Genomic DNA, 144179 nt, shown 5'->3' with positions numbered 1-144179 from the left:
AAAACCTGTAACTTGTGAGCAACTGTGTTTTCTGTTTGTGAAAAATGCCAGTGTGCAAGGAGAGAGGATAAAGTTGATAACAGAAACATTACTGAGAGATGGGGAAGAGGGAGCATTTGAATCCCCCATCCCCTTTGTTCTTGAAATCCCACTACATCCCAGCTCATCCCACACTTTCGTGACTCAACAGTTTCTTAGATTCTTGTACCCTAGAATTTCTTTTTGCCTGAGCAAGCTGGGTTTCTGATGCTCGAGATCCAGGGTCCAGACTAACACAGATCCTCCCAAAAAGTCTAAGAAGGACAGCAGATGAACAGCTTTGCATTTTAGGAAGGTCACAGTGGCTTCAGTTTGGAAAATAATTGGAATTGGAGACAAAAAGAACATTTAGACTTTTGCAGCAAGCCAGGTGAGAGGTAATGGTGTCCTATATTGGGAAAGTGGCAGTGGGCATCTAAGAATAAGAAATATTTCTTGCACTTCTATGTGCAGGAACCCTTCTAGGTACCGTAGATATAGCAGTGAACAAGTTCTTGCTCTTAGAAATCTTACATTATAGTGGAGGAATGAGACAACAATAACCTAATTCCTGTTAAGCAAATACAATGGGAATAAAATTAGGTGGGCTAAAGTGACAGTGCATGCTCTATTTCAGATAGGATGAGTAGAGCAAGGCATCTCCAAGCAGAGATCTGAAGGAGAGTAAGTCATCTACAGTGTGGAAGGTGAGCATTGCAGGCAGCAAGGATCTCAGTGTTCTCCTCTGGACATATTGAGATGCTGATTAGATGCCCACATGGAGACTGCCCTTATGAGGTCAAATATACAAGTCTGAACCTCAAGGGAGAGGTCTAGTAGAGAAATTCAGAATTCATCAGCAAAAATATGCTATTGAATGCCTTTGAACTGAAAGAACACCTAAGGTATAAGTGTAGGACTGAGCTCTGGGCTCTGGAAAATTTAGAGGTAGAGCTGAAGAGAAGGCACGTTCTGGCTTCTGCACTGGGGATATCCATTAGATAGAGGCTGGAAGAGACGTTAAAAGAGCATTTCCTCAGAATCTGCCACAGTGACTGAGACGGTTTGTAGATGGGAATAGGGTCAAGAAATCGAGTCCAGCTTGTTGAACTTTAGTACCTATGGCATCCGGCATCTGGGTTTGAAGCTCAAGAAAGAAGTCTGGGCTGGAGACAGATTTGAGCATCCAGCATATAGGTCAAGAACTGAGGTCAGTATGAAGAGTGAGAAAAGAGAAGAGACCAGAGAAGACCTTTTAGAAAGACATATGTTGAATGGGGAGGGCAGGGCATAAAATGAGAAAAATCTGTAAAGGCTCAAGGGAAAGCTCAGGTTATTAAGTTCAGGTTATTGGGAAAAAGGAACGTACACTGGGACTTAGCATATGGAAAGTGGCTATGCTTCAACCCTGACGCTCAGTTGAATAAGGTCTGTGTCAGAAGAACAGAGGCTTTGGAGCTTTAAAAAAAAAAAAAAAAAGGATCAAGGCTGTAAGTTTATTTCCACCATTTAGTAACTGTGTGACCCAGAACCAGTCATTCAACTTTTTGAATTTTCTTCTTTGTAAAACAAGGTCAATAACATTTACTTCACTGGATCTCATAGAATGTCTGGCACATGACAAGTGCTCACCACCTGATCCTCTCCTTTCTTCCTCACTGCTCTAAAGTTTCCATCAAGAAGGCAGGGCAGGATAAGATAAATAGCAATTCTGAAAATGGGAATGTCAGAGGCGGGTGAGGCCCTGGTGGGCAGAAGAGGTGGAAATTGTACGGACATTTGTCGACCAGGGTGGGGGGTTCTCAAACTATCAGGGCCATTAAACCACCCCGGGCAGCTTGTTAAAAAGCAGGTTCTTAAGATCTGCCCCCTGGCGGTCTTTAGGTTAGAGGGGGAGTCAAGTGATTCTGCTACAAGCAGAGCGCAGACCACATACTGAGGAGACACTAATTTAGGTAAGTGGAGGAGTGGACAGAGCATTCTGGGGGTGGGGCACAGGGATGTACCTGGTTTCATGATCTGTTTCTTCTAAGTAGAGGGTTCACGTGACAAATCGCAGCATGTAAAGAAGAAAACTGAGTATCCGGTAAATGAATTCTTGAATCGTGGGCAAGATTGAGAAAGAAGTGAGTATACACACAGCTTTGATTTTAAAGCTCTGCATTTAATTTCATGACTAGGAGGGGTCACAGAAGAAGAAAAGGCCCTGGAAAAAGAGATGCAGACAGATCCATGAAAGGGAGAGTACAAGACAGATAACTCTAGAGAAGGGGAACAGAGGAGTGGCTTGGGAAAATACACTGCTACCAAAGAGCCACTCACGTTGAGCAAAGACTTGTTAACCAAAATTTGAGAAATGGAGACATGATTGAAATAAAAAGGTGTTTATCTGGGGTTTGTTAGGACTGCAGCCCAGGAGACACAGATTCAAGAAGCCCAGGGGACCGCAGATTCAAGAAGCCCAGGGGACCGCAGATTCAAGAAGCACTTGAACTGTGTTCCACCAAACTAGAAAATGGGGGAGGTCTGTAAAGGCAAAAACTGCAAGGTTCCGGTTAGTTGCATGAGTGGTTTATCAAGAATCATAATTGGAGCCGGCAAGAAGTAAGGGTGCTTATGAAGTCAGGATTGGTTGGGGTCCGAAATGGTTGCATAATTAGTTACAAGGGGGAACAACCCTGAGACTCAAGGTTGCAATTACCAGATGTTGTTTTAAAAATGGCTGGTGTCCTTGGTGTAGGCATAGTTCACAGGAAGCTCTGGTTCTCAGTGGTGCAGGGACATGTCTGAGACCAGATACTCAATGGCTACCTGACTCCATTTTTGTATGCCTGAGCTATGATTACTCCATTATAATCTCAATTTATCGTCAGACTTAATGTCACACCCTTCGCTTCCCACATATGGAAAAGACAGGATTGGTTTATAATTCCTGAGATTCTTGCGAGCACCAACTTCCTGTGGTTCTCAGTTGGGTGTGGGGTGTGGAGGAAAGCAGTCCATGAACTTGGATGGGAAAAAAATTACACATTTATTCCTTTCTTTTCACTCACTGGTAACTGAAATTTAGCTTTTCCTTCCATAATGAATAAAAGCAGCATGTGGCCGTAGTATTAGAACTACTTGTGACTTTATCAAAAAGTAGCAAATATCTTTATATCATGTTTTTTATATCACAGACAAAAAATGTCTGCTGTGTGTACAACTCCAAACAATCAACACTTTGAAATTATAGTAGTCATTATACGCAACACTAGATCTTATTTAATACATTGATGAAAAGCACACGTATTGTCATATACTCGGTTTTTCATCTCTCAGTGTGCCTTTTTAATCCTGTATATGCTCTTTTAGCACTTGGAAACATTATTCTGAAATGGGGTCTGTTTGTGTTATCTATTGCTGTATAACAATTCATCACAAAACTTTGTGGCTTAAAACAACAGTCATTTTAATTTTCTCTCTCACGGTTCTGGGGCTGACCGACCTCCACGAGGCCAGTCTCCCTTAGGGTTTCTCATGGAATTACAGTCGGGCAGTGTCTGGGGCTGGAACCATCCATTTACGAGTCTAGCTCCTAGGCTGGGAAGACCTGAACCACTGGGGACAAGAACGGGTGGGCTCACTCAGCATCTCTCTACCTGTGTTGTGTATTGGTTTGATACGATTTCAAACGCACTTATTTATGACAAAGACCAAAAAAAAAGTTGTTTTTAGAAGTAAAGCTGTGTCATCGTCACATCAGTTGTCCTTGACATGCACAGCTGCTAAGGGGCCCCGCTGGGGGCCTATCGATAAGAGCACGTGGAGAAGCAAGGGGACTAAAGGCAAGGGGACATTTAGACTGTGAGCACCTAGAGTTTGTGAGGAATATCCGAGAGTTTCGGTCTGGGCAAAAGCTACAGACTTTGAGTTGATGATCTAGCTCTCCACTTGCTCCTGCCGTGGCCAGGCTGCTCTTGGTCGGCAGTGGTATTCAACTGTACAGCAGTCTAAAGAAGAGAAGGGACATCTTTTTCCTGTCTTGAGCACTCCTCGTTCGCAGTGGTGTAAGGTGGGCAACGGTCCCCAGAGGGATAACCCTGGGAGGAGCCTACCCTGCCCCACAGGTGCTGTGGTTCCCTAGCAACGAGCTCCAGCAGCAAGGGACTTTCCTTTTGTACTGGCAGCTGAACGTCAGCTCCCGTTTGCTTAAGCCTTCTTTCCCTAGAAACCAAACTTGCATAAAGGTACACCTCGACTTAATTTGGACTTTACTTCTGTCATCTCCCCTTGCCCAGAACCAGAGTGTGATTAACCTATCATTGGTTTAGAGTATATTATTTCTTTATTGTCTTATTAAGAGACATGACCCTGTATACCAGTGGCTTGTGAAATTCCTGCAGTGAACATGTGTTAAATAAACTACTGGCAAAGAGAATATCAGTCTCAGCATAATTTGCCATTCCCAAGACAAAACACTGTGTCTTTCCATGTGGCCTCTGTAACGTGGCAGCTTCAAGGTAGCCTGATTCCTCACACGGCAACTCAGTAACCCAAGACAGAGACAGCCAGAGGGAAGCTGTACCACCTTTTATTACTTAACTTCAAAAGTCACATGTCACTTCTACTGTACCCTATTAGTGAGGCAGTGATGAAGGCCCATCCAGGTTTATAGGGAGCATACAGACTCCGCCTCTTGATGGAGAAGAACTAAGCTGCTGGAAAAAGATGAGATCTGAAATATGGTTGAGGCCATTTTTTATAAATATTATCTACCACAGGATTTATAAATTTCACCAGCCTGTCAAATGAGACTATGGCATTAAAAAAAAAAAAAATTAAGAACCCCCCCCCCCTTCTAGAACCTCACTGCAACAGAAGTCCACATTACATAACTCACCCTAAAATGCTAATCACCTGGACTGAATCCTGCCTGGTGATCATATCCAGCCTGTTCTCTAGTTCAACTGTTCATCTTGTGTTTTGATGTGGTTTCTTTGAAACTATGCCTTTCAATGAACCACACCTCCAAAACACACACACACACACACACACACACACACACACACACACAGACACACACACAGAGGCATGCACTCTTCTGCATTTCATTTTTCTGGCATAAATCCTGTCAGAACCAAAGTGAGCCTGTTTGAAACTCACCAGTGAACTCTATTTTCAACCTTTCTGAATTATATTTGCCTAAACAACTGGCCCTCCCTGCTTAGAACGCTGTCAACAAAACCCTTCTGCTTTTGGCTCTCAGGCCTGTGGGGAGCCTCACCTCAGCCAGGCCCTCAGCGCACCTGTAGCCTCCGTGCCACGTTTCCCTGAGTGTCTCTGCCATCTGGTGGCCAATAGTGGTAACTGCACCCTGCGGTCCATCATAGTGACTCCCTGCACTGCTCTTTCCTTTATCCATCAAGCCAGGATGCTCTACTTATTATCTGTTTTAGGTCCCAGTATACTGCACCAAGTTATGCAAGGCAAAATCCTTGAGTTATCAAAACATATGCTAAGTGGTATTTGTGGCAAGTTAACTAATCACAACCTGTAACAGTGCCTGTGGATGTGGTTTGAAGTCTGACAGAGAGGAAAAAGGTAAAAAATATAGGAAAAAGAAAGGAAGGAAGGTAATTCTTGGGGTGTAGTGAGTTCAACTGACCCACTGGATTATATAGCTCTGAAGTTCAAAAATCAAGTGGGAGGGACTTCCCTGATGGCACAGTGGTTAATAATCCACCTGCCAATGCAGGGGACATGGGTTTGATCCCTGGTCCAGGAAGATCCCACGTGCTGCGGAGCAACTAAGCCCACGGGCCACAACTACTGTACCCACGCGCCGCAACTACTGAAGCCTGCACGCCTAGAGCCCGTGCTCCACGACAAGAGAAGCCATTGCAATGAGAAGCCCAGGCACCACAATGAGAAGCCCATGCACTGCATCGAAGAGCGGCCCCTGCTTGCCACAACTAGAGAAAGCCCATGCACAGCAATGAAGACCCAATGCAGCCAAAAACAAAATAAATGTTTTAAAAAATAAAAATCAAGTGGGAATCCTATATTGCATCATTGAGGACGACAACTGGATTCTGTCCTAGCTGTATAACTGACCAGCTGTGGGCAAGTTACTTGATTTCTCTGATCTGTGGTGTCATCATCAACAACGTCATGATTATAATATTTGCTCTGTATAATTGTTCTGAAAGACAATAGAATTTTTTTAACATCTTTATTGGGGTATAATTGCTTTACAATGGTATGTTAGTTTCTGCTTTATAACAAAGTGAATCAGTTATACATATACATATGTTCCCATATCTCTTCCCTCTTGCGTCTCCCTCCCTCCCACCCCTCCAGGCGGTCACAAAGCACCGAGCTGATCTCCCTGTGCCATGCGGCTGCTTCCCACTAGCTATCTACCTTACGTTTGTTAGTGTATATATGTCCATGACTCTCTCTCGCCCTGTCACAGCTCACCCTTCCCCCTCCCCATATCCTCGAGTCCGTTCTCCAGTAGGTGAAAGACAATAGAATACTTTAAGAAAAACACCTAGTCAAGTGGCTAGCAAGCAGGAAGTGCCCAGTCATTGGCTGCTTTAACTAATGCTACTACAGAGATGGTTCAAAACGTTAGAATCCTTTCTGTTAAGACTAGACAAACTCTTATTACACCCATGTAATAAGTGCTAAAAATTTAGAAGGGGGTTAGACGCTAAAAATTTAGAGGGGGTTTAGATATGCAGGAGAACCTGAGGGAGAATCTGGGACCAGGATTTATTTACGAAGAAGCCATTTAAAATCTTTTTCTAAAAAGGCTTTCCCATGGAAAATGGTAACAGCTCACTGTCCCACCTCATGTCCACTAAAGCGGGGATCCCCAACCCCGCCCACAGCCTGTTAGGAACTGGGCCGCACAGCAGGAGGTAAGCGGCCAGTGAGCAAAGCTTCACCTGCCACTCTGCATTGCTCCCCATGGCTCGCCATCACTCACATTACCGCCTGAACATCCCCACGCCCCGTCCGTGGAAAAACTGTCTTCCGCGAAACCGGTCCCTGGTGCCCAAAAGGTTGGGGACCGCTGCACTTAAGGAAGAACCAGAGGAAATGAGGCCAAATGGTTTGTTAGCAATTATGCTTAAACCAGAAATAACTTAAAGACATTTATGGATCCTCTTTATGCTTTTAATCTCAAAAAAATTGTATCTCCCCTTAAACAGAATGAAGTCCCAGATATGGACTGGCATAATATGGTCTGAATTGCCGCCGCCAAGGTGGAAGAGGTCTAGCGTTATCAGCCTGCCACTGAGCAGCTGGCTGATCTCCTCCAGGTATTGTACCCCACTGAGGGTTCAATGCCATTCCTTGGTACTAACATGCTGGAAATTCAGCCTTGGCGGTAGCCAGTAACCAGTAGGTCAGCCTCGGTGAGAGGCAGCTCCATTCTGTTAGAAAAATACAGAGCCTCAATTCATATTAGTACAGTCACTCTATTTACGGGCCCATTGCTCAAGCATTTGGTGGCCAGGGAGAGATATTGGCTGAGTCATCCTGTCCACCTGGTTATTGAGCATCTCCACTAGAGTGGATGCCCTTGTATCCACTCTTATCGGTCCACCTACATATCTCCAATCTTCCAGTCTTGCTAGTTTCATGCCCCTGACCAACTAACCAAACTATTTGCTCCCTACCCAGAAGCCTATATATATATCCATATCGCTGGCCATCTCTCCTCCCATACAAATCGAACAACCAAGTATCCCAGCCACAGCTCTGTCAACTGGGAGGATTCCCCTCACTCTGTCCTTGAAGATCAATATTGAATGACTATTATGTGACAACTGTTCATTTCCTTCTCCCAATATACTGATCCAACCCACCTATGAACCAGACACAAGAAGTTTCCTCTTCGACCATTGGATCATCTGGAAGCTGCTGTGAGATCAAGTGCATAAGTTGAGGAAGAGGTGCTATGCCACCAAGGTGACACACCCTCTAAACCTGCTTGGGCGTGATCTGCATGAACCATTTTTCATCATGCAGTGGACTGTGGCAGCTCGTTATGATTCAGTGGTTATGATGTCGCCCAGCCCATGATGATATCATAGTCACTTGATATCCATCTCTACAGTGTCACAGTAGCCCTCATGGAGCTTTTTTTTTTTTTTTACTATGGTGAGTTGTTCTCTGCTACAGAAGGCATGGTGATGTCCAGAACCCTTCAGGTCTGTGCTGTGGTTCCCCTATCAGAGCTTGTCAGAGACTAAACAGTATCCTTTCCACCATGGGTACATCTAGCACCATTTGGTCTGCTGAATCGTTTAGCACAACCATCTGAGCAGACTGTAATGCAACCCTAACCTGTGATAACGTCCTTTCTTGCTCTGGTCTCCACTCAAAACTGGCTGTGTCCAAAATATAAAGAGGCCCAACAAGCACTGAGCCTCTTTCTTAGTGATTGAAGGTATAAAGTGCCATAAGTTGGTTTTCTCCTTAAAGGGATGTCCCAGCATACTCCAGACAATTGAACCCCTAATAACGTCACCAATACGGCAGGACCCAGAATTTTTTCAATTTGTCTTTCATCCTTTGGGCCACATATGTCTAACTAAATCATCCATAATATTTGCTACTTTCTGTTCACCGGCTCCAATTAACATTGTATCAGTGATATAATGGACCAGTGTATTATGCTGCAGAATATCAAGATGATCAAGGTTTATGAAGATTATTTTGTGCCAGAGATCAGGACAGTTGATGTAACTTTGGTCAAAATCAGTGAATGCGCCACACTGTCTTTTCCACATTGTGAACTCTTTTGATCATCTTCACTGAAAGAACTGAAAGAAAATGCATTCCCCAGACCAACAGCCATATACCAAATGTCCAATCTGCAACAATAAAGATGCCACATACAGTACAGTAGCTATAATTGGGGGTACCTTTGTTTACGTCTATATAGTCCATCTTTACTACAACAATCCACCTGGTTTTTGCAGGGGTCATGCAGCTGAATTGAACAGGAATACAATGGAGAGACTTTAAGATATTGAGCTCAGTCCCTGTATCTGTGTGGACAGTGCTCAGATAGAAACTGTCTCAGTATATACGTCTATTTGGGGAAGAATTGAAGAAATATATATTGTATATACTTGCTGGAGAGTTGCAGAAGCCTACCTCCAGGGACCCTTCCTCCCCTTCAAGTGATGGGCTTTGGGTCTTAGAACCACTCAAATATGAAAACTGGGAGAAAGATTATTTATAGTGGAAAAGTGACATCAGTCTTTTGCTCACCAATTCTTAATTTTTTTCTGGTGATACAAGTCAAGCATCTCCCCAGTTGGCAACCCATTTTTCTCATCCCCCAAAACACCATAGTCTATTAACCAACACTATTGATCCCTGCAGGTCAAGGTGCTCTGCCTGATATTCCACCCTCGCTGTTAATTATGATAATTATGCATACTTTGCATCTGATGTTTACGTTCTGCCACTGGCCTCGGTTACTCTTCCCATTGACACTAGGAAGATTAATTTTGCAAAAGCACCTATGATTGATAATCCCCGCCTACAAGGACAGCTACCACTGAGCTTTCAGTGATTTTGGTGCCCCTCACGAGTACATTCGTTGCCACTTTTATACAAGCAGTGTGTCCTGGGTCTTCTTTGAGAATCCAGCCAGCAGGTGGCTTCTCTGGTCTTATTAATAAATCCATTCTTCATGCCCACCTCTTTGAACATACCGACTCCTTCCTCCATGTGCCTCCACATCAGTTCTGGCATCTCCACGTCATTTGCTGAAGGTCATCATCATGTTCAAGCTTCCCATCCCAGTGGCATATGGGGACCAGCTGCATGTTTAATCCCAGGTTATGGGGATTAAATCCCAGCGTCATTTCACTCTCCCGCATCCGGCTTTATATTCTGCTCCTCCACCACCCTGCCCATCCCGATAGTCTCAAAATCCATTCCTGCACATGCTCCCCTGGTTCTACACAATACATACTAGCCATGCCCTGCAATTATTTGGGTGAATACCTATTTCTCCCACAGTAAGTTTTTTTTTTTTTTTTTTTTTTTTTTTTGCGGTACGCGGGCCTCTCACTGTTGTGGCCTCTCCCTTTGCGGAGCACAGGCTCTGGACGTGCAGGCTCAGCGGCCATGGCTCACGGGCCCAGCCGCTCCGCAGCATGTGGGATCTTCCCGGACCGGGGCACAAACCCACGTCCCCTGCATTGGCAGGCAGACTCTCAACCACTGCGCCACCAGGGAAGCCCTACCACAGTTAAGTTTTAAACCTCCCCTCCTGGGTTATCCTGAGACCTAACCCTGGTTATTGCCCCCAGGCAATGAGCTGGAGGCTGGGGATGGGAGTGTCAGATCTTGAGAACAAACATCATCTTGTAACACAGCCACCTCATGGGTGGTCTTTGAATGTTCTCCAGGCAAGAGGAGACTGTTGCTTCTGCCAGCCCCGTGGGTTCACAGGAATATAGGGAGGGGTTCAAGGTTCTTAGACACATCCTTGAAAATGTCTTCATCCTGAGGCCCTGACTTTAGCACGGGAGACTGGTGGAGGCTGTGCACTTGAATAGTGTTCTTTGCAGCCCAGCCACCTTATTTAAATCTTGGGCCTGATTTTTAGCGCAGATTGCCCTATAGCTGCAAGAGATAAGACTCTTTTTACATGCTGCCAAGCATGCCTTCTGGCTCTTACAGCTTCCCTTGAGTTAATAGTTGGCTGACCAGGATGTGTTCTTTTCCTTCAAAGATTCCGAGGCAGACATCCAGCCAACTCCATCATCTTTATAATAGCCACTGCCCATACCACTCAAGTGCTGAGCTTCTGAACAACTCAGGGCTTCCCCTTTCACTTATACCTCACACAACCCACCACACTGAGAGCCTTAGAAACTGTGATGCTACCGCAGGCAAAGGATAACATCATCCACTTACCACTAGCCAACCACCAGTAAGACATTTCCAGAGACCATTTTAATAGCTTGTTTTCTAGGGCTAGTTCTGGTCCAAATATCTTAGTTCAGATTCACCCTAAAGCAGAACTTGAGACTAGGACTTGAGTGCAGGTTGTTTATTCGTAAGATGAGCCCAGGAAACAAGAGTGAAGAAGAGGGGAAAGTGAATCAAGAAAGAAAGAAAAGTCAGTATTAGTATGCATTGTCAAGGTTGGCCCTATCTTGATTCTTCTGGTACCTTCTGAAAAGTAGAATTTTCCATCTGAAGGATGGAAAGCTGTAGCATTTATTCAGTGGCTCCCATCCCCCATTGGGTGAGGACTGCTCCTGGGGCCATTAACTCCCCTCACTTCCAGGCTGCTCTTGGGGGGGGGGCGGGGCCTCATCTTTGAATATTAATTAAAGTAATAATCTACAGAAAAGTATAACCTCATGAATTCTGAGTCTTATGGACATAAATTCTTTCTTTAACCCAAAAGACCCTCATAATCATAGGCTTATAGATAATATTCATCAAGTTTGGGGGTTTTGATACAATTTACTCACGGCAACATTACCTGTTGACTATATAGATTCAATGAAACCGACCATTTTAAAGCTCCATATCCGTTCTTTACATAAGACTAGAAAGCCATAGAAAAGTAGGCAGTAGAAACTTTAAGTGAATTTTTAGCAAGATCAAATATAGATACCAATTTAACTAAGATTTCCATAGGTCTATTATATCTTAACCTTATTGTCTAAAATGTTAATTATCTTGGCACTAAACTTTAGATTTCATAAAGTTGTTCCTGTACAAATTTCATGATTAAATGATGTGGTAAAAAATCCAACATGAGCACACAACAGTCACTATAAATAGTCCCTTCAACATCAAACACATACATACACAATTACATTTCATATTTATTAAGACCTGACTGTTAGAAAACAATCATGAGAAATATTTAAGACTAATGAGGAATATGAAAAAATAGAGAAATAAGAGCTGAAGAATTTATATACATACATGACTATGGAATTCTCTTGGCCAAAAAACAAAGTCGCCACATGTCTGCCTCTTGGGAGATATGAAAGGTAATAAGTATTGAATGGGTCAGACGGTCATTGAGAAAACATGAAAAAAATGACTGGCCAGTGGGTCTGTTGCAATGGGGTAGATATAGGCTGGGGTTCTTCCACACACCGTCCTAGTTTCCTAGTGGCTGTCACTTTATCCAGCTCTTCCTTGTGGGAGAAGTTGTGGCTTTAGGCTTTAAGCCACATTCTTGGTCATGACTTCTGGGAGGGTCCTGCCTCTTAAATCCTATACCTTCCTCTCAGCAAGACTCCAGAGCTACTTTTTTTCAATCCAAGCATCTCAGTGGACTAATGTCAAGAACACCTGAAATACTGTTGACCCCAGGTTTGAGTATCGTGCTTCTGATTGGTAGAGGATAGCTTCTGCTATTCGGTCCAGTTTAAGAGAGTGGTCCTCCTTGGGGAGCCTAAGAGGCAGCGGAATGTAAAGCGAAGGATATGAATTTAGGCATTGGGCACACCTGGATTTGAATCCGAGCTCACTGGATGACTTGGAGAAATTATTTATACTCTCTGAATTTCTACTATCTACTACATGAAAAAAACTAATGATGGCCATTTTTCAGGGCTGGGTCAAGAATAATTTGTATAGAGCTCCTGTCCTATTTTCCACTCAGTAAATAACAGTGTGATATGGGGTTGGAAAGTGTGGGCTCTAGGGCTCTTGCCACGTAGTCACTGTTTGATCTTGGACAAATTATTAACCTCTCCATGCCTCAGTTCCCATGTCTGCAACATTGGAATAATGACAATACCTTCCTCACTGGCTTGATGTGAAGAGAAAAAGTATTGCTGCTCTTTGTACACTGACCTCTTTCTATTCATCCAACATAAGCTTATTAGTATCTCAAAAACTTTGTGCCTTTTTCCCTGACTGTAATGTTCATTCAAAGACCAGTTTGTTTGTTTGTGTGTGTGTGTGTGTGTGTGTGTGTGTGTGTGTGTTTATAAAACATTTAGAACAGTGCCTGGCACACAGTTAGTGTTCCATATGAATGAACTATTGATAATAAGGAGGAAAAAAAAAAAAGATTGAGCTATTACAGTATCACTATTATCCCGTAACCCTATAGAACTGAAAATCCTGAGGTCAGGCTCTTCCAGAACCAGTTCCTCTGTCTTCTAGAAATCTTCAAAAGCTAGCTGAACTGCTGCATGTAAGTTCACTAAGAAATATATCTCTCCAGGACACCTCCATTCCCCAATCCCTTTATCATGCACTTAGTATGTGTGCAAATAAAATACCACATCCACACTCTTGTCCTTGCCATTAATCTTACTTGGCACTCAGCTGGTGCCCAGAGGACAACACTGGACTTGGAGTTTGAAGAGCCAGGTTTCAGACTCTGCTCAGCCTTTGCTGGGTGACCTCTGGATCTATCACATAACTTTTCAGTATCTTTCTTTCTTTGTCTTAAGCACTAATTTCCTCATTATCTGTTGAAAGGATTAAATAGGTAATATAATTTGTATATATGTAAATAATATTGGGTCACTCACCTGCTCAATGGCTCTCCTTTGTCCTCAGAACAACATTTAAACTCCTCACCATGGCCTTTGCCTGTCAGACGCACCCCACTACTTCGCTTCCCCTCTCTCCACTATAAATACATCAAACACACCAAGTTTACTCATAGCTCAGCAGCTTTGCCCTCGTGTTTTCCCCCGTCTGTAATGTCCTTCTCCAGATCTGTTCACAAGGGTTTGGGGGGTCTGTTTGTTTGGGGCCTTCTTCAGATTTCTCGCCAAGTGTCCTCCCGTGGGAGGCTTTCCCCACCTGCCGAGTCTAAGTGGTGCTGTCCCAGCTGCTCCCTATCACATCATCCTCTTTCATTTCCCTCATTGCACTTATCAACATCTGAAATTATTTTGTTCACTTATTTAATATTGCTTCTGTTTTATGTTTTGGTTTTTTGGCTGCAAGGCATTTGGGATCTTAGTTCCCCAACCAGGGATCGAACTCGCACGCTCTGCATTGGAAGGCAAAGTCTTAACCACTGGACCGCCAGGGAAGCCCCTGTTCACTTATTTAACAATTTTCTCTGAAGGCAAGCGCCATGTCTGTTTGGTTAACAGCTCTCCCCACAGTGTCTAGACAGCACCTGGCCTATGGGAGATGCTCCTTAAATATTTGTGTATAAATGGATGTGGACATGCTCCACAAAGGGGTACGAATGCCGGTGTCCTAGAGGGTGTATTGCACTGGCTGTGACCACTCACTGCTAGAGCCACAGCCAAGAGAGCAGCTGTTCTCAGGGAGCCAGCCTCAGAATCCCCTGGAAGGCTTAAGACACACATCGCATCAGGAACCCCCAGCGTTCCTGATCCAATTGGTCTGCGTGGGACCCATGAATGTGCATTACTAATAAGTTCCCAGATAGATGCTGATACTACTGGTCCACAGACCACACTTTGAAAACCACTGCTCCCAAGGATCTAAGATCCTCCTTTGTGTCTTCAGAAGCAGAGGGGAAACAAGGCCAGACATTTGAAAAGAGACCATACTAAAAGGCTCAGGAGGAAAACAACCCAACACCAAACCAAAAAACCCACAAACATCCAGAGCTAGACCCAACCAGATAATACGGTTTACATTTTATGGCTTTGAGTTCCGAGAGCCCTCTGAGTCCCAGCTTCCTGACAGATCCAGCCTCTCTTCCCCAGCCCCTTTCTTCAGAGCATATGCACATGCCACATAGAGATAGTAATATGTTTCACCCCACAGCCTTAGCAGGAACAAAACCAATGAGAACATAATACAACACAAGAATTGCATAATCTGAGCAAATGTGATACATATAATATAGCAGGAAGTCTTTATTTCCTTAACAGTGCCTTATGTATTTTGCAGCTCCCTCCAGGTCCTAGGGCAGGGCTTTGTCCCTGGAGTGTGCCTAATAAATATCAGAAGTGAACTGAGTTATGGCTTATAACATCTCTCCACCCACAGAAGCACAATATACTTTACTGATGTTACCCATTTGTTCTTATCCAACTGTATTTATCCATAGTACCTGGGATCATTTATTATTTTTAAAGTTGCTGTAGCTTTCTAGATAGCACACAGGCTCAATAAACTACACCTTTATCCTTCCTTCTCTCTGTACTGTCTTTCTGGATCATTATCGTGGAAACCTGTGCTTAATTACTAGCCTTGTATTTATTTTAGTTGTCATGGCTTGCCATGACTGTGGGCTGTTTTTGAAGAAAAACATGCATAAAAATTTCTCCCTTAAAGCTCAACAATAACTAATTACCCTTTAATGCCATCTATGATCCTCTTGAGAATGAAAATTAAACTTCCCACTATGTTTCCCTTACCCTTTTTTTTTGTGTGTGTGGTTGTGTGTCCCTTACATATAGAGGACCCTGTTTTCTTGCACACAAGTATTTCCAAAAGCCTATTGGTCTTCAAAACATAGACTAAAGCAGGAGTAGGAGGACATGAGGACTGACAAGAGATGACCATAGCATCTAGATGCACAGTAACGTTTCTCTGTGGATATCACTGAGTTCCAAATAACGAACAAGATAAAGTAATGGACAGAAGAATACTAGAAGGGGTGCAGATCAAGCTCCACCTGTGGTAGTCATGGGTATACCAGTCCTCTTCACTCCCCAGCCCTAAGTCTCAGGCAAAACCTTTGCTCTAGACCTTAAAAGGACATGCCAGGAAGAAACTGGAGTCCAAGCAGGTCTAAGACAAGGAGCAAAAGAGAATCTTAGAGTGTGAAAGTAGAGAAAATGAGTGAGAAGATGGAGAGAGCACAAAAGAGAAGGAGATAGAGATGCAGAGACTCTTCTAGAAGGATGAATCACTCTTCCGACCTAGCTACACACACACACTCCCCCAAAACACCCTGCAAGTCCCTCAACCTGGAAGTCCAAGCTTCCACAGACTGATTCACCACCCAAGCCCTAAATAAACTGCTTGACTTAGTTCTGAAGCGGATTAATCTTAGCCTTAGTCACTCTTAGATTAGTATTTCCTTTATACCTGCAGTGGCCGCCTGTTTTGTCCACCCAAGGTGATTAATGGACTAAAGTCATTTTTCTGACATCAACTTTATGCAGCCAGGTTTTTATTTTTCTTTTAAGACCATTCAAAGCCTAAATAAAATAGAATGTGGCCTCAGGATTCTCATCCAGATTCAAAAAATTGAAACAATTCCTTCATTCCTAGACCAGGTTAGAGAAACGTAAACAAAGAAATCACAAGAAGTTAAAATGTGGCAGCTGTTTGCCAACCCTCAGCCAAAAGGTAATCTTTTATGAAAGGATGTCTTGAAGAGCAAGTGTCATGCTTGCAGATCTTTGTGGAATGGAGGGATTTAAGAAATTTCTGACTGATGATTTATGGGTGAAGACAACTGGTATATCACATCTGATCCCCATAATGGCCCAGTGAGAAAAAAGAATTTCATTTTATACATAAGGCAACTGAAGTTCAGAGAAGGTAAGTGATACACCTATGATCACACAGCAAGGACCAAGAACTAAAACCCAGGCCTCCTAACTCATAGTCTAATGCTTGTGAAAGTATGTACAGGCAAAATGTTGGCCCTCCCCAAACTTAAGACAAAGAAATGTATCTCCTTACAGTCAGTACTATTAAAAATCTCCCACAAAAGTATGCTTATACTTACATTCGCCCATAGAAAGCATAATCGTCTTATTAAAATGTCAAGATTGGGGCTTCCCTGGTGATGCAGTGGTTGAGAGTGTGCCTGCCGATGCAGGGGACACAGGTTCGTGGCCCGGTCCGGGAAGATCCTGCATGCCGCAGAGCGGCTAGGCCCGTGAGCCATGGCTGCTGAGCCTGCGCGTCCGGAGCCTGTGCTCCGGAACCGGAGAGGCCACAACAGTGAGAGGCCTGCGAACCGCAAAAAAAAAGAGTCAAGATTGCTTGCATTTTTTTCCTCCCAAGACAATAATGTATGAAGTTGAAAGGACAATAATCAAGAACTAGATGTCTAGTTCAAAAACAATGGTAGCCAAAGCAAATCTTCTTTATCCTTTAATTTCCTCTCAGTCTCTCAAAGAATATATTGTTTGCTATGAATCAAGGATAGTCAGACATTGTTGAAAGCTTCAATAGGAAAAATAGAGGCCCAAACCAAACACAAAAAAGGGAACCCAGAGGAAACAGGTATAATGTAGGAATATTTAAAAATAAAAAAAAATTTTTTTTAAACCATCATTATTTTCATTGAGACAAGAGGAGATATTTCATCCATAGAAACTAAACAGTGTGCTATGGAAAAAGAATCAAGAATTAAAAAAGTTCTTTGAAAACTCAGAGTATGACCAAACGACTTACAAATTCAATAGAGGAGTTAGATGATAAAAATTAAGTAAATCTCCCAAAATGTCTTACATAAAAGACAAAGAAATGGAAATAAGAGAAAAAAGACAAGAAACTTAAAGAGGAAATCAAAGATATCTACCAAGTGACAAATAGCAGTACCAGAAAAAGGATATAGATAAAATGGAAGGAATATTATCAAAGAACTAATACCCAAAACAAAACCATCCGGAATAGAGGAACGTAAGTCTCCAGTTGGAAAGAGCTCACCAACTGCCTGATTTAAACAAACAAAAAAAGACTCACACCTCAGCATATCACAAAAAAATTTTTGGAGGAACAAACTAAAGATTCATACCACTTTCAGACAGGAAAAACAAGTCACAAAGGATGGGGAATCAAAAGGATATTTGATTAAATATTAAATATTTAAATATTTAAATATTTAAAAATATATATACATATTGCCAAGAGAAAAAAGAAAAAATAACTTCATTAAGTGAAGTGCACCCTTAATTCACAACAAATATGTTTTTGAAAACTAGATATGGCTTGGCTGTCTCAGAAACCTTTCTTGTTATTCATTTGCATCAGACTCAGTCATTATTAAAGGAAATTTTGCAAAAAAAAAAAAGGATATTTGATTCTGAAGAGCAACACCAACACCAAAAGGTGTGAAGACAATTACTTCAAAATGTTTAAGCAACAGTGCCTGCCAAATTCTGTATCAAATTACAAATCAAGTGTGAAGATAAAGACACTTACATACATGCAAGGGCTCCAAAAATTTAGCTCATGTGTCCTTTCTTAAGAAGCCACTGTAGAATGTGCTTCAGCAAGGTAAAGGAGTTTTAACAACAACAAAGGAGACAGCACGGAATACAGAAAACAGGGACCCTACAAAAGGAAGTCACAGAATTGAGAGGCAGAGCGGTGACCAGCAATTCAGAATGGACTAAGGGGACCAAGGACAACAATGGTCAACCTAGAACCACATTCTCAGTAAAACTCTTTTCCTTTTTAGAAAAACAAAAGCTAAAATTGCTTACCACCAAAAGACTCTCACCAGAGAAATGTTAAAAAAAAAACATACCTGAAGATGGAAAATGATCACAGGTGACTGAAGGAAATAGGACGGAGGGGATAAAGAAATAGGCTAAGATCCTGGTAAATATAAACACATAGAGATTGACTATATAAGTCAGTAATAATGAAGTCTAATTAGGGGGGGAAACAAAAGAAGATAGAATTAAAACCCTGACAAAAATAATGTTTAAGACAAATGCCAAGGTTCTTGAATTCGGGGGGAAACGGATTAACTTAGATTTTGTTAAGAACACACATTAAGATTGTAAGGGTTAACAGGAAATAATTGAACCTTTATACCATCTTTGAAGAACTGCAATTAAGAGTAACCCAACAGCCCTAGCCAGAAAGAAAGCTCTTCCTTACCATAGAATTTCAGCTAATACATGTAAAAGAAATTAAAAATTAGGAAGTCACCATTTTGTAGCCCTTAACAAAAAAAAAAAAAATGGGTCCAGCAAGGATTACAAATGAACAGTAAAACCAACAGGTAAAAATTTGATGGAGAATGAAATATTTGCAAAGCAAATATTTCACAGGTTACTTGTGAGTCACAAGAGGAAAAACCAAACATCATGTTGAAGGCATTAGGCTTACCCCATCTGAACCCAGTGATGGATATTCTCATCACTATTAAATGGAATGAGACATTATGTGCAACTTGATGTGATGCAATGGGAAGTAAACAACATTGCCTATGATGTATTCTTGCCAAAAATGCTTAGCCTGAATCTAATCAAGCCTTTAGCTCTCATTTGTAGTTTACAGGAAATACAGGGACTAGAAGAACAAGTTAAACAGGACTACAAGGAATCAGTCAAACAAAACCAGAACTGAGGTCATTCTACAGTTAACTCGACAATGTCATGAAAAGGCGTGTGTGGGAGGGAGGAGAGGAGTATTCTAGATTCAAGGAAGCTTAAGAGACATAAAACATTATGACCAAAAGATACATACAAACCAAGATTGGATCCTAGTACACACTAAGTAACTGCAAAAGCTATTTTGGAAATAGTTGGAGAAATCTGAATGCTGAGTACTCAGTGATATTAGGGAATTATAGTTGATGTTGTTAAGTTTGATGACGATATTGCAAATATGTAGAAATATTCTTATTTTTAAGAGACCTATATTAAACTATTTAAAATACAAGTTTTTTCCTTTCTGCAATTTACTTTTAAATACGTAAAGAAAAAATAAATATATGAAGTAATTATGGCAAAATGCTAATATTTGTTAAATATAGGAGATGTTTTTTTCATTAAACTAGTGCTGCTCACACTTTAAAGTGCACATGAATCAACTGGGACCTTGTTCAAATGCAGATTCAGACTCAGCAGTTCTGGGGGGCCTCGGATTCTGCATTTCTGAGAGGCGCTCAAGTGGTACCGATGTTATTGCTTCATGAACCACATTTTCAGTAGCAAGATATAATATTTTCTATGCATTTCGGATTGTTAATTAAGGCTATTCACTAAAGAAAAAGAAATGAGTGCATAAAATCCAAAACAGAAGAAACCAAAGTCAAATTGAAAATAAATTCTGAAGAAAGTGTCACCAGCAAAGCCCATTCTGGGTAATAAAATAAAGTCTAACCTTTTTTTTCCTTTCCCTTTGTGCTTAGTCTTTCACTTGCTTGTAGGACGCCGCACTCGGAAGCACTGCACGCAGCACTTCAGACGGAGCTCCTAGTGAGAAACGGCTGTGCTGACACTTGCACTCGGAGGACGCGTGCGCAGAAGCGCCGCGCAGAAGCGCTGCGCAGGACGCCTGCGTTCAAGATGGCAGCGGCGGGCTGTGTGCAGAGACGCTAGGCCTGGCGCTGGGATCTGGAGCCTAAGCAGCACAGCTGCGTCCAACATGCAAGAGCTCTGCTCCCTCCCCTCCCCACTGACAAGATCCCTATGAAACACACCTGCCCACAGCCGGTGGGGAGAACAAGTACTCCAGAGTGCTAGCTCGCACCTCTCCATTCTTGGATCGAAGAATAGAACTTTCCTTTGCTTCTGAACCAAACTTGGTCTCATTCTCTTGGCTACAACGACACTGGGTAGGAAGACCCTTTTAGGGTACCAACCCGAAAGGGTCAGTAACAAAAGCAGTGGTAGAAAAAAAGAGGGAATATAGGACACAGCAGGATGAGAAAGCAAAAGATAACTTAGAAATAAATTTGGGCACATCAGGAATCACAAAAAAAAATGAAATCAATTTACCTGTTAAATGACTGAGATTGTCAGACTGGAAAATAAAAATTCTAGTCATATCCTATATACAAGAGAAAGACCTAAAACATAAGAACATAGAAAAGCTGATAATAAAACAACTGAAATATAGATAGTACTAACCAAAATAAAAGCTTTTGTAGCTATAGTACTAATACAAAATAGAATTTAAGGCAAAAAATATTATTAGGTTAAAGAAGTTCCCTAGGTTGGTAAAAGTTTCAGGTACTAAATTGTGGTATTCTTGTAAAATGGAATACTCTTAAGAGCAGTGAAAAGGAATGAACCAGAGTAAAAACAGTAAGTTATAGAAAGATGTGTGCAATATTATACCATTTCTATAAAGTATAAAACCAGGCAGAAAATATATGCACACACGTGTGCGTGTGTGTGTGTGTGTATATATAATATGCAAATACATGTGTGTGCACGTGTGTATAGTTTAGGGATACATAGACATGGGAAAATTATAAAGAAGTACATGGGAATGACAGAACATGAATTCAGAATAGTGGATCCTTCTCAGCGGAGAGAAACACGGGAATAACAAGTGTCCTGGAAACATTTTATGTATTAAATGGCTCTGGTGTTTATTATGTTTATTACATTAGTCTTCTATATTTCATAATATTTTTTCAAAGATGATGTAATGAGAACATGTACTTACCATTTGTTCAAATCCCATTGTAATGGCAGAAAAAAATATTTTTAAAAGAATGAATTCCTAATAGCTTCAGAAGCAACAGCAAAAAGGGGACACAAACCATCAGACTAAAACAGTGCAGGTTCTTACATAGAGTAGTAAGAGCAGGGAAATCATATCCCCAAACCCATAGCAGGACAAAGAAAAGAGCAGTCCTCTGGGAGAGACTGGAAGCTCACAGTCATGACTTGAAAGCACATCTCAGTTGCTAACACCTGGAAAACTCTCCAAAAGCAATTGTTGACAGGCTGACTTAATTAAGTCCACCTGCAGCAATCATCACGGAATAACTGGGCCAGACTGACCCTTCTCTTTCTCCCCCTCCTCTTTAAAGCTGAGGCAAGTGGAGCTCCATGAGATTAAATGATCTGCCGAAGGTCATACAGGCTCTTAAGTGTCAGTCTACACACCAAGCATCTCTTTCCACTTTACCGTTTAGTCTTCCAGGAAAATAGCTTTAAACCAAATGATCTCTAAGAATGCATCCAATTCAAAAACTCTTTATTAATTTTAAAAAATATTTTTAGTTTTTTTCAAACTCTTTAAGATTCTTGAAAATGTTTCACTAGTACCTCTCCCTAGTGCCTGCAAGCTCCAGAACCTTCTACTTCTAACCATAAATAAGTGAATAAATTGGATTATCTTTTTTTGCTTTTTTAAGGCAGGAAAGTATTAGCAATTCTGTTAAATCTATTTCGAGGTAATGAAAAGTAAAGCAACAGTAGCACATATAAAAACGGAGCCCTGGTGAGACAAGACACTGATAGGTAAAAGTTCATGATGAGTTATTCTTGTCCACAGTTTAATAAGACTCAGTGGTTTAGGTATCCATTTCCCCTAATGGCCTGAGGGAAATTGTTTCCTGCCACAGACCCTGGGATTACCACAGTAATCTCTCTAAAGATGTTGTATGTTAAAACATGAATTGTATGCCCTATCTTCCTCATAATTCTTGCCATTTAATTTCCAAAAGGATTGTGGTATGTTTTTGAGTTCATCCATTCTTTTCAGTTTATATTTATTGAGGGCCCACCATATACAGACTTGGGGCACACCATATACAGACTTAGGCTCCCACATGAAGCCTAGTATCTAGTGGGAGAGGTTGGTCAATGAGAATGTCAGTAACTAAAAAAATTACAGATTTTGAAAAATGCTAGGAAAAGAAAAAAACCAGGATGTTGAAATGTAGAGTTTCTGGGGAAGGATACTTTGGATAAGGAGGTCAGGGAAAACCTCTCTGAAGAAGGGATATTTGACCTGAAACCTGAAGAATAAGAGGGGGCTGGGTAGAAGAGAGCTGGGGAACAGCAGTCTGACATGGGAGCAGTTAATACAAAGTTCCTAAAGTGGGAATGAGCTTAGTATTCTTGGGAGACAGCAAAAGCCGGTGTGACTGAAACACAAGAAAAGAGAAGAACCCTATCAGATGAGGTTCAGGGTGGGCAGGCCACAGATCAAACAGGTCTGAATGCCTTGGAAATGAATCTGGATCCTACTCTAAGAATAATGAAAACCCAAGTAAGTGTGCTAAGCAGATGGGTCTTCCCGTGTCCCCTTGTCAAACATCAATCCCCATTTTTGCAAGTACACACCTACCAGGAGGGCCAGGCTAGGACCTATAAAAACGAGGCATCAGGGCCTTTAACGAGCATCATAGGTGATCCTGATGCATCCCCAGTTACAACCCATCACTCTAGATCACACGCTCAGGGAGACATTCCAGTATTTGGTTCACCTGGGGTCAGTGTTAACTCAAAATATAAACAATCCAATAAATTGTTACATTACTTACAATATGGAAAAGCAGTGAGTGTTATTAGCACACCAAAATCTAGAAAAGTCAAACAAAAACATGGATACAACTTTCAGGGTTTGGTTCGGAAAGCTGTTTTTCAGTCCTTCCTGGTTAAGAGGGCAGCTATAGAACACTTGGCTGAATCATCCCCCTGGCTTAATGGGATTTACGGAAAAAAAAAAAAGAGACACTGTACAAAAGAATAGAAAGTCCCAACAGGACTTCAAAATAAAAATATCCATCATCAGGAACGCAGATCCTAATGTTCAGTAAATATAATGTGATTGAGAAACCATCACTGACTGGTTCAAATCATGACCCCTGAAACTAAACTCTGTAAACTTCGTAGCCAAAAGAAAGAAAGGAGAACAAAGCCTCCACTGGGGATGGAGGGTGGAGGGTGGATAGTGAAAATACTTAACAACAGGTAGCACATGGTCATGGATCAGTCAGCACAGCGGCCAGCTGTGAACCCCTGAAGCTACATGTACAGTGTTTGAGCAGGAAGGAGGTGAACGTCAGACCCACTTCCTCTATTCCCACTCTCCTATCCACCACGGACAAACCAAGAGGTCACTCCAAAACTGTAGGACCTCTTCTGAGGCAGTTAGAGCCACTGCCACACCCCTAAAGTGATTATTACTTTCTCTCTATCCATTCTGAGTCTTCAAACCCTAGAAATGCAGCATGAGCAGTGATGCTGATGCTGGCCGTGAGCTCAGGAGGGCTCTGAAAGCAAGTGTTGCTCTCTAGGCATTGTGGTTTTTCAGGTACCACTTCTGATCAAAACAAAGCAAGAAAGCAAATTTCAGGGTTGGGAAGATCTCTCCTTTTTTTTTTTTAAATTTTTTTTTTTGCGATAAGCAGGCCTCTCACTGTTGTGGCCTCTCCCGTTGCGGAGCACAGGCTCCGGACGCGCAGGCTCAGTGGCCATGGCTCACGGGCCCAGGCACTCCATGGCATGTGGGATCTGCCGTGTCCCGATGCAGGATGTGTCCCCTGCATCGACAGGTGGACGCTCAACCACTACGCCACCAGGGAAGCCCTAATTTATTTATTTATTTTCTTGACTGCATTGGGTCTTCGTTGCTGCGTGCGGACTTTATCTAGTTGCGGTGAATGGGGGGCTACTCTTCATGGCGGTGTGCAGGCTTCTCATTGTGGTGGCTTCTCTTGTTATGGAGCGTGGGCTCTAGAGAGCCAGGGCTTCAGTAGGTGCGGCACGTGGGCTCAGTAGTTGTGGCTCACGGGCTTTGTTGCTCCGCGGCATGTGGGATCTTCCCGGCCTAGGGCTCGAACCCGTATCCCCTGCATTGGCAGGCGGATTCTTAACCACTGCTCCACCAGGGAAGTCCGGAAAGACCTCATTTTTCAAGGAACAGTACACAGAAGACAACACTGCAATACTTATGGAATATTCTGCAACAAAAGAGAAAGGACATTGTGTCAAGCTGCAAGAGAATGCCTTACTTGTTGAGAAAAATATACTTCATAATACTAAAAACATAAAATAAAAATAAAAAGCATTTGTGTTATGTTCAAAGGCAATAACATATAAGAAAACGGTGCCTTTGAAGTTAGATTCATAGTGGAAAATCTTTACAAATAATATCACAGAAGAAGAGCCACTCTCCCTAATACTTAAAGAGCTCCCAGAAATCAAAAAGAGAAAACCCAAAAAACCAGTAGAAAAATGGGCAAAGACCATTCACAGAAAAAGAAGTACAAATGACTGTAGATTTATGAAGAGTTGCTTAACCTCACTCATAATGAAAGAATGCAAATTAAGACTCTCCTGAGATACCATTTTCCTCCTCTACTAGATTGGCTAAAATTCAAAAAAGTAAAAGCACATTCTTTTAGCAAGGAAGACCGACACTTCACTCTGATTGCTAGTAGGAATTTAAATGGACAACCCCAGTCACTTGTTAAAGTTATTAAAGATACTATTGCAGATTCTTTTAATCCAGCAATTCCATTTCTGGGAATTTATCCTGTATCCATAAGTTCATACCTTTAAAGTGACTTATATATAAAGTTATTCATTGTACAATATTATTATGACAGCAAAAGATTGGACCATCAATGATAGGGGACTGGTTAGATAAATTATGATTGGGGGAGGAGCTGGGGAGGAGAGAATCATGTTGCAGAACAGTGTATATAATAACCTTGTGTATATAAAAAAGTTTGTTTCATCATTCCTCTATAAAGGGGCATTTTGATTGTTTTCAGTTTGCGGCTATAACAAGTAAAATTTCTATGAACATTCATGTACAGATTTTGTGAACATGAATTTTCATTTTCATTTTCATTTCATTTCATTTTCATTTGAATTTTCATTCATGTACAGATTGTGTGAACATGAATTTTCATTTCTATGGGATAAATGCCCAGGAGTGTGATTATAAGTCATACGCTAAGTGTGTGTTTAGTACTTTAAGAAACTGCCAAAGTATTTTCCAGAGTGGCTGTATCATTTGACCTTCCCACCAGCAATGTATGAGAGATCCTTATCCTTGCCAACATTTGGTATTGCCACTATTTTTAATTTTAGCTGTTATAATAGGTGTGTAGTGATAGCTCAGTGTGGTTTTCATTTGCATCCCCCTAATGGCTAATGACGTTGAATGTCTTTTCATGTCTTTATTTGCCATGCATATATCCTCTTCAGTGAAATGTCTCTTCATGCCCTTTGCTCATTTTCTAATTATATTGTTTGAACACACACTTGTAAAAAGTTTATGGATTTACTTTATAAATGCAAGTTTATTTTGTAAGCACGAAGGAAATATAACAAGGCTATATGATGATATGGATAATTAAATTAGTTTCAGGAGACAGAATGATGATGTCACTAAGACAAATATTGGGGAGATAGTACCAAGATATGAACATAAAAAGGAAAAATAAAGAGAAAAAAGGAGGGGGAGTGAGGGAAAGTGGATAGAGGAAGAGAGGGAGAGAGAAGAGAGGGAATACAGAGTACAGGGGCAAAGACAGGGAGGGTTAGAACAGAAAGAATAAAGAAGGGAGAATAGCAAGAGAATAATGGCTCCAAGGAGAAAGATGAAATAAATCAAGGCTAAGTACACCCTAGGACTAAGGGCTTTTATTGGGGACTAGAATGCACCTCCAAGACGAGTGGACAAGGAGACTGAGGTTTTCCATAAAGAAGTTTTTGGTATTTTAAAATCGAACTGAAACCTGCAAAGTGGTGAGACTGACTTTTTCAACTCAATCTAGGCTGATTGTTAATGGTGAAGTTGAAAGAGAATTAGAGTCAAAGGATATGATTTTTAATCCCAGCTCTGTCGAAGACTGAGACCCCGGACAAGCTTTTATTTGTAGACTAGGAAATCTGCCCTTTCTCTCTCTTGGGGGTGTCGTATGCTATAAGGCACTTCCTAGAAAACACTTTTGCACCTGTAAGGTATTCTACAAATAAAAATTGTGATTGCTGATATTACAATGACGTTGTGCTCTTCACATTATAGTTAATTCCAAATGTAAATGATACAATAATCTACATAAGTATATAGGACCACAGAGAACAAGGTGGGGTGCAGGAGACATGAAAGAGGTTAGAGTTAATGGCATGGGAGGCTGTGACCCAGTACAGCCTTTGGTGAGAGGAACCTCTCAACCTCTGTCTTCCTGTTATGGCAGTAAGAGGAAAGCCTGGGGTCATCTAGCAGGTAGAGAGGTGGGAAATTCCAGGGGTGGTTTCCCATACTGAACCCTGTCTTCCCAATCCAATTAGACACCAATTCAAAGACACCGTTCTCTTCTCAAAGCCACCACTGGATCAAAATCCTTATCACTTCATACCAGAATTTCAGCATCAGCTTCCAACTCAGCAGAGCATCAGTATTTCCCATAAACCAGCTTTTCCTGATTTTGCCATCTCAGGCCATGACACATTTAGCCTTTCTGTTTAACCTTTTCAGTTTCTAAACTTTAAAGTCATTCCTTGTAAATTGGTGCAGCCACTATGGAAAACAGTATGGAGGTTCCTCAAAAAAATAAAAATAGAGTTGTCATATGATCCAGCAATCTCACTCCTGGGCATATACCAAGAAAAAAATATAATTCAAAAAGATACATGCATCCCTATGTCCATTGCAGCACTATTTACAATAGCCAAGACACGGAAACAACCTAAATGTCCATCAACAGATGAATGAATAAAGAAGATGTGGTACATATATGTACACATACAGTGGAATATTAGAGCCATTAAAAAGAATGAAACAATGCCATTTGTAGCAACATGGATGGACCTAGAGATTATCATACTAAGTGAAGTAAGTCAGAAAGAAAAAGACAAATACCATATGAAATCACTTATATGTGGAATCTAAAATACTACACAAATGAACATATCTATGAGCCAGAAACAGACTCACAGACATAGAGAACAGACTTGTGGTTGCCAAGGGAGTGGGGAGGGGAATATTGGGAGTTTGGGGTTAGCAGATACAAACTATTATATATAGGATGGATAAACAACAAGGTCCTACTGTATAGCACAGGGAAATATATTCAATATCCTGTAATAAACCATAATGGAAAAGAATATATATAAATGTATAGCTGAATCACTTTGCTGTACAGCAGAAATTAACACAACATTGTAAATCAACTATACTTCAATAAATTTTTTTTAAAAAGACGTTCCTGAATCATCCTCCTACATATATATGTATATATATAATAAAATTTTATAACTGTATGGTTATAAAGATGGATACAATCCAGACTGGATTCATTTTATATATTCTTTTTTTTCTCATTTTGAGATAAATTAAAATTCAAACACTGTTGTGGGTTCCTGAAAATATCATGAGTCCTAGGCACTGTGCCTGCTGCTTAAGGGGTAAGTGAATCCTGTTGTTCACTAAGTTCCACAGGCTGTGGGACAAAGTCCCAACTTTCTATGCAGAAGTTCAGAGCCTTCAAAAATCTGACTATTGCTCACCATTATAAGTGTTTCTGCCTTTGCTTTCCCCAAAGGATACTCTTCCTCTCTCAAACTAGCCTGCCCACTGTTTTTCAAACACAGTTGTTCCTGCTGCCATTGGTAGAGTTGCTTCTAACCTTTTGGAATCTATTTCCCCAAATCTTTACTTTCACTTATACCTGTTATAGGAGGCCCATTTCAATTTCTGGTGTGAGAAAGAAAGAGAGCACGGTATAGGCAGAAGATTGCCATGAACAATCTCCTACTGGGGATTGCCAGAGGTTTCATAAGACATTCTGTTGGTCACAGATATTTGGGGTATGATTGGGTCTACTGGGTCATAAGGCTCAAGTGGCAGGGCAACTTGCACCTCAGCCTGCACCTGTTTCAGAATGCTTTCTTGCGCTGGAGCTCACTCAAAACTGTCAGCTTGGGCTTCCCTGGTGGCGCAGTGGTTGAGAGTCCGCCTGCCGTTGCAGGGGACACGGGTTCGTGCCCCGGTCCGGGAAGATCCCACATGCCGCGGAGTGGCTAGGCCCGTGAGCCATGGCGCTGGGCCTACGCGTCCGGAGCCTGTGCTCTGCAACGGGAGAGGCCACAACAGTGAGAGGCCCGCGTACCACAAAAAAAAACCCAAAAACCTGTCAGCTTCACAGCTTACTAGGTAAGTGGGTTGGAACATTATGCTCAAATGTGGCATATGCTGCCTCCAAAATCCAAAGAAACCCAACATACTTTGTGCTTCTTTGTGGTAGTCAACGCAAGGTGCAGCAACTTGCCTCCCACTTTAGAGAGACATGCCTCAGCCTGTTGCACACATCAAAACATCACACATGTGGAAGGCCCTTGAACTTTCATAGACTTTTGTCCCACCTTCTAGGATGAATGTGACTTACTAAGGCATCTAGGATACATGCCACTTCCTGTTCCCCGGTTCCTATTAGCATTGTGTCATTATTGTAGCGGATTACACTGATGCTATGTAGACTATCAAGATGATCAAATTCCCTTCGGACTGTTTTATAACAGAGCAAGAGGGTTCACATGGCCTAGAGACAAATCAGGAAAGGTATACATTGCCCTGCCTTGAAAAGGCAAACTACTTCAAGATGCTTCTGATTTTTATTAATGATGAGAATGGAAAAAAGCATTTGTCAGGTCAACAGCTATGTAGGTAAATTGTCAGGTAAACAGATATGTAGGACTATATTGATTTGTTCTAGTAATGGTACTCCAGTCAGGCCATGGTTATGATTGTCATCACCATCTGTTTAAGTTTTCAGTAACATCTCCATAAACCATCTGACTTTTATACTAGCCAAACAAGCAACTCGAAAGGGGATATGATAGAATCACACCACTGCATCTCTCAAGTGTTTGATGGTGGCACCAACCTCTGCAATTTCTTTAGAAACAGAGCATCGCTTTTGGCTTACTGTCTTGATGGGGAGAGCTGTGTAGCTCCAGCGTTTTCACTTTACCCTTTCTATAATAGTAACCACAATGACATCTGCTCCATAACTACAGGAGATGTTCTCATCTTTCAAAATCTGACAACCTTCAGAAGCTTCAAAAGGCTTTTGGATTATCCACTTACAGTTGGAAACTCACTGTTTCATTTCTCCTTTATCTTTCATACACTCTCTAAGGCTGTCAAAAGAAGCCAGGTGGCTCCATGATCTATATAATCATTTATTATTAGCATAATGACTGACTGCCACAGCTACTTGATTTCCCAATGCCTTATCCTCTTCCTGTACTTCATCTCATGCCCACACAGTGATAATCTGAATAATCACAATGCTGCCTTATACCAGGGATTATATTTCCTCTGCCAATAGTTAGTTTCTCCCACATCTCTCGCATAGCACAAGATTTAATCTGTCCCTGCTATATTTCCCTATGGCTCGTAAATCTCACCCACATTTGCCCCTTACAATAGAATTTTTCCAAATATGGCCAGCTTGTCCCCATCAGTTATGGCCCACACCTAAGGTTTAGACAACCCTGTGCCTGAGGGTCTGTAGTACCAGGCTGTCCAGCAGGGTGAGTCCATCCTTCTAGCTGTGCTAAATATACTGTAACGACACAATGCACCGACAGCTTGGACCTTGGCCTGCTGAGCCATTTCAGCCTTCCCTACTGGCTCCCCATACTAGCTGAAATCAACTTTGCAGAAGAGCTTTGCCTAAGGGGCTGGAGGATCAGTAGTTTAAATGCACATCACAGGTGATTCTGATGTACACCCAGGTCTGGGGACCACTGCCCAATATGATATCTCAGTTGCTGGGGGTTTTTTAAGGGGGTTAATGGCACTGTACAGTGATCTTAGTGTCCACACTTTTGGGCAGTGGAGAAAATATTTTCAGTTTCAAACAGGAACAAATTCGTTCCACCAAATGGGAAGAGAGAAGAGAAAAGAAACTGCCTCAGGCAGAGACTGCAAGTGAGGGGCTGTTTTGTTTTGTTTTTTTTTAATTTGGCCATGCTGCGCGGCATGCAGGATCTTAGTTCCCTGACCAGGGATCAAACCCAAGCCACATGCAGTGGATGCTCGGAGTCTTAACCACCGGACTGCCGGGGAAGTCCCACAGGGCATTTTTATATAAGATATTTTAAAATGTTTTCTTATAGAAAACTGATGCAGACTCATTTTATTTTTTGACTTATTTATTTTTGGCTGCATTGGGTCTTCGTTGCTGCGCACGGGCTTTCTCTAGTTGCGGCGAGCGGGGGCTACTCTTCCTTGCAGTGCACAGGCTTCTCATGGCGGTGGCTTCTCTTGTTGCGGAGCACGGGCTCTAGGTACACGGGCTTCAGTAGTTGTGGCACACGGTCTAGAGTGCAGGCTCAGTAGCTGTGGCCCATGGGCTTAGTTGCTCCGCGGCATGTGGAATCTTCCTGGACCAAGGCTCAAACCTGTGTCCCCTGCATTGGCAGGTGGATTCTTAACCACTGCGGCACCAGGGAAGCCCCAGACTCATTTTTGAATGAGAACACAAGCAAAGACTTAATGACTCTCTGATGTGGAGCAAAAGGCTGCCGGTCCAGTGGTGGAAAAGAGCAACCTTGAAAATAAAACTACAAAATAAAAAAGAGGCTCTAGATGGACCAAAATGATTCCTGCTACTACAATGGTTATACACCATTTTCTTAGGAAGAACCAGGGGCTAATATGAGAATCTACATTTGGCTTTTATGGTTTGCTGTATACACAGTTTTCATTATTGAAGGTAGATCCAGTTATTCTTTTGTGCCCTTCCTGCAGTACCTGGTTGAACCACCTCCTCCAACCATGTTTGTTTATTTACACACAGAGACATACACACACACATACCTTTATACACATACTAAAATACAGAAATACTACTTTGACTTAAAGATAATGAAAGCCATTTCTTCACATTCTCAAGAGATGCCGCTCCCCCCCGCCCCCACTCCCTAGTCATACTGGACATGCCCACAGTATACCCACCACAGAAGAGAACAAAAATTCCTAACAGGAAATTTCATACTAACTTACTGGGGCAATGTGCTGGACTACATGCTCTCTGTCTTCCAATTCCATAAATCTACCCAAACAAACAAGACTGCATGCACAATGGTTACTCTAAAATTTTCGTAAATGATGTAACATGTAGCTGGGAGGGGCAGTGGACAGTTAGTTAGGCTTCAGGACTGCAAACATCCATAGCTACCAGAGGGGTTATTATGTCTCTACACTGGTAATTTCTTAATGTGAAGGATACTATTTTTAAATTGAGTTACATTTATATATCTGCCACAGACTGGCAGAAAAATATTTCCAAGTTATATTCGATAAAGGATTTGTAAGAAAACAACCCCATTTTAAAAATAGGCAGGGGCTTCCCTGGTGGCGCAGTGGTTGAGAGTCCGCCTGCCCATGCAGGGACACGGGTTCGTGCCCCGGTCCAGAAAGATCCCACATGCCGCGGAGCGGCTGGGCCCGTGAGCCATGGCCACTGAGCCTGCGCATCTGGAGCCTGTGCTCCGCAACAGGAGAGGCCACAGCAGTGAGAGGCCCACGTACCGCAAAAATAAATAAATAAAAGTAGGCAAAATATCTGAATAGACATATTACCTAAGAAGATATACCATTGGCTGATAAGCACATGAAGAGATGCTAAGTCAACATCATTATTCATTAGGAATATACAAATTAAAACCATAATAAATTTCACACCCACTAGAATGGTGATCATCAAAATGGATCAACAATTACAAGTATTGGTGAGGATGTGGAACCTCCTCAATGAGAACCCCTCAACACCGATGGCAGGATTATAAATGGTGCAGCCACCCTGAAAAACAGAAAAAACTTGGTAGCTTCTTAAAAATTAAATGTAAATTTACCATAGGATCCATCAATCTCACTCCTAGGTATACATACACTCAAGAAAAATGAAAACATATGTCCCCACAAACACAATGCAGATGTTCACAACAGCATTACTCATAATAGCCATAAAGTGGAACCAATAAAGATTGGAATGGGTAAACAAAATTAGTATGGTCATATAATGGGATATTATTTAGCAAAAAGGAAAAAGAGAATGATGAACTACTGATACATGTTACAACATGAATCTATCTCAAAAATGTTATGTTCGATGAAAAAACCCAGACTTACCGACTACATATTTTGTGATTTCACTTATCTGAAAGGTTCATAAAAAGCAATTTTATAGACACAGAAAGGAGATTAGTTGCCTGGGGCTGGGAATAGGAATGGGGAGTGACTAAACACTGGGCATGATGGATCCTTCTGAGGTGATGGGAATGGACTAAAACTAGATTGTGGTGATAATTGTACAACACTGTAAACTTACCAAATCATAAAATTAAACACGTAAGTAAATTTTATGGCATATAAATTATACCTCAATAAAGCATTTAAAAAGTATAGAGATGGAATTATCACTATGTTGTATGAAAAGCTTTTATAGAATTTTACAGAATTTATAGCACAGTGAAGACTGATACTTGTAGCAGTGATTCTCAACCATTTCCAGGACTAGAATCCTTTTTTAACAGCAAAAATAGTGACAGCCCTGCATATTTATATATATATATGCATTGAACATCTGGTATAAATTGAGGAAACATAATTTCAAGAATACTGTGAACTCAGTAATAATTTTAATTGAATTTGCATTTAACTAATCACATCTACACATAAAATAGTAGATACATATGTAAGATGTATTATTTATTCAGTCTACTGTCAATGCTGAGTGCACATGTGGATTCATAGGCTTCTTGAATACTGGTGGGGTCAGTAGCCCCTGACTTGAAACTTCTTCGAAATTTTTTCATCTCCTAATGCAGCACTGAACCAAAAAAAAGCAAATTTACTACTTTAAGTTCAGTTGCATGGTGTTTTAGTCATCTCTGTAGTCCCACATGGGGGCAAAATGTACTTAAGTGGATCATGGAAAAAGAGAAGTCATATGACTGGAAAAATACAGAAAGTTTGGCTGGTTGGATGCTTGTTCAAACATACAATGGAACTGTTTTGTGGATTCCTGTTTTGTCTCCAATCCATCCCCAGGGCCCATTTCAGTTGTAACCAGTCATGTCACTACAGTTCTCCAGCACAAACCTTGTATTAGGTGATCGTGACCATGCAGAGACAGCATACTCCCACATGTCTTCCTTCCTCTGGGATTTTCATTTTCTGTAGGATATCCTCTCAACTTTACAGACAGTGGCATAACGTCATTAAATATTTCCAGAACTACCAGTTGAGGGCTTCCCACATATAAATCAATCACTTAATATAATCTGAAATGTACTATTTTCATTGCCAAGAAATGGATTCCAAAATTGTTTCCAAATTATTTATAAGAAACACTTGTTTGTTTCAATAAGTCTTATTTTTGTCACTGTCCACTAGCAGCCGCTCTTGCTGCACCTGCCTTGTTCAGCTGGTAGTCACAAATGTTGCAAAGGCGAGAAACATCGGAGAAACTTATTTTTTAAAACAGTGTGTAACTATTCAGTTGTACTTCCAAATAGTATGTTCAGTATGCTCTTGGATGAAGTATAATAAATACACTATTCTCCCTGTGTTTCCAGATGTTCTGGACACTCTGTAGTGTATCGATTATATATTTTTCTAGAATAACAATTGGACCTATTGCTTTAAATTCAGAGCACTTCATCAGGAAACGTACTGAGTATACTATTTGAAAGTGTAAATAACATAATTTAAGTCAGTTTATGTTTCCGAACTTCGTGGACATGCTGTAATATCCTCTTCTAAGGGACGTCAGTTTTGTCCCATAGAAGATCATCTTTCCTAACCTCAGCTGGTCCTGGCAATTTCCCCAGGGCCAATTCATTTCCTGTATCAGCCATTTAGGTCATTGTTCTCCACGTTACTGTGATTTTTCTTCATAACACTAAGAGAAAAAAATAACTTTTACAGATTAAAGAAAATATACCCCACAAATAAATTGTGACTAGATTAAATAAGTGAAAATAAAAAATAGAATAAACAATAACAATTACAAACAACTACACAAATAATGTTGTTTGTAATTTAAATATGCAAGCTTATAATTTAAATAAAAGTTCAGTGTAACGGAATATGCTTTTCTAATTTATTTTGTATTTTTAATTCATTAGCTAATTTTAAAAATATAAATTTTTTGATCATTTGATTTACTAAAGTTTCTCAGTTCCTGTGTCTGTGTGATATTAATTACAGTTGGCAATATGGTATTACTTAGTTTTAACAAAGAAATGAAGGGCAGTTTATAAAGTTGTTACTGTCAGAAATATTTTTTCTAAAGCTCACTATTGTACTCACAAATTTATGGATGTTATTTTTTTTTAAATAAATTTATTTATTTATTTACGGCTGCGTTGGGCCTTTGTAGCTGCGTGCGGGCTTTGTCTAGTTGCAGCGAGCAGGGGCTACGTTTCGTTGCAGTGCACGGGCTTCTCATTGCGGTGGCTTCTCTTGTTGCGGAGCTCGGGCTCCATCCAGGCACGCGGGCTCAGTAGTTGTGGCTCGCGGGCTTAGTTGCCCCGAGGCATGTGGGATCTTCCCAGACCAGGGCTTGAAGCCGTGTCCCCTGCATTGGCAGGTGATCTCTTAACCACTGTGCCACCAGTGAAGTCCCTGGATGTTGTTATTGAAGGGCCTATCCCTCACAAATACTAAAAATAGCCGATAGCAAGCCTGACATGTCTTATTACAAATGGAAGGGTTTGCCTCTTACTTTCAGCATATAGGAATTCTGTATCAAGGTTTCTTTTCCCTCCCCCACCAAAGAATTTTCAGTTTACCTATGTCTCACCCACACAAAGCATCTTGGGATAATTTGAAAGAAAATGTCTAAGCCAAAATTTAAAAAATAATATTTATAAGCTCTATGAATAGAGCACCTATGGGCCAGGAGCTTTATAGATACTGTATTTAAACTAATAGCAATCTTATACTGTAGAAATCAGTCTTCATTTTACAACTAGGTAAAGTGCACAGAAGGTAACTTCACAAGAAAATTGGCCCAGGGTCACAAAGCTAGTGAAGGAGCAGGGTTAGGGTTCAAACAGATCCTTCTGCCTCCAAGTCTCTCTGCCTGCTACTCTTCCTGACACCAAAATCCACATTGCTTTATTTCAAGGAATGGATTTGCTAATGGTATCTATTAATTTTTTTAAATTAAGTACTATAATTACTTTTGAATTCAGATAAAATTTAGATACAATAAAGTGAACAAATCCTAACTGTTAAATTTTATATTTTTAGATACTTCTGTAACTATCCTTAGATCAGGATAAGGGCAATTCCAGCACCCCAGAAGTTTCCATTGTGTCCCTTCCTAGTCAATACCACACTCTCAAAGGTAGCCACTATTCTGATGTCTATCATCATTAGTTTTGACTATTTTTGTTCTGTTTGGTTTTGTTTGTTATTTTAGGGTTTTTTATTTATGGCCACGCTGGACAGCCTGTGTCATCTTAATTCGCCAACCAAGGATTGAACCCGCACCCTGGCAGTGAAAGCTCTGAGTCCTAACCGCCGGACCACCAGGGAATTCCCAGTTTTGATTATTTCTGAACTTCATACAAATGGAATCATAAAATATATAATCTTGTGTTTGGATTCTTTTGTTCATCATTATCTGTGAGGTCCATCCATGGGTAATGTATAATTTCAAAATGTTAATTACAAATTAATGTTTATGTTCAATTCAAAGACATTTGATTTGCCTTAGAAAATAGAAAAAAGTTATTTTAAAATATTTAAATAATATAATTTAAATATTGAATATTTAATTTATATACTACAAATTAATATTTCTGGAGGTTACAGAAACTTCTAAACCAAATTTTGATGGAATATTGTATCACTCAGTCAACTTTTGAACACTAAGGTACTGTTTGTAATTTTATATCCAATATATTTTAAAAAACCCTCCATATTAGCATCAAGTACCAACTATACATTTTATAATGCAAACTATTTGATTTGAAAGGAAACATTTTTAAGATTATAAAATATTTTTTACTTTTAAGATTATATAGAAGTAACTGATGTAACCTTATGTGTAGTTTTATGTAATGATATCTTTTGAAAGCCTGGCACTTTAATTCCTTAAAAATTAGTCTTATTTAAGAGATTTGGGGATGCATAATTTTTTCCACAGTTGTTGATGAAATTGTGCAGTTCATTAGCATAAAGCTAAGTAATCCCAACGTACTCCCCTGACTCCATAAGTTTGCCAGTAAAAACTGTGCAAAACGACCTTGCAACATGTAACATTACTGACAAATTTGAAAATAATGAGTGACAAAAATTCTATGCCACAAGTTATATGGAGGATATCTATAATCTTTTTATTTTTTAAAAAATGTAGCTTTTAAACAGGGCAATCATTCAGTACAGGACTAATGTTACGAGAGAGGGAAAAGACCTAGAAAGAGGGACATAAGGAAAGGATAGAGGTGTGTTCAGGTTAATGTTATTACACATTTCGCTTAAGAAGAAAAGCGTTTAGGAACATGCAATATTTGTAATTTTGCACAAATGTGGTTGAAATAATATAGGCTTTGGAGCCACATAGACTTGGTTTGAACCTCAGGTTTTTTACTTATTATCTTTTTGACTTTGGCAAGTTACTTAACCTCGAGCCTTAGGTAAGTCACCTGAAAAATGGAGAACACTAAGAATATTGCTGTTTATCTTTTACAATGAAAAAATATATATAAGCACCAAGTACATATAACAACTTTTTACTCTCCTAATAATTATTACCATATTAGGAGATAATCACTACAACTTACCTTCCCAATACAGCTACTAGATATATCCAGAATTGTTTGCAAACACCTATATTCCTTCCATTATGCAAGTAGGTCTCACAATAACATGAAATCACTAATTAGGAAGATCACAGGTACTATGATTCATATATGGAAATCAATAATCATGGAGGAGAGTACAAAAAAAGTGACTTGAATTCAGGTATATCAGCAGTGGCTAAAAACTTAAGCTCTCTCCAGTGATGCCTGGGACAGTTCTTCAGAAAAAAAGAGAGAAAAGCTCTAAATTTTCTCAAATAAAGGAATATGAAAGTGTGGCAGTGGAAATGACTGTCAACAGAGCCCTGGAATAGTAGTATGAAAAATAGTGGAGTTATCCAGTCAGCAATTCACATATTTTTCTTAAGCATACTAATAGGCAGAATGGGGTTTGGGATCAGATGATCATGTAGGTTCAAAACCTGGACCTAAACACTTTGTGGATGTATGTCAATTTATTTAATCTCAGTTTCTCATCTGTAAATGTGGATAATAGTTATCACTATGCAGGGCCATGATATACATTCAAGGAGTTTATCATGTAAAGGGCTTAGTTTAGAGCACTGTCAGAATACAGTAAGCACTCAATATGTGTGCCTGCTGCCTTTCAGGACACCCTTTCTTGGTTCTCCTTCTACTTCTCTGGTCACTCCTTAGTCTCCTAAACTGCATACATGCAGGGCACAACTCCAGGAGTCCTAGCAGAGAACAGCTGCTGTGAAGCTGAGAAGTAGGCAGAGACTTCAGAGGTCACCCAGTGTTGCAGTTTGGGCTTACCCAGAGGGGAGATTCCTTGGTGAACACCAGTGGCATTAAGACCTCAGAAAATACATGCTTAGGAATAAAAACAATACTCAAGGAGTAAGAGCCAGGAATAAGTGTGAAACTGAAATAGACCACCCCAAGCCTAAACCCAAGTTTTGACAGGATCAAAGTGATCTGCAGTAATTTATTTTTCAGAGGAAGTCTCTATAATGTATCATCCACAATATCTAGCATACAATAAAGGTTATTAGATACGCAAAGCTGGGGGTAGTGACCAACAATCAAGAGAGAAAATAATTAGTAAAAGCAAACAAAAGTGAACAAGAACTTCAAAATAACTGTAGTGAATACATTAAAAACATAGAGAAAAAATGTACAAGATAGGTAGCACAGAATATTTCAACAGAGATAAATCTATTTAAAAAAAAGAATCAAATGAACATTTTAGAACTGCAAAATTCAGTATCTGAAATTAAGAATGTGTTAGATGGGTTTAAAAGCATACTAGTAGGAATTGCCTGGCTGGTGGTCCAGTGGTTGAGACTCCGTGCTTCCACAGCAGGGGGCACAGGTTTGATCACTGGTTGGGGAACTGGGATCCCATGAGCCTCATGGCCAAAATAAACAAATAAATATAAATATATAAATAAATACACGCCCTTTTCACAGGGAATTATACTCAATATCCTGTAGTAAACTATAATGGAAAAGAATATGAAAAAGAATATATATATGTATAACTGAGTCACTTTGCTGTACAGCATAAATTAACAGTGTAAATCAACTACACTTCAATAAAATTTAAAAAATAAAAGCATACTGAACACATTACTCCTCTTTATATAGAAGACAGAATTATGAATGCAAAGAAAGGCCAATAGAAAACATACAAACAAGCAAACACAAAAAGGAAAAAACATATAGAAAAAAGAAAGCAGAGCATGAGAAAGATGTGGGACACACTCCTATGTATATAGAATGGGAGTGCTAGAAGGAGAGGAAAGAATAGGAAAAAGCATATTTGAAGAAATAATGGCTAACGACTTTCCAAATCTGTTCAAGGACATTGACCAACAGATATGAGAAACTCAGAAAACCTTAAGTAGCATAAATAAGAAATTCATACCTTAGAAATCAGTCAAATGGCTGAAAACCAAAGATAAACAAAAAACATCTTAAAAGCAGGTTTCACATCATCTGACCTTCCATTACCTTCCTGATCTTATCTCTTTCAACTCTCCAACTTAATCACTCCCTTCCTTGCTGTCCCTTGAACACACCTGGCACAGTCTTGCTTTAGAGGCCTTGTAGTGGCTGTCTCCTCTGCCTGGAACATTCTTCCCCAACATGTCTCTCTAGGCACCTTATTTAAAAAGACCACTTCCCATCCCCTTGTGCACCCTCATTCCTACCCCATCCATACCCTTAGACTCCCAATCACCCTACCATGCCTTATTTTTTTTCCCACAGAACTTTTCACCTTCTAACATTCTGCATTCCATATATAAACACATATATATGTTCTTCTGAAGAACATAGGCAAACAACCAAATTGACATCTTCATTACTAATAATTACTAATTACTTCATTTCCAGTTAATAATTACTAACTCATTACTAATATATATATACACACAAAATCACAGTAGCAATAATAATATCAGTTATTTAGTGCACTCATAGTTGGCACAGAAATATTAATTAATTTGTACCAAGTCACACAGCTAGTAACTGGCAGAGCCAGGACTTAGATCCATGCCAAGTTCCAATAAAAATAATTTTTAGATTAGAAAGGATAAGACCTAAAGATATGTAAATGAACTAAATATAACAATTAAAGTTCAGTCTGTTGAAAAAACAAAATCTCTCTTAGCACTAAAGAATGAAATGCAGATATTAGTACATGTCACTAGGTGATGCTCTTCATTAAATTTCTCTCCTAGTAAGGTAACCTGAGGAATTATAACTCACTCAGATGGGGAAGAATTTATGCTAGGTCTAATAATAATTAAGCTGGCTCATTAACCACAAAGGTTACATAGTTCAGAAAACAAATTTACAAACAAAAAGGTAAGCCACACAAATTTACGGTAGAAAAACTTTCTGTAGACTGTAAACTTAGAGGTTTCTATATCATAAACATGATATCTCTCTCCATTTATTAATTTATTTTTATTTATTTATTTTTTGCGGTACGCGGGCCTCTCACTGTTGTGGCCTCTCCCGTTGCGGAGCACAGGCTCCGGACGCGCAGGCTCAGCGGCCATGGCTCACGGGCCTAGCCGCTCCGCAGCATGTGGGATCTTCCCAGACGGGGGCACGAACCTGCGTCCCCTGCATCGGCAGGCGGACTCTCAACCACTGCGCCACCAGGGAAGCCCTGTATCTCTACTTTTTTATGCTTAAAATATTTTAAAGTAAGTTGACTATACACCCTTTAATATTTCAATATGTATCTCTCAAATAACATTATTACACCTAAGCAAAATGATTCCTTAATATCATCTATTACCCAAAAACCAATGGTCAATAAACATTAAAGGGGGCTCAAGCTCATTAGTAATTAGAGAAATACAAATTAATAAGACAAAGACGTATGTTGCACACATATCTGACAAATTTAAAAGGATGATACCAAGCGTTGGAAAGGATGCAGAGCACAGGAACTCTAATACATTGCTATGGGGAAGGGAGATAACAATCCTTCTGGAAAGACAGCATTACATAGTACATAGTAATAGTGAAGATGCATATATACCTGATGCCCTCTACCACTGCTAGACACACCTAACAGAAACTGTAGCAAGAAACAAGACAAGTACACCAGGAAACATTTCAAACTTCTTCTATTACATACCTAACAGAAAATGTACCAAGAAATAAGACACTTATACCAAGAAACACTTAGTATTGTTTGTTATAGGAAAATTCTGAAATAACTCAAATGTCCCTCAGTATTAGAGAGGAAAAATGTAAAATAAAAATGTAATCTTAACAAATTAGAGCTCTTGCAACAACACGGATCAATTTCACAAGTTTCATAATAATGAAATAAGAAGAGATACAAATTAACATGCATAGTATAAGTCTGTTCATATAAAGTTTGAAACCAATGCCTGCCACTTATTTTCAAATGGTTCAGCAAATAAAAAATATATCCATATATCTATTCAAATATAAAGAAAATGTGGCAAAATGTTAACAATTGTGAATCTAAGTGAAGAGCATACAAAGGTTCATTGTACTACACTGCTACTTTTCTTTAGGTTTGAGATTTTTCAAAACAAAAAGATAGAAAAAATGTTCAAAAATCAGACAAAGCTAACTTATATTGTTTAGGAGTATTTTATTCACGTGGGTGATAAATGTATGATTTTTCTTTATGTGTTAAACTATACATATAGATTTTATGCATTTTTTTCTGTATGTAAATTTCATAAGCGAAAAAAGTTAAAAATGTGATAAGATACATAAAAACATTTTCAAAGAAAAACTGCTATATACTTGTTAAACATTATTATTAAAAAACAAACTTTTTGCTTTACAACAAGCAAGCGTAAGCAAGAGGGCTTTCGTTATGTGGGACATTAACCTGAGATCAATCTATCAAAAGGTACCTCCTGAGAACCAATTTTTGAGGCTAGCAACATAATAATGTCATCTGACTTTTCCATGAGATAGTTTCTATATAAGCATCAATTCTGAATCTTGCTTAATTTGATAATAGATAGTATATTCTTCTAAATAATTCCCATGAACTGCAATACGATACTCCAATACTCATTTTGGCAGATATACTAGCATATGCTACTTAAAAATGTATTACAAGAAAACTCTGGATGAAAGCTTTATCACTATTCAAATATCACACACAATTCATATTGTCCATGTATTTTCTCTATGTTTTTCCAATGTCCTTACTAGTATTCCACAGTATTTTTTTTTAAACCCTCAAAGTTGTTCAGAATTTCATGCTTCCAAACTGTCTTTTAATATAGTTATATCAACCCATCTGATTGTCTTCTTCTGTGTCATCTAAATCAATATCAAAATCTAAATCATCACTTTCTTCATTTCTTCTGCAGCTTCTTCTGTGGCTGGAACATTGATTATTTTCAACATTTTCTGTCTTTTCTGGTTCTATATTAAACCTAAAGATGGAAGAAAAAAACTTTATTTCTCAGGATTTCATTGTTTAACTGTGTAGACTGAAAAGACTTTTACACTACATTTCTTGATTAATAGGAGTCTAATGAAATAAAGAGGAAAAGATCCTTGAAGATTAACTTAACTCAAGAGCCAACCAATTATAATACAGTTGTCAATAAAGTATGATCAAAGAAATTAACACATGATGTCCATTAAAGAAAAGAAATTATATAATAAGTAATTCTTTTGTAATGTGTAATAAGTGTGAACCTCATAAATATTTTAACTTTCTAAAAGTGATGTTTCACTTTTATTATAATGATAGAAATATTTAACAATTAATTAAGATGTTCTTCCTGTTGAGTGGAACAACGTCTACATTAGTGTGACATTCTGCATCTTAAGACTCTCAGAGCAACTGAATGTTTCCTTAAAAGAAAATTCACATATTAATTAAAAGAGTAAATCCCAAACATAAAAAGAAATACTCACGGAATAACATCTTCTCTCTTTCCACATTTGGCACAAACTTCAAGATCACAGGCACATGGTCTACACATTATGTGATAAGAATCCTTCACTGTCTTTTGTGAACATTTAACACTGAAAGTAGAAAAGAAAAGAAAATCTTAATTTTTTACTCATTATCTAAGGTTTATTTAATGAAATAAGGGAGTGTGTGGCTAAGTGTATAGCTGATAAGCCTCAACCTCAGATATTACTCTCATATGTTATTTAGATTAATTACATAGCATTTCTAGAGAACAGTGTACAGCTCAGAATAATAGTAGATTCTTAAAGCTTTTAAGGAATGTCATCTGTAAATATTAACAGTTTTACTTCTTCTTTTTCAATTTGGATTCCTTTTATTTCTTTTCCTTATCTGATTGCTCTGGCTAGGACTTCCAACACTATGTTGAATAAAAGTGGCAACAGTGGGCATCCTTGTATTGATCCTGATCTTAGAGGGAAAGCTTTCAGTTTTCACCACTGAGTATAACGTTAGCTGTGGATTTATCATATATGGCCTTTATTATGTTGAGAAACTTTCCCTCTATACCCACTTTGTTAAGAGTTTTTATCATATCATTGTGTGAAATGCTTTTTCTGCATCTATTGAGATGGTCATATGATTTTTATCCTTCATTTTATTAATGTGTTGTATCATATTGATTGATTTGAGGAAATTGAACCATTCTTGCATGCCTGGAATAAACCCCACTTGATCATGGTGAATGGTCCTTTTGATGTATTGTTGAATTCAGTTTACCAATATTTTGTTGAGGACTTTTGCATCTATGTTCATCAGGGATAATGGCCTGTAATTTTCTTTTCTTGTGGTATCCCTGTCTGGTTTGGTAGCAGAGTAATGCTGGCCTCATAAAATGAGTTTGGAAGCATTCCCTCCTCTTGAAGAGTCTGAGAAGGATTGGTATTCGTTTTTTTTTTTTTTTTTTTTGGAAGAGTTTGAGAAGGATTGGTATTAGTTCTTCTTTGAATGCTGTCTGGTCCTGGATTTTTGTTTGTTGGGAGATTTTTGATTTCTAATTCAATCTCCTTACTGGTAAGTGAACTTTCAGATTTTTACTTCTTCATGATTCAATCTTTGTAGGGTGTATGTTTCTAGGAATTTACCCATTTCTTATAGGTTGTCAAACGTGTTGGCATACAATTGTCCATCGAAGTCTCTTAAAATCCTTTGTATTTCTGTGGTATCTGTTGCAAGTCTCCTCTTTCATTTCTGATTTGATTTATTTGAGTTCTCTTTTTTCTTGGTGATTCTAGCTAAAGGTCTGACAATTTTGTTTATCTTTACAAATAACCAGTTCTGAGATTCATTGATCTTGCCTGTTGTCTTTTCAGTTCCTATTTCAATTATTTCCAATCTGAACTCTGTTATTTCCTTCCTTCTTCTAACTTTGGACTTTATCTATTTTTCTAGTTCCTTTAGGAACAAAGTTAGGTTGTTTAACATATATATGGAATTTAAGAAAAAAAAATGTCATGAAGAACCTAGGGGTAAGACAGGAATAAAGACACAGACCTACGAGAGAATGGACTTGAGGATATGGGGAGGGGGAAGGGTAAGCTGGGACAAAGCAAGAGAGAGGCATGGACATATATACACTACCAAATGTAAGGTAGATAGCTAGTGGGAAGCAGCCGCATAGCACAGGGAGATCAGCTCTGTGCTTTGTGACCGCCTGGAGGGGTGGGATAGGGAGGGTAGGAGGGAAGGAGACGACGCAACAGGGAAGAGATATGGGAACATATGTATATGTATAACTGATTCACTTTGTTACAAAGCAGAAACTAACACACCATTGTAAAGCAATTATACTCCAATAAAGATGTAAAAATAAATAAATAAAGTTAAGTTGTTTAAGATTTTTTTTGTTTCTTGACGTAAGAATTTACTGCTAGGAACTTCCCTCTCAGAACTGTTTTGTGGGTTAACATAAAATATATCCTGGAGAATGCTCCGTGGACACTTGAGAAGTGTGCGTATTTTGTTGCTTTTGGTTGGAATATTCCACATGTACCCATATAATATTGTTTAAAAGGCCATACTACCAAAAGCAATCTACAGATTCAATTCAGTCCTTATCAAAATTTCAGTGGCATTTTTCACAGAAATAAAACAATCCTAAATTTGTATGGAACCACAAAAGGCCCCAAATAGCAAAGCAGTCCTGAGAAAGAAGAAAAAAGGTAGCGGCAGCACACTTCCTGATTTCAAACTATGTTACAAAGCCACAGTAATCAAAACAGTGGTACTGGCATAAAAATAGACACATAGATTGATGGAACAGAATAGAGAGCCCAGAAATAAACCCATTCATATATGGTCAATTAATTTATAAAAAGGAGCCAAGAATATACAATAAGGAAAGAACAGTCTCTTCTATAAATGGTATTGGAAAAACTGGACAGCCACATGCAAAAGAATGGAACTAGACCACTATCTTACACCATACAAAAAAATTAACTCAAAATGGGTTACAGACTTGAATGTAAGACCTAAAGCCATAAAACTCCTAGAAGAAAACTGGCAGTAAGCTCTTGACATCAGTCTTGGCAATTTTCTGGAAATCATTTTGGAAATAAAGTCAAAAAAAAAATAAACAAGTGGGACTATAACATACTAAAAAGCTTCTTCACAGCAAAGGAAAAGGCCAACAAAATGAAAAGGCAACCTACAGAATGAGAGAAAATATTTGCAAATCATGTATCTGTTAAGGGGTTAATAACTCAAATATACAAAGAACTCATATACCCCAAAGGCAAAAAAAAAAAAAAAAAAAATCTGATTAAAAAATGGGCAGGGCTTCCCTGGTGGTGCAGTGGTTGAGAGTCCGCCTGCCAATGCAGGGGACATGGGTTCATGCCCCGGTCCAAGAAGATCCCATGTGACGTGGGGCGGCTGGACCCATGAACCATGGCCGCTGAGCCTGCGTGTCTGGAGCCTGTGCTCCGCAACGGAAGAGGCCACAACAGTGAGTGGCCCGCGTACCGCAAAAAAAAAACAAATGCAAACACTAATCAGAAGAAAGCTACATTATTATTGAAACAGACTTCAAAGCAAAGAAAACTGTCAGGTTTAAAGAAAGGATGTTACATGACAATGAAGGAATCAATTTTCCAAAAGCATGAAATAATCCTAAATATTTATGCACCAAAAAAGTGTGTTGAAATAAATGATGCAAAAGCATTGAACTAAAAAGAGAAATAGACAAATCCACAATTACAACTGGGGACTTCAACACTTCTCTCTCTGTAAGTGAAGAAACAAGCAGACAAAAATCAGTAAAGATATAGAACAGCTGATTGATAGAAGCCTATCAATCAAACTGACATTTACAGAACACTCCACCCAACAAGAGCAATATATTCTCTTCAAGCACACATGGAACAGAATCTAATATAAACCATATTCTGAGCTATAAAACCAACCTTAACAAATTAAAAACAAAAGCCTAAAATTTATATAAAGTATGTTCTCTTACCACAATGAAATTAACCAGAAATCAGTAACAGAAAAACATCTGGAAAATGTCTAAATATTCAAAAATTAAGCAAAACAATTCTAAATAACCTACAGGTTAAAGAGGAAGTCACATAGGCCATTAGAATACTTTGATTGAATGATAATGAAAACACAGCACCAAAATTTATGGAATGGAGCTAAAGGTGTTCTTGGGAAATTTATATAATTAAATGCTTATATTAAGCAAAAAGAACTATCTGAACGTCCATCTTAAGAAACAAGAAAAAGAAGAGTAAAAAAAAAAAAAAAAAAAAGAAGAGTAAATTAAACTCAAAGTAAACAAAAGGGAGGAAGCAATATGAACAGAAATTGATGAAACTGAAAAACAGAAAAAGAGAAAACCAATAAAATCCAAAGCAGGCTCTTTGCAAAGATTAATATAATTCATAAACATATAGCCAGACTGATCAAGATAAAAAAAGAGAGACCACAAATAATCAATTTCAGGAAAGAAAGAGGGAACAATACTAGAGATGCAACAGATATTAAAGAATAATAAGAAAAATATACTAAAAAATCTATGCCTATAAATCCAACCACTTCATTGAAATGGACAAATTTCTGGAAAGACACAGTATAAAAACTTGCTTAAGATAAAGTAGATAATCTAAAAACTCCTCTACCCATTAAAGAAAAATTTAGTTATGGTTAAAAACTCTCCCAATAAAAAAAACTCCAGGCCAAAATGGCTTTAGAATTGGTGAATTCTACCAAAATACTATTTTTACACAAATCTTTCTAGAAAATAAAATAGAAAGAAACAGTTCCCAACTCATTTGATGAGGCCCTAACATCAAGATAAAAAAAAGACAAAATTACAAACGAGTATTGGTAATGAACACATGCAAGAAAATGTAACAAAATGTTAGCAAATCAAATCTAGCAATATGTAAAAAGGTTACACATCATGATCAAGTGGGGTTTATCAAGGGACATTAAAGGCTGATTCAATATTAAAATCAATAAACATAACTCATCAAATCAATTGTTCTAAGGAAGAAAAACCATATGATCATCTAGATGCAGAAATAGTTATTTGACAAAATTTAACATCTATTCATGAAATAAGCTCTCAGCAAACTATGAATTGAAACTTCCCCAACCCAGTAAAATGCATCTAAAAAGAAGCTACAGCTAATATCATACTTAATGATAAAAGACTGTGTATGTTCCCCATAAGATCAGGAACAGGGTAAGAATATCTGCCCTCATCACTCCTTTTCTAAAACATACTGGAGGCCCTAGGCAGTACAATAAAGCCAAAATAGAAATAAAAGTCATACAGACTGGAAAGCAAGAAATAAAACTGTCTTCATTTTTTATCTTTTTAATTTTTTCCCCCACCGCACAGCTTGCGGGATCTTAGTTCTATGACCATGGCAATGAAAGCACCAAGTCCTAACCACTGGACCGCCAGGGAATTCCCATGTCTTCATGTAAAAAAAAATTCATTGTCAGGCTTCCCTGGTGGCGCAGTGGTTGAGAGTCCACCTGCTGATGCAGGGGACACGGGTTCATGCCCTGGTCCGGGAAGATCCCACATGCCGTGGAACGGCTGGGCCCGTGAGCCATGCCCGCTGAGCCTGCGCGTCCGGAGCCTGTGCTCTGCAACGGGAGAGGCCACAACAGTGAGAGGCCCGCGTACTGCAAAAAAAAAAAAAAAAATCATTGTCTATGTAGAAAATATCACAGAATATACAAAAAAAGTGTTAGAAATAAAATTGGGGCTCGGCTGCATGTTCGTGCGCTGTGCACCCTCCAGCCACTACACACTGATCTTCTCCATGGCAACGCCATGGACCTGGGCCAGATGTGCAGCTTCTACATCGGCCTCGGCTCACGCATCAACTGCAACATCTTCTACGACTACTCGGGCCATGGCATCAGCTTGGGCAAGCCCTCTGAGAAGAACCTCTACGATGACATCAACGCCGTGTGGCAGGCACGTGTGCATCAGAAGTGAGAAGAACTACAATCCTGCAGCCTGTGGAACAAAAACCACATCCACAGAAAGACAGACAAGATGAAAAGGCAGAGGGCTATGTACCAGATGAAGGAACAAGATAAAACCCCAGAAAAACAACTAAATGCAGTGGAGACAGGCAACCTTCCAGAAAAGGAATTCAGAATAATGATAGTGAAGATGATCCAGGACCTAGGAAAAAGAATGGAGGCAAAGATCGAGAAGATGTAAGAAATGTTTAACAACACCTAGAAGGATTAAAGAACAAATGGAGATGAACAATACAATAACTGAAATGAAAAATACACTAGAAGGAATCAACAGCAGAATAACTGAGGCAGAAGAATGGATAAGTGACCTGGAAGACAGAATGGTGGAATTCACTGCTGTGGAACAGAATAAAGAAAAAAGAATGAAAAGAAATGAAGACAGCCTAAGAGACCTCTGGGACAACATTAAATGCAACAACATTCGCATTATAGCGGTCCCAGAAGAAGAAAGAGAAAGGACCCGAGAAAATATTTGAAGAGATTATACACGAAAACTTCCCTAACATGGGAGAGGAAATAGCCACCCAAGTCCAGGAAGCACAGAGAGTCCCAGGCAGGATAAACCCAAGGAGAAACACGCCGAGACACATAGTAATCAAATTGGCAAAAAGTAAAGACAAAGAAAAATTATTGAAAGCAGCAACGGAAAAATGACAAATAACATACAAGGGAACTACCATAAGGTTAATAGCTGATTTCTCAGCAGAAATTCTATAAGCCAGAAGGGAGTGGCATGACATATTTAAAGTGATGAAAGGGAAGAAACTAAAACCAAGATTACTCTACCCAGCAAGGGTCTCATTCAGACTCAATGGAGAAATCAAAAGCTTTACAGACTAGCAAAAGCTAAAAGAATTCAGCACCACCAAACCAGCTCTACAACAAATGCTAAAGGAGCTTCTCTAAGTGGGAAACTCAAGAGAAGAAAAGGACCTACAAAAACAAACCTAAATCAATTAAGAAAACGGTAATAAGAACATACATATCAATAATTACCTTAAATGTGAATGGATTAAACGTTCCAACCAAAAGACACAGGCTCGCTGAATGGATACAAAAACTAGACCCATATATATGCTGTCTACGAGAGACCCACTTCAGACCTAGGGACACATACAGACTGAAAGCGAGGGGATGGAAAAAGATATTCATGCAAATGGAAATCAAAAGAAAGCTGGAGTAGCAATACTCATATCAGATAAAATAGACTTTAAAATAAAGAATGTTATAAGAGACAAGGAAGGACACTACATAATGATCAAGGGATCAATTCAAGAAGTAACAGAACAAGTATAAATATGCATGCACCCAACATAGGAGCTCCTCAATACATAAGGCAACTGCTAACTGCTATAAAAGAGGAAATTGACAGTGACACAATAATAGTGGGGGACTTTAACACCTCACTTACACCAATGGACAGATCATCCAAACAGAAAATTAATAAGGAAACACAAGCTTTAAATGACAAAGTAGACAAGATACATTTAATTGATATTTATAGGACATTCCATACAAAAACAGCAGATTACTCTTTCTTCTCAAGTGCGCACGGAACATTCTCCAGGATAGATCACATCTTGGGTCACAAATCAAGCCTCTGTAAATTTAAGAAAATTGAAATCATATCAAGCATCTTTTCTGACCACAATGCTATGAGATTAGAAATCAATTAGAGGGGAAAAAACGTAAAAAGCACAAACACATGGAGGCTAAACAATACCTTACTCAATAACCAAGAGATCACTGAAGAAATCAATGAAAACACAACAATCCAAAACCTATGGGATGCAGCAAAAGCAGTTCTAAGAGGGAAGTTTATCGCAATACAATCCTTCCTCAAGAAACAACAAACATCTCAAATAAACAATCTAACCTTATACCTAAAGGAACTAGAGAAAGAAGAACACACAAAACCCAAAGTTAGTAGAGGAAAAAAATCATACAGATACATGAAACAGAAACAAAGAAAACAATAGCAAAGATCAATAAAACTAAAAGGTGGTTCTTTGAGAAGATAAACAAAATTGATAAACCACTTGCCACACTCATCAAGAAAAAGAGGGAGAGGACTCAAATCAATAAAATTAGAAATGAAAAAGGAGAAGCTACAACAGACACTGCAGAAATACAAAGCACCCTAAGAGACTACTAAAAGCAACTCTATGCCAATAAAATGGACAACCTGGAAGAAATGGACAAATTCTTAGAAAGGTATAACCTTCCAAGACTGAACCAGGAAGAAACAGAAAATACGAACATACCAATCAGAAGTAATGAAATTGAAACTGTGATTAAAAATCTTCCAACAAACAAAAGCCTAGGACCAGATGGCTTCACAGGTGAATTCTATCAAACACTTAAAGAATAGATAACACCCATTCTTCTCAAACTCAAGAAATTGCAGAGGAAGGAACACTCCCAAACTCATTCTATGAGGCCACCATCACCCTGATACCAAAAACAGACAAAGATACTACAAGAAAAGAAAATGACAGACCAATATCACTGATGAACATAGATGCAAAAATCCTCAACAAAATACTAGCAAAGAGAAGCTAATAACACATTAAAAGGATCATGCACCATGATCAACTGGGATTTATCCCAGGGATGCAAGGTTTCTTCAATATACACAAATCAATCAATGTGATACACCATATTAACAAATTGCAGAAGAGAAACCATAGGATCATCTGAATAGATGCAGAAAAAGCTTTCGACAAAATTCAACACCAATTTATGATAACAACCCTCCAGAAAGTAGGCATAGAGGGAACTTACTTCAACATAATACAGGCCATATATGACAAACCCACAGCCAACATCGTTCTCAACAGTGAAAAACTGAAACCTTTTCCTCTAAGATCAGGAACAAGACAAGGTTGTCCACTGTCACCACTGGTATTCAACATAGTTTTGGAACTTTTAGCCACAGGAATCAAAGAAGAAAAAGAAATAAAAGGAATCCAAACTGGAAAAGAAGTCAATCTGTCACTGTTTGCATGTGACATGATACTATACATAGAGAATCCTAAAGATGCTACCAGAAAACTACTAGAGCTAATCAATGAATTTGGTAAAGTAGCAAGATACAAAATTAATGCACAGAAATCTCTTGTATTCCTATACACTACTGATGAAAAATCTGAAAGCAAAATTAAGCTAACACTATTTACCACTGCAACAAAAAGAATAAAATACCTAGGAATAAGTCTTCCTAAGGAGACAAAAGACCTGTATGCAGAAAACTATAAGACACTGGTGAAAGAAATTAAAGATGATACACATAGATGGAGAGATATACCATGTTGTTGGATTGCAAGAATCAATATTGCGAAAATGACTATACTACCCAAAGCAATCTACAGACTCAATGCAATTCCTATCAAATTACCAATAGCGTTTTTCATGGAACTAGAACAAAAAATCTTAAAATTTGTAATGGAGACACAAAAGACCCCAAATAGCCAAAGCGGTCTTGAGGGAAAAAACGGAGCTAGAGGAATTAGAGTCCCTGACTTCAGACTATACTAGAAAGCTACAGTAATCAAGACAATATGGTACTGGCACAAAAACGGAAATAGATCAATGGAACAAGATAGAAAGCCCAGCGATAAACCCACGCACCTATGGTCAACTAATCTATGACAAAGGAGGCAAGGATATACAACGGAGAAAAGACAGTCTCTTCAATAAGTGGTGTTGGGAAAACTGGACAGCTATATGTAAAAGAATGAAATTAGAACACTCCCTAACACCATACACAAAAATAGACTCAAAATGAATTAGAAACCTAAACGTAAGACCAGACACTATAAAACTCTTAGAGAAAAACATAGAAAGAACACTCTTTGACATAAATCACAGTAAGATCTTTTTTCATCCACCTCCTAGAGTAATGGAAATAAAAAACAAAAAATAAACAAATGGGGTCTAATGAAACTTAAAAGTTTTTGCACAGCAAAGGAAACTACAAACAAGACGAAAAGACAACCCTCAGAATGGGAGAGAATATTTGCAAATGAATCAACGGACAAAGGATTAATCTCCAAAATAAATAAACAGTTCATACAACTCAATATTAAAAAAGCAAACAACCCAATCCAAAAATGGGCAGAAGACCTTAATAGACATTTCTCCAAAGAAGACATACAGATGGCCAAGAAGCACATGAAAAGTTGCTCAACATCACTAATTATTAGAGAAATACAAATCAAAACTACAACGAGGTATCACCTCACACCAGTCAGAATGGGCATCATCAGAAAATCTAGAAACAACAAATGCTGGAGAGGGTGTGGGGAAAAGGGAACCCTCTTGCACTGTTGGTGGGAATGTAAATTAATACAGCCACTATGGAGAACAGTATGGAGGTTCCTTAAAAAACTAAAAATAGAATTACCATATGACCCAGCAATCCCACTACTGGGCATATACCCAGAGAAAACCATAATTTAAAAAGACACATGCACCCCAATGTTCATCGCAGCACTATTTACAATAGCCAGGACATGGAAGCAACCTAAATGCCCATCGACAGACAAATGGATAAAGAAGATGTGGTACGTATATACAATGGAATATTACTCAGCCATAAGAAGGAACGAAATTGGGTCATTTGTAGAGATGGATGGATCTAGAGACTGTCATACAGAGTGACGTAAGTCAGAAAGAGAAAAACAAATATCATATATTAACGCATATATGTGGAACCTAGAAACATGCTACAAATGAACTGGTTTGCAGGGCAGAAATTGAGACATAGATGTAGAGAACAAACGTATGGACACCAAGGGGGGAAAGTGGTGGTGGGGGTGGTGGTGGGATGAATTGGGAGATTAGGATTGACATATATATACACTAATATGTATAAAACGGATAACTAATAAGAACCTGCTGTATAAAAAAATAAATTTTAAAAAATAAAAATAAAATTGACAAGCTGATTCTAAAAGTTATAAAAAAAAAAGCAAAGTAAATGTATTAGCCAAAACTATTTTCAAAGAAAAACAAGGTTGGAAGACTTTCTTAAGACTGGATTTCAAGACTTATCTTAAAGCTATAGTAATCAAGGAAGGCAGTATGGTATTGGTGAAAGATAGGTACATACATCAACGGGACAGAATAGACTCTTACACATAAATCAACTGATTTTCAACACAGTACACAAAGGGAATTCAATGGAGAAAGTACAGAGTTTTCAACAAATAACCATGGAACAGTTGGATATCCATAAAATTAACAGGAAATGGATCATAAACCCAATATAAAACCAAGAATTACATAACTTCTAGAGGAAAACAAAGGAAAAAATATTTGTAACCCTAGGCAAAGATTTCTTAACTACAAAACCATCATCAATAAATCCTGATAAATTAAACAGATCTTCACCATACATTCACACAAAACTCTGTACATGAAATGTTTAGGGCAGCATAGTTCACAGTCACCAAAAACTAGCAAACCTAAATGTCTATCAACCGGTGAATGGATGAACAGTCGGTGATACATCCTGATTGAATACTACTCAGCAATAAAACCGACCTAACCACTGATCCACACAACAGTGCAGATGAATCTCAAATCCACTATGTTAAGTTAAAGAAGTCAGCCTCAAAAGACCATATACTGCGTGACTCCATAAATATGACATTCTGCAATAAGGTAAAAGTATGGGGAAAGAAAACAGATCAGTGTTTGCCAGGGACTGGGAGTGAGGTAGGAGGAACTACAAAGTGGCATAAAGGAATGTTTGTGGGTAATAGAACTGTCCTATATCTTAATTGTGGTGTTTGTCTCACAACTGTATTCATTTGTCAAAACTTATAAAACTGTTGTTAAAAACAAAACAACTGCCCCCAAAATAGAGTCACTTAAGCTAAGCCCCAAATCACCAAATTGAGACAATTTCAGTTTTGGCTTTCCCAGAAATGGAATTTTAAACCAATCAGGACTCATCTAATCAGCACAAGCTAATAAGTACTCTGCCTGATCGGCCCTTGCCACCCCCTAAAGGAAAGTGACCTTGCGGTAACCAATCTGCTTTTTTGTCTAGTGTGACTTTCTTGTTCCCACACCCTTCTGCCTACAAAAATCTTTCATTTTCTACAGTTCCTCAGACCTCCTTTCCATCTGCTAAATTGGATAAAGTCAATAAGATCTCTAAAATTCACTCAGTTGAATTTTGTTTTTTTAACACTGTACACTACAAAGGGTACATTTTACTGCATGTAAGAGACCTGACTAGGAAAAATGAATCAGAATTTTTAAAAAAAACTTCACAATCGAAGTGAAAATAATTATGAAAAATTTTTTTAAATAATTTGGTATGTTTTGTGTTTTGACTTTCCAAAAAGCTTTACTTAATTACTTTACAATAAAAATTAGATTAAAATTTTATGCCATTAGAATACACACAAAATTCTAATAATACAAATGGACTAGGAAAAATTTCAGTGTTTTTTGGCTTCAATTTCTTTTTTTTAAATAATTTTAAAGGAAGTCTATTTTGGTTAGATTCCTGAGGCTTCAAAGAAATTCATTTCTATTAATATGTTGTTTTATAACAGGGACTCCTGGAGTACACTAATCCTTAAGTATTCAAATTGCTAATTCGGGGATAAAACTGTATTTGTAGAACTCTTAATGTTAAAATTTACATGTAAAATAGGCTCAAAAATGGGATATCCTGTTTTGGAATGCAGAGTTAAAAGATACCAGATTCTACATTTTCTAGCACATCTAATCCTCAAAACAGTGACTTTTATCACTGGCTCAAACACCAGCATAGCTTATTAAAATGCAGATCTCTGGCCTCCACCCATTATTTACATAATCAGAATCTTGGGGATGGGTTCCAAGAATCTGTCTGTTAACAAACTCTTCAAGAAATTCTTAAGCACATTACCACTTGAGAAGTCTTGAGCAGATCAAAGTACTACTACCTAGATACGGGGGTCTTCCAATATCCTTCAATGTGGTTGAGAAGAGAAGGAATTTTTTTGCTGAAAGCAATTATGCTCTTTCCAAATTTAAATCCACTCAGAAAAACAGGTTGTATTAGGCTAGGAGCTCTGAGTATAAATATACCTATCTTATAAGGAGATACACACACATACACATTTTTCAAATGACACGTTTGCTTTTTATAAACGTGAAATGTTTGTGAAAAGTTAAATTATATACATTTTTAGACGTTTACATCCTTCCAGTTTCTCTGTTACAGAAGTGAGATCTTTGTGCGCCTTCAATTTCAAATCTCTTAACCTAGGCTTTATGTCTTCATGGGGAGTACAGTGAGAGAAGACCTGAAAGTAATTGAGTTTCAGCCTCTTTTTTTCACCTAAATACATCACATTCGTCTAGCCAAAGAATCTTGATCTTAAGCATGAAATGGTTTAGACATTATTTTAATGATAAGAGATATACATTCCAAGTTATAATAAGACTTGTGCAGTATCTTGAAATATCTTTTAAAATAGCTGTAAATTATTTAATCACTCCTGAGTATTTTTTTCTTGCAAAATGTGTAGTAAGGAAAAACTTGAAATTCACCTAAATATAAATTTTACCTAATTTCCCCTGAAAATAGCTACATTTTGAATATTGTGAGTTCATTACCAAGCGAACTCCAGAGATGTTAAAATAATGGTGATTTTGCCTTCTTTTCATTGCTCCATGAAATACAATTCCCAGAAATAATCTTGACCATGCATATACCACAACTAATCATTTTAGTAGAAACTGTGCTCAAAAAAAAGCACAGGTTACTCCTATGAACCATGTTTACTAACAAAGGAGACAGTAATACACTTTTTAAAAATGTTATTATATTTACTTTTTTTATAATGAAAAACACAAAAGGAAAGAAAAAGTAATTAAAAGCTAAAAAATGTTCACTACCTATTTAAGGATAAAAATCAGAGACAAAATTTGATTTTGAGGACCACTGTAAATACTAGAAAATATTATGTATTTTGAAAATAGCACTGATTTGGGAAGCAAGAGACCTAGATATAGCCCAACTTTGACATATCCTTGCCACATAATCATTGAAAGGCACTTTAACTTCTTTGAGTCTCATTCCTTACAATGGGTACTAAAAGTGCTGACAACTTAGCATGAACAAAGACAGCAGCACCAAATTGTACTAGTAACCACTGTATTTGTCACCTCCACAAATTCATAGCTAAATAACAAAAATGAAAAACCCACAGACTTTCTAATGACATTCTTGTAGTATTAACACATTTTCTATTGTATAATAAAACATAGCAACATTTGGAAGATCTGTATAATTCAATGAACTAATATTTTCCAAATGAGCAAATGCATGATGTTACAAAAACATGCATGAGTGAAAGATCCATTCAATTGCAAGACAGACCAATGGATTTTAGTATAACAAAGTGTTCTCTGATGTGGTTTCAGATTCTATACCATAACAAACCTTTAGGAAATTACCCTTCTGAGATCTGGTATGGTATCAAAGATGAATTTCTGCAATTATCTGGAAAAGGTTACTAAAATTTACTCATACTCTTTTTGAAATGTACTGTTTCATTTTCCTTCTACTAGTCAGACACTAATGAAATTCATAGAAATATAAAACAATGCCACTTGTCTCACTAATATTTTTGTTTCAAAAGTTATTTTTTCATAAAAAGTTATTAGTATTAACACTTAATGGGCATGTTGCTTACATTCATATTATTTATTAAATAATTATTTTTAAAATGTCTCAGTTTTCATATCTAATACAATAAATACCATTATATCTAATAAATATCATTAGATATAACCCATAAAAGCCAATATAAACCAAGCTATTGGGGCTTCCCTTGTGGCGCAGTGGTTAAGAATCCGCCTGCCAATGCAGACGACACGGGTTCAATCCCTGGTCTGGGAAGATCCCACATGTCGCGGAGCAACTAAGCCCACGCGCCACAACTACTGAGCCTGCACTCTAGAGCCCGCGAGCCACAACTACTGAAGCCCATCCACCTAGAGCCCGTGCTCTGCAACAAGAGAAGCCACCGCAGTGAGAAGCCTGTGCACCGCAACGAAGAGTAGCCTCTGCTCACCACAAGTAGAGAAAGCCTGCGCGCAGCAACAAAGACCCAACGCAGCCAAAAATAATTAATTTTTAAAAAACAACAAAAAACAAGCTATCTGAGGTCCTCAGTAATTTTTTTTTTTTTTTGCGGTACGCGGGCCTCTCACTGTTGTGGCCTCTCCCGCGGCAGAGCACAGGCTCCGGACACGCAGGCTCAGCGGCCATGGCTCATGGGCCTAGCCGCTCCGCGGCATGTGGGATCTTCCCAGACCAGGGCACGAACCCCTGGTCCCCTGCATCGGGAGGCGGCCTCTCAACCACTGCGCCACCAGGGAAGCCCCTCAGTAATTTTTAACAGTATAAAGAGGTCCTGAAACAAAAGCTCTGAGAAGTACTGATCTGGACAATAAATAGCAATGGGAAAAGAACTGATCTGATATTTTTAGTAACTTCTATAAGTAAAAGACTCATTTTACTCTGCCACAACTTTTCTGGTACTGCCTTCATTTCCTGGTTATATTATTACACTTTAACCTTTATCATAGTTCAGCTCCACTTGTAATATTCTCACAGGTGACAGCTAGGTGCCTTTGTAAACAGTGAGTTGTGATACTCCACCCTTGGTGTACAAATAATAGAAACTCACATTGACAGAGTTCTATAAAGTGACATTTTCTACAGTAGCTCCAAGTAACCTGTGCTAACACAGAAAGATCCAGAATCCATACTAAGGAATTATATCATATGCTACTTAGGAAATGTTTTTAAGGAAACAATGTCCCCAAATTCCAAGAACTTTGAGTAGAAGTTTAATTCACTTCCCTGTGTCCCTAAATGATGTATTTGAAAATATGTGGAGAGATTTTACCTCTTCTTATTGCAGTAAATTTGATTAGAATAATTCTTAAAAGATTACAAAATATTCACCTTTGACCAAGAGTAGTTTAGAAAAAAAAAAGAGAAAATGGAAACTACTGCTCAAAACTATTACTTGGAGCAGTAATAGTTTTAAAAAAAGCTTGCTGTATCAATCAATACTAATGTCAAAAAGTAGGCTTTATGCACAGGTGCATAGCTTGCTGTATGCACAGGTGCAAAGCTTGCTGTATCAATCAATACTAATGTCAAAAAGTAGGCTTTATGCACAGGTGCACAAGTGATGATAGTAATGAAAACTCTCCACTTTTACCTTTAAGTATTAAAGACCAAAGTTCTGGGCAAGAATAAGGTCAGGGTTTACAGTCACTGCATACTATAATATGATGCAGAGTGGCCTGTGACTAAAACTCCACTCTAGGACATTTTAATACTCCTGGAATGTGGTGACGTGACTCTCATATCACTGATTAACCATCAGAGCCTCAAACTATTCTAAGAAATGCTGGAGTTGAAGAGCTAAACCAAAGAGGCCAAACTGACACTCACTGTCTTTCTCTTATATATAGTTTATTGTCACACACTGGTATACATGGAAGGACTGACCATACTGTAGTATATAACAATGTTTACTTTTGTTTGATAAAAGATCAAAAAAATTAGTGATCAATACACTTTTTTTAAGGCTAGAAATCTAACCGCTAAACCAAAATTCTGTCTTGTTTTCTCTTTGTTAAATATATACTCAAAGCAGATCTTTTTGATAAGGAACATTGATTAATGTTTATGAATCACCAAGATTCTGTAACAAGAGGAAAGAAAAAATAAGAGCAAATGAATGAACAAATGACAACTTATGTAGAACCCAAAGACAAGACATATAGAGACAGTTTGAGAGTGCCTGCATTGTCCATCAAAGAGAACAGGGGATTCTTGTTCATTTTCCCTCCATTCCCTGGTGCCTTCCTCATAAAGTTTCCTGTAAACACTGTTTACAGCAGTCTACTACATTTTCTAGATGTCTTTCCTATCTTCATCTTATTATTCCTCTGCAGTCTTAACTTGTGCCCTTTGGGTCTCTGTCTCCTTTTACTTACAACTAGCACTTCTTGCGGCCTGCCAACAGAGTTACCTGTGGGCCCACCTCTCCTAACAGATTGTAAATTCCTTGGTGTCACAGAGTCATTTTGGTATCTTCTATAATACATAGCACAGTATCTTGTACATTGAAGATGCTATTTAAAATAATTGCAAACGGCACCATGGATTAGCTGGTTAAAGCGCCTGTCTAGTAAAATAATTGCAGGGCTTCCCTGGTGGCACAGTGGTTAAGAATCTGCCTGCCAAGGCAGGGGACATGGGTTCAAGCCCTGGTCCGGAAAGATCCCACATGCCGTGGAGCAACTAAACCCGTGTGCCACAACTACTGAACCTGCACTCTAGAGAGCCCACGAACCACAACTAATGAGTCCGCATGCCGCAACTACTGAAGCCCGCACAACTGGAGCCCGTGCTCCACAAGAGAAGCCACCGCAATGAGAAGCCCACACACCCCAATGAAGAGTAGCCCCTGCTCCCGCAACTAGAGAAAGCCCACGTGCAGCAACAAAGACCCCAACACAGCCAATAATAAAAACAAATAAATAAATTTATTTTTAAAAAAATAATTGCAAACTGAACCAAATTTTTTATCTGTTATCCCTAGCAATCCCATTTCTTTGTCAGAAAATATCTATGTTTGGGATAATATCCTCCATCACTACCCTGGACTCTTCCTAGAGACAATTTTGTTCCTAACAAAACATGTAGATTACACTAAATTATCTTTCAAATACAGGGCAGGTTTCTTGGTTCTTGTAGGTCAAGTAAGGAAAATCTGGTTATACAAAATAAAGTTTTTTAACAGATATGTTTTCATTCTACAAGGGAAAATTTTGTGTTCGTTAATATAAGGTATAGAAATGGTTCAAGTCATAGTGGATGACTTTGAGTCAAACCTTAGGGATCTGATATTAAAATGAAAGCCAGGAATGAGAGATTATGAAAAAACAAACAAAAAAAACTTTGCATTCTAATTTTGAATCTGCTGTTTACTAGCTGTGCCTACGGTAAGTCGCCTAATTTTTTCTAAGGCCACTTTTTCATCTGCTGCTCCTACCTCCATAGGGTTCTTACTAGAAGCCAAAATATGTAACAAAACTTTGAAGACATGCAAAGTTCAGTACAAATATCTTAATTATCTACTCACTTAAGACGCTATAAGAAAAATGGAAAAACGTATAGTACTAGGGTTAAAGTGAAATCTAGCTTTATGTGATCTTAGGCCAGCTCTAAGTATTTGAGATCTTTTCCTTTCCTTTTACCATGATTCCTCAAACAGTATCAAGTTCCTGATAATTCTCTGAAGAATTCCAGCAATAAATTCTCCCAAGTCTCACCAACAGAATATAATTTCTACTTTTAAGGGACTTCTTAGCTTTCTGGCTTCTACCTTTTACAATTAAGATCCAAATGAGAAAGAATACATCATTTCAGTGCCCAAACAGTAAAAGTAAAATTCGGGGCTTCGCTGGTGGTGCAGTGGTTGAGAGTCTGCCTGCCGATGCAGGGTACACGGGTTCGTGCCCCGGTCTGGGAAGATCCCACATGCCGCAGAGCAGCTAGGCCCGTGAGCCATGGCCGCTGAGCCTGCGCGTCCGGAGCCTGTGCTCCGCAACGGGAGAGGCCACAACAGTGAGAGGCCCGCGTACCGCAAACAAACAAACAAACAAACAAAAAAGTAAAATTGGATGCCTAAAATACCAGTAAAGGAGAAGGTTCTATAATAACAAAGCTATTTCTGCATCCCAGAATACTAAAAGTACTTTACTGATCTAAGACATAGTCTCTGCAATGCCACTCCCAGTTCCTATTCATGGAAGTCATGCTGTCTGAAAGGAAAAAGGCACTCAACTGCAGGGGTTTCCCCAGTTATTTACAATACACCTTTCCCAGGTTGATGGGGGATGAAGGCAGGAAGGGGAAGGAAAAGAAAGAGTCAAACTACAGTTGAGTCTTTACTATCTTTTAATTCTGCTTGGATTCTGGCAGATAGCATACACTGTTAAACTATCTTCATCCCAATCACCTCTGCCATCACAAACTTACTTGAATTTCCAAATAAACTGCATATAGGTACACACACATCTAGAGAGAGGACCTGACTGACAATGAAGGTTTAATCATTAAATATCCTTTTCTCCTATTTTATTTTAGAACAATTTTTCTTCCTAATTTATTACATTCTTTGCAACAGTAAGTAATCAATTTTTCACTGGTCTGGAAACGTGATATTTAATAATGTATTTATTTCAATGCAATTGATTGGGATGTTGCCTAGACCTGGTGTAAAATTTAATTCACCACTTAAAAATTCCAACCCTTTGTGCTTCCTTGGTGGCGCAGTGGTTGAGAGTCCACCTGCCGATGCAGGGGACACGGGTTCGTGCCCCGGTCCACGAAGATCCCACATGCCGCGGAGCGGCTGGGCTCGTGCGCCATGGCCGCTGAGCCTGTGCTCCGCAAGGGGAGAGGCCACAACAGTGAGAGGCCCGTGTACCGCAAAATAAAAAATAAATTCCAACCCTTTTTGCCAAACCAATAAAATTTGTAAAATGTAATGAACACAACTGGTATAAACTTCACCTTCTATTTCCACCCAGTCTAATATCCTAAGTTAATAATAAAAATGATGGGGTTTGGGAGGTAAGATTAGAAAGAGCCTAAAAATCTATAAACCAGATAAACAATCCAACTGCTATGTTTATTTTAAATGGTAAAAATAAAAGAATGTACAGAAAGCCAGTCTTTATTTACCACAATAATATATATATGCTATATATAGGTATATACAATATATATAATACATGGTGCCAGCGAAAGAAAGAAAAAAAGAAAAATAGAAAAACAGGAAGGAAGGAAGGGAATAAAACCCAGTTGTCAGGCAATAAACCCATAAATTAAGCATCCAATTTTTACCAGTTTTTTTTTTTAAGATTTTTTTTGATGTGGACCTTTTTTTTTTTTTTAAACACTAAAGAGGCTATTAAGTATGTAGTATTATCTACAAGTACAAAGACTTTCCCAATCACGTCACTTAGAGATCATTTTAACCACTGCTCTGTTTGGCTGCCAGTCTCTTGTCTCTCTCCTCAGAAATGGTAAGGCGGATACCCTTTCCACGAGGAACAGAGAGCCATGGTTTGTTGCCTTTGCCGATAACGAAAATGTTGGAGAGCCGGGTGGCAAAGCTATTGCCGTTGGCATCTTTCACATAAACTACATCAAAAGAACCAGGATGTCTCTCCTGGTGAGTGATCATACCAATTCTTCCCAGGTTAGCACCTCCAGCCACAATGCACAGGTTACCAGTGTCAGATTTGAAGAAACCAGTAATCTTGCCAGTCTCCAAATCAATTTGAATGGTGTCATTCACCTTGATGAGGGGATCAGGGTAGTGGATGGTGCGAGCATCATGGGTTGATGTGGACCATTTTTAAAGTCTTCATTGAATTTGTTACAATATTGCTTCTGTTTTATGTTTTGGTTTTTTGGCCGAGAGGCATGTGGGAATCCTAGCTCCCGGACCAGGGATCCAACCTGCGCCCCCTGCATTGGAAGGCCAAGTCTTAACCACTGGATGGCCAGGGAAGTCCCCAATTTTTACCAGTTTTTAAGGAATGCAACTTTGTTCGTTAATCTGTAGCCATTTCACTATATAAAATATCACCAAGTCAACAGCCTTCTCTGGCTATGAAATATAATATTTATAAAATATAAAGCTTTTGCATTTCCATCCCAATTAATTTCATTAAGCACCAATGTTTATTAGCACTGAGACAACTTTTCTATTAGAAGAGTCTACAATAAACAAAGCATTTAATTTTCAGATGTCCTGACATAAGTATTTTCTTCAAATTTAAAAAAGGAAAAATTCTTTCTCTAATAATTTATTTAAAAATCCATTTATTTTTCCTTTTCACTTGAATCTGTTTATCTTTCCCATGCATGCAATATAGCTTTAGGCCCATAATGGCTCAGGGACCCCTCAAAGGTGTATTTTAATAACAGAAGCTGTATTTCTAGAATGCAAAGAGCTGATAAATGTGCTCAGTTTTACAATACATCAAAAGGGAGGCAAGTCAAAATGTTCAAAACATGTGGATTGTAGAATTAGCCACCTAAACAATGGGTCTTCACTCAGACGCTATAAACTCAGATTATATGGAGGAATAAGGGCTCAATTTGGACTGGTCACGGCATATTGCAAACATTATTTTTCAGGTATCTCACAGTGAAGTAAGTAGTATGCTCAGTTCCTAAGCACTGAAAGCAAGTACACCTTGGATACTTATGAATAGAATCTATCTATCTAAAATGTGATTATAACTCGTTCAAGGAGATTCATGTTACAGTGTTTGAGCAATGAACAAATATAAGTAATGAATGCCAACTCATGGACAAATAAAATAATTCAGCACCAAGGAATGAGTGCAAGGTACTATCATGATTTAACCATTAGCTGGTGGATATACCTGGAGCTTTCTGTGCCTTAATTTGCTTTCTTTGAAAAGTGAGGGCAGTGGTGCTCTTTATTAGGCAGAATTTTAAGAGTACAATACTTTTTCCCTTTAAAAAAAAAGGGAGTTAACATATTTTGGCAAGTATGTAGAGAAATTTGAACCCTTGTGCACCACTGATAGGATTATAAAATAGTGTGATCACTATAGAAAAAAGTATGGAGAAGCCTCATGAAAACATAACTACCATATGATCCACCAATCCCTCTTCTGGGTATACATGCAAAGAACTGAAAACAGAGTCTCGAAGAGATAACTGCCCAACAATGTTCATAGCAGTATTCAAAATAGCCAAGAGGTGGGAGCCACCTAAAGGTCCATCAATGGATGAGTGGATAAACAAAATGTGATACATACACACACACACACACGCACACACACACACAATTATTATTCAGGTTTAAAATGGAAGGAAATTCTGTCACATGCTGCAGCACAAATGATTCTTGAAGACATCATGGTAAGTGAAATGAAAGTCAAAAAAAAGACATACACTGTATGATTGCATTTATATGAGGTATTTAAAGTAGTCAGATTCAAAACAACAGAAAGTAGAATGGTGTTTACCAAGAACTGAGGAAAGAAGAAGAGGGGAGTTGTTGTTAAATGGGTTATACAGCTTCAAACTTGCAAGATGAAAAAGCTCTGGAGATCTACTGCACATGTGATTATACATAACACTACCGAACTGTACACTTTTAAATGGCTGAGATGGCAAATTTTATGTTATGTGTTTTTCACCACCACAACAAAAATAGATAGATAGATAGATAGACAACTTAAAAAAAGAACACAGTTGGTCTATAAAAGATTATCTTTAAGGATTTAGTTTGGCTAATTAAAAAAAAAGCTTTTAGTAAAGATGGAGCAAACATCTGGTTAGAGAGGCAAGCAATAGGGTAGCATGACCTGTTGAGCAACACCTCACTTTCTCCCCAATAGTACTACGTTTTGTTTTCTCCCACAGTTTAGAAGACCACCCCCATCCATTCCCCCAGCACACTACAGTAAACATACAAAAGCAAAACTTCTGGGGGGACAAAGTTCCACTTAGCTTCCTGCTGCTGGAGACCCAACTCTTCCCCACAAGTGCACTTGAAACATACATGTGAAATAAGCCTTTTTTAAAACACTGTTTTATTCATCTGAGCCAAGGGAGTAGAGATGAGATAGAGGAGAATTTATTTAATGCAATGACGTGTGAAGAGATAAGGGTTGTACCAGGGCAGTCAGTGGAGATAAAAATTAAGAGGCAATACGTTTTAAAATTGTCAAGTAAGAAGTGCAATACCTGGGGACTTCCCTGGTGGCGCAGTGGTTAAGAATCTGCCTGCCAATGCAGGAGACATGGGTTCGACCCCTGGTCCAGGAAGATCCCACGTGCTGCAAAGCAACTAAGCCCGTACTCCACAACTACTGAGCCTGCGCTCTACAGCCCGCAGGCCACAACTACTGAGCACGCGGGCCACAACTACGGAAGCCCGCGTGCCTAGAGTCCATGCTCTGCAACAAGAAAAGTCACTGCAATGAGAAGCCCGCGCACCGCAACTGAGAATAGCCCCAGCTCGCTGCAACTAGATAAAGCCCGTGCGCAGCAATGAAGACCCAATGCAGCCAAAAATAAATAAATAAATTTAAAAAGTGAATACCTGGATGTGAGGACCAGGGGGAGTGACTTTGTCTAATGAAAAGCAAACATTGTTTTAGGCATAAAGCACCCACAAGTCATGAAACTGGCCAGACATCCCTAGAGCAATGTGGTTCCAAGGCATGGTACACCAGTTCTTCTCCTCTTCACTTGAAATATGTTTCAGATGAAATCTACTTTCAATCAACATTCTTCCTTTGGCATTTAAGGTCTTCTCTCCATTCAGGGCAGCTCCATTTTGGTCTGTAGCATTCAGTGGACTCCTGGGTAACCTTTTGTTTTATTCAAAAACTCTACAGCTGCAAAGTTTGAAAACCACTGAACCAAATACGTATGACATTTCAGTGGCTTGACCCTGTGGGTGTCCACCTATTTTGTATGCAACACGGTTCCTCAACCATGACACCACTGCCAGGTCAGGCAGCTATAGCTTCGTTGTAAGGGCTGTCCTGGGCACTGTGGAATGTTTAGCCTACACTTGGGCCTCTACCTACTAGATGCCAGTAGCATCCCTCCCAAATTCTCTAGTCATGACAATCAAAAAGTCTCCAGACACTGCCAAATATCCCCTGGGAGGCAAAATCCTCCCCTCCCAGACTCTAATCTGTTTGTGGTCTGTTGCTATTTTCTACTAGCTTCTCCTTTCTCTGCTAATGGTTATGTTAAACATGAGCTAACACTATATTATTGGTGATTTCTTTTTAATGGGTAGGAAGAGAAAACAAACAGGCTAGAGACTCTAACAGATATGTGGGTATTTGCCTACCACATTTCAAAATTGACAGGAGAAAAATGTTGCTTGGTTACCTGAAACACAAGGCATATGAAGTTTCTATGCCTTAGGCATTTCAGGACCTAAAAGTAAAGTAAAATTTGTCTAGATACAGGCATTTCAAAAAAACAAAAAAAAAAGCAGGACTATATATACTACTCAGCAGTAGGAAACTTCCATAAACAAGATAGGTGACTTATAAAAATTAATATAGTATTAGGCTCAGGTGAAGAGGGAAAAAGGACTTTTTGAATGAATAATAAAACACTGAAATCACTGTGGGAAAGTGGAAAAACAGAGCTTTGCAATAAGACAATTTGCATCTGAATCTTAACTCCATTTGCTTTACTTTCTTATCTTGGTAAGACATTTAATCCCTCTGAGCCCAGAATAAAAAGAAAGAAAGAAAGAAAAGAGCCCATTTCATTTCCTTACATTGCTTGAGGAAGGGGACAGTCTTTTAACGATCTGTATTTCTAGTACCCAGAAAATAATATAAATGTCTATATAAATGAGTTTTAAGTGAAAAATATCAAGATTCCTTTCTTCTTTTAAGAGTTATACAAATGACTTTATATTTTTAAGATTTCTTGCTTTTCCAATAATTTTCAGCTCCACACCTAAAATTATTTACAGTGTTCATGAATGGCTTGTGATTGACCAGGAATGGTAACGAATGCTTTTAATTTTTTTTTTTTTTTCCTTTTTTGCGGTACGTGGGCCTCTCACTGCTGTGGCCTCTCCCGTTGCGGAGCACAGGCTCCGGACGTGCAGGCCCAGCGGCCATGGCTCACGGGCCCAGCCGCTCCGCGGCACGTGGGATCCTCCCGGACCGGGGCACGAACCCGTGTCCCCCGCATCGGCAGGCGGACTCTCAACCACTGCGCCACCAGGGAAGCCCCCGAATGCTTTTAATTTATCTTTGGTTTTTTTTTTTTTCCCCCAAAAAGTCAAAAACAAGACACTTGACAGAAACTAACACACCATTGTAAAGCAATTATACTCCAATAAAGATGTTAAAAACAAGGCACTTGAAAAATGAGGGGTTTCGGGGGGTTTTTTTGGCCTCACTGCGTGACTTGCAGTTCCCCAACCAGGGACCGAACCCCACCCTTCACAGTGAAAGCGCTGAAAGTGCGGAGTCCTAACCACTGGACCACCAGGTAATTCCCCTTGAAAAATGAGGTTTTATACAAAAAGATTTAGACTCGTCCTGAACCACAATTCTACATCTAGCAGTAATCTTAATAATGATTATACCATTCAGCGGTCAAGGGAGATGTCTGTCATAGCACCACAACAGCCCTCCACCAGGGAGTAGCGATTTCTTGCCTTCAAATAAAAAAACACGAGCCAAAATGATGGGGAAATCCTGGTACAACTACGCTGACCTCTGATTAAGTGACAGTGGAAAATAAGGATGGCAGCTCATCTTAGCACTTTTACAGAGATGAGAAGCTGTAAAAAAAAAACTAAGCATTATGTTTATGAGCCTTTCATTTTATTTCTATAAAGACCTACAGCTTTGCACACTCAATGACATTTAAATTATCTGATCATATCAAAGGGTAGCATCATATCAGAATCTCATTGTTCACACATCACTAATACGTGACATGCATTTTATCCCCTTCCCCTCACAGCCATCATCCCATCCCTCTCTAGCAAAAACAGTTTTCAACTCTTCCCTCTTTCAGCTTAAGTTAGGACATCTATTCTTTTCTTAAAAGTCTCTGGGAATGGTCCACGGTTGTTTTCAGTTATTGGGAGAAATTGTCATAAAGAACATGCTTATAAAAGTCCTGTAGCACATAACCTTACTGAAGGAAAAAGAGAAACATGAAAATATTTTCTGCCACTTACAAACACCGTACAATTTTTGCTTCCCATGGTTGAATGAAGACGTTTGAATAGTTTAGATGTCAACCTCTGTTTCTTGGATCTAACTGTTTGGTATCAGATCCCATGGACAATGGAAATTTGCTAGATGTGTGTGGTTTTTGGTGATTCACACGCCAAACAAATGGGAGAAAAGGCATTAATTTTCCCAATATTCAGAATATTATCTCATTCCAAAAGAAATGTCACTTATAAACAGTACCTCCTCCTCCATTTTATGTTCTGCTGAACTTTTCTTTATGTACATCATTTGGTTACATAATTTGTGGCATGAGACAGACAAATGAAACAATGCTCAGCATTTTAACCAAAAGTAATATTCAGGGTGCTGGAAAACGAATCTACACAAAAGACACATCTAGTGTCAAAGTAAACTACTTATACAAATCCTAACAAAGGACAAATTTAATTTATAAGTGATTAGCTTGAACAAAACATTTAAAATTTCAAAACAAGTTACGCTACTTTAAGCACTGTTCATCAATGGATTTAAAAACCTTATAGTATTGGTCAAGTTTTGATATGCAGAGACAGCAAAGTGTACATAGGTGATTTATGCTTTCTATAACACTCAATCTTGGTTTGGAGTTTGAAAGCTAGGCTTTCTAAAATGCCTAATGTAATCTAAAATTCTAACGTAGCCTGAAATTCATGATATTCTAGGCCAGGCAAGTTGACCTCCTAAATAACGTGTTCAGGCTTGTTTTAACTAGTAGTTTCTTAGTCTCTCATAAGCTACCATTTTTGTATTAGCTTGGGCTTCTTTATTACTAGAGATCTTCCTTTAGGCTTTAACGTCGTTACCTGTACTTCGGTATTTGTATAATATATTTCCTTCATTTTGCATTCAGTGGGAGCTATTCTATGGCTAACCTCATCTGCTTCAGGGTGATATAGAATAGCAGCTCCTGAGGTCCTCTTCTAGCTCTCATTTCGAAGACCTCTGAGTCACATACTACCGGGTATTGGCAACATCACCATGAGCTTCCCTGACTCCAAGGACTTCAATGACTCCAAGACAGGACAGAGTTGCTGACCTTTGGGTCCGTGTGTCCACATTCAACCATTCTTAGGTTGTTGTGTTACAAGTTTTCTGGAACTAAACATAAGATTTGTTACTGTTTCCTTTTGTTTTTAATGGAGTCTTTCTATCTGAATAAAATATCTGTTCTTCTAGGAATTATAGTATACACGTTCTTCTGGAGCCATAAAAATATTAAGGCCATAAGTAATACACAAAAAGAATAAAAATTCAAGAGCTGTCTAAAATAACTAAGTTCAGAAATTCTATGGCATGGGACTTCCCTGGCGGTCCAGTGGTTAAGACTTTGCCTTCCAACGTGGGGGGTGTGGGTTTGATCCCTGGTTGGGGAGCTAAGATCCCACACGCTTTGGGGCCAAAAAACCAAAACATAAAGCAGAAGCAACATTGTAACAAATTCAATAAAAACTTTAAAAAAAAAAGAAATTCTATAGCAAATCACAGCATCTGGAAAATGTATAATAATTGATATGATCTTTTATATACTGGCACATTCAATGAAGATAAACATAAAGGATGCAGCACAAATTAAAGATAAGAGATTAAAATGCAGATAATGGATAAGGCACAAATGTTTTTAAATTATTTCCTTTGTTATATCATGAATCTACTAAAACTCTACAGCTACATAAATATTTACTACCTATAAAAATTCTTTTAGGAACTAGCACTACCAAGAGAAAAATGGAGACTGGTGATGAAATCTCAAAATACCTTTATAAAAAGAAAGACCTGTTGAAAATACTCAAAAAACTACAAATCTTGTATTAGGCCTATTAACTAAAACTACACAGTTTATAGTGAATCAGCATCTAATTTCTGTGGTAGGAAACAGAGTTAATCCATTCATGGAAATCCAGCACTGAACAGTACAAACAGTTGCCAAATTTCCCTACTGCTAATTTGGGCCAATGAGCATAAAACTTTAAAATTTTCATTATAAGTGTTTTCTTTGGGGAGGAAATGCTAGAGAATACAAAGAAAAGACTGGAAGACAGGAGACAGAAACTTATATAGCTATTTAAAAGGGGGTCAGCTGTACCTGTAATAAATACTAAAAATTTGCTCTGAAAAAGCAATACAGAAATAAAAAGCTGAAGTTAGTCTATCTTTACTTGAGGTTTTTAACCTTTCAGCATTAAAAAGAAGCATCTTAAGCAAACTAAAATGCCCAAACATTCAAAGCTGTTAAAATTCTCAAATAAACAAATTACCCCATAGCTTGAGTTAAAGATCCACAAAAAAGCTGACATAATTTTTCAATAGAAATAAACAGCAAAGGTTATATCATATTCATTTATTATTATTGTTATTATTATTTTTTTTTTTTGTGGTACGCAGGCCTCTCACTGCTGTGGCCTCTCCCGTTGTGGAACACAGGCTCCAGACGCGCAGGCTCAGCGGCCATGGCTCAAGGGCCCAGCTGCTCCGTTGCATGTGGGATCTTCCCGGACCGGGGCACGAACCCGCATCCCCTGCATCGGCAGGCGGACTCTCAACCACTGCGCCACCAGGGAAGCCCCATATTTATTATTTAGACGGACGTCCAAACTTTAATTAAAATTTCCTCCCAAAAAGGGAGAGGGAATACATATAAGGAAGTTGCTACTACTGAATAGCTAAAAGTAAAATAAAGCAACAATGAACAAATGTATTCTAAATAGCTACTATATAGACTACCAAATTAAAACTCATAATTGTAAAAATAATATTGTACATATTAATGCTAATTTTTATATGTAAAATAATCAGTTTTCTCTTTTAGGCAGCAATTACCCTCCAATATGGCCCTTACTCAGCTGAGCCAAAGAATGTAAGGGAGCTGCACCAGCATGTACATAAAGCTGATTAAACAGAATGCCAAAATTACAGAGGAAGGGTAAAGGAGAGAGAGGTGAGAAACAGTCCAGTGTCTTTTCATGTAGACCCAAAACTTCAAAGGAATGAAATTATAAATTATCAATCTAGTGATTTATTTATGATACTCAATCTAAGGCATTTCAGTAATCTTCATGGGTCAAATTAAAAGGTCAGACCCTTTTTAAGACCCCCTTTGGTAAAAAATATTATTTAATTTAGTAAATTAAATAGTAAATATTATTATCTCATCAGTGGGAGATAGAATTTTGCAAAACAAACTTTCCCTTCTCTGCCTTAAGCCTAGTCTCATTTTATGAACGAGATGCTATAAAAATGGTGCATTATTTATTTAGGGGAGAATGGGGAGAGGGGAATGGTGAATCCACCCTTTCAATCTATTTGCCTTCACAAGCTAGGATTCAGCATGTAAGATGAAATTCTATTCTACAGGGAATGGAAATTTTTTTCTCTATTCACCTTAATATTTATCTGGACACGATTTTGAAAATCAGGGAATGAAGTTATATACTATGATACTGATAGTACTGGTGAGGTAATTAAGAAACTTAACTTACCATTTTTTAGGCTTTGATAAGGGTTTGTACTTGCTGTATTTTACACGCCACTCAAGAACTTCTTTACAACGCTGACATACTCCATCATGAAGTTTTGCATTAATTTTCTTAAAAAGAAACAGAAAAATAAATTGAGAATTTCACTTGTGAGCCAGCATTACAAACCCCAAAAGGTACATGAGAAATTTAAGGTTTTTTTAATTTTAATTTTATTTATTTATTTTTATAAATTTATGTACTTTTGGCCGCGTTGGATCTTCGTTGCTGCGCGGCCTTTCTCTAGTTGCAGTGAATGGGGGCCACTCCTTGTTGTGGTGCACGGGCTTCTCATTGCGGTGGCTACTCTTGTTGCAGAGCACGGGCTTTAGGCGTGTGGGTTTCAGCAGCTGTGGCACGCGGGCTCAGTAGTTGCAGCTCACGGGCTCTAGAGCACAGCCTCAGTAGTTGTGGCACGTGGGCTTAGTTGCTTCATGGCATGTGGGATCTTCCCAGACCAAGGCTCAAACCCATGTCCCCTGCATTGGCAGGCGGATTCTTAACCACTGCACCACTAGAGAAGGCCTAAGTGTTTTTCTAAATAGCAACCTAACTTCAACCTGGGTTAACATTTTATGGTATACTATGTATTTTTATGTACATTATCAATTTGGCTCTTTACAAAGGCAAAGATCCTTAACTGCCTGTAGCTCAGAATCATCTAGGGAGCTTTTTAATTTCCTGGAAGGAGTATTTTAAGCACATCCCCATTGATTCTGATGCATATTTATTTTACAACTCAAACTGTATAGTTAAGATATATGCATTTTACTGTATGTACGTTATATCTCAAAAAAAGGTAGTAATAAAAAAGAAAGTCTAATTCATATTTTAAGACTACTGTTTTGACAATTCAAATCTTACCACTGAGAAATGAGAAATTAAACTGAGAAATTAGACAGTCCTGAAGTGTCAGTCTGCAGGGGACAGCAGAGACTAAGAAACTTGAGAAAGGAGAGCCAGGGAGAAGCAGCTGGAAGCAAGAAGGTATTTATTCAATTTAAACCTTTTGTATTCTCATGTAAAGATGTCTTAGAAAAGTTACCTTGCTAACCTGGTTTCTTCAAAACAGAAAATAAATATGTGCATGTGACTGTGGTAGAAAAGGGGCTTTATGAAGAAAATAAACATTTTTATTATAATATTAGTCTCAAAATGTGTTGGGAAATGAGGAAGGGAAATTTTTAAATGTGTCATGTGTTCTCACAACCGCTTTATATTTTATAACACATTTATTTGACTCAGGACCTAGACTATATATTTTCACTAAGCACTCTGGGAATTCTCTAACTTACTTTGTTTGTGGAAGCCTGGTCTTTGCCTATTGTTGGAATAATGAAGAAAGGACATTTTAAGTTCGCTTCCTTTGTTTCCTTTTTTAATTTCTCAAAAGGAGAAAAAGAAAGCATCCCAAAAGATGCAGATTCTTTGGAAGGTTATTTGATACTGAGTTAAAATCACAATATTTAGAAATCATCTGAAAGAAAACAAAACTTCTAAACAGCATTTGATATTCTTTAAAGTTCTAAACAAGAAGGTAAAATAATGACAAAATGTTTATTCAAAGAGATATTTCGAGGGTATTTTCAAAAACCATAAATTAAGCTGTGAATACATTATGTGTGAATTTAACGCTGTGGTGAAAAACATATTCTATTACTTATGAATTGTGTGTGGGGATTCTTTTCTTCCTGACCTAGAAGGAGAGTCCCTGGGAAGATAAATTCTGCATGCCACTATATTCCCTCTTTTCTGTGGTCCACTGACTGTTGCCAGAAAGAAGGAAATCTGTGCCTAACACCAAACTCCTCTTCTTATCAACCTTGGCACTTAGTTATTGCATACAGGGCTTGCTAAGAAATATCCAGAACTAAAGTTCACATTTCATCTTTGATTCTCACTGCCCTCTGTTGCCTAGAATATCTTACCGAAAGCATTGCTTATATCTTCCTAACTCTAACAATAATAGAAACAAATTAATGACTTGATCTATGATTATAATATGAATGGGATATAAACTTTCAAATTAGAATGTTCTTAGAATGCACACCATTTTGTTACCTGCAATTTTATTATATACAACACACGCTACTTGTTAACTAGGAAGGATTATTTGGTTTTTTGCTTGTTTCTGTTCCAATTTCCGACCATTTCATCTTGATTTACAAAGCTGTGCATAGTTTGGAAACTGGTTTCTTTAGGGTGGATCGAGAGTAGAACAAAACAGGTCTCTGTGGGAACTTGTCCTGTATGTGATGTGTGAAGCAGTGTAAATGGAGACGTTGTACAGCATCCACATGACCAGCAGGCACTACTACAAAATTAAACTTGATTTTCATGTGTTAAGAAATGAATGAGAAAATAAATGAATGAATGAGAATGAACAGTACTTTCACTTAAAAATAATTGCAGAAAGAAAACTGTGTACCTTGTTTTACTGTCTTTTGGCAAACTAGAAAAAGTGAATTCCAGACAACTGAGCAAAGAAAGCCAAATCCTAGTTCTAGGAATCACTCTGCCTGGAGCAAAGGAGATGGCAATCTTACCTTACACCTATGTTTACAACCAACCCTGTTTTGGCAGTTAATTTTAGCATGTCCCCTCATGGTAGAAGATAATAGGTTATTTAAGGTTAAGATTTAAGCATGTTCAAATATAAAATCAAAACTTAGTTTTATAAGTACAAAAGCCTTTAAAGATCATTTAGTTTAACAAGCTACTATCCAGATATCTAAAGGAAAAAAATCATCAGTGGAAGATTCCACTGGACTTAAGAATCTTAGCTAAAAAAAGAAAACCTTCTTTATCAATGAATCCTTCTTTTAAAAATTAGAATAGACTTAAGATGTATCAGAAGACACTCCTACTTCACAGACACATAGTCTTAAAAACTGTCTAAGCCATTATTAATTCATACAACACATTTTATAGTAAGTGCTGTTATCCCTGTTAAACGTTGTTATCCCACAATGCATCAGTGGTAAAATAATACAGCAATCCCCAAAAGAAAACTGGGTGATGACTACAACCCCAAGAAGGCAGCAAGAGCAAATTGTAAATATAACATCTGTATCAATATGCTGATGCTGAAAAATATTTTATAAAATATAAAGTATCATTTAACAGAAGGAAGGCACTACTGTGTTGGGGGGCAAGAATCTGAATAACATTCAAGAGCAACTAATATAATCTTTCATTAGGATTTTCTGTACATCAAAATTCTTTCAGAAATGCTAAAGGTAAAACAATGGCATATTTTACTTCCCTTCATTAATGGAAAAAAAAAATCAAATTCTCAAGAAAAATGCCAATTCTAATGGCAGCTTAATTTCCATGGAATGGAATGGAATGGCCTTGTTCTCTCCCCTGCCTTACACCAAAATAAGGTATTTGCTGCCAATATAGCTACAACAGTGTTATTTCAGAAAATAGGAATTTTATATTTTAACTATATTTAAAAGTATATATTTTAAAATTTTCTAGTAACACTCCTTTATTCTAAATTTGGTTAGAGGATAAAGGATCTCTGAATTTAGGAGTAAGATATTATATGACTAATAATAATAATGTGAAAATCTGTATTTTAGGTTGTGACTTTCAAATCATAAACTGTATTATTTTAAATCCTTTTAATATGGCTAGAAGATTGTTGGGCATAAAGTATCTTATAAAATAAATACAACCAAAAATAGATGAGGGAGTCAGATTGAGGGAATAATGAGAGTTGGTAGCGAAAATTACAAAGCAGTCAGGAGTACAGCTGGGAAGTGCACTTGCTAGAAAATCGGCCACAAGTGAGATGTGAGTTTTCTAGCAGTCAAAAAAACATGAGCTCTGCTCACCTACCTGATTCAATGTCTGTAACATGCCAAAAATCCAGTTTCTCAGAAGCAGCACAACTATTCTTGTCATTGAAACCCGAAGTTTCATTTTCCCAAAAAGGACACCATATAATACAGTAAACAATGCTCTCAAAAACATCCTTACAGGGCTTCCCTGGTGGCGCAGTGGTTGAGAGTCCGCCTGCCAATGCAGGGGACGCGGGTTTGTGCCCCGGTCCGGGAAGATCCCACATGCCGCGGAGCTGCTGGGCCCGTGAGCCATGGCCGCTGAGCCTGCGCGTCTGGAGCCTGTGCTCCGCGACGGGAGAGGCCACAACAGTGAGAGGCCCGCGTACCACAAAAAAAAAAAAAAAAAAAAATCCTTACAATTCAAAGTATTTCACAGAGCTGTTTTCTACCCTAGTTCTCAAAGTAGGCAGGTGTTATAGCATGCCAAACACAATGTAGTAAAAAAGTTATTTTCGGGTGTGCAAAGTAGATACAGAGGCCTGATATTCATAAGATCTATAGAAATGCACTGCAAATCATAAGGCCATCTTCAATAAATACTTTCTCCCAAATGAGTTCTAAAAACATTCACCTCTATTACGAAAAATTCAAACATGCAGAAAAAAGTTAAAACAATAATACTAACAGATAGCCATATACACTATCTAGAGACAACTGTTAACATTTTATGTGTGTGTACACTTAAAATAAGTTGCAAACATGGAGACACTTCACCTGTCAATCACACATATCCTGGAAATAGACTTTCTCCTACTTAACCACAATACCATTACCACACCTCAGAAAAATGAAAAATAATTCTCTAATATCATTGAATGTAGCCCGTCTACACTGAAATGTCCTCAACTGCTCCCCTGCCCCCCCAAATCAGTATTCAAGTTCAGTTTGTTATCTCTCTTTTGATCTAGAAGGGTGTTCCTCTTTTACCCTCTATTACACTGATTTTTTTTCAATTATTTTTTTAAAAATTTTTATTGGAGTATTGTTGATTTACAATGTTGTGTTAATTTCAGGTATACAGCAAAGTGAATCAGTTATACATATATACTGATGTTTTTGAAAATACCCGGCAAGTTGTCTTTGAGAATATTCCACATTCTGTATTTGTAAGATTGTTTTCTCTTGGTGTAATTTAACTCATTGCTTTATGTCCTATAGTTCTGCAAGGTGGAAGTTAGGTTTAAAGCCTTGATTAGATCCAGGTTTAAGATTTTTTTGACAAGAATAGTTCATTTGTGCTGCTGCTATGTACTCCATATTACTCCAAGTCAGGAGGCACAAGATGTCCAGTTCTCACCTAGTCAATGATGAGAAATTTGACTGATCACTTGGTTAAGGTAGTGACTGTCCAGATCTCTTCAAATTACAAAGATTAGCAATAATGTATAGGGGTCATGTCAATATGCTGTTCCACAATAACATTTCGCTTCATGGTTTTAGCATCCATTCAAGGTTCTTTGTATGAATCAATCATTTTAAATGCTAACTCTATCATTCTTTCTACATTAATTAATTTTTTTTAAAAAAGGTTGACAGCTTAAGTCAGTTTTGAGGTATAATACATATAGAGTAAAATTCACCCAATTTAGGTGTATAGTTCCATGAATCTGACAATCAAAATATAGAACATTTCCATCCTTCTAAAAAGTTCCCTCATGCCCCTTTGTTGTCAACCCCCAGACAACACTAATTTTCAGTCTGCTCCTATAGTGTTGCCTTTTCCAGAATGTCATATAAATGAAATGATCAAGTATATAACTATTTGAGGAGCTCATTCCTTTTTATTGGTGAATAGTATTCCATTGCATAGATGTGCTATAATGTTTATTCATTCACCATTTGAAGGACATTTTTTTTTTTTTGCGGAACGCGGGCCTCTCACTGCTGTGGCCTCTCCCGTTGCGGAGCACAGGCTCCTGACACGCAGGCTCAGTGGCCATGGCTCACGGGCCCAGCCGCTCCGCGATATGTGGGATCTTCCCGGTCTGGGGCACGAACCCGTGTCCCCTGCATCGGCAGGCGGACTCTCAACCACTGCGCCACCAGGGAAGCCCTTGAAGGACATTTTGAGTTGCTTCTAGTTTGGGGTGCTAATGAATATTTACATACAAATTTCTGTGTGGAAATGTTTTTATTTCTCTTGATTTACTATCTAAGAATGGTATTGTTGGGTTGTATGATAATTTTATGCTTAACTTTGTAAGAAACTAACAATTTTTCAAAGTGGCTATACCATTTTGCATTTCCACTAGCCATGCATGAAGATCCAGTTTTTCCACAACCTTTCCAGTGCTTGAAATTGTAAATATTTTTTTATTTTAGCCATTTGAATAGGTGGATAGAATTATCTATTTATGCTTTTAATTTGCATCTCCTTAATAACTGATAATGTTGAATGTCTTTTCATGCACTTACACGCTATCATGTATTTTCTTTAGTGAAGTGTCTGTTCAAATCTTTTGCCGTTTTTTTTCTTTTAATTGTACTGTTTTGTTTGTTTTCTCATTATTTTGATGTGAGGTTCTGTATATATTCTAGATACCTGGCCTTTACTGATACATACTTTGCGAATATACACGCGCAGGCTCAGCAGCCATGGCTCACGGGCCCAGCCGCTCTGCGGCATGTGGGATCTTCCCGGACCAGGGCACTAACCCGTGTCCCCTGCATCGGCAGGTGGACTCTCAATCACTGCACCACCAGGGAAGCCCCCAATCTGTGCTTTTATTTTCATTATCTTAACAGCGTTTTTCTAAGATAAAATGTTTTAAATTTCAAAGAACAATGTTTCGATTTTTTCTTTTACGGACCATGCTTTTAGTGTCAAATCTAAGAAGTCTTTGAAGAATCATGATTTTTACCTACGTTTTCTTCTGGAAGTTCAGTAATTTTAGGCCTTACAGTTAGTCTATGATCTATTTTGAGCTCATTTTTGTACATGGTGCAAAATACTGGTAGGGGGTTCTTTTTAAATTATCTATGGGCGGGACTTCCTGGTGGTGCAGTGGTTAAGAATACGCCTGCCAATGCAGGGACCATAGGCTCAATCCCTGGTCCAGGAAAATCCCACATGCCGCAGAGCAACTAAGCCTGTGCGCCACAACTACTAAGCCTGTGCTCTGGAGCCCGCTAGCCACAACTACTGAAGCCCGTGCACCTAGAGCCCATGCTCCGCAACAAGAGAAGCCACCGCAATGAGAAGCCCGCACACTGCAAAGAAGAGTAGCCCCCTTAACTAGAGAAAGCCCGTGCGCAGCAATGAAGACCCAATGCAGCCAAAAATAAGTAAATAAATAAATAAATTTATAAATTATCTATGGGCATCCAAGTTCTAGCATCACTGAATTGTGTTTGTATCTTTGTCAAAAGTTAAGTATGTGTGAGTCTATTTTGGACTCAATATTCCATCACATTAATCTGTGTCTACTCTTTCTTCAGTATCACCCTGTCTTGATTACTGGAGCTTTAAGGTCTTGAAGTCAGTACTGTGTCTCCTCCAAATCTGTTCTCTTTCAAAATTGTTTTGGCTATTCTAGTTCCTCTGCTTTTCTGTATACATTTTAGGATCAATTTCTTAATTGTAATAAAAAAAAGCCTGCTGTGGACCTACTAGAGAATGGACTTGAGGATACGGGGAGGGGGAAGGGTAAGCTGGGACAAAGTGAGAGAGTGGCATGGACATATATATATTACGAAACATAAAATAGATAGATAGCTAGTGGGAAGCAGCCTCATAGCACAGGGAGATCAGCTCAGTGCTTTGGGGCCACCTAGAGGGGTGGGATAGGGAGGGTGGGAGGGAAGGAGATGCAAGATGGAAGAGATATGGGGACATATGTATATGTATAACTGATTCACTTTGTTATAAAGCAGAAACTGACATACCATTGTAAAGCAATTATACTATAATAAACATGTTAAAAAATTGTTTTAAAAAAAGCCTGCTATGATTGCAATTAGGATTACATTGAAACTATAAATAAATTTGAGGGAGAACTGACATCTTAACAATACTGACTATTCCAATCCATCACCATTGCATTCCTGGGATAAACCTCATTTGTCTGAGGTATATTATCCTTCTTATTGGTGAATACAATATGCTAATATTTCACTGAAGATTTTTGTGTTTATGTTCAATGAGGGATATTGGTCCATAGTTATTTGTTCATTTGTTTTTTTGTTGTTGTTGTTGTGTTTTGCGTTACGTGGGCCTCTCACTGCTGTGACCTCCCCCATTGCTGAGCACAGGCTCCGGACGCGCAGGCTCAGTGGCCACGGCTCACGGGCCCAGCCGCTCCGCTGCACATGGGATCTTCCCGGACCGGGGCACGAACCCGCGTCCTCTGCATCGGCAGGCGGACTCTCAACCACTGCGCCACCAGGGAAGCCCTGTTCATTTGTTTTAATAACGTCTCTGGTTTTGGTGTTTAGTTCAGCTGCTAGAGGATTCATATAAAAGGGTTAAAAGGACTTAAAATAGAAGTAAAGATTTTATATATCTTAGAAGAACACTAGAATATTAAAAGTCTTGTAGAATAAGCTCAAGTCCTTATTTTTAAACGTTTAGAAGTACATTTATACGTTAAAAGTGTGTTTTTGGTTACAAACCAAGAAAAAGTTTATCCTAACTAGATGGAGTTCAATTTCTTATAGCTAGCCTTTGGTTTATCATATTATATAACACTTCAGGAAATCAAATTTATCATTCAATAAATATGTACAGGGAAGGGGAAAAAACAGAGTTCAAGCTTCACATAGAAATCTCTTTTGTATTCTGTCCAGTAGTCTGTAAATTTTGTTCATCTCCTACCACCTCATTTGGTTTTACAACTAGTTCTTTCCTTTTAATGCTTTTTTTTTCCCACTGTGTATTAACAATGGTATACTATATTGTATAATTTTCTTATGACAAGAATTTATTACTTTTGTAAATGAAAAATAACTTTACTGATCAATTTTATAGATTTAAAACAATATGAGCACTTATATATAAATATTCACATTGTAGAAATTTTTATAAAAATACAGATAAAGAGAAAAAGACAAGTCTTATCACTCAGAGATTCTATACTTTCCAGCATTTCAAGCATATATATTTATAGAAATTTGCACTTTTTAATGTATGCATTGCTTTATAACTTATCAATTTTTTTCATAAGAGTATATACTTTAAAAACATGTTTTCATTGGCTGTATTATATTCTCTCAGAGTAATACTTTCATTTACTTAACCTATTCTCTGAGAGTTTGCTTGTTTCCAACTTCTGACTGAATACGTATATTTTTAAATGTACTATGTTATAAATATCAGAAAACTTTTAATGAACATGCAAATTCTCATTTACACAAAACAAGTTCTTATCTCATTTCAACAAAAGAGTAAAAATAACAGGAATTTTATCAGAAGTAAAAACTCATCGTAAAGAATAACTGTCCCTTTCTTAAATCAAGTACATAATTATTTGGACCTTAAAGCAAATGTTTCCTAATATTGTCTACAAAAATTTGCTTTGTTTTTTTATCCTGGCAGTTAAAAAGTTAAAAAGAATAGAAGACACTTTCCTTTTCAAAAAGGGAATTAAAAATCATTCTTGCTGGGAATTCCCTGGCGGTCCAGTGGTTAGGACTCGGATCTTTCACTGCCAAGGGCGCAGGTTCAATCCCTGGTCAAGGAACTAAGATCCCGCAAGCCTCTCAGGACAGCCCCACCCCCCCGCAAAAAAAAAAAGCATTCTTGCTATAATCAACAATATCACAATTACTATAGATAGAACACCACTATTACATGATCCAGAATATTAATACTGAGTTCTAGTCTCTTAAAACTTTCAAACGTACAAACTCTTTTTTAATGTAATAAGAAGTAATAGTCTGAATGTCTATTACTCTCAGAAATACCTTATTTGGATAAGTTACTGAGTCTTACTATTTTTATGTATTTTTTTATTTCACAAAATAAGCTAGTTATATAAATAGACCAGAAATACTTTTGAAGTGAGTTCTCCTAATAAAATTGGTTTTATTGTCATTTAAGGATAAATAGAAGACCAAAGTTACTATACACTTACTTCTTTTTAGGAAACTACATTGGTTTAATGTAGCTAATTAGAAATTAGCTCTCAACATTTATAAGCTAAATATTACCTTAGTGTTCTAAAATACTTGACATACATCAAATACATAAACATTTCAGTTACCAATATTTGATTTTTCACTATATAAAATTCTAATTAAAAGATACCTAAGGCATAAAATGAGGTATCTTTCTACTGTAAGTTAAAATAATTAATTTTACTCCCTGAAGTCTTGTCCATCTTCCTCTCATTCACTCTGTATTCATCTTAAGTCCTTAAAACACCAATACCAAGCAGAGGAAAGTGAAAATATATACTAGAAATACTCAAAATTCTCCTCCTGTTCAACATATTTACAATACTAGCTTTTCTAGTCACGAAATAATATTGGATTCCCTCTCCCACTTTTTTTTTTTACTGCTGAAATGTTTAACAAACGACATCTGCAAAAATAAACAATTGCATTTTCATCCAAAGACTGAATATAAAATGGGTTCTGATCATCCTAAACAGAGGACTATTCTCTCAAAAAGTGGGTAGAGCTATTGTCAGTTGCAATTATACAGAGAGGGTCTATGTACAAACTACCTACTGATTTATTTCAGCAGCCATGCAAACTACTCAGATTTTCACTGACAAGCTGAATGCAGACAGACACTTAAAAGAAGCCACACCTGCCTACAGGCAGAAACATGCTGTTGCAATATCTTCTGGCAGTAGCAAAACCTATTAAGAAAGCAATTTTTTTTCCAAAGTATATTTCACTCATTTACTTTTAAGGAAAAATTAAAATAAATTGGCGCTGCAAATTTTAACAAGCAAATATTTCTGAAGGATTCTAACAACCAAATCACTGCACTGATAAACCAATCACATCTTTAAAAGGTGTGGTCAGTTGGAACAAAGAGCACTCTGGTATGAAGATTTTTAATTCTCTCCATCTTGTTCTAAAAGGAACAGTTCAGGAGGACATGTTATGAATGTTAAAAAATACTTCCATAGAAAGACCCAAAATGCAACGCTAAGAACAAATTATAAGCAGAACATAGAATAATCTCCTGAGGACAAGAGAAATTTTGCCTTACAACAATTAAAACATTGGGAACTTAGTATTTTAAGATAATGTGCTTTCAATTATATTTAAGCCATCTTCATTATTAACTATGGGACGTTTTTAGTAAATAAATAACCCAAGAATAACTTCTCTAAGAGGAAATAGCATTATTGTCAGAGCAGTTTTACGGGAAGTAAGTTTTTTCTCCCTCAAAATTTTGCTGTAAATGGTCAAAATATCAATGATTTTAGCTAGGAATAATCTGTGTCGTTCCTGAAAAAAGACCCGCCTTACAATGTAGGATTGTACCCCAAACTCCATTTGCTCCTTCTTAAGATCCTTTGCTAATACTTCTTCCTCTGATTACCCCTTAAAATTATACATTCCTCAATATTTAGTCATCAACTCACTCACTCACCTGCCCACTCTCTCTCTGTCTTTGTCTCTCCTTCAACTTAGATGTCTACCAAGGAGGTGATACACTTTTCCTTAGAAAGTTGATTACTGTAGTTGAAACACCACTGGTTAGTGTGAGAAGAAATAATAACAATAATGGTAATGATAATAATGACATTTATATAGTATCATCTTAAAAATCAATATTCAGAGTTAATCATATCATTTCCTCATGCCTATCTTAGGGATAAATAGTATTATTCCTATTTTACAGATGAAGGAACAAATCCAGACAGGTTTAACAATCTGCCTACAATCACACAACTACAAAGTCATACAACCAGGGCTCAAGAGCATGCTGACTCCAAATTCCATATTTTGCCCCACCATTCCATACTGTCTCTCTTTTAGAAACTAAATCTCAGGGCTTCCCTGGTGGCACAGTGGTTAAGAATCTGCCTACCAATGCAGGGGACACGGGTTCAAACCCTGGTCCGGGAAGATCCCACATGCCACAAAGCAACTAAGCCCGTGTGCCACAACTACTGAGCCTGTGCTCTAGAGCCCATGAGCCACAACTACTGAACCCACGTGCCGCATCTACTGAAGCCCCCGCACTCTAGAGCCCGTGCTCCACAACAAGAGAAGCCAACATAATGAGAGGCCCGCGCACCGCAACAAAGAGTAGCCCCTGCTTGCCACAACTAGAGAAAGCCCGCGTGCAGCAACGAAGATCCATCACAGCCCAAAATAATAAATAAATAAATTTAAAAGAAAAAGAAACTAAATCTCAGTCTGATTTCTAGTTTCCCCATTGAAAGCATCATTACTTGGGAAGATACACTTTGATTTCCAATCGAGTAACTTAGAGAAATCTTTGAAACATACAGTGTTTGTGGAAACGTACAGTGTTGTCCAGAATAACCTCAGAACTGACAGGAAAACCTATGTTAGAGACATAGGTCAAGAGTCCAGAAGAGCTATTACTTAAGAAGCTTTTCCAAAGTTTAATATCAAAAGATATCACCCCTAAATGTAATTAATCCTAGATTCTCAGTCTGTATGTCTAAAGTCCCTTAATTCAGACATGGTTCACAGTGGTATTGCACTGTATAGAAACCATCTGTTTTCTACTCTGACTTTCTCATGGTCAGGAAAAATAGAATTTATAGAAATAGTTTATAGCCTTTATTCCTATTCCTGGAATTTAGGCCAAATCTAAACACTCTGAAAGCTGGGAAATTACTTCTTCACTCTTCCCTATGTTTTAACCCTGCCTTAGTTAAAAGGTCAAACGTCAGACCAAATCTCAATTAGCTATGGAATCTAAGATTAGGAACATGCTAGGAAATCTGGGTAATTTCCAGGTCAGTGATTCTCAACCTTTGTTTCTCCCTCTACTGTTCACAACCCCATGTTACTCTCATCATCAAATACAGAAAATAGTACAACTTAATTAACAGGAGAGTTAATGAGTATTTGGGGGAAGCACAGGGAAGAGAGGTCCTGATACATTCTTTTCCAACAGAGGATGTCTATCAAAACTAGAGGAGATAGAGCTAAATACATGTATTTCTAGCTTCTCGAGAAATCTTCTACTGTACTTATCATTTAACTCCCTGCTCGGTTGTTTACAGTTCTGGTCAATGTTCTTTTGCTTATGCAAGTCCTTGAGTGATTTCATATCTATGGGACATGTCTGTACTTTCTTTGATCAGGTGTCTAGACAAAAGCATGCTTAGGGAAAGGTTATTTATTTACACGGTTTATTATAAAACAGGTCTTTTTGGTTTTCACTATAAAAATAATAGCAAACTAAATAATTTTTATGTAAAAGACTGCTATCATAAATCTATAAACCACATGCCTAATCCTTTATAAAAATTCTCCCTGCTGCTATTCTTAGCCACATTCCTGTGGCTAGGGGCAGGCATAATTATCTTCATTTTGCAGATGAGAAACCTGAGGCTCAGAGAATTAAGAGATTTGCCTGAGGTCACACAATTAATCAGGACAGCAGAGGCAGAACCCATAAAAAGATGCCTTTTAGTTTAGGGCATTCTATTAAAGTTACAAGTAGAAAGTGTTCCCCTATAGCTTTCAAGGTTTTCTAAATAGTAAAGGAAAAAAGAAAAGCACAAAATTTTGCAGAGTAAAATTCTATGTTTTTGTCCTATGTTTTGACTCAAATTCTAACACTGGTATATTAATTGTTTTGCAAATAGGGCCAAACCTGCTGGCTTGTTCCTAAGGTAACTTAGCAGTATTATATGTTATTTGCTTAAAAGGCACAAAACAAAATTCGAAAGTTAGAAAAATTCATTTAAGAAAGAAAATATTACATTTGCTAAGCAATGTTCTAAAAGAGGAGGATTTAATTTTCTACCATGTTCTTCACAGATTTTCAACACACTGACACCTAAAAAATAAAGTGTAAACTAAAGTAGTGAGCTACATAGGCCAACTATGTACAATCCAATTGGAATGCCAAAAGCCCTACTCAAGCAGCAATTATGTAGTGTCATGAGGCTACACGTGTTTTTATAAGCACTCATTAAAAGTTAGTCACAATTTGAGATCCTGTCCAACCAGTATGGTATGCCCCAAGTTAGTGATCTTAAGAGACAAACTACTGACCAACCATTGTTTAGCATGTATTAAACAAAAAAGAATAATGATATTCATTTCCTTCTAATAGCATATTTTAGGAATTTATGGATTTAACTCTTCCAAGCATAATAATTGGCAATGTCCACAAACCAAATGATTTTATCTTTTAAAATAAATCAGCATTGTATGTCATTTCCTTGGGTACAGGTATACAAGGACAATTGCCATACTGAAGCTAGTTAATTTCTTCAAAGATAGTTGCCTTGTTCTGGTCACATTACTATATCATAAGAATAGCCTGTATATGCTGACAGTTGATTGAGGAGTCAAGTCACAAAAAATTAGGTTTGTGCCATGATTCGTTTAGTCTAGAGCGCAGTATTCACATGTGACTTACCTAACTTCAGTTGAGAGCATTTTCTCATTCTTAAAAAAGAAAGATATTTTTGATGACAAGAATATAAAAAAACTAAGGGATAAAATTAAGGTGTGTTCTGAAGTGAAGGATGCAAATCACCTGTAACAAAACACTACTACGTTTTATTTCCATAGTTTTTTTAAAATCTGAAGTTGTCCTATAGTTCTTATTTTATTCTCACATCAGCCCTGTGTGGAAGGAAGAAAGTAGTATTGTTATTTATTGTTATTCTAATTTGTAGAGAATTGATATAACTTACCCATGGTTACAGAGAGTGACTCAGTAGCCATACAGGAAGGAATCTGAAGAGTCTACTCCTGCTTTGCCCTGACTCCCAGTTTAGGACTCCTTCCAACAGTCAAATTATAAAATGTATCACAGGTTAGAAGTAAGTACACCATGTACCGTGACCATCTCTCTGCTGTCTACAGGAACAATTCGAAAAAAGTACAAGCTAGTGTGTACTCAGTACTATGCTAGGCATCGCAAGGATTCAGAAGATTTACAATATACAGTTCTTTCCTCACAGTGCTTCACATCTAGTTGAGACAAAAGTAATGGGCATGAAGGAAATCTGAATAGTAAGCAATAGTATTGTTAAGAGTTAAAACAGTGTTTAAAACGATAGATTAACTGTTAGCTTCTTCAAACTGGGCTTTTGGAAGGATTTGGATTGAGGGGTAGGGGAGTCACTGGAGATTCAAGGCTGACTGGTAGCCTCGCAGATTTAAAAACTGCAAGTCCCAACCCAATGGGACAAAGAGAGGGAGTTATCTATCTCTACTACTCAATGACAAATTTGCAAAGGTGTCACAGAATGGGGAAGACATCTTATGTTTTCAAAGACCGTTGTTAATCTTGTAAAATAAGTCCTTAAAAGGTTGCAGATCAAAGCCTAACGTGACACACGGGTTTAATTTAAAACAGCAGCAATTCATCTTCTTTCATACCTTCTTTGTACTTCTACCAGTCAAGTGTTAAAACCAGAAGTGGGATTTATCCACAAGTAGAAGCAGGAGAGACTATGTACAGATGGTCACACAGCCCATATTTTTCGGCCTTTCCTGAAGGTGTCAATAAAATTTCTAGTTTGCTCACTATTACTTCTTGTACACTGGTCTTAACTCCCCAGCTATACTACAACACCATGAAGGCCAGAACAAGGTCTTATTTTCATCTCCATATTGCTTAGCACAGGCACTAAATAATGGGCACTTAGACTTTAAAACTTTAATGATGGGGACTTCCTGGTGGCACAGTGGTTAAGAATCCACCTGCCAATGAAGGAGACACGAGTTCGAGTTCTTCTCCGGGAAGATCCCGCATGCCGCGGAGCAACTAAGCCCATGCGCCACAACTACTGAGCCTGCGCTCTAGGGCCCGCCAGCCACAGCTACTCAGCCGGCGTGCCGCAACTACTTAAGCCCACGCACCTAGAGCCTGTGCTCCGCAACAATAGAAGCCAACGCAATGAGATGCCCACGCACTGCAACAAAGATTAGCCCCTGCTTGCTGCAACCAGAGAAAGCTTGCGCGCAGCAATGAAGACCCAACACAGCCATAAATAAATAAATTTATATTAAATAATAATAATAATTGTAGGAAATGATTTAAAAAAAAAAGAAGAAGCCTTAGTAAAATTTGACTGATTTTTTCTTACTGGGTAGCAAAAAGTAGGCATTAATAAAGGTGTCTCTAGAGAATCCCTAAGATGAGTGTTAACTACCAAGATAAACCAGGATTTTTATTTAAATATACCAGGGAACAGCCAACGAAATCATCGTATGAGGGTCAAAGAACCATCCATGGATCGATAATAAGGAGTTTAAATTAGAGCAACAGCATCACATATGTAAAAGTAACCATAATATTCTTTCATATGGATGATAAATGACAACTTATCCCATATGACTATTCTAACTTTATTAAAAATTAGATCTAGCATTATGTCCTACAAGCATTCACGTTTACAGGAAACATGATATCATATCACTATAATGTCTTGTGATAAGGGCTAATGATGGTATATAGAACATTCACAAATACAAGTATATACTATGATGTCAAGTATATTATTCAATTTGATGGCTTCAGGGACATGAGTAATTTCAAAACAAACAAGTCAGCCACCTGGTAAGACAGGGCTGAGCATTTAATAATATATAAATCTTTACAGAACAACAAAGCATTTAAAATAATCCCTAATTTAGCTTGGTATTTCATATGCATGTTGTAAACGGCCTTCAAAACCAGGTGCAATTAATATAAAGCTACAACAGAATTCTAATGCTGATGGGCCATCACTGAAAATTATTATACATGTATACTTCTATCACCTACAAGAAGAAATACTTCTTTGTTAATAACATATAACTCTGCCAAAGCAAAAACAAAAAAGAAAATGTGTCATACAACTCCGTTCCGTAAGGACAATTTGAATAATTACATTAACTTTAGAATATAAATCTAACTATTCCAATTAGAAATGAACTTGATAAAATATCTAAGAAAATATGCACCATAAAGTTCTAAAAATGTATTTCAACCTCATAAGTAGATAAATTGGAAGACATTTAGGACTGAGGTTGAAATAATCAACTCCAAAGCTAAAGGAAAGTTCAAATTTACTCTTGATAGTTTTAGAAGTCAAAAATCCTACAGGGACCAAATCAATCACTTGGAAAATCAAATCACACCAATTTCTTTCATCCCAAAGAAGGATTATATCAAGTCGTGTTGTACATTTAAGCAGTTAAGATGATCCATCAGGATGCTTGCCTACATCCACTAATACTATTTCTGTAAAGAAAGGCTGGTCATCCAGGCACCTATAACTCTCTCTCCTTTGACTCCAAAAGCCGTGACTTTAAGGTTATTTAAAAATACTTCATATTCATCAAGATAATGGTTATTAGAGGAGAGAGTGGTGGTGAATAGGAGAGGTCAGTGACATTCTCTTGATCTGAGTTGACTGGGTTCAGTTTGTGAAACTTCATTGAACTCTATTATGATTTTTGCACTTTCTATATGTTGTATGTCATACTTCAACAAAAGTTTAATAAATGAAAATGCTCCATATTTACCTTTTTTCACTTTTTAGAGTAGTTACTAGTCTGAGATTCCTGAATGAAGGATTCATAACATACTCATCTTTTGCAAATGCTTGCTACATAACAATAAGACAGATGCTATGTCAATAAAGACAGATGAATTAACAGAGACCAACAATCAATTGTACAATGTCAATAAGAACTACTTGATTTGCATTCCTTCATTCCAGAGCACTGAACTGCTGCTACATTTTACGTAGTACACCATGAGTAGTTAAAAAAAAATGCTTGAGCCCCTCCCGCCAGAGGTAGATGGCATTTGTGTATGTACGCGTAAGAGAAAGAGAAAGAAGCCAAGACATATATACTAATAACTAATAAGACATGCACTGTATGTGTGGTGAGAGCAATAAATGCCACAGGGAAGGAGTGAGACATTCCAGTGGGATTAACCAGGAAGGGCATTACTGAGGGCGTAGTACAAGCATGATGAACGTCTTAGTAAGATGAAGGAATGGACCAGCATTTACAGAATACTTAACACTGCATGCCAGGTACCATGTGAGCATTTTCATAAACCTTACTGAACTTTCACAATATAGCTAAACCCACTAAGATCTTGATTAGGTAAGAAATTTATCTAAGATCACAGAGCCAGTACATACTAGAGAATTTGACCTAGACCTTTTCACTCCAAGATCAATGTCTTTCTACCATACCATGCTGCCACTGTCTTGAATAAGAGCTTGATATCTGTGGCCAAAAATCCAAATCTGAAATCTGACAAAAACTGACAAAAAAATTTTTTCCTACCCAATGAATGCACTTCAAAATATTTTTATTCTTCAAAATAACCAGATCAAAACCAAAACAAAACAGACCACATCTATGTATAGGAATGATGGCCTAAAGCGACAGTTTTGGAATTCTAATTCACAGCTTGAGATCAACCTATTCGACTATCCTTTTTGGTAAAAAGATCTCAGTCAACCATAGTCTTCTAACAAAAAGCCGACTACCAAAATAATGAGGTTATGAAAATTAAGATAATTTAACAGTTGACAGTCTTGCTGACAAACTGAAACACAGAATGTGAGAAAAGGCCAAGAATCAAGGGTAATTCTTACATTTTGGTTTGAGGAACTGGGTAAATAGTGGAGCTGTTTACAGAGTTGGGAAGCACAGGAGGAGGAAAAGGTTTGAAAGAGAAAAATTAAGAGTTCTTTCTTTGCCATGTTAAGCTTAAGAAACCTTTTTGATATTTAAGAATAGAGGTCAAGTAGGTAGTTAAATATACAACTTTGCAGCTTAGGAGAGAGGTTGGCCTGGACTTCCAGATTTGGAAGGTATCATCATAAAGGTGGTATTTAAAGTCATGGACTGAGCTGAATGAAAAAAATTATTTCAAGACAGTGCTGGAGAGGCAAATGCTGCTGATCAACTGAGTGAGATGAGTACTGAGCATTAACAAAGATTTGGCAACACAGAGATCGATGACCTTGACAAGGGTGCTTTTAGTGGAATGGTATGTACAAAAATTATTTAAACAGGGATAGAACAAAATGGGAGGTAAAGAAATGGGAGATCCAGGAGCTTTTCTATAAAGAAGGAAGAAGTACGGTGGGGCCAGAAAAGTACATGGGTTTTATCTAAGGAGGATTTTTTTTTAATTGAAATAACCCATTACAGATGGAAAGATTGATGATGCAACAGAACATGGACAATTGAGAAGTCTTAAGTCTTTAAGTCCTAAGGTAGGCAAGAAGAAATGAGCTCTAGGGTGCAAGGAAAGGGACCAGTCTTAGGCAGAGACAGGCACTTCATCCACTGTAACAGGAAGGAGAGTGTATGGGTGTAAGGCCAACTGGCCCGAGGCAGGGGAACACAATCAGATTCACAGGTTTCATCAGACCGAAATTCTCCGGACCACCCAGTTCCAGAAACTGCCCTGGAGACATTCCGGACCACCCAGTTCCAGGAACTGACCTGCGGACTTTGCACCCGGCCCAGTCTTCCCGCCTTTCGAGGGCTGGGACTAACGGTCCCCTAGGATACCCGAAAAGACCACCAAATAAGGAATACCCTGCGCCCTCCCAGATTCACCACACCCCTTTCCCTTCTTCCCCTATAAAATCTTGCCCAACCCTCGCCCGGGTGCGACTTCTCTGGCCCCTTTCTCTCGGACCAGTGAACCTCACCCGGGAGCGCTCCCTAATAAAAGCTCACTGGAAGCTTTCCTCTGTTTCGCGGTGCCGTTTGTTAAGATCCGACCTTACAATGGGTACAGATGCAGGTAGTTTGGTAGATATGATGGTGGATAGAAAGCTGGATCTAAGCAAGGTTAGGATTCTGTCAGGTAAGTACCACAGAAGGAAAGAAGGATAAGGGATTTGAAGCACATGCAAAAGAGCAGTTGTACTGATAGAACATGGTCTCCAAGCTAGATGAGGGAAAAAAGGACATGAATGAGGTGCAGTGGAAAGTGGAAAACTTAATGCACATGAGCACCCAGTGGAGTTAAAAAAAATTATTTGAGGAATAAGGAAGCCACGTAAGTAGACAGTGGGTTTTTTGGTTGTTCTTTTTGTTTGTTTCCTTGTTTTAAGTTTATAAGAGGAGCAGTTACCAGCAATGAGGTTTAACATTTGACCATGGGAATAGATTTGTGAGGTGGGGGGATCTAAAAGCTGTGAGATCAGATGTTTGATTATCCATGTGGCTGTAGCAATCACTAAGTCTAATGACAGGAAAACTGGAAAAGCAGTGAGCCGGGTACTAACGAGGAGGTAAGGATGGATCTGGAGGGGAAAATAGTCTGATGGCATGCATTTCAGAAGAGCTGGGGTTCTGAGCAAGGAAAAAATGGACTGAAGCAACAAATGGGAGAAAGGGTTCTAAATGAGGGGTTGAAGATGTGGGGTGAAAAAAACATCATTACTTAAAGACTATAGGGAAACAGAGTTCCCAAGAATAGTCAGGGCAAGAAAGTGAACGAAATTTTATTTTCAACACTATGTCTGTTTGATGATAGTAAACTATCAGTTCCAGGAGGCAAATTGGAAGGGTTAGGGGAGGGGACATTGAAAAGTTCAAGGATTGTATCAATTAGGATCTACATAAAGCAAATGAGTATAAAATTTCCCAGCAAAAATGGCCAACTTGGGAATCCTCGACACTAAAAATGCAACCGAAACAAATTAACAAACACCTTTTCTAAGCTTCATGAGAGCAGTTCAGTATCTTTACAATAAATTCCCTTTTTGCTTAAGTTAGCAACTAAAGAATCCTAATGATAATCACCTGCATGTAGAGGGCCTTGCATACATAGACAAGTTCAGAAGAGGAACGTTTATTCAATTCATTCAGTATATTTAAGTGCTATTTGGCCTGGAGTGATAAGGAAAATCTCAGAAAGGAATCTTAGGCATGTTAGCTATCCGTTTATCCCCTTTTCTCATTTCATTTCTTCCTTTCACAAAAGTCAATGGTGAGAAAAAGATCAATAAGAATTAGGCTGGAGTGAGCGGGCAGCAGGGCTGCTCTGAGGACAAACACAATTCTCTGTACACCTGCCTGTGACCTCACAATAACACTTGTGCAGGTGTGGAGAGTCCTATAGCTTAAAATAACAAATGCCGCAGCAGTCTGTAACTGTCATCCCTGAGGTTTCTTGTCCAACTGCGCCACCCCGTACTACACAGTGTTTCTCCAAACGGAAAATGACCCATTTGGGGAAGAGTTAATATACATTACAACTTTCTCTCTCTCAGGTGAACTAATTTACCTAGATGAAGAATTCTGAGAATACTTTATTTCTAACAGGGTAGTATTTAACTTTATGTAGAAACAAGTGTTGACAATGTAATTGTAAAATTTTATAATCCAACAGTGAGTATGGTAGTATTCCTTAACACATAGACCAAATCAAGACAAATTAATTTCAGTTGTCATTCATTGTCCATAAAATGAAATGTCTACAACATATGGTTGATGTACAAAAAAACAACTGTAGCAGGCATCAAAAATAAGAAACATGCAAAATCAATTTATTGGCTTCAAGTGGAAGCACCTTGGGAATGTAGGTATAATGAAATATCCCAAAACATGGATGAGATTATTTTGTGTAAAAGATAGGGAATACTATACTTCAAAACATTCAAAACAGTGAATATTCACTAGCACTATGACTTTTATTTAGTACAATACTCTTATGTATCATAATGCCCAGCACACCATAGATTAAATCACCTTGTCAACTGAAAAAGTATGTTGAATTTAATAAGAAGTCAATTGCGGGGAGGATACATTTAATTTCAATCCATGTAATAGACAGCCTTGGTGAAATATATCAAAGCACTTCCCAATCTGGAAAAAAGATCAAAGGGGGTCCCAGGTGATCTCCTGAATGCCAAAGATGGTTACCTTGAAACTACAGTGGAATCTATTTCTGCCCAGCTGCAGATTTGTTTAAGGGCTACTCACTCATTTAAAACTTAATTGTTGAAATCCATTAAGAAATAACACTTATTCCCATGACTGGCACTTCATAACTCATACCAAAATTACTCACATCAGAGATAACCTAAACCAATGTGAGACCATTTCTAAATTACAACATCTTTGGGCTAGAGGAGATAGGACAAAGATCCCATATGACTTGATTCCAAGCTACCTGAACAAAATGAGCCTTACCAATAGTATCTTTTCCATAGCAAGGTTTTATTCATTCATCTTACAGTGCCAGGCATCATGGCCAACTAAATTATTATGACTCTATCCTGGAGTCAATCTAGGAAAAATAAAATCCAGGCTCAGTAATTTTTTTTTTTTTTTTTTTTCTCTACATGGGCCTCTCACTGTTGTGGCCTCTCCCGTTGCAGAGCACAGGCTCCAGACGCGCGGGCTCAGCGGCCATGGCTCACGGGCCCAGCCGCTTCGCGGCATGTGGGATCCTCCCGGAGCGGGACACAAACCCGTGTCCCCTGCATCGGCAGGCGGACTCTCAACCACTGCGCCACCAGGGAAGCCCCAGGCTCAGTCATCTTATGAACAAGATCCACTTTGTTTTTGTTTTTTGTTTGTTTTTTATCTTTTGCCACACCACGTGGCTTGTGGTATCTTAGTTCCCTAACCAGGGATCGAACCCACGCCCTCAGCGGTGAAAGCAGAGTCCTAACCACTGGACCACCAAGGAGTTCCCAAGATCCACTTTGTAACGACCGTCTGTATTTCTCTTACAGAGAGACAATATTTAACTTAAGGGTCATGACTGGAGTTTGTAGATAAAAGCTTAAAAAATGGGAAAATATTAGAAGACAACTATTAGAATTAATTTGACTTATGGTTAGCTAACATATTCAATATGACAGAATGTCAACCTGTCATTTGTTTTCTTTCTGGAGAAGTTAAAAAAATAGTTTTCTTTTTAAAACATACTGATAATAGGTAGTATTTCTACAACTTCCCCAAACAAAAAGCAAACAACAAAAACAGAACTTCATGACATCTGAGTAGTTAATCAGTCATTCTGCTGTCATATCTGTTTATAATTGAGGTAAAATTTATATCAGTGTCATACACAGACCTTAAATGCTCAATTCAATGAGTTTCAATAAATGCTTATGACCTTCATGTTTCCGTCACTCCAGAAAGTTGTCCTGAACCCCTTCCAGTCAATTCCCCCACCACCCAAGGCAACTACTGTTCAGATTTCTATAGATGTGAGAAACACCTGACTTCTTTCCTTCCACACAGTATTTTTGAGATTTACCTACATGCTTGCATGTATCAGTAGCTTTTTTTTTTAAATAGCAGAGTATTTCATTATATGATTGACACAATCTGTTTATCTATTCTCTTGTTGAAGGATATTTGTGGGGGGTTTTGTTTGTTTTTTATTTTGTTTTGTTTTTTTGGCTATTGTGAATAAAGGTGCTTGTAAACACAGAATCCTGTTCTGCTGTATAAATGTAATCATATCACCTTAAACTTAAGACAGCTTTCTGCCTAAACTAGGAGCTGAGGGTCTTGACGGAATTAGCATCTGCTTTCACACAAAATGAGTGAGGAGCCCCACCCCTGCTCCAGAGCCCTGGCTGATTAGATGGGACCTGCTCCAACCAGCCCATATCTGTGATATGTGACACTCCAGGGGGCCACACTTTATGAGAAGAGACTCTTTCCCCCGAACATTTCAAACAGGTAGTGTTTAGGGGTAGTGTCAATAAAGCTCATCTCTGTTCCAACCCTAATCTGGTATCACATTGCTTCTATTATAGACAAAAACACAGTATTCAAAAATAACAACCAACACACAGACACAAAAAGGGACTTTTAATTTACCTGTTCTTTAAGGTCTCCCAGCACAGGTTACACCTAATCAATGGATAGCCAGCCACATGCTATTAATGTAACTTTGGGCACATCATTCACCTCTGAGTCCTAATTTCCCAAGATGCAAAATGGGATAACTGTAGCACCTGTCTTAGGGTTATTTTTGAAGATCAAATTAGATAATACATATCAAGTATTCACAGATGCTAACATACTTAAGTACATAGCATTAGCTATTATTAACAAAACTTTATTTCCAAAACTATTTAGAGAGTATAACCTCAGATTTTCCTTTTCCTTTTCCATTTCAAGGTAGTAACAAGAGTTTCCCAAAATGAGTGTGTTCCCCCCAAAATTAATTCACATTTAACTGGTATTATGTAAACCAAAGTCTACAGCCAGGGAAGTTTTGGCTAAATAATTTTTTTTTAAACTGCAAAACATCTAAGTGTTTTATGCTAATGTACACTATGACCCCCTAAAAGTGAGATCTAGTATTGACCACGAAATTGACTTCTGCCCTAACAAAATCATGTGATCCTGGGGCTCTAACACTTTCAGACATGCTAGTAAAAACAATGCTGACTACACATATGAAACAAACAGCATCCTTAAGAAGATAATATATGCTCTTCCCATTTCATTTAGTTAAATGCTATCCATCCTTCAGACCTCAGGGAAGCCTTCTTAAACCCTCCAAACTTACTCAAGACTTCCTGCTAGACACTCTCAAGGTTCCCTTAGACTTTTCCTTCCTAGCTCTTACTGCCATTTGTATCAACATACTCAAAAAGATTATTTGATTAATGCCCGTCACCTTGCCCACCAAACTATAAGCTTCAATTAAAGGCATGGCTATATATTATGCTCAACCTTATACCCCTAGTATCTACCACAATGTCTGGTACCAAATAACTGATATGGAACAAATATGTGAATACAAGAATTCACTGCAACTTTATTTGTCATAGTAAAAAATTGAAAACAACTCAAATGTTTAATAGGAAAGTAATTAAATAAGCTACTCTACATATATATTGTAGAATATTATACACCCATTAAAAAGAATGAGCTTAATCTCTATGTTCTGACATACTCACTTTTCTAAATGAGAAAGGGAAAATGCATTTTATTTCATAGGTACTATATTGTGCTTAGATGTCTAAAAACATACACATCTCTTAACGGTGACCACATCTGAAGAGGAACAGGCCTGGAAAAAGGTACTTTCACTTTTATACTTTATACATTTCTCTGTTGTTTCAATATTCTTCAACAAACATGTATTTCTTTTCTAATTAATTTTTTAAGCTTTGAGCAACTGCAAGTCCACATAAATTATCATATGCTTTATGCTTCCACAAAGCAAAAAAAAACCAACAGAACTGGGGCTAAAATGTGGCTCTTTTTTCTTGGTCCAGTGTTCCTTCCACTACACATTATTGCCTTTCCAATAAGGGACACAAGCCTGATATTGATACAATCAATATTTTAGTACCAAATGACTAGAAGAGATTTAAACCTACTCCCATCTCCACCTCACCTCTGCAAGTCATGAGAGGGCACTGCAGGCCAATGGCCATAGAGGCTTCTTTTAATAACCCCAGTGACGGGGAGGTTACAAAATTCTAGTGCATGCTCCTCACTATTACGACAATTCCCTTATATTGAGCTGAAACCTATCTCTTTTACTTTGACCCTTTGGTTCAAGTTTGGCCATTTGGAATGCGAAGCTTCTCTCCTCTTCTGGAATATATTCAAGTATATGAAGACAGTTATCACCTGTGTCTTTTTGGGAGCGGGTGCTTTACTTAGATAAACTTTCCAATAAAACAGCTGTCATTATCCAACTTCTAATTTCAGTCCTGACAAACTGCTTGGCAGACGAGGAGACGGAGAACAATCATGCAAGACTATGTCAAAATAATGAGGTACAAGTAGTCAATTGTTACTACAATCCTTCAAGGAGAGTTACAGAGAATCATGCACATCTTACCACTCCTTTATTAGATGTTGCTAAATAAAACATCTTTCTGGTATAAAGCACAGGAATGAAGACAGGGTCAGATGCTTCTGACAAAATCTTGGCTTTAGACAGCTACACATAGCTGGTTCAAGAATTTGCCATGAATGCAGCCAATTATTAGTCCTCCATCAGACAGATGAACAATCAACCTAATGATCTTCCTCAGTAAAATATTTCTTGCTGTTTTTGTTAGAACCTCCAATAACAAAGCACCTGGTGGTTCTACCAATGGACGAATGAGACTTCCTCACTATTTAAAAGAGACAAAGGAATTAATGATAAAAAAAATGAAACTCAGGGACTGAACTTGAGACTCATGAAAACGTTTCAGACCATAATGACATGGTTGTTAGATAACACCAGAAAATACACGATGAAAAGTACAGGAAGTCTAGGACGAAGTACTAGAACAAGAAGTACAAGTTCAAGAAGTCCTGTACTTAAAAGGACAACAAGCACAGTAAGCGACACTGTAGCTAAATACTTATTAAAACTGCTTTTTATCACCTGATGAAAAACAATCAGCAGTAAATGCTTGTGAAAAAACTTAGAGTAAGAATACAGGGCAAGATAGACATCTATTTGGAATAGCACAGCTTTTTTACTCTGGTTTACCTATTGATGACAGGTACAAACTTGGGAAAGTCCTCCCAAACGTTGCTCCAGGTTTTCCTTCTGAATCTGAACCTAATTAAGGGAAAGGAGAGGTCCTCTGAGCACCCAATTGAAAATATCCCTCCTTATTCTTCTTTACTCAACTGTGGTTCCCTTCATCATAATTTATAATTATATATCTCTGTGCTTATTGTCCCATGACCCAGAAAACCATAAGTTCCTTGAAGGCAGAGTCAACTCTTTTGAACACTGTATACACATGCACATGGGACCCTGTACATGAAAGATGCTCATTATATATCTGTATAGTGAAGACAGAAAGGAAAGAAAAAGGAAGTCACTGGTTACCATGAACTGTCACTTTGGGACTTCCCTGGTGATGCAGTGGTTAAGAATCCGCCTGCCAATGCAGGGGACACGGGTTCGATCGTCAGACCTGGAAGATCCCACATGCCGCCGAGCAACTAAGCCCATGCGCCACAACTACTGAGCCTGCGCTCTAGGGCCCGCAAGCCACAACTACTGAGCCCACGCGCCTACAGCCCTTGCTCCGCAATGAGAAGCCCACGCACCGCAACGAAGCGTAGCCCGGCTCGCTGCAACTAGAGAAAGCCCGTACTCAGCAACAAAGACCCAACGCAGCCAAAAAAAAAAAAAAAAAAAAGAAGTTACTTTTCTTGCGTAGCCAATGTTGGGAAATTTATCACTTGTTGGACACTAATGATCCAGATCATTTATATATATCACTTAACCTCTCAACAATACAGGCGGGTTTCTCATTTGAGACCAAAGTAAGACTCAGAGAAATTAAATATTTAATAACTTGCTTAAGCCACACACCTAGAAAATTTGAGCTCCAGTTTACGTTAACGTCAGGTTTATCTGATATGATGGCGGCTGCCCCCAAGCTGCTCTTGTCTTCCATTATCTCCCCTCCATACAGCTAAGTGAGGAGGGAGAAATACCTAACAGCAAATTAGTAGCTGTATACAACCCAAGACCTCTGGCTATCTATACAGTCTGAATTTCCTTCCAGCTTAAAGAAATCTGCTAAAGAAATATAAACAGCAAAACAAGCAGTTTTGCATTCATCAAATAATTTGATTCTCAAAACAATCTTACAAACGAGAGAGAAATGCCCATTATGTTGGTGTGGACACTGGGGCTAAGAGGGCTTAAGAGCTTTCACATTCTCCCTACAAACCTATGGGCCTGGGATTTTCCAAAAAGAAACAGTGACTGCATAAACCTGGTGCAACATTTGAAAAAGACACTAGCGTCATAATCTTCGTTTCCCTACTGCAAATATGTAATCCAAATGGGAGCGTTCAACGACTCAATTTTCCCTTTGCATTTTAGGTTTGATGAGGGTCCCGTTCATTCAGTACAATTAGTCAAATGTTGACCGCCAAATATATTTACAAGGAGACAACACATCCAGGTCAAAGAAAAGGCTACACTGCAGCCAAAACTAACTCTGGGCTGCGGTCCACTTTTGCCCTGGCCAACTCCTCTCACTTCCACTGAACCATTCCTCCCAGGAGTCAGATTTAGTGTAATAGGCAGGTTCCTACCTTGGTCTGAACACTCTTATCAAACTTGTCATTTTTGAAGCTAAACGTATTCTGGTGCCTCTGAGGCCTGGAACGAGCCACGTTCCCTTTCTGGGAGCTCATCGCCGAAACCACAACCACCTCGAGCTGGGACAAGGAAGATGCACACAAGCCTAGGATACCAGGAACTATCTCCACGGAGTTCACGCTTCTGTCTCTGACCCGGAAGGAACTTAACCAGCATTTCTGCCTCCGCCTCCGGAATCCCACGTGACTCCTCGCGGAGGTCAAAGGACACCTTTCGGCCCTTCAGCTCCAGCAAGGGTCTTTTACTCAGCCCAGTCTCTACCCCTCCCCATCCGCGAAGCCTTTCTCAAACCCCGCGATAAATCCCACTTTCTTCGAAGCGAGAATTCCCCCATTGGTCCGAATGTGGCAGTCCGCCCAAGTGAAGGGGAGGGAAAACTTTGCTCCTATTGGCTCTTCTTTTCCGCAATCCCCGCCTCCTGCCGACTCAGCTCGGCCTCTCCGGGCGCCCTACTCCTCTGGGCGGCTTGTGATTGGTGGAAGTCGGACTAAACTGGACTGCGTCCAACACCCGGCCCGCTCTCAGGCTGGAGTCCGGGTCAGCCTTGGCACTTTCCTTCAGTCAGTGACCAACTCCTAGCTTAGTGAGCTCTCTGCTAGAGCCTGGGTTCCCTTCCAGCCTCCTTCCCGCCACGAGAGCGAACCCCGCTGCCGGCAGGCCGAAGGGGAGCAAAGAAAGGAGGATTAAAAAGAAGAAAGACCTGGCTGGGTCTGGGTGGTATCCGCAGTGCCAGAAAGGGAGGTGGCGGCGGCTGCGGCAGCAGCGACCACGGCCGCGCGGGACGTGAGGCTCAACAGCAGCCGACGGCGGCGGCAGAGGCGGCCGCTCCAGCGCCTCGTGCCGAGGCCGTTAGTCAGCAGAACGCGAACCCGTGTGGAGGAGCAGGGCCGGCGCGAGGCGAGACTCGGGAGCGCGAGCCGGCCCCCTCGGGCGCCGCCGTTCTTGATCGTCCCGGCGCCGGGGGCTGCCGGCCTCGTCCCCACTCTTTGGCCGGGCCCGCCCGCAGGCTGGGAGAGTCGGGCGGCGGCAGCAGCGCGGATCGCGCCTCGTAGAGGACAGCGCGGCGGCAGAGGTTCTCTCCTGGCCCTTTCTACCTGAAGCCTTGCCTGCGGCCCTCAGGTGCAGGTGCGTGGGGCCACGGGGGGCCGGGGCGCTGCGGCTGGGCTCGGGGAGGGGGCGCTAGGCCCGGAGCAGCAGCGCGGGAGGGACGAGTCCGGGCCGGGCGGGGGGAGGGGAGCAGGAGGCGTCTTTGTTGTTGGCGACTGGGATGCCTCTCGGCGCCGGCAAAGGCGGAGAAGCCACTCCCGACCGCGTCTGGGTTTTTGAGAAGATTCTCTGTTGGTTCGGTGAAGGGGAGAGGTAGGAAAGTCTTCGTAGTGGGTAAGGCTGCGGGAGTCTGGGGGCGGGAGAGGGACGGACAGACGGACTGGCAAAGGTCTTGGGTCCTCCTTGCAAAGAAGGGCCTCATTTCATTCCTTTGCTATTCTCCCTGTGGACGGAAAGATGGGTCCAGGTTCACATTTCGCTCCCTGGCTCATTGTGAGAGTCGCGAGGCCTGAAGGCTGTCTCCTGGATGTCCTCGTGTGTGCCAGCCTAGACTTTAGCTCGAATCTGCACCGTGCTTGATTTGTGTATTTTGGTCCGCCGCCGTAGTGTGGTTTTCTCTCGATGGTTGAACTCTACCTGTTTTCGTACTCTAGGGTAGGCTCATCAGGAATTGTTTTTGAATTGAAAAATTAGAGTTTTTCTTTGGAATTTTTTTTAACCCTGAAACGAAAAGTTAGATTGTCAAGTTAGATTGTACTGTCAAGTTAGATTGTACTGTTTGTGAAGGGCTTTTGTAAAGAAGAGAGTTTAACCCTGGCTTCTTATTCAAAAAAAAAAAAAGAAAGAAATGTTCAGAGCTTTGATCCATGGAGATTTCTGCCAACGCCAAGATATAACTTTTTTAAATGACTCATAGATTTAAGTCAGCGTGAAGTGGATTTGTTAAGCAGAAGGATGAGTAACGGAATACAGGGAGGGTGACCTTTAAATTTTGGCTGTTAGCTTACAAAAAGGTATTCATGTTTAAAACTTTTCTGTAATATGCAGTACTTGATCCGTAAGATAATTCATTGATATTTTTTAAGGATCCAATAAATAAAAAGTTTGGAAATCTCGCGTCATTTAAAACTACTAGTCGTTAGGTAATGAGTCCGAGTAAAAAGGTACATGTTGTAAGAGCATTCATCTGTTTACATTAACAAGAAGACTTAAAATAAAATGAACTTTTCTCTATAAAGAGTTTGTCTCATGTTTATAGCATAAACTCATTTGGGTGATTTATCTAATATCTAATCAGAGCCAATATTTTGATAATTATCATAATTGCCAGTGTTCTAATTTGGGTGCCCAACTCTTTGGTTGGGAGTAGGGGTGGAGGCTTACTTAAAGAAGAGCAGTGGAGATAGACATGTTTCACCTTATAAAAGAAATAAGGTCCCTGTTGTGCAATAATTGCTATATTACTTGAGATCCAGGAGGAAACCCTCACCTATATTTTGACCTCTCTTTTCTCCTGCTGTAGAATTAATAAGGTTAATTGTCAAGGATAGGATTAGAGTTTTAGCAGGCGTAGGCAGTTTTAATCTTGTCACTTGCTGTGCAGTACTGTAGTTGATAAGTGGCTTGTTTCCTTGAGTATCTTTGCCCGTTTTGAAACGTGCATGACATCTGACAAAGAATTTTCTATTTCCTGTGACATACAGAATTGCCATAAAGCATTATGGCAAAGTAATGTTTTTGGTAGTTTAATGAACACAGAAGAACTAGGCAGTTAGTGTCTGTTCCAAGTTTTGTCGCTGAATTGGTGTACAGCTCCAGGCAAGCTATCCCACATCTGAGTCAGTTTCTCCATCTGTAATATAGGACTAATAAAATGTGCATCTGCTCACTATGTAGAAAGGGCAGTGAGAACCAACAGTTCCTCTGGTTATGTGACATTGATTGTTTTAGTTAATAAGAGTACTTTTTAATGCAATTTTGTTTTGGTATCATGAATTTCAGTTCCTTGGTGAAGAATTACGATAAAGAAACATAGTTATAATAGGAGACTGTCTATCCATATGCCATCACTTAGGAAGTGATAAACTCAAAATTTCTCCATTGTTAAGAAAATATAATTTGGTGTCATATCTTTAGAATCAGTGATGACAAGAAAATATAGAGTGACAGATTGACTTGCTTGGTTTGTTTACTGATAGATTTTGTTTCTAATATACCCAAGGTTTTGCTCTTAATTCTCAAAAATTACTCCTACCTACTCCTACTTTCCTATCCTATTACAGATTTCTCACATAGCAATATGGCTCTCAAACCCAGCCTTGTGAGTTGGAGAGGAAAGGTGGTGCTTTATGACTTTATTACAGATGAAATAAAGCCTAGAGAAGTTCGTTATTTGAATTGCCTAAAGCTACACAATGTGTAAGAACCAGAACTGAGACTTGAATCTGGGTCTTCTGACTTCTAGTCCTGAATCTTTGCTTTGGAGCAGTATTTTCCAAACAGCTGTCTAGGCCCAACAGTTTTCGCCAACTGAGGTGAAATGAGAAATAACGTAGCAATGTAAGTATTGATAATATACAATATAATGAATATTCATGCACTCATTACCCAGTTGGAAAGTTAAAACTACAAAACAAAGCTTCCTCTGTACTTGGTACTGCTCTTAAATCCTATTCCCTCTTTTCCCCACTCCCAACCGCTAACATGCATCCTTCAGTTTATACTTTACTACATTCCTTTGTATCCATGAACCCTATATGGTTTTTCTTTGATTGGTTTTAAGACTATTTATGAATTTTGTATCTGTAGCTTGCTTTCTTCACTGATCAGGCCAAGATTTATCTATGTTTATTCAGGTAGCTCTAGTTTATTTTTACTGTCATATGGTGTGTGTTTCATTATGTGACTGTATCAGGTTTCTGTTGGTCATTTTAGTTGTTTCCAATTGTTTGCTTATTAAACAGTGCGTAGGGAATATTCTGGTATATGTTTACTTAGGTGCATGTGCAAGGCTTCCTCTAGAGTAGTGGTTCTTGAACCTATATCCCATTTTTATTTTTTTATTTTTTTTTCCTATATCCCATTTTTAAAGAAATATTTTACAACTGCCTCATTACTGTTAAAATGAAATTCATAATAATAAACTTACATTCATATTTTAAATAAAGTAATGCCCTGACTAAAATAAAGAAGTAATTTATAACAAAGTAATGTATTGCACTGTGTCAGTGCTCAGGCTCAACCACACTGTAATCTTGCTACCAAGTGTGATAGTAGACCAGTAACATTAGAATTCTGGGAGCTTGTTAGAAATCAGAACCTCAGGCCCTACCCTAGTGATTCAGGTGCTGAATATTAACAAGATTCCCAGGTGAGTTGAGTGCACCTTAAAGTCTAAGAAGCACCGCTAGAAGAAATAGTAGTAGTCAGATACTTTGCACGGATAGGATCACCATGAATAGGACAGCTGTTAAAGCAGATTAAACAGGTGTGTTGAATTGGCCATTCAAATACCAACAGAGGCACTGATACTGATAAGGGAGTTTCTGAAATAACTAATTTCAGTAAAGTTGGAACAAAAATAAAAGTGCAGTCTTCTCTCTTTACACAAGGGTTGTATTCTTTAAAATCTTCACCTATATTAAAACAATACAAATATACTTTGTGTTAAATCCTATTTATTAATATTTGACCTTATTTTTTCCTTCTGTTCCCTTAAATGATTGTCCAGCAGAATGTTCAAAAGTCATGGGACGTGTCACAGCATTATCTTTACACATCAAGTGTGCCTCGTGTCCCTGGTATCTTATACAGTAGTACCCCCATTCGTTACAACAACTAAAAAGCCATTATTGAGAAAGATTGCACTGGGATACATATCCAGTAGTAGATTGCTAGAACACAGGGTAAGAGCTGCTGCTTCAACTTGATTTGATAACTACCAGTTTTCTCTCCAGAGTGTTTGTATCAGTAATGGATTAAAGGGTCTGTTTTCTCACCTTCCAGATACTTTAGACTTGTTAAGTTTTGACATTATGAGGAGTATGAAATGTTACTTCATTGTAGGTTTCTTTTGTATCTTCCCCAGTTAGTCACACTGTTGAGAACACTTGGATTTATTTTTTGGCTATTCATGTTCCTTCTATGAATTGCCTATTCTGTTTTTCTATGGGTTTATTTTATTGATTTGTAAATGCTTTTTATGTATTCTGGATAGCAATGCTTGGTAGGCTTTACAGATATTTTCTAGTCATTTGCATGCCTTTTCACTTTAAGTATGGTATCTTTTGGTAACTAGATGTTCTTAATTTTAATGTCAAATTCTTTTATGATTATGCTTTTTCTCTTTAAAGGAAATCTCTATCTTGAGATTATAAAGATTCTGTTATAGTTTGTTTTAAAAGTTTTACTTTTTCACATGTAAATCTTAAATACACATGGAGCTACTTTTATAAATGAGGTGTTTGTGAATCTAAATTTACTCAGTAAAAATGACTACCCTTTATACTGAAATTATTTTTATGTTAATGTGTGCTTATGAAATTATAGTGATAGTATATTATATTTAGTTTGTAACACCCCTTTGTGGCAAAATTAAAACTTGTTAACTTTTGTCATTCCAATTTTTTTTTTTTAATTGGATCGAACACACACGCCCTGCATTGAAAGGCAAAGTCTTAATCACTGGCCCACCAGGGAAGTCCCCAGTTTGACTTTTTTAATAAAAGGTTTGGGAACCACTGCTTTTAGAGTACTCTGATTCCTTTTTTCATCTGTGTCTCACATTCGGCCTCTAAAACATCACAGAAAGTGAGCAGGTACTCTAAGGTACTAATCTTTCATCATTTGCATTTCCGCATTTTACAGTTTGTTTTATGTGTCTTGTCATCACTTTTTATTCTGGCTAGAATTTTTTAAATGATACTTATCCTAATTTTTTAACAGAATTTCAGACTAAATTCAAATATTTTAATGTTAATTTGGCTCAGATGTAGGTCCTGTTTTGTTTTCCCAGGAATTAAAGGTGAAAATGGTTAAACAAGTCCTTGTACAGTTAAAGATGAAAAGTGGGAAAGGAAGAATGGGCCGGTGTCTACTATCAGTCACTCTTCTAGGTTTGAGGGGTGCATCTGTAAACAAAATAAAGATCCCTAACTTTCTAGAGCTTACCACCTAGCAGAGGACCATACACAATATGCACAATAAATATCTAATATGTTAGAAAGCGATAAATAACTTCTAAAGAAAAGGTAGAGAATGGTAAGGAGGAAATCAAATGAGGAAGTTTTGACCTATTAAATAGGTCTCCCCTTTGAGAAGGGGAGAATGAGCACAATGTGCAGTGAGGGCATTAACCATGTGGACAGTCTTGGAAGAGTGGACAGAATATAGTTAAGTTAAAACTGTGTTCCTGGCTCTCCCATTTAATAAGTTGTGTGAACTTGGACAAGTTGATTGACTTAACCTGAAGCCTTGATTTCTTCATATGTAAAGGGATGATAACCTGAGAAAAGTATTATTAAGATTAAAGGAGATAACAAGTAAAAGCCCCTACCTCCTTCCCTCCCTGCCCCAGCCCCCTGCCATGTAGTTTCATGTAGCACTCTGTACTTTATTTTTATAGCAATAGAGATAGGGGTCTTTACCCTTAAAAATACATACTGCTAAAGAAATTCTTTTCATTATGTCTGTCTTAGCATATTTAACTAAGATTTATTTTTAGAATGTAGCCACAGTGAAAGAATAGGATTAAGAGAATAAGTATATGCTTGATGTAGGTCAGGATGAAGAAGAAAGACGTTGAAATAACCTCATTAACTTGGTGTAGGCAAGTCTCCATTCCAATCCCAACAAACCTGAAATAAAAGAAAACGCCTCCAGGAACAAAAGTAGAAGACATTATCAGTTTATCTAATGCAACAAATTTGTTTGGCTTCTGAATTTACATTATTCTTAAATGTGTTTTGAAAATTAAAAGCAGTTGAAATAATTCCTGTAATAAACTCCCCCCCCCCAAATTCCATCAGCAAACTGTAGCCTAGATTTTTTGTTTCTGATTAGTATCCTGCTTGGTGTACTGATAATTTTTCACTCTTTAGCTTTGCCATCTCCACCCCTAAAAAGTAAAAATTATTCTCCACACATCAGCAATTAGCGAGAAAATAATGCCATTCGGTAACTTGGTTTGGCAAGCTTACATTTCATTCACAGCTTTTTAACAGACCTCACTGTCACTTTTATTAATGAAGATTTAGGGCAGTTAAGTTAATGGGAGTGAGGAAGACCTTTAAAAATTATGCATGGAAGACATTCTGATAGAATTCCCTAGGGTAGTTGCTTTCAATTTTTCATTTGTTAAAATCCATAAGAAGTTTTGCTTTCATGACCTAATACATGCATATGCACACACAAAATAATGTTGCACCTAAGATTATCTAAATGCTCAGTAGAATGAATGGAAAAGGAAGTACTCAGAAATAAGGATAGATGCCAGGAAGGGAGGAGGGTGGGGGAATCATGTATGACATGTTAAAGAGTTTAGATTAATCCAAGAGGGGTATAAGACCTATTGAAAGATTTTAAACAAAAAAATGAAATCACTTGGCAACAGTGTAGAATGTGCATTAGAGGGGTATGAGATAGATACTACTGAGTGACTTTTTAATATTAAGTTGAAAAGTGGTCGAGCTAAGATGTGGCTGAGGGGATGGAGAGGTACCTAGGAGTTAGGCCTTGAATGAATGAGAAAACTGAAGAGAGAGGGAGGGAGGAAGAGGGAAGGAAATACAGATTTAGATATTCAGGGTCTATAGCTTAAGGGAGAGGTCTGTGCTAGAGATTTAGGTTTAGTTTTTTAGATTTAGACACCATCAGTGTATAAATGGTAGTTAAAGCCAGGGGTATGGCTGAGAACAAAAGACAGGAAGGCAAAAGACCAAAGTTGTAGCTAAAGCATAGGTTTGGGCGAGTTAAAAGATAAGAGGACAATAAAAGGCAATTTGTTAATAATAGTATAACCTTTGAAAAAATCACCAGAAAAACCTAGATTGGAAGTTAGTTTCAAGAAGGAAAGGAGAGGACGATGGTGTTTAATTCCACAAGTGATTGTGTAAAAGGAAGACTAAGAAATACCCAATGCACTTGAAATTATGAGGTTACCGGTAATCCTAAATGGATCAACAACTTCATGATAGATGTTAGATCACAATTCATTTTGGCCCTCATGGGGAACAGTGGAAAATGAGAAGTAAAGAAGTTTGATTTTGAAAGATAGTCAGAGAAGGTAGTAGAATCTAGATATATACACTTTTTTAGTAGAATCTAGATATATACACTTTTTTTTTTTTTTAAAGAGGAGACTCTTGAATATGTTTATAAACAGCAGAGATGGATCAGAAGAGCAGGAGAGGCTGAAGATACAGGAAACATCAGAGAGGATAACTGATTAGGCAGGGTCTCTGAAGATGCTAGAGGCATTGGAACCCTCCAGAATATGTGTGGAGGAGTCGGTCCTGAGGGAGTGACACTTCGCACAGTCAGGATTTGATTGATTTCGAGGGTCCAGAAAGGGATTATAAAATACATGCCTGCATTTTCCAAGTAAAAAGAACATCTTTTCTGCATCTAGTATGGCAGGAATTTAGATGTCTCATTTCATGTTCCCAGTAACTGCACAGTTTACAAGTAAGATTGAGGCTCAGAGAAGTACTGTGATTTGTCTAAAGCCGACACAACTTAGAAGGTAACTGAGCCCAGTAGTTCTAAAAATTTTTATTTTTGAGGGGAACAGTGAAATTCCCAAAAAGGGGGAAGGATAATGAGAGGCTACCAATTGAAATTTTGCTCAGTACAATCACTTCAAAAATAAAAACTTAGTACCTATTACCATTTCTTAGTTTCTTACAAGAGTTTCATTTTTCACAAAAAAAAGATATATTTTAATGTTAGAAAACTGTTGAAAGGATATAATCTCCAAATACAGGGCAAACCTTTAAATTTATTAACTCACTACTTTTGTCCATAACTTTTCTCATTTTGCTGAAGAATGGTAAAAACTTGATTATAGGCTAGTACCAGCCCTCAAACCACCCATGCCAACAAAGACTCATGAAATGAAACATATATATACAAAAATATAGTACATTGTTACCATTGTATAACAAACTTCAGTTGTTATAGCTGAATATTTTATTGTGTTCAAAAAACTTAATATTGTATTTCCCCCATATTAGAAACTTCTTTCATATTTTGTTTTGCTGCAAATTGATTTCTAAGGGTTCTCATTACCAAACTTGTAAGAAATTAATAAAATGATAAACAAAAGCAACTCCTAGAAATTCAAAGCATTAATTCACAAACTGTTTGCTTTTGTAAATTTCTTAGATACTTCTGGGTTTTGTGTATTATGGCTTATTTTTTAAATTGCTGAAAGCCGCTGTATATCTAAATACTTTCAGAAATAGAAAATCAAATTGCTCTAACAGATATTTTGTACCATTGCTTACTACCCTACCTTGTCCCACTTTGGGAATTTAATCAACACATGTGTATCTTATTTTTTTAGAGTTCCTATCAAAGTGAAGAACTGACTTAGTTCCATCTTCTTCTCTTTAAGTTTGAAGTTCTGCTTCTGCCTGTGATGGCACTGGAAAGTAGTACTAGTAATACAGGGGGGAAAAAATCACTGTTCAGGGGCTTACAGTGGGGCACTGACTGATAACTTATCACTTAGGGACAATATGCTCCACCTGAGAGCTGCAGGAGTGAATCACTCAGTTATTTTAAGTGCCCGAATTATTTAAAAGTGAATGCTTTAAGAATATAAATTCTTCCCACTAGCACACATTTCATCCCAAAAGAAACTGTCAGTAGCAGAGAATGTTCAGTTTTTGCCAATACAAAATTTAAATTAACTCTTCAAAGTAACTCATGAGAACTAGGCTCGCTAAAATGGTTCCCAAATTAATCAACTTGGAAGCATTTCAACTTTTTTCTTTTTGCCACCATTCAAATAACTTTTAAAAAAGGATTTTCTAGCCTTGTCAGAAGATACTCGTGATATAACTTAATATAGAAAAATATAGTTTTATAGCTTTATAATCAGGAAAATAGATTTGCTATTGCAGTTAATGGGTATTAGCCAGATAAAACATCCCCAATTAGCACATTAGTAAAATGTACATGTGGTAATTATCCCTAACTTACTGGTCTGCTTATTTAACTACCTTTCTTAAGGATTTTAAGTATATCAGAAGGTGTTTTTTTTAATGCATAGAGTGCAATGTAAATAGAAGCATAATTTGTTAATTATTATCGTTTCCAGAAAGATTCAAGCCATAAATTACACACATTAGTGTTGTGAATCCTGGTTCAGAATAACAAAACAAAACCTATTTTAATTATATTTAGCATTATCTATCTCAGTTTATGTTCTGTCAGGTCTTTAGGTATAACTGAAAGTTCTTATTTTCTTTACTCTCTTTCATTTCATTAGTAAATTATTGATCAGGTGCTGCCTGTATACTACTGAAGAAAACACATGGTCACTAACGTCATAGTAAAGACAGTAGGCATTAATCAATTAAGCACACATGGCAGGGATCACAATATTCAACTGTAAACGAAAAGAACTGGGTGCTATGAGGAAGAATAACAATTTAGATTTGAGGCTTTTAAGACGTCTGGGAAAAGTGGCATTTGAGACTGGAATATTGAGAGGTCAGAGGGAGCAAATGAGGCAAGTGTGCAAATCCTGACTTGGAAACAGCTTTCAAGAAACTGAAAGAGGGTGAGTGAGGGAGTCTGCAATCATAGAGGTGAAAGTATCAAGATAAGTTTGGAGGGCAAAGGCCAGATCACACAAGGCCTTTAAGGACCTGTGGAGAAATTAGATTTTATTACAGGTACAGCGGGAAGCTATCAAGGAGTTCTTGAGCAGATTACCTTGTAGGCTATGTAGAAAAGAAATTGTAGGTTAGGAGAACATATGAATGGAAGAAATTCACATTTACTCTCAAATATTTTCCATTTGTTTGTTTACTCACACATTCTACGTTGTTCCTTCTGCTGTGTTATTCTACATAACCCTGGTCAATCCTTTATTTGTAAAAGCCAGGAATTACTATAAAAGTGGAAAAGGTAACCTCAGTAAATCAAAGGAATTGCATGTGTTCTCATCTGCAATAAAGGATGAAAGAAATTGTTTTTCCAAATTGAACTCTCTGTTTAGTATTTATTTAGACTTTACAATATTGAGGTCGAGGTCATTGAAAACTACCTGTTTGATACTGTTTTAACTTAATTTCAATAATGTTCCCACAGGTTTCACAATTTTTGTTCTCTTTAAAAATGTTATACTTCAGAGGCTATTTTTATATTCTTGGTATTTTTAAAAGAATAAGCAATCAAATTTCTATAGGGTCAAGGAGAGGAAGGGAATTATATCCAGTTGTATAAAGAGCAACATTGTGAACATAGGATACAATGCTCCCCAAATCCAGGCAGATTACAGAGGAGAATTAGGATTTAGCATAATAAAATATTCTTGCTGGAAAAGCTCTAGATGTTATAATTGAATCTTCTCACATTAAAATTGAGGTAGTTGGGGGCATAAGAGCTCATTTAAATAGAGTTGTAACTAGAACCTGAGTCCCCTAACTCCTCAGCTGGTGCTGTTTCTACCATTCCTTTACTTTATAAAAGTGAGGTACAGGGCTTCCCTGGTGGCGCAGTGGTTGAGAGTCCGCCTGCCGATGCAGGGGACACGGGTTCGTGCCCCGGTCTGGGAAGATCCCACATGCCGCGGAGCGGCTGGGCCCGTGAGCCATGGCCGCTGAGCCTGCGCGTCCGGAGCCTGTCCTCCGCAACGGGAGAGGCCACAACAGTGAGAGGCCCGCGTAACGCATAAAAAAAAAAAAAAAAAAGTGAGGTACATATAATGTGAAACAAGACTTCTTCAAAAGGTAAAAATTGTATGCAATACCAAAAATCATTAGATGAGTTTAATATTTCATGCCTAAGATGATATTTAGTAACCCAGTTGATGACATTTGAAAGGATGAGTGGACTACCCATCTTTAATGCTTGCTTTCTTCCTCCTCCCAAACAAGTATTTACACCAGAGATACACAAGACATGTATCTAAAACTAGCTCTCAGATTCTTCTCAAATCAAGTATCAAGGATTTGCCTCAACTGTTTTTGCAATCTTCTGTTCCCCTTCCCACCATCCCACTTTTCTCCAGTTGCATCACTGGGCATACAGCATCAGAAACATCATTGTTCTGTATCAGCTTTTACTAAAATACTTTTCAGACCTATTCTAGAAATTGTCTCTAAAAGAAAACAAACAAACAAAAAAATGGCTGCAGTATTTACTTTGTTTGCTACTTGCCTCATTAAAAGGAAAATTTAAGACAATTTTTATTAACTAAAATATCCAGTAAATCAAGAATACCTTTAGTTTATTTTGTGTGGGAGAAAGTTTTATGTGTTACTAATTTGGAGAAACAATTACCTTTAAATGTAGTCATGTGTTGATATTTAATTAAAGGATGTGGTTTATACATTGTGCACCATATAGCCATTTGTTAAATCTTCTGCTTTCTAAATAATGTGTGTTTGATGTACCTCCATGTAGCAGGTTGAAGAGTATGCCTGTTTGAGGTTTGTTTTTGAAAGCTTAAGATTTAAATAAATAAAGTTCTTCAGTAGTACACAAGTTACCAAGTTACTGTGCTCTAAAATCATCAGTACTATCAGATTCTAATGTAATTCCAAGTCAGTGCAGGCTTATATGCAGTTGCCTAAATGACTGCATCATTCTTTATTCCATGTGTAAAGAACTACAGTGGTTTTCTATACATTGTTAAACAGATTTATTTTTAAATTTCTCATTTATCTAATCCTCCCCTTTCCCTGTTTTTTTTTCTTCCTTTCTACCATGTACCTTTGCCTTAGTTCTTTCTCAACTGTCATACTTTTACATGTATTATTCTCCTAGCCTGGAGGGTTTTCCCTCTGCTTTTGGAAGTTTTATTTACTGACTTTTTAGTTCTAACTCCTTCATAAGGTCTTTCCTAAGTGTTGCCTACTTTTGTCTGATTTCTGAAACTTAAAGTCTACCCTGTATTACATAGCATTTAATTTTTTATAAGATGAAAAGAGCCTGTAGAGCATTAATTTATTAATAATATATATATTCATTCATTATAATACATTTAAAATACTGACAGCCAATTTACAAAAGAACACATGAATTTAAGAATTAAAAGAGACTTGAATGAATGTTAAGCCAATTACCTTATTTTTTCAAACGAAGAAACATAAGAGTTAAATTACTTGCCCGAGGTCTTAAAGAATTAAAACTGACTTTTAGTCTGTTAAATACGTTGTTCTTATTTTCTTTAATTGGGCATTTAAACCTTTCTTCTTTGAAATAGTTATTCTAGTTCTTATCAGGCACTCCTGAAGAAAATTTGCACAAAACTTCCATGTTTGAAGAAATGATGGCAAAATGTTGATTTGTTGAGGCCAGTAAAGGTATTAAGCACAAGTTACAGTCATGAGGATTTATTACACACTTTCTAGGAGTGGTAGTATTTCTTCAGACCTTTACTTAACAGGTGAATAGCTAAGGAAAAGCAGCTGGCAACCAGGAGAAAAAGGAAGCGGTGGAGATGGCAGTTTATGTTGTGTTGATAGACAAACTGAAGGCCATATTAGTAAGAATTGATTGGCTTGTTACACAATCTATATAAGAGAGGTAATGATACTTGTTAAGGAATGTTGTACTTATATTAAGACCTCATAAGTGCCAGCATTCCCCCCGTATCCCTACTAAAAATATGGAGAAGGGATTGATATGAGGAATATACTTGTATGCTGCTTGTGCAGTTCTGTGGTTCTTTTGTCCCAATGCTTAATGAAAATACCTCTTTCAAAATCGTATCTATAGGAACACTTGAAATTGTACCCTGATCCACCCTGAAGCCATGTGGTTTTGTGTTTTTTTGTTGCCTGCTTAAACAGATTTGTATGTTTCACTTCTCTGTACTGCTTTATTAAATAATGGTAGGATAAAACTGACTTAATTTAAATAACCTAAATTTCACTCCTTCATCAAATAAACATTTTTAAGAGGTTAAATCTCAGAGCTGGTCTAGTGGAAGAGCCTGTTATTTTGAGAAGTGATGTTTAATATATATATGCAAGTTTGGACTACTTCCATTTTCAATGGGAAGAATGTGCCAAGCTCTCGGCTTCTGTAATGCCACCTTGTCAGTGTTCTAATGCTTAGAATTGTTTCTTATTAACATCTTCTACCCCAAAATGGCAGTATATCAGGATAACATAATAATGTATTTCTCTCAAGAATTGACATTGGACAAACGCTTAGCAGGATGGTTCAGAGCTAGGTACTATTTAATCAATTCCATGCAAAAGCAGTTACTGTGCTATCAGCTTGGGTGTCAAACCTGAAAATTACCTTAGATACCAACAGCACTATTAAGGATATGTGTGGTTCTATGAACCCTGAAACTATATGCAACATAGAAAAAAGGATCCAAAACATTTAATAGCAGAGTGACCTGAAAACTCTGTTCTAAAAAATCTGGTGGTTCTTGAGTTAGAATTTCTGTTACATAGTCATTTTATGCTTTGTGAGTCTTATTCACTAACCTACCTATACTTTGATTCTGTAAATGCTCATTTTGTCCCAAACTTCACTTCTGTATGGTTAATATTCTCAGCTCTATATTCTCCTGACTTCAATTTCCTTTTTCCCTTTTGGCAGTGCACACAATCCAGATTACAATTTTGGTAATAACTTCCTGACCTTGGAATATGCCTTCAACCTGGGCATTAAGGAATATTCCTAGCTTGTTGTTGTATACTGTCAGTACACAAAAACATATTACATTTCTATACATTAACAAAGAATTAGAACATGGTATTTTTAAAAGGGTTAAATAGAGAATACAAGAATACAAACACTCAGAGATTTCAGTTCTTCCCAAATTGATTTCTAGATTCATTGCCACTCATCAACATCCCAGAGAATATCAGGTATCAAAGTTAATCCAAATGACAAATCCCCATTGGGTGGTTATATAGTTGTTACTGGAAACTGATGCCACCTTTGAGAGCAGTTTGGCAGTCCATTTTGGATACATTTTAAGAAATAGAAATTTGACAATATTAAAGCATATATCCAAAGACTTCCTAAAATCCTTGCGTACTTGAAGGCCACTGAAATATATCACTTTCTTCCATGTAACAAGTACAATTTGCCTGTTTTAAACAGTGACTTCATAATCTTCAGAAAAGAACATCAAAGCTGTGAATTTATAAATGCCAGTCTAGGTTTTACTTACTTTTTTGCCACCTGGTGGCCAAGACCACTTTCTTCCTCTTGCCCCAGGTACATCGTCTCATATTCTGAACACCCAAACAAACGTTTTTTTTTTTCCACGTAGTCTTAGATTTTTAAATTTTATTTGGTTTGGCTTTAGTTTGTTCTTGTGTATGAAATGGGAAGGTCTTTCATCCTTGTTCTTCTTTCTCCACTGGACTCGTTACACTCTCTCCACATCCACACCATAGCGAAACATTTCATTCCCAATACTAATCTTAACTCAGTGATTAAAAGCATGGACTCTGGGTCAAACTGCTAAGTATCAATCCTGGCTTCACTACAGTGATCCGGGGGAAACTAAAGTTCTCGGTTTTCTCATCTGTAAATTGGGCTGGTGGGGAGGATAATGGCATCTCTTTCATAGGGTTGTTATAGGGATTATTTCTGAAGTTGTTTGTTTTTTTTTTTTAACAAGATCTAGCTATATAAGTATTTTGATAAATAAACACTAGCTTGGCTTTTGTAACCTAGCAAAATATCATACCTGCAGGTTTAGATTTCTGAATGTCAAAAGTGATACTAATGTTTGATTTATTTTGTTTTACAAACTAGCTCAGCTATCATTGGCTTTTTTGAGTGACTTCTGTGTGGCAGCCATTGCTAGAAGTAGGTATACTTGAATGTTGAGTGTATGCAATGAAGGGTATGTGTGAGATATGGTTCAAAACAGAAATGTCCTTGTGGTTAGTAAATAGTTGGTAATTTATGAAGTGGTTCAGCTGATGAATTGTACAATAAAGAAAAAACATTTTTAAGCCCAAAAAGTCTGGCTCCTTTTGGAATAGAACTTCATGGGCCCCTCATATACATTTCCATGCTTTTAGAAGATACCTTTTAATAATCTATACAGACTGGAATTTAATTTTGTAGTGATAACTCACTGAGTAGTACAGATATAAAATGTCTAAAAATTTTGAAGTTTAGGAGTTTGCAGAGTATATACTAAAATTTAAATTTCTTGAAAAATTGAAATAAGTTTTATTTTAGGACTGTAAAATATTTTAAATATTTGACTGTAATTTTCATATTCAACATATTAAAATTTAAAGTATATTTAACCCATATTTTAAAAATTAACTTTGAATTGTTAACCTAGTTTTGTTTTATTTTATTTAAATATACAGCTTGCTAGATACAGCATTTCTTTATTTTGTTTCTGATAGGTGGGAAGTGAGAAATAATTCAAACAAAATAAATCTACATTAGAATGAAACTAAAAATATTTTTATACTTTTTGAAACATTGTTTCTCCCCCAAAAGAAATGAAAGCAAGGACTTGAACAGATGTTTGTTCACCCATGTTCATAGAAGCATTATTCACAGTAGCCAAAAGTGTCCAGCAGATTGATTAATGGATAAATTAAATGTGATATGTACATAAAATGGGACTATTATTCAGCCTTTAAAAGGAAGGAAAGTCTGACACATACTGCAACATGATGAACCTTGAAGATGTGCTAAGTGGAATAAGCCAGTCACAAAAGGACAAATACTATATGATTCCACTAGAGTAGTCAAATTCATAGAGACAAAAAGTAGGATGGTGATTGGGAGGGGCTGGGGGAAGGAGGGAATAAGGGAATCATTGCTTAGTAGTACAAACTTACAGTTGGGTAAGATGAAAAAGTTCTGAAGAAGACTGGTAGTGGTGATTGCCTAACAGTATAAATGTACCTAGTGCCACAGAATTGTACACTTAAAAATGCTTTAAATGATCAATTTTATGTTATGTATATTTTACCACAATTTTAAAAAGCACATTGTTTCCCCCGGAGTGGCCAGGAGACACAGAGATCACTCATTTTGAAAAGCAACTGTGTGAAATAGGAATCTTTCACCGCCCTCGGGAATGCCTGCACTCCCCTCCCCACATTGTCACTAGCCTATCCCCCTCCCCCAAATTACAACTCATTAACTATAATTTGCAAAACATAAGTTAACATGCTTGTTTAGGTACTTTTTTAGTGGTGGGGGAAACTTTGAAAATCTCTGAAGTTTTTCAAATTATGTATTTCTTCACTCTTTTACATGCTATGGAAGATTGAGTGAATTGAAGCTTTTGACTGTAAATGAAGCTTAATTGTAAAGTTTTAGAACTAGAAGAAATCTTAATATCTAGTTCAAACTTCTCATTTTATTTAAAAGGAGAATTAGATTTAAAGGGATTGACTTCCCTAAAGTCACCCACTTTATAGTTTCTGGACTATACTGTACTCATTTGAATAATTTACTGGGTAGAATCCCTAATTGCATTACTGGACCAAATAATTAAAGCTGTACCATGTTCTTGAATATTTGTAAGGTATCTTCTGTTCCCATTGAAAACAGTAAATAGAACACACTTTTTTTTTCCATAGGCAGAGGTGGATGGATGTATATGGGAGAGATTGATAGACTTGAGACTGACTCAAGTAAAGTACCCTATCCCCAGAAATCCTCTTTATTTTCATAGTTATAGGAGTTCTGAGACTGCAGCCAGTCAGTCCTATTCAGACTAGAAGTCTGCTGGGACAGCATGCTTACACAAATATAAAGGATACTCAATTTAATTCTTTGCTCATAAATGTGAACAGTCAGTGAAGAAGCAGTCTTAACAGCATGAAAATCAAAGATGAAGAAACAGAAGGAACAAACATCTGAAAAACACAGATGGACAGAACAACAAAAATTTGGCTCACTTAGTATTCTAAGAGATTTCAGAGGATATTGCACCCATAAACCAAAAAGTTGGGGGTTTTTTTTGGTTTTTGGGGGGGGTTGGTTTTTTTTGGCTGTGTTGGGTCTTCATTGCTGTGCACAGGCTTTCTCTAGTTGCAGCAAGCAGCAACTACTCTTCGCTGTGGTGCGCGGGCTTCTCATTGCGGTGGCTTCTCTTGTTGCCGAGCACAGGCTCTAGGCGGGTGGGCTTCAGTAGATTTGTCTCGTGGGCTCAGTAGTTGTGGCTCTTGGGCTCTAGAGCACAGGCTCAGTAGTTGTGGCGCACGGGCTTAGTTGCTCCGCGGCATGTGGGATCTTCCTGGACCAGAGCTTGAACCTGTGTTCCCTGCATCGACAGGCAGATTCTAACCACTGCACAACCAGGGAAGCCCAACCAAAAAGTTTTAATGCTAAAATTGATATTATACTCGAATACCAAAGTAGCGATCTGTGAGATAAACTAGAAGAAATTACCTAGGAAATAGAGCAGAAAGAGAAGGGAACAGGAAAGAAAAGTTTGTACGTATAATAGGAATTCCTGATAGAAAGAGAAAGAGGTGGAGAGGGAATTAAAAAACAGAAGAAAAATTCTTTGAGCTAAAGAAAAATCTTGAGGCTTTAGATCAAAATAACTTGTTAAATACACAACAGAATGAATGAAAACACATTTAGATATAGTTTCATAAAATTTCAGAGCTCAGGATAAAGAAAAATCTTTTGTTTTTTTTTGTGGAAGAGAGATGGGAATTACTTTAAAAAACAAAAATCAGATTGGTATTAGGAATCAACATTGTATGCTAGAAGATGTGGGCCAATGATTTAAACTGGGGTGGAAATTTCTTTAAAAACTTGTAATTCTAAAGCATGCCTAGTTTGCCATTTGTGAAATCTAAGTAAGAACTTCGTTTTTAAGTAAATATTTTTGGCTGCGTTGGGTCTTGGTTGCTGTGCGTGGGCTTTCTCTAGTTGAGGTGAGGGGGGTTACTCTTCGTGGAGGTGCGCGGGCTTCTCGTTGCAGTGGCTTCTCTCGTTGCGGAGCACGGGCTCTAGGCGCACGGGCCTCAGTAGTTGTGGCTCACGGGCTCCAGAGCGTAGGCTCAGTAGTTGCGCTGAGGCATGTGGGATCTTAACCACTGCGCCACTAGGGAAGTCCGAAGTAAGAACTTCTTAAAATTGTACATTAAAATATGCTTTATTTCCCCTAGGCCCTTATGAGGGAGGGAGGGCAAATGCTTGGAGATGTATTCTAGCAAAACCAAACAAAAAATAATCCCACAGAAGAATTAAAACATGAGATTAAGAAAACAGAAGGATGATGAAAAGAAATCCTAGCTAGACAGACCCCTGGGCTTTGAACTGTCCCAGAACTTAATTGTTTCAGTTCAAAATAACTCACTGGGGACTAAGAACATCTTCAGAAACAACACAGATTCTGTTGCACAAATTCGAAGAATAAGAAGTTGGAATATATTAAATGTGATAAAAGTTTATGAACTTGATGAAAATTTTAAAAAGGCAGCAGCTCTAGGAAAATTAAAGGCCTTCAGAAAGTCAAATATGAAACAAACTGAAATGTGCCTTATTTTTGAGCAGTTATCAGAGTTATAAACACCTTCACACTTGGAATTTAGGGACATAAAATATCCCACTACTTGGATGGCAGTGGATAACATTGTAAATACTTTTTGCTACCCAGTTTTAAAAAATCAACCTATAGATAAAACAGAAAAAATTTTACAATTACAAAACAAACTGCAAATGATATAAAACTTAATGTGAAGGTAATTGTATAGCCAATTATAATGGTATTTGATTACATAGGAAACCAGTGGAAACATCCTAAAGTTGATGGAACAAGAAATGGAGGGCTTTCCTGGTGGCGCAGTGGTTGAGAGTCCTCCTGCCAATGCAGGGGACGCGGGTTCGTGCTCCGGTCCGGGAGGATCGAGCAGCTGGGCCCGTGAGCCATGGCCACTGGGCCTGTGCATCCAGAGCCTGTGCTCCGCGTCAGGAGAGGCTACAGCAGTGAGAGGCCCGCGTACCACAAAAAAAAAAGAAAAAAAGAAAAAAAAAAGAAATGGAGATTCAAGTATAGTGTTGAAAGTTATAAAAATAACCTATAAAAACTTAAAAATAACAGAATGAGCAGAGAAGGGAAAAAGTAGGGTAAATTCTCTAATCTTTCATAATAATGAAACATTATGATAGTGGAGGATAAATACATGAGTGTTGTATTAAACATCAGATGTAAAAGCAAATGACCCAACGTCATAATTTCTGGGATTGAACCTGGTTTGGTTTGAGTTTAGGGTGGGATTAGGGAAGAGACTTTTGTTTTAAATCTTTATTTTTATTAAATTCGTACAAGCATATGGTTAAGGAGCCAAATGATTCTACAAAGTTTGTTGTGAAAATTAGCAAGCCAGGGCCCTGTCTGTCTCCTTGATATATCCTTTCCCAAGGAGTATTAACTTTTTGAAGGATTCTTTTTATATTTACCTCCATATCTCTAGATAACAGTATTTTTTTATACATCATTATTGGAGTATAATTGCTTCCCAATGTTGTGTTAGTTTCTGCCGTACAACAAAGTTAATCAGCTATATGCACACACATATCCCCATATCTCCTCCCTCTTGCGTCTCCCTCCCACCCCTCTAGGTGGTCACAGAGCACCAAGCTGATCTCCCCATGCTATGCAGCAGCTTCCCACCAGCCATCCATTTTACATTTGGTAGCGTATGTATATCAGTGCTACTCTCTCACTAGTCCTAGCCTCCCCTTCCCCACTGTGTCCTCACGTCCATTCTCAATGTCTGCTAGATAACAGTATTATATTGCTACTTCTTATGTGTTGACATCCCACTTACAGAAGGCCCCCTAGTGTAACACGCATCCTTCTCATTCCCACAACTTCCCCATGTAACCTCTGCCATATAAGTATTGTTCGATCTTTCTTTCAGATTAGTCTGATTCCTCAGAAAAGATTCTTCCAATGTAAACCTCTGGTCTTCTGAGTTGGCAAGAGTATCTAGGGAACTGAATTCTTAAATTGACTTTTAACCAGTACTTATTTTAGCCTGGCAGGAAGACTTAACTTTTTATTTTTTAACCTCTTGTGTTTTGACTTTTTTAAAACCATGTCTTGTAATACTTTTATAATTACAATGTTACTTTTTAGTATTTTAGTAATTTTAATTATGCAGCCTGTTTAATAATTATTTGAATATAGTAGTAGTGTTATCACCATTTACATTTCTGTCTTTTGACTCTGGGTACAGGATATTTTACAGCAATTCAATTGCCTGAGAACAGACACTGCCGTTGCTAAGTAGTTTCTTACTTTATTGGAACAGCTTATTTTATTTACTACTTGGTAAGGAATGGCTGATTGGGTACTTGTTCGTTGTTGATGGTAAATGGTTTTGTAATCTCTTTTATAACTCTGGAATTTGAATTGGGATACCAGTAATATAAGCCCTCTTTTTTTTTTTCTTTTTTTTTCTTTTTTTTTTTTTTGGCGGTACACGGGCCTCTCACTGTTGTGGCCCCTCCCGCCGCAGAGCACAGGCTCCGGACGCGCAGGCTCAGCGGCCATGGCTCATGGGCCCAGCCGCTCCGCGGCATGTGGGATCTTCCCAGACCAGGGCACGAACCCGTGTCCCCTGCATCGGCAGGCGGACTCTCAACCCCTGCGCCACCAGGGAAGCCCTAAGCCCTCTTTTTGAAGAAGATTGTGTTCATAATTTATAATCATCAATAGTCCTTAAATTTTCTATAACTTGTGACTACTTTAATTATATTGTGCTATATAGATGGGTATTTTAAGGTGTGTAGTGTGTTTTCACCTGGAAAATGTCCCAGAAACAGATTTTACTTATTATAAATGTGGAGAAAATAATGTATATTTGTGGAATATTTTCACCAACGTACGTTGACAGCTTTTCTGTGAACTTTGAGAATAAGCATGTTTTGGAAAGTTTTTCAGTAGAAGTGCCAAAAATTGATGATTATGGGTAGGGAAATGTGTGCCTGTTTTAGCTTATGCTTAGCAACATGTATAGGTGTGACTTTGAAATTATACACTGTCCAGTCACCAAGAGTTTTATGGGAATCTGTGATATTAGCATATGCAAAAGTCAACAGCCTGTCCTACTTAATCAGGAAAACTTGATTCACTTTGTTCAGGCATTGCTTAAGTGGATCATCAGGATTTTAAGTGTTTAGAATACTGTATGGGCTGTGTTCAGAAATTAGTTAACTAGTAATAACTTCTTATGGTTTACTTGCAACTCCAGCATACAAGGAACCTTTCAAGAATATTGATTCCTGGGCTTCCCTGGTGGCGCAGTGGTTGAGAGTCCGCCTGCCGATGCAGGGGACACGGGCTCGTGCCCTGGTCTGGGAAGATCCCACATGCCACGGAGCGGCTGGGCCCCGTGAGCCATGGCCGCTGAGCCTGTGTGTCCGAGCCTGTGCTCCGCAACGGGAGAGGCCACAACAGTGAGAGGCCCGCGTACCACAAAAAGGAATATTGAATTCCTTTGACACTTAAAACCATGCATTAAAATGTATGGATAGTCTGATTTGCATTCCTCGTTTTAAATAAAATGTCTTTTACATTAAGGTTGGGCTTGATGTAATATTTTTGTCAAGATAGTAATCTTCTAAAACAGTATCTAGGTAAACTCATTTAGTTCTGGGTGGTTACATTGTTCAACAGGACCTATAAAAATAGCTTATGTACTATGATGGAAAGACTGGAGAGGAAGGAGTTCCAACATTTAAATCTAGTATGGGTATGAAGCATGTAAGTTTTGGTTCTGCATTGCCTGGGTTTAAAAGCTTTTAGTTCAGCGCTGCCCAATTAGGACTTTCTGCAGTGATGGAAATGCTTCTTCTACACTGTGCAATATGGTAGCCACTAGTCAACATATGGCTAGTGTGGCTGAGGAACTGAATATATAATTTTAATTACTTTAAGTAGCTATATGTGGTTAGTGCCTCCTGTATTAGTGCAGTAAGAATTAAGAAACTAGGGGAAAACATAAGTACTGTAGAAATGGCTACATTGACCTCTGTAGGAGTGCTGAGCCAAATTAGTTTGCTTGGCCTAGCGTATAGGCTCTTCAGCCTTAATTTCCATCTTGTATAATCTTGTCATAAATCCAGTTTCCTCAATTCTGATTCTTACTGTTTAATTTTCTTTTACTGAAGAAAAAATAAATAACTTCATACTAACACTAGGATTGGGACTATTTTGGTACCTCTGGTAGACCTCAACTTTCTTTGTGTGTCTTAACCCCAACTTTTCTCACCAGCGGGAAAGGAAACTTATTTTGACATACCCATTATGTTTTGCTTATTTGAGAAACTCCTCTAAATTTTATAAAACTCGCAATTATTAAGGCATCTGTTCAATTTACCAACAAAAACCACATTTCATAGGTGTTTTCAAGTGATACATTGGCCCAGGTACTAAGTATCTCTAGAATCTTATTAGTATTTAAAACTTATAACTATCTTTAAAAGTAACTGACATGACTCTTTAAAAGAAAATAGTTTTGCCAAATTTCTCCTTCCAATTTGAAATACAAAAAATATAGTGCTTTTAAAAGAACTTTTCCTAAGTTTTAAAGTTTCCATTCCTATGTAACACAACCCATGCATTCTGTCTTCCAAGTTTTCCTAGCAAAATCACCCAATCAAATCCTTTGATCTCACAGACAGTGGAGTACTTCTGCTGCTGATTCTTATAATGATCTAAAAGAAATAAATACAACCTACCCCAAAGAGATAAGGGCTACATAAGCTGTATTTCTACATAAGACATATACAAATAAGAAAATGTGTTAAAGCGACATGTACTAAACACCTAGTTTCTAAGTAACATTTAGCAGAAATTTTGATCATTATGAGTATTTTGGATACTCTGTCTTGAGTGAAAAATAAGGCTGGTGCCAAACTTCTTTAATGGTGATTATTCAGCTTCTCTGTGTACGTTAAACTCTGTAATATATATAGCTCTCTAAAAACAGCAACACATGTGGTTTCACTTGTTGCTGTACTTTGGTAAATGCTACTACAGATTACATGCTGGATATTAGGGTGGCAGTACCTAACTCCCTTGGTGCCCTCCAAGGATACTGAACTGAGCTTAATTTGATTTAGATACACCCCTAGGCTACTGAGCTGTATGTGATTGACCCCCTTTATATAGTAGTATTATGGTGATTTCCTTTGGATTAGTCAACTGGGGTTGTGTTGCGCTCATGGCCCCCTTTTACAGAACTAACCTAAAATCTGATTTTTTTTTTCCTGCTTTTTCATAGTTGAGTATCTTCTGTGCCATCGCTTCGAACTTCATTCTGATCTTTGCTGCCTCTTGCTCTTAATAATCAAACATCTACCTCGTTTATCCATTTCTCGTATTAAGCAGGCTTTGCTATAAATCTATTTTTATTTTTTCTGGGTTCTTCTGTCAGTTTAAAAAACATCAAGCTTTAATTTTTATAACCAAAGATAAGCATCAAAAATGGGTTGTTTTTACAGTAGCAAACAGACCAGTCTTTACATTTTGTGCAGTCTTCCCTTTTTTAGTTATTTTTTGTCTTTGAATGCTCAGATATTTGTTTATCTTAAAAAATTAATCTCTGGGAAGTGTTGCTGTTATTCTGAATCACTGGGACTTCTTGAAGCCTGATTGCTAAATAGATAGATGTATAACTAACTGAAAGTAGTAATTGCAGATTCTCTAGGTAACAAATTCTGACGTTCTACAAAACAGAATATGTAATATTACTTCCCCAGATTTCCATGCATGAAGCCAAATTCAAAGAAATTCATCTTGGATTTTAGAATGTAGTTCTTAACATGAAATCTAGTATATCAAAATTTAGGCAGTTTACTGACTACACTCTAAATTGGGTAAGACTTTAAATCAGCTCAGATACTATTTAGAGTGAAATTGTCAAAATACCACACAAAATAAAGTTATAAGTATTGATACTTTTAAAATGTTTTCTCTAAAACCTTTTTAAAAAGAGTATTAAAAAAAAAAAAGAGTATTGAGTACTAGTACTGTTCATTATGACAAAATCTTGAACCCTAAAAGAATCAATCAATTGTCCTTCGTAGATGGTAGTAATATGAGTCAATCTGCATTACCAAGAAATTATTACAAAAGAGTTGAAAGGGAGATTTTTTTTTCAGTAAATGTTATTACATCAGGAATTAATAGAAGTCGTTTCAGTAATTTCTTCTGTCAGAAGAGAGGAAGGAGGGGCTTCCCTGGTGGTGCAGTGGTTGAGAATCCACCTGCCATACAGGGGACACGGGTACGATCCCCGGTCCGGGAAGATGCTGCAGAGCAACTAAACCCGTGTGCTACAACTACTGAGCCTGCGCTCTAGAGCCCGTGAGCCACAGCTACTGAGCCTGCATGCCGCAACTACTGAAGCCCATGTGCCTAGGGCCTGTGCTCCGCAACAAGAGAAGCCATCGCAATGAGAAGCCTGTGCACCACAAAAAAGAGTAGCCCCCCCCCCCCTCCACCGCTCACCGCAACTAGAGAAAGCCCACGCGCAGCAACGAAGACCCAACTCAGCCAAAAATAAATAAATTTAAAAAAAAAAAAAAAGAGAGAGAGAGAGGAGGGGCTTCCCTGGTGGCGCAGTGGTTGAGAGTCCGCCTGCTGATGCAGGGGACACAGGCTCGTGCCCCGGTCCGGGAAGATCCCACATGCTGCGGAGTGGCTGGGCCCGTGAGCTATGGCCGCTGAGCCTGCGCATCCGGAGCCTGTGCTCTGCAACGGGAGAGGCCACAACAGCGAGAGGCCCGCGTACCGCAAAAAAAAAAAAAAAAAAAAAAAAGGAAGGAGATTATAGTATGTCATTTTATTTAAGGACATTATTTAACAGTAGTCTTCCTGTTTTGCTGAGAAAGGACTCAGGTGTTCATCTCTTTTCCTTTGTCATTGAGCAGGAAAAAGTTACCAGGAGAAGCAAGTTCTTAAATTATTATTTCATGCAATTTTAGGAACTTCCTCCTGCTATATAAGTGAAGTAACTCTGAGTCCCCTGCCAAAAGGAAAACCTTAATTTTCACAATGGGCCATCTGTTTAATATTGAACTGACCTTTCATTTTGTGAATTGATTTCCTTCTCCCTGGAAGACTGTTCTGTTCTGTGCTTTATAACACACTGAATGATTTCAGTAACTAGCAATGCTTTTCCTGCGTGAACCCTCCCTCATTCAGGTTCATACATTTTTATTTGATTGCTTCTATTCTGACCCATACAAGAAACCTAAGTAATTATCACAAAATATGTTGGATTTCTTTCTTAACATGTGATTTGTAAACTTTTTTCCTTCTTTTGTGGGGGCTTCTGAGGTGCAGAGGGTTGAATTAATCTTAATAATTTACTAACTCATTCATCTAAAAAATAATTAGAAACCTCATTATGTGTTAGATGCTCTGCATGTCACTAGAGGTCCAGAATGACCTCTTTTTCTGTTGCATTTTGTTCTCTATTTTGTTGATATCTACCATTAATTTCTTATTTCTTTGTGTTTACACTCCTTCTTGAGTTTTAACATGTTGATAAATACTCAAGGCTAGACATTTGTAATGAAAACTATAACTACTCTTCAGGTGTATCGAAGTATCATTTTTATGCTGGTTATGTCTGACTTATTAAGAGTCAGAATGAGAATTTCCTGGCTACCCAGTGATTAGGACTTCATGCTTCCACTGCAGGGGGCATGGGTGCATTACCTGGTCAGGGAACGCAGGCTCAGCGGCCATGGCTCACGGGTCCAGCCGCTCCACGGCATGTGGGATCTTCCTGGACCGGGGCGTGAACCCGTGTCCCCTGCATCGGGAGGTGGACTCTCAACCACTGCGCCACCAGGGAAGCCCTAAATTGGTATTTTATCTGTGTGAAATTCTAGCTTCAAAGCTTTTTCCTTACTTTAAACTTATCCCTTCAGTGTCTTCTGGTTTCTAGTGTTGCTATTCAAAAGTTAGATGTTCATCTGATTCTTGTTCCTTTGTAAGTAATTTGTTCTTCCCTTTTGGAAACGTTCAGATTTTTGTTCCTGGCAGTTTTAATATTTACTGTAATTTGTCTAGCTGTAAAAGTTTTCTTAAATACCTATTTGGCATACTGAGCTATTTCCATCTGAATTTTCTCTTTAATTCTGAAAAATTATTAGATTGTCTTTATTTTCTCCTCTTTTTTTGGAGGGGACTCCTATAGTGATATTGGTATTTCTACTGAAATCCTCCTTAAATTTTCTTTTATATTTTCCATCTCTTCGTCCCCCTGAAAAATTCCATACCTGGGAATTCTTCAACCCGATTTTCCAGCTCACTAATGTGTTCTTCAACTGTTATCAATATTTGTACCCAACCCATCAGTTTAATTCTTTATTTCAGATACTGATTTTTTTATACCAGGGATTCCAGTTGAACTTTTCTTTCTGACACTTTTTTCTGCTTCATCTTTAAGTTTTCTCTCTCTCTCACTCCCTCCTTCTCTCTTTCTCTCTCTTTTTTTTTTTTTTTTTTTTTCCTGCGGTACATGGGCCTCTCACTGTTGTGGCCTCTCCCGTTGCGGAGCACAGGCTCCAGACGCGCAGGCTCAGCGGCCATGGCTCACGGGCCCAGCCGCTCCGCGGCATGTGGGATCTTCCTGGACCGGGGCACGAACCCGTGTCCCCTGCATTGGCAGGCGGACTCTCAACCACCTGGGAAGCCCCCCTCTCTCTCTTTTTAAATAGGTTTATTATAACTTAGTTTAAATCCTTGTTTTGTCTGGTCCAAAAATTCAGCTACAAATTATTAAATTTGTTGTATGACCTTTGTGTACTCTCATAACTCTGTTTTCCATCTGTGATTACTCACTGCTTTGTCTCCTCAAGATTTTGTTGTCAAGAAGTAACTAGTAAATAAAATGTTTATATTCAGGTGAGTTATATGAAACAAATTGGTTTAAATTATCTAAATTTAACAAGATATTTCAGTGATTTATCAAGAATAAGATATTCTCCCTCAGTAGTTTGCCCAGCTCTGCTCTGATCATACTAAAACATAGGTTTATTTATTTTATTTTCTATTGTGAAAATTTTCACATTTATAGAAAAGGAGAGAATAACTTTTTTAAGCAAGTCTGTGTTGCTGCCCTATATCAGACCTATCATTAGGAAAGTGATAATTTCCAAGTTTATGTTATTAAGTGGATACCAGTTGTCTGGGTTTGAGGCAGTGGAGGTGGGAATGATTTCTTCTGCCACCATTAAGAAGGTCAGATTGTCTTTCATTTGACTTGACCCTGGCACTGCAGCTTTTTCTCGTCTAATTTTTTCCTTTGGTGTTCATCTTCAGAATCGTCTCTGCAGCATTATATTTGTTCGGTCAGCCAGTTTATTTCAAAATTACTGTATTATATAGTACATAAAAGTCTTCACGTTCAAGTGGTAATTTACAGGAACATAATATAGTATAGCTATATACAGTTTACTTAATCAAGCTTTTAATATGCTCTTCAGGGTCAGCAGTTGATGGCGTGTAAGGTAATTGGGGGTAAGAAATGACCATAGGTAGATTATTAAACGGATAGCACTGATATATTGTACCTTCTACCTCATCTTCTTTTTCCAGGTTATCTCCTTTGATTTTAGGTATTTTTGTTTGGGGATCATCTCCTTTGGAACTGACCCTTTGAACTCCCTTCTCTGCCATCTTCACCAGATCCTTTATCCTCCTGACCAGGATAATAGATTTGTAGCCAAATTCTGTAGTAGACTTTGCTAATTTATCACACATTCTTTGCCTGCTAAGCCCTGGACATGCTCTCAGAATCCTCAGTACAACATGTCATGGAGCCAGTTAGAGTTAGCACTAAGGATGACAGCTAGTTGTCATTTTTGTTCTATCTGACTCTTGTTCCAACCAGAGTAAGACATTAACTTATTCAGGCTATATTCATTTTGAAGGCCGAAAGGGAATAAAAATAGAATAACAAGTAAAGGTGCTTCCCATTAGCCAAGAGACATTTTTCTGTCCTTCCCTTACTCATCTTTTAAAGCCTTTCATGTCACTCCTACTCTTCTCTCTGCTGTTTCTGCTTCTTTCTACCTAATTAGTTTACACTGGGAAATTAACACATTTGTATTAAGCAAAATAAACTAGATTTTGAATCAGTAATTAATGAAAAAGGCATTCATTTCTTTCCATATGTACTCAACACTTCAGTCACTCTTCTGAGGTGATAGTTTCTCAATTTTTGGTAGGATGAAGTTCTTTTTTTCCCCCTATCCTTTTATTTAGATTTTTTGGGAGAAAATTAGGTGCCACCAAACCTGGAAGGTGTTTGTTTTGAATGCCTTCTTCCTGGAACCTAAGCAATGGTCTACTGCTAAAAAGAGATAGGAATTTGAGAAAGGATAATTAGAAGGAAATGCTGGTAGGGCAAACAAGTAGTACTTTATTTTGTTTCTGAGTTAATATGAGCTGTGGATACTTCTAAAATATTGATGAAAAAGGCATAGGAGAAAGTGGACCATTTCTGAGTGTGTCAGCTCTACGGCCATTACTATGTTAAGTGCCTTAACGATATCATTATATTTGTTCTTCACAACCACTGTGTTCATTGTAGGCATTGGCCTCATTTACTTATGAAGACAGTGAGGGGGCTTCCCTGGTGGCGCAGTGGTTGAGAGTCCGCCTGCCGATGCAGGGGACACGGGTTCGTGCCCCGGTACGGGAAGATCCCACGTGCCGCGGAGTGGCTGGGCCCGTGAGCCATGGCTGCTGGGCCTGCGCGTCTGGAGCCTGTGCTCCGCAACGGGCGAGGCCGCAGCGGTGAGAGGCCTGTGTACCGCAAAAAAAAAAAAAAAAAAAAAAAAAAAGACAGTGAGGGTCAAAAAGGTAAATAATTTGCCCAAGGGCACACGGCTAGTAAGTGCTACCACAACTCTCTGACTTCAAACCTTATGTTCATTTCCATCTAACCATTTAGGAAATTTTCCTTGAGCAGATCTTTTTTCCATAATAATGCCTTCTTAATTTGGGCAATAATTTCATATATACATTTTAATGTTTTACAGGTTATTTAGGCCGTTGGCACTATGGCTAACATAATAGGCTTCTGAGACAAATATGGCTAAAATAATAAGCTTCTGAGACAAATAGTGTTTTGAGCCCTTGAAGCAGTGTATGTAGCCCAGTGATGTAGGACGATGACTGAGCCTGGTGTCAAATCCTGGCTCCCTCACTTCCTCACCTTGTGCAGGTTTCTTTTCTCAGACTACCATACAGGGTTGCTTAGAGGATTAAACATGCCGATATGCATAGAACCCTTAGCACAATGCCTGACAAATAGTAAGTGCTATTATTATATATTTACTATATTAGGTTAAATCCCTAGCTTCTCACGAGATTCTGAGAATTTTCACTGAGTTACACAGAAATTAAAAGCTAACTAAAGATATTTCATACCTACTATGTTGTTATTTGTAGAGAAATAACAAATTTATACCTCTACTCTCTGGTAAGAGTATCATTTTTCATATTTTGGTAAAGTATTATAAAATATCAACTACTGGGCTTCCCTGGTGGCGCAGTGGTTGAGAGTCCGCCTGCCGACGCACGGGACACGGGTTCGTGCCCTGGTCCAGGATCCCACATGCCGTGGAGCGGCTGGGCCCGTGAGCCATGGCTGCTGAGCCTGCGCGTCCGGAACCTGTGCTCCGCAACGGGAGAGGCCACAACAGTGAGAGGCCCGCGTACCGCAAAAAAAAAAAAAAAAAAAAAAATTCAACTACTATTTGCAACATGTCACATAGTATTTGAGTCCATTTCCTGATCAGGAATATTTGTCTCACCTCATGATTTCAAGTGTTTCTAGAAAGATGCCAAAAATCTATTTGGGAAAGCATACTTCATATAATAGTAGTAGACACTGTCCAGTAGAAGAATTTACTGGTGTCTTTGTTTTAACTTTTATTGTATGCAAATGCAGAATGGACATTCAGTGATTAAAACATGACTATTCTTTTCTTTTTCAGAAGATGAATAATCTTTCATTTAGTGAGCTATGTTGCCTCTTCTGCTGTCCACCTTGTCCAGGGAAAATTGCTTCAAAATTAGCATTTTTGCCACCTGATCCAACTTACACGCTGATGTGTGATGAAAGTGGAAGTCGCTGGACGTTACACCTATCAGAGCGAGCAGACTGGCAATATTCTTCTAGAGAAAAAGATGCTATTGAGTGTTTCATGACTAGAACCAGTAAAGGCAACAGAATTGCCTGCATGTTTGTGCGTTGCTCACCCAATGCCAAATACACTTTACTCTTTTCACACGGAAATGCTGTTGATCTTGGTCAGATGAGCAGTTTTTACATAGGACTGGGATCACGGATTAATTGTAATATATTTTCATATGATTATTCTGGATATGGTGCAAGTTCTGGTAAACCGACAGAGAAGAACCTCTATGCAGACATAGAAGCTGCTTGGCTTGCTCTTAGGACAAGGTAAATGGTGATTGGGAATTGTTTTCCACATTTGTGATGGCTGATAAAATTGTCTTGTATAAGAATAGAATAAAATCTGTTTTTGTAACACATCTTGAAGTGCTAAATAAAGATTATATTTACCAGTATAAACCTATGAAGAGTTACACTTTTAGATTGTAATTTTAAATTTTGTATAATAGCATAAAAGAGTTTGACAGCTTGTGTGTGTGTGTGTGTGATTTTCCTAAAAATGTAAGCCAGTGAAAAATGTTTAGTTTTAGAAACTTATTGGATTGTGGTATAAAAATGTTTATTCAAAGTTGCAACATTTCAAGGGAATGAGAGAAAAGTGATTTAGCTAATCATTCTCTTGATCTGTCATTAACAGAGTAAGAGGCTAGATTGTTAAAATCCTAAGGCAGGGTTTGCATCATTTTATATAATTAATAATTAAAAATTAATAAATAGAAATAACATTTATCTTTGCTAGTCACAAAAATACTTATAAATTTTTCTTGAAAAAGATTGCAGTTTTGTATACTTCGGTGTATTTTCTCATCAGTTAATGTACACTAAACAGAAAGATACCTTAGTACAAATTATTCTTCATTGTACATTAATAAGCTGCCTGACTTCCAGAGGTTTTTTTTGTTTGTTTGTTTGTTTTTTGCCTGCGTTGGGTCTTCGTTGCTGTGTGCGGGCTTTCTCTAGTTGCGGTGAGCAGGGGCTACTCTTCGTTGCAGTGCGCGGGCTTCTCACTGCGGTGGCTTCTCTTGTTGCAGAGCACGGGCTCTAGGCACACAAGCTTCAGTAGTTGTGGCACGCGGGCTCAGTAGTTGTGGCTCTCCAGCTCTAGAGAGCAGGCTCGGTAGTTGTGGCGCACGGGCTTAGTTGCTCCGCAGCATGTGGGATCTTCCTGGACCAAGGCTCAAACCCGTGTCCCCTGCATTGGCAGGCAGATTCTTAACCACTGCACCACCAGGGAAATCCCTCCAGAGTATTTTAGACTGAAGCTAGAGTACATAAAGAAAATCTACCATTCCTAATTTAATGTTTAAATATTAATGGTTTCAGTTAGTTGGGAAGAACTTTCTCAATTTCATTAGTAGATATAACCTTTTTTAGAAAAATCTTTAGAAACATTTACCCCTCCAAGATGTATAGTAAAACTATAGTCTCATAGCAGAGTTCTGTATAAAAGGGATTCTTAAGTCAATTGAAATGATATGAAAACATATTTCTGACAAGTAAGAAAAAAAATAGATGGTAAGTAGTAATTATGGAGTTTAGGAGTGGGAGGAAGGCAGGCACAGAGCAGTAAAAATTTATAAACTTAAAAACTACCTTAAATGACCACAGTCAAAATATGCTTCGAAAAAGAAAAAAAAAAGCTTCGGTTATACTCATGTCAGTCCCCTCAAACCCGCAAACAAAACTGAGTTCCCCCTTTCAGATTCAACCAGTTGAATATAGTATATATAATACCTGTCAGGAAAATATGATAATTTTTTAATAACAGATTTATTGCAATATACTTCACATACTATAATTCAACTTCAGTGAATTAGTATAGCTTTTAAAGGTGCTAAAAGCAGATAGCCTTCATTATTAGTGCTTCCAAGTAGCACAAAAGTATAAATTATTCAAGCAAAACATGTTAGTATCCAGTTAAGTGTTCTTTCTATGTTTATGTAAAAGAATCCCCTCTTGTAAGTGGTCAGCTTTATTATTTTTTTTTAAATCTTATCAGATATCAATTTACAGGAAACTTTCTTAAGTGATTTCTAGTCTGGGTTAATTAATCTTTTTATACACTCGACCAGTATGAATGAAGACTAGGAATAGAAGAGATAGATTGCTACCTAGTCCCACATACTAGTTTAGCATAGAATTTCAGACTTAAAATTTCTCTTATGTTGAACTCTAAATATGGTTGGAAGAGTTAGTAAGGGGAAATTTTATTTAATTTTTCTGAGCCTCTGTTTCTTAGTCTATTTAATGAAGAGCTTAAGTTAAATGATCTCCAAGATTCTTTCCAGTTCTTGAATTCTGTCATCTAATAAAATGTGTGTAATTAGAATTCATGCCTTTCATTTCGTTTACTTGATTAAAGTAAAAAAGAGCTTAAGTAACCAGGAAGGGAAAAAATAATGAACTTAAATAATTATTATTTGAATAACCTCCCTTTAAGGATAATTGAATATCTATAGTAACCATGTTTCTGAACTTCTGATGGATCAACAGAAAATAAAGTATGAATATTCACTATGCAGCCTTTCCCCCACAGTATTTGAGCTCATTATCTGTGTGCTATAATAGAAAAGGCACTGGACCTGGAGTCAGAATACCTGGGTTCTAATTACCGGTCTGTCATTAACTTACTCTGACTTTGAACATCTGCTCAGTAAGCAGCCAACCTAGATTAGATGGTCTCTGAAGTCCTTTGTAACGTGTACTATTCTAAAATTCTGTTACTGCTTTGAGTCCTCTGATAGTAAATTGGCAGCTGCTTCAGCTACTCTGGAGCCTTGCCATTGCTAGCTTTAGCCTAAAACCCATCGTTGCCACCCACAGTTCTGCTGTTCAGCTAAACAGCCATCCATGCAGCCCCAAGCGTTATGCTGATGCGATGCTGCAAATGTTCATTTTCCTAATTGCTTCATTCCTATGAAGCTAGGTCTGTTGCAAAGAAAAAACCTTTTCTTTTTTAAATTTTTTTTTTAAGATTCTGTGTAGAGAAATTATTTATTTATTTATATATTTTGGCTGCATTGGGTCTTCATTGCTGCGCGCGGGCCTTCTCTAGTTGCGGCGAGCAGGGTCTACTCTTATATTGTGGTGCGTGGGCTTCTCATTGTGGTGGCTTCTCATTGCGGAGCATGGGTTCTAGGCGCACAGGCTTCAGTAGTTGTGGCTCACAGGCTCTAGAGTGCAGCCTCAGTAGTTGTGGCACATGGGCTTAGTTGCTCTGCGGCATGTGGGATCTTCCCAGACCAGGGATCAAACCTATGTCCCCTGTGTTGGCAGGCGTATTCTTAAAACAGTGCATCACCAGGGAAGTGCAAAAAAAGTTTTTCTGAGTTTAGTTACATTTAGAGTCAGTCTGTAGTAGATGGAACCCAATCTTTGGGACATGGTCCAAATTCTTCTGTAGGACTGATTTGAAGAAACTATGGAGAGGTAATTAGCTCCTATAGTACCTCACTTACACTTGCAGTAGTTTATAGTTAGGACAGTTATACTGTACACAAGTAACAATGCCTGGAACATAGTATATACCCAATATAATTGAGTTAGTGAGTTCATATATTTAAATCTGAATCATTTTTAAGGAAGTATTCATAAATCACTGACCCATGTGGCTTTTGGAATTCTCATTCATCTATTGATCTTTCCAATCATTAGTCCATTTCTATGGGTAAATAAATGCAAATCTCAAGAAAAATAAGTAATTTGCTCTTGGCTAAAACAATACATATATTTTATTCATCATTCCATACTGTAACTATATGTTGCATTTTCATCACTATGACCACCAACTTCAGAAAATAAAATGAACCACTTTTAATGCCTAGAGAAATAAAGAACCTTTTTTACATTGAATGGAAAATAAACACTAAATCTCCATTAAATATCAGTCCATTAAAATATTAGTGACATAGTATGTTCCAAATATAGTCAATAATATGCTACATTGAACTGCCTAAATGATTTAATAAATTCATTCCTTAAGATTAAAATTTTAGGGGCCTTCCCTGGTGGTCCAGTGGTTAAGAGTCTGCCTTCCAATGCAGGGGACGTGGGTTCGAGCCCTGGTCAGGGAACTTAGGATCCCGCATGCCGCAGAGCAACTAAGCCTGCACGACGCAACTAAGACCCGACGCAGCCAAATAAACAAATAATTTAAAAAAAAAAAAAAAAAAGATTAAAATTTTAAGAGACCTCAGCCATTATTTTTCCAAAAGATAGACTTGAAACAGATGAAATAATATAGATTTTATTGTGGCATTAAATATGTTAGTGATGACTAAGAAACTTAAGTTTTAAATATAAATTTATTGACATTGTCTCATTCTGTCATTCTTTTTTAAGAGTAAGTCCTTAGTAGTGATTGAACACTTCATACCAGTCTGACTCTCCAACTCTTTTTTTTTTTTTTAAACTTCTGGACTCTGTAGATATGGCATTCGCCCTGAAAATGTGATTATATATGGCCAAAGTATAGGGACAGTACCATCTGTGGATCTTGCTGCTCGGTATGAGAGTGCTGCTGTTATTCTTCATTCTCCTTTGACCTCAGGAATGCGAGTCGCTTTTCCTGATACCAAGAAGACCTACTGTTTTGATGCATTCCCAAAGTAAGTATTAATATTCATATAGTTTAATTTGAAGAAACTTTTGAGGGAATTTTTTTCCATCACTTAAGGTATTCATGATATAGTTCACTCAGCCATGAGCTCCTATTTTACATATATTTTAGCAATTGTGGAAAAATTACTTTGTGAGGAAGGTGGTGGCAGGACATCTGTCAGAAGGCTGAAGTGTTTGAGCAATAGTAACCCAAGTGAAGAGTGCTGAGAGCCTTATACCCCAGATGGTGGCACTAGTATTGGAGATAAGAGAGTGAATTTGAGAAAAAATTGATAGAACTGAATGTCAGACTGTATATAGGATGCTAAACAAAAGAATTTGAATATAATTCCCAGGTTTCTGACTTGAGCTGCTAATGGACGATAGTACCATCCAGTGAGGTGCATAATACTGGAGGAGAGGAACAAGTAGAGGGAAAATGAGACACATGTGCATAAAATATGAATGAACGGGGCTTCCCTGGTGGCGCAGTGGTTAAGAATCCGCCTGCCAATGCAGGGGACACGGGTTCGAGCCCTAGTCTGGGAAGATCCCACATGCCGTGCAGCAACTAAGCCCGTGTGCCACAACTACTGACCCTGTGCTCTAGAGCCTGCAAGCCACAAGTGCTGAGCCCGCGTGCCACAGCTACTGAAGCCTGTGTGCCTAGAGCCTGTGCTCCACAACAAGAAAAGCCACCGCAGTGAGAAGCCTGTACACAGCAACAAAGAGTAGTCCCCACTCGCGGCAACCAGAGAAAAGCCCGCGCTCAACAACGAAGACCCAACACAGCCAAAAATAAAATAAATAAAAATGTTTTAAAAATCTTCTGTAAAAAATGAATGAATGATGTCTAATTAGTGATATCTGATTTACAAAGGAAGTGAATTGTGAAAATATTGAGTCTTAAATGAGCCAGAATAATTACTGCCCCCACAAAGTCTGCAAACGTAAGTGTTAGACAAATTTAAAAGAAGGGCTACTTATCCTCATGCTTCTCAACATAGGATGGTAGTTCCCACTAGCTCTTCTTCATTGTTACAAAAAATTGACGGCCTATTTTTCTCAAAGAAAGGAAGGGAAGAAGTGACAGGCTAGCAAATTTCAGTCTTATTTCCTTTCCCAAATTGGTAGCAATACAAAGATTCTTTGTGAATGATAGATAGGCCAAAGGCCAAGTCACCACTTGATTCTTTATAAGAACAGCAAGGGTCATTTCAAAAACAAATTTTTTCTTCATTAGCCAGTAAGGGGTTACTTTGGTAGGGAAGCATATGGGAGCATATGATACTATCACCAGAGCAGGCTGTGGGAGGTTTTTGGTTTTTACATTTATTGGGGGTTTGTTTTTGTTTTAGAAAATGGTAGATTGGAAGGTATGTGCATTATACTTTGTAGCTGAATGGTAGAAATGATAGGGAGACAATTGGGGTAAACTATTGCCAAGTTACATCTCTGTTTAGCTCCCTCTTTCATTTCAGCTGCACCAACAGAGTATGCAGCACTAACAGTAAACTGTTTGAAAAAGATCATACGTTTCCTTTTTTATTTAATTCTTCTACTATTGAAGAGTTGATACCAAATAATATACCCAAGCATTTTTTCCTTACCAAATGCTGCCTTGAATTATTTCATTGACGATTTTCTTCTTTTTCAAGATTCTGTCCTCATTTTATAGTTATGCCTTGCGCCTCTTTCTCTTAGAAAATTTTTAAAGATTGTTCTTTGTAAGGTTTTTTCTTTGTATTGTTTGTCTCTTCCAAGTTGCCCTTTCTTACTGTTTATTTTGATCCTTGTCTTATATGTAAAGTGACATCTCCTCTGATGTCTGATAATTCTTGTGTGCTCATATGGAAGAGTAAGGAACTAAAGAGCTGAGCTGAAGTGTGGGGAATTAAGACTTGTTGACTGAGAGTTTCACTATCCAGTGATCTGGCCAAGCCAGTTAGTTGGGGATCCCACCCCGATGTCAGTATTTATTTTTCCTCTTAAGGCAGATATATAGTCTCCAAAGAAGACTCTCCCTACAACTATCTCTTAAAAGGTGGAGGCTTGGCTGCCAGCATTCTGGGAGCCCAGTAGGGAAAATGGGTTCATAGCAAACAACATGTATATGTTTACTTGCTATTTGGTACCTCTGCTTTAAACTGTGTCCGGCAATCCCCTAGTCCACAGACCTTCCAGTTTTAGGTAGAGAGCATTTACCCAGCTGCAAAAGGAGGAGGAAAGAAAAGAACTGGGGTGGCGGGGGCAGGGGTTCAGGACACTATTTCTTAAACAGACTTTGAACAAATTCTGTAGATTTGAATCACCCGCCTTTATCTGCATGTCAGTTCCTAGCCTTCTGGGGGTATTCCATGATATAAATTGGATTGGTTCTTAACTTTACCCTTCTGTCCTCTTAAAAATTATGTTTTCTCCTATACTTTTAATCTGTTATCTCACATATTCATCTGCTTTCCAGCTCCAAAATGTTATGTTTTATTATATTCTCCCTAATTTTGTAGTAAATACCCAAAACAAAAAAAAATATTTTGCTTATCATTTTAGTAGGATATTGGGAGGGAGAAAAAATTGTGAATGCAGAGAGGTATGAAGTTAGCACATAGCTGAAATGGTCCTTGGTTTCTTCCTCTCCTTGCAACCTAAGTTTCTGTGCTAAAATATCAACATTGTAGAAAGGCGAAGTAGGATGACTATAACGATTGAGTGATTCCCTCAAAACAGAAGTGCATGAAGTTAACGTCCTCAGATAATCTTAAGGTAGGGAGTAATGTAAAGATGACTTTTGAATCATATTTGAAATCCAAGAGGTATCTATCCCTTCTGAATTGATTCAAAGATGGTTCTGATATTTAAATTATCTAATATAGCACAAGAAAATTTTTTTTGTTTCCTTTTCATACTTAATTTGTTGACTTCTTTCCTCCTCTTTCCCTACAGCATTGACAAAATCTCTAAGATTACCTCTCCAGTATTAATAATTCATGGGACTGAAGATGAAGTCATTGACTTCTCACACGGCCTCGCATTGTTTGAGCGTTGCCAAAGACCTGTGGAGCCTCTGTGGGTTGAAGGGGCAGGTCACAATGATGTGGAACTTTATGGACAGTATCTTGAAAGATTGAAACAGTTTGTGTCACAGGAACTGGTAAATTTGTAAAATATTCTGAAAATTTGCATACTGGGTTTTCTTTCTTGCTGAACTGCACTCTTTGGTAAATAACATAAAACCTGAAGGTTTTGTTTGCAAATCATGTCAGTTGCCTTCATAAATGTACAGGTAATGATTTGTTAACAGACTTAATGAAGGTTTTAATTACCAAACTAGAAACTGGAAATAAAAGTATCATGCAGTCAGGCTATGTAATTTATATTTTTTCTGTGAATTTTTTTTTTAAACATCAAGATGAGTACTGTATGAAATTTTAATTCTATAAGATCACACGCTATGAAAGTATTGCCAAATGCTTTTGCATATCAGAAACAAATTTATAAATATTTTTAAAACATCTCAATGTACTAAATCTTATCCTGGTATACAAGTGTAATATTCTTTCAATAAAAAGCTGTATATCTTAAACAATTAAAGTACTCAGAATAAACCATATGAAAACATGCAAGTTCACTAAAGATGACCTAAACCCTGTTGTACAGGGATAGAGATTTAAAGGTTATTTTATTGTAAAATACATTGAATTTTCTGTATTCCCTGGTTATCATACATTTTCTCCTTTAAAAAAAATGATGTAAGTCTTAATTTTTATGCCATTTGTTAATTTGCCCACTAGTTACCTTGTAAATGATAAAGTCACAATAGCACTGAATTTTAACTAGTTTTGATTTATAAGTTTGGTACTGTGAGGCAACTACTTAAAATTTTCATTTTAGTAATTTAAAAGGCATTTAGAGCTTCAAGAATAATTTTGTACGCAATGTTGTTTTAAATTTTGACTAATCTCGTAGAAATGCAATACTGTCACTGTTAGAAAACCTGAAAGTCCATTAGATGTTCTTTAAGACCACAAACAGACTGGCTATTTGATCCCTTTTCACTTTGACTATTTTTAAGAATAGGACCTGTTGTTTTGGATTACTATCTGAGAATTTCATGGATTTACTCCTGGATGCAGGAGATAAGAAAACGTCATAACTTTTATATTAACGAATGTAGTGAAAAAAATAAAGCTCACACAAAAACTAAGTTGCCTTTCCTTGAATGAATCCTGCTTGAATAAAACAATGAAAGAAAAATAAAAATAAAATTAATGGTATGTAGTCTAATTTGTAAATGAGTGAATATTGAAATAATACACACTGTGGATATATTTTAAGGCCTTATGTAGTTTTAATTGTTCTGCTTGTTCTGTGGTTATGTCTAAGACTATAGTGTATGACTCTCTTCAAAGTATATCAAGTATTGTGAATGCTTTGGTTCAGATGTGTCAAATTAACAGTAAAACAAAAATATGCCACTCAGCTGTGCTTGTTTTTGTTCTTCCATGCTCCTCACTCCTTACTTAGTACAGGGACTAAAAAAAAAATACCATTCATCTTTATAGTACATAGATCTATAGTTTCCTAAATTTTATTATTCCTTCTTTCTTTTAGAGAGGTTTTTCCTTCTCAAGATTGTCTTAAAGCCTATACGTTTCCTTCTTTGTACAACATACACCCTAGAGTTTAACTGTTTTCTTTGATCACCTGGGAAAATCAAAATATTGATCACACTAATTCAGTATTCACTCATTCATCCAACAGATACTTATTGAATGTTTAAATCATTCAAAACCCTATGCCAGATAAAGATAGACATCAAAAAAAAAAAAGACATCAACCTTGTCCTCGCAGCCTTCACAGTGTAACTGAGACAGACACCTTATTGCACAAGTATTATTACTGTTTGTATAAGGCTGAAGGAGCTTTGTAGGGTATTATAATAGGTAAAAGGTGCTTTTGAGGGAACGTGGGAAGAAGGGCAAGGAGGAGTCCCACAAAGAAGTGGTATTTGAACTGAGCTTTGAAGGATGACTAAGAAAACACTGGGCCTGGGTGGTCCGAGGGGAACAATATGTGGAAGCCTAGAGGAAGGATGGTGCGTTTGAAATTAAGAACACCGGTCAGAGGTCAAGGGGAAATGATGGCAGAGGGATGAGGGTGGCGGCTGACAAGCTAGTTAGCGGCACAATCACATATGGTATCATCATTCTAGAAATAGTAGAAAACCATTGAAAAAAATATGAAACTACACTTGTCAAGAGCTTATAGATGAAAAATATCTGGGGACTTCACTGGTGGTGCAGGGGTTAAGAATCCGCCTGCAATGCAGGGGACACAGGTTCGATACCTGGTCCGGGAAGGTCCCACATACCGTGGAGCAACTAAGCCCATGAGCCACAACTACTGAAGCCTGTGCGCCTAGAGCCTGTTCTCTGCAACAAGAGAAGCCACCGCAATGAGAAGCCCGCCCAGCACAAGGAAGAGTAGACCCCGCTTGCTACAACTAGAGAAAACCTGCACGCAGCAATGAAGACCCAACACAGCCAAAAATAAAGTAATCAATTTTTTAAAAAAAAACTATGGAGCAAAAACAATTTAAGAAAAAAAGGAAAATATCTAGAGATTTTAACTTGCTGGAAATAATATTTGAGCCAATTGTTTACAACCTGAAGTAAGATGATGGTGATGAAAAATTGATCATGGGGAAATAAATCTTATATACAAAGTGCTGGTCAAACCACATCTGCAATAATTTCAGGATGCAGTGACAGGATATTCACAAATTAGAGCAAATCCTGGGGTGTTTTACCAAGTTGGGAAGAATCCCATAAACTGAAACCCAAAGAATAACTGAAGGATTATTATCACTAAGGAATGATAGCTGTTTTCACATATTTGACAGGTATGTACAATTTACCCTTTTTGTCTTCACATATTTGACAGGTATGTACAATTTACCCTTTTTGGCTTGGTGGAACTAGGTGAAAGTTGCAAAATGGCAGATTAGAGCTCAGGGTAAGAGAATTTATGGCTCTTTGTCCATCAAGGAAAGGGATCGCCTCTGAAGGATAAATGAGTATGTTAACCACTGGAGTAGAAGCTGAATGACATCTGACATGGTGTTACAGAAGAAATTTCAGATTTAAATGAGAAGTTGAGCTACATGGACTGCCTTTAAAGTGCCTTTAAGATTTTATATTCCATTTGGAGTTATACCTAATCAAAGGATTGCCTGCTCTGGCATCTAGGAGAAGGACAGTATGATGTAGAATTGGCAATCAGATCTGGGCACTCTTCTCAACTGACAGTAATTAGATCTGTGACCTTGGCAAGTCACTTCTTTGGACCACAACTTCCTACTAGAAATGAAAAGATGGAACTGATTAATCCCTTACATTTTTAATGTAACGTGAAAATCTCAGCCCCATTCATATGTAATGACTCATATCAGTTTTTAACCTTCCTTGACTAGAGTAGCCCCAATAATATATTTCAATATGTGGCTTTTGTGCATACCATCATTGTGCAATTTGAATAGCAATGTTAATCCTGGGATAAGGGTCAGCAGTGTACATAACTCCTACAATATCTTACAATGAGCAGAATAAGAACTTAAATAAATTGATTTATCATCTTCACACTTTCCCCAGACTTCTAACTTAATAAAAATCACCAGTTCTATATTCCAGCTAAGAATGTATTCCACAGTAGTTTTTTTCTTGGTGATTTCTATAAATATATGGGTTTTGCTCACTTTAAGAAAGCTTAATAAATGAAAATGAATTTTTAATTGTAAACTGAGATTAATTGTCATGTAAATAGGGTGTTCTTGGTGCAAGCAGACATGCTATATGGCAAAAACTTAACTTCAAGAACAGCTATTATGGGAAGTCAGATAAACTCTTAAATCTTAAAAACTTTAGACATAATAAAGCCTAATCCCTTCATTTTACAAGTGAGGAAGCCCAAACAAGAGAAGTTACTTTGCCAAGGTCTACAATCTAATTGTCAAGAATTGTACTATCTCTCATTATCTTCTCTTAACCAAATTTATCTGGACTAATATGTCAATGATCATTTTGAGCTATAATACAGCATAAACTTATTTGCTCTCCAACATTAATCATAAGTATTTTTAAATGGCTCCTAGAGTTCTCCATATCAGCTAGTTATTCATTGAATAGTAAATTGATAGGTTGTATCTTTAACATTTCTCAAATTAATTATTTCTATATTTAAAGTATTTAACACTAATCCATTTCACAAGGCTCAGTAACAGCTATTTGGTGTGTTAAAACCTAGTGAAGATGGTAACTATAGTCACATGAATAAACAATCAAATGTTTACTTCAGCAGCACATTTACTACAAATTATAGCATGCCAAGAATAAGCAGTTATGTTGAAAACATCAAAGCGGTTGTTACTAGTTGGTGATGGATGGGCTTTAAGTGTGTTGTTTTGGTTTAAAACAGGCAGTATGTTTAAATACATGACAGCATGTTGCGTTCTAACAATAATGTGTATCCCAAATGTCCAGTAACCAAAAAAGGAATTATGCATATGATAGCTGGAATTGAGTTATAATTTGCAGAACGGAGAGGTCTCTACTGCATCTATAAATGGTTATGCCTCTGGCTGAATTGGTTGAGTAATGCTAAGGAAGGAAGCAAATACCTCTATCCTGGAAGTGACCCACTTGACAGAGTTTGGCCGGGATGGGATGGGGGGAGAACAGGAAGTAAAGCATAGAGTCTTTATAAATATCAGTGAGCTAAAGTCTGTTAAACTGGTTATCACATTAGAAGCCTGATGGACCTTAAATTATTTTTCTCCCTCTTTTATTTCCTCCTGTAGGCCACGTACTGAACTTGCATAATACAACTATAACACTCCTAGAAAAAAAATTTAATAGTATGCTTTAAGAAATGACATACTTACATTAGAAAAATTGGGAGAAAAGCTGTTTTAAAATACTTCGTGATATTTTGTACGTGCTGATAAAAATGCAAATTTCAACTATTGTACTACTTGATTAATTCAGAGTTGAACTTTCTTTTTCCAAATTTACTGCTTAATGCAGTATATTAGTTGAGGTAATAAAGGTAGCAGGTAGCTTTATGAATATAGGGCTATCTGAATCAAACATTTTAAATGTACTGTTCTTTTTCAGATTACCTGCAGAGTATGGTGGATTCATAGACTATAAATCAAAACTTTTAACTTCTAATAGCATTTTACATTGTAAAT

General features: G+C 38.1%; 2 protein-coding genes across 2 annotated transcripts; one reads left to right on the top strand and one right to left on the bottom strand.

Moving 5' to 3' along the window:
- Nucleotides 1-42201: 42201 nt before the first annotated feature.
- On the bottom strand, nt 42202-99971 carry C6H9orf85 (chromosome 6 C9orf85 homolog). Its single transcript, XM_065879638.1, has 4 exons — nt 99833-99971; nt 71793-71899; nt 42876-42986; nt 42202-42385 (listed from the first exon to the last, which is right to left on the bottom strand). Exons 1-4 carry the CDS (start codon nt 99932-99934, stop codon nt 42238-42240), a joined length of 468 nt encoding a protein of 155 aa, XP_065735710.1. The 5' UTR covers nt 99935-99971; the 3' UTR covers nt 42202-42237.
- Nucleotides 99972-100463: 492 nt separating this feature from the next.
- Nucleotides 100464-140406, top strand: ABHD17B (abhydrolase domain containing 17B, depalmitoylase). Its single transcript, XM_065878968.1, has 4 exons — nt 100464-101024; nt 131130-131599; nt 135760-135939; nt 138875-140406. Exons 2-4 carry the CDS (start codon nt 131133-131135, stop codon nt 139092-139094), a joined length of 867 nt encoding a protein of 288 aa, XP_065735040.1. The 5' UTR covers nt 100464-101024; nt 131130-131132; the 3' UTR covers nt 139095-140406.
- The last annotated feature ends 3773 nt before the right edge of the window (nt 140407-144179 follow it).

Source organism: Phocoena phocoena, chromosome 6, assembly GCF_963924675.1.
Source record: "Phocoena phocoena chromosome 6, mPhoPho1.1, whole genome shotgun sequence".
Taxonomy (NCBI): domain Eukaryota; kingdom Metazoa; phylum Chordata; class Mammalia; order Artiodactyla; family Phocoenidae; genus Phocoena; species Phocoena phocoena.
This window is presented reverse-complemented; position numbering and strand designations above follow the sequence as displayed.

Coding starts and splice junctions, on each gene's coding strand:
- C6H9orf85 (XM_065879638.1), bottom strand. CDS start 99,934: ATGAGCTCCCAGAAAGGGAACGTGGCTCGTTCCAGGCCTCAGAGGCAC. Junction 71,900..99,832: donor ATAAGAGTGTTCAGACCAAG/GTAGGAACCTGC, acceptor TTTCTTTTTAAG/AAAATTAATGCAAAACTTCA. Junction 42,987..71,792: donor TTATCAAAGCCTAAAAAATG/GTAAGTTAAGTT, acceptor TTCTACTTTCAG/TGTTAAATGTTCACAAAAGA.
- ABHD17B (XM_065878968.1), top strand. CDS start 131,133: ATGAATAATCTTTCATTTAGTGAGCTATGTTGCCTCTTCTGCTGTCCA. Junction 131,600..135,759: donor TGGCTTGCTCTTAGGACAAG/GTAAATGGTGAT, acceptor TGGACTCTGTAG/ATATGGCATTCGCCCTGAAA. Junction 135,940..138,874: donor TGTTTTGATGCATTCCCAAA/GTAAGTATTAAT, acceptor CTTTCCCTACAG/CATTGACAAAATCTCTAAGA.